This window comes from Acomys russatus, chromosome 7, assembly GCF_903995435.1.
Source record: "Acomys russatus chromosome 7, mAcoRus1.1, whole genome shotgun sequence".
Classification (NCBI taxonomy): Eukaryota; Metazoa; Chordata; class Mammalia; order Rodentia; family Muridae; genus Acomys; species Acomys russatus.
Genome location: NC_067143.1, coordinates 2487178 through 2631356, shown reverse-complemented (window position 1 = coordinate 2631356; position 144179 = coordinate 2487178). Strand labels below are relative to the sequence as shown.

At 39.1% G+C, this 144179-nt stretch overlaps 4 protein-coding genes across 7 annotated transcripts in view; 3 read left to right on the top strand and 1 right to left on the bottom strand.

Moving 5' to 3' along the window:
* LOC127191353 (vomeronasal type-1 receptor 4-like) overlaps nt 1-2240 on the top strand; it is a 3139-nt gene extending 899 nt beyond the window's left edge. The window contains exon 2 of one of the 2 annotated variants that reach the window (XM_051148420.1): nt 1324-2240. In XM_051148420.1, the coding sequence (XP_051004377.1) occupies nt 1324-2240 (917 nt within the window). Of the gene's footprint in view, nt 1-1245 lie in introns of those variants that run through there. The other variant, XM_051148422.1, reaches the window with a different exon arrangement.
* A 47379-nt stretch (nt 2241-49619) lies between these two features.
* Nucleotides 49620-50564, top strand: LOC127192369 (vomeronasal type-1 receptor 4-like). Its single transcript, XM_051149661.1, has one exon. The coding sequence runs from the start codon at nt 49650-49652 to the stop codon at nt 50562-50564; it is 915 nt and encodes a 304-aa protein (XP_051005618.1). The 5' UTR covers nt 49620-49649.
* A 26476-nt stretch (nt 50565-77040) lies between these two features.
* On the top strand, nt 77041-114076 carry Ppp2r1a (protein phosphatase 2 scaffold subunit Aalpha). 3 transcript variants are annotated; one of them, XM_051148418.1, is made up of 15 exons: nt 77041-77208; nt 82611-82701; nt 85715-85815; nt 86806-87038; nt 87774-87921; nt 88032-88187; nt 89747-89861; nt 89967-90037; nt 90426-90560; nt 91907-92080; nt 92378-92438; nt 92978-93132; nt 94068-94210; nt 96871-96962; nt 113682-114076. In XM_051148418.1, exons 1-15 carry the CDS (start codon nt 77131-77133, stop codon nt 113699-113701), a joined length of 1773 nt encoding a protein of 590 aa, XP_051004375.1. In that variant the 5' UTR covers nt 77041-77130; the 3' UTR covers nt 113702-114076. The 3 variants fall into 3 exon arrangements, with proteins under 3 accessions (XP_051004375.1, XP_051004374.1, XP_051004376.1); XM_051148417.1 differs by having other exon boundaries at nt 113679-114076; XM_051148419.1 differs by lacking the exon at nt 113682-114076 and adding an exon at nt 97101-97558.
* LOC127192328 (vomeronasal type-1 receptor 4-like) lies at nt 109832-110827 on the bottom strand. Its single transcript, XM_051149642.1, has one exon. The coding sequence runs from the start codon at nt 110825-110827 to the stop codon at nt 109832-109834; it is 996 nt and encodes a 331-aa protein (XP_051005599.1).
* Nucleotides 114077-144179: the final 30103 nt, after the last annotated feature.

Here is a 144179-nt window from a genome sequence, read left to right as displayed (position 1 = left end):
ATTGAGATGTAACAAGAATAAATTAATAAAAAAAAAAAAAAAAAGATAGGACTTTACACCTAAAATAGAAGTGATTTTTCAACTGAGCTCTGCACACTCCACTAACAACTTAATTTCTATTCCATTGTATTATTTCAAATGCTAGATTTCATGTGTCATAGCTTATTATGAGCCTTCTACAAGGCATATGAAAGTAATACTGTTTAATTTTCTTTAGAGAGATACTGTACTTTCTTGCCAGAGACATAAAAATATGTGTGATACAAAATAAATCTTGTGTCTATGTTACACTTATCAAATACAACTCAGACAATGTTTGCTTTGGTTTATTTAGATTGTATAAAGAACACTATCTTACACGATGCCAGGATGTGTCTTTTTCTTAGTAAACGCAAACATCTATTCGAATTAAAAAAGGAGTCACATGGACAAGACAATATAGTTATTATTTTCATTTATGTTTGCAAGTTTCGATTAAACATTAGGAATCCTCTTAATAAAACCTTTAAAAGATACATTGAACATACTTGATTTAAATTGACGCAATATACGTGATCCCACTTTGTGATGTAGTTATTAGGACAAATAGTCATTAGAAACTGTAACAATTACCTACAAATCCAGAAAACTAGTTAGGAAATACTGATTGTATGTGCATTTTGAACTTTATCTTTGAAGATTTCATGACAAGAGTGAGATTTTTGACAGATATGTTTATACCTATCATTATTAAATATTTATTCACTTGTTTCCCTGAGACTTTCCCAGGCCAGGAGATCTGATGTTCCACCACTGCACACACTGCGCCTGGGCTATAGAAGCCGGCTACAGTCCACAGGTGGGTTCCGTTCCAAAGTCTGGAAAGTTGGTTCAGGTCCTCTGTGGGCTGTTGTTTGGCACAGGGCACTGTTTGGGACCCCACTCACCTAGTGTTCTCCAGTTCTTGCAGTCTGTGGCTCCCAATCTGGTCCCTTGTCTCTGTGCAGTAGATAAGATGAAGTGCATGATAGGCACCGCCATCTTGTAACTCCTCCTGAGCACCCTTATTCTTGATACTTATCTACAAAATGTACTGGAAGCTATGTCCATGTATATGTGCATTTACAACTTCAATCATTTAGGTGAAAGTTATTAATGATGATGAAATATTTGTTTTGAAACAGATTCTGGCTATGTTGTACACAATGAACTGGAAAATTAGCACTGCAGTGATTCTTTCACACATATATCTCATCTTATAAACTTCAATACATGTTTTGTCTCAGAGACATGATTGCTAATATAACTTAAAGGAGAAATTGATGAACGACAGAATGGCCTTAGGGAACACAGCAATAGGTATATTGCTCTCACTTCAGAGTGCATTAGGAATTCTGGGAAACTTCTCTCTTATTTTCTACTATCTTTTACTTTACTGCACTGAGCATACAATGAAGATAGTAGATGTTATTCTTATGCATGTCTTCACAACCAATTCCTTGATCATTCTCTCTAAAGGGCTCCCCGAGATAATGGAGTCTTTTGGATTGATTCCATTCTTCAGTGATGTTGCGTGCAAATTTTTCTTATATTTTTACAGACTTGGAAAGAGTATGTCCATCAGCCTCACTGCTCTCTTGAGTGTCTTTCAGGCAATCACCATCAGCCCCAGGAACTTGTGCTGTATGGAATTTAAAGTCAAAACTACTGCAAAGTTCATGAGCCTCCTCATTTGTCTCTGCTGGATCCTGCATGTGGTAGTAAATATGATTTTCCCTGTGTATACTTCTACTAAGAGAAATAGACACACAAATAAGACACAAATGAGAGATTTTGAATTCTGCCACTCTCAAGGCCGTGATAAAATAGTAGATTCATTGTATACAGCATTTTGTGTGTTTCCTGAAGTCCTATTTTCTCTGCTCATTGTATGTTCCAGCACCTTCATGATTGTCACACTTTATGGACACAAAAAGAGAGTTCACCAAATCCTCAGCACTTGTGCTTCCCAGAGAATTTCCCCAGAAAACAGAGCCACACAGACCATCCTCATTCTGGTTTGCACCTTTGTAGCTTTTCATACCATCTCTTCTATCTTAAACGGTTATACTGCTCTATACCATGATTCCAGTGGGTGGGTGATGAATATCTCATCCATCATTTATATGTGTTTTCCTACTTTAAGCCCATTTGTGATGAGTCACGATTTCACTGTTTCCAGATTCTGCTTTACAAGGATAAGAAATAGAAAAATCACATAATCTTGTACTAAGCCTGTAAATTGTGTTTTTTATTGATGAAGATCTAAGATTTGGAAAATTTGTTTTATTCAAAATATTAGTGTAATAGTGAGATAATATATGAGGATATTATATCAAATTAATTATCATTTTACAGCAAAATAGTACTGTATGTTCTCTTTTAGCTTAAAGCCGGGATAGTTCCATGTTCTCAGTTAAATTAACTGTGCTAAATATAGTCTACATTTCATTAAGTGAATCTATAATTTATGATTTATTTTCCTACTATTTTGTAAATGGGATCATTTGTCAGGCCAGTGTATTTTGTTGTTCACAGTGTTTGTGGTTGTGTTATTTTCTCCTACAGTAGAGGACATAGAAACTTCCAGCACTATGAAAGCAAACAAATACAGATAAAGTTAACTGCTTGACTTTTCAAGCATTATGAATCAATTACTTTGCAGTTAAATTCATGTCAGGACAACTACTGTGTGACAGCATACATGAGACTTGTGCAGGTTGAAATCATACAACATCCCAATAGTGAGTGGAAAAGGAAGATAGAGATGAATTCCAAACACTCACTACCTTTAATTCTAGCAACATTTGATAGTTACTTGTAAAAGGAGCAATAGGCTCACCTGTTAGGTGAGCACATCCAGTGGCAATCAGTACACCCAGAATAGTTGGGCAGAACAAAGTAAACTTTATGGGATTTAAAATAACAACTCTTGAAGGACAGGACATATCTGAGAGAATTTAGGAAAGGCTGCCTATGATCAAAGTAAGTATATGAAATGTTTAAAGAATTGAAAAAAATTAAAAGTTAGTGGAAATCACTTGTCTTAAAAATAAACTCTAATAGGTGTTAAGTTTTGGTACCCACAAGAGCAAGACAGTTGTAAAATAAATGGGAGGCTATACTCTGTATATTCAAGCAATAAACAATAACTCATTGTCAGAAATCTTAAATAGTGTTCCTTGAGGCTATAAACAGTTTAGGTCACAGATACTTAAATTGACAAATAGGTAATATGTCCAAGAAAGTATGAGAGAATATTGAAGTCTGTAAATATAGAACATGAGGAAAGCATAGTCAAAAAGAATATAATATCCCCAAACATGCCACATACAAAATAAATTCACAGACGAAGATTCCACAGATAAACTTGTCTCAAGAAATTTTGATAAGCGTATGAGCACTGTCCAATATTGTTTGAGTTATTGCGATCTTGAAGGAAAATGGCCTTAATTTATAGATTTACTTTAAGGTAACTTACTTTCAATCTTTGATTGTGATCTGTCACAGCACTGACTTGGACCCCATGGCCTGATGACTTGTAGACACAATATTCTGCTAGTATGCATAACAGACTGCCATCGGGGAGTTTTACAGGCAATTCAAGAATCTTAACTTTCAACTTAAAAGAACTCAACAATCATATCTTCTGCTAATGCCATATTATGCCACTTCAGTGATTCTTGCTCTAATATACAGCCAAAGGTCTCAGATATCTGGTGCAAATTCACAGTTCACTATTTAATGGTTACTTGACATCATCAAAGCTCTTTTTATGTGTTGTGAGACATGGGGTAGCCCATCCCCTTGTCACCTCTACCATAAATTTTTATGGAAAGGGAGCATATATCCATTGAAAGCATTGGTCTTTTTTTGTGGGGGTGGGAGATTTTTTTATGACTGCTTAGTTTTATTTCCTTAGGTGATATAGGATTATTTAATTTGCTTACCTGATCTTGATTCAGCTTTGGGAAGTGACAGCCAACAGGAAAAAAAATGTTCATTTCATTTAGATTTTCAAATTTTGTGGTATATAGAATTTTGAAGTATGACCTAATGATTCTTTGGAGTTCCTTAATGTCTGTTGTTATGTCTCCTTTTTTTATTTCTTATTTCTTTTATTTAGATAATATCTCTTTGCCTTTTGGTTAGTATGGCTAAAGGTTTGTCTATCTTATTAATTTTCTCAAAGAATGAGCTCCTGGTTTCATTGATTCTTTGAGTCATTCTTTTTTGTTTCTAATTTCTTTATTTCAAACCTGAGTTTGATTATGTCCAGCTTTCTACTCCTCTTAGGTGTGTCTGATTATTTTTTATCTAGGGCCTGTATGTATGCATTTATGTTGCTTCTATAAGATGCCTTAGATTTCTTTATGAAAGCACTTAGTGCTATGAGCTTTCTTCTTAGGGTTACTTCCATTGTTTTCCATAATTTTGGGTATTTTGTGCCTTCATTTTCATTGAATTTTAGGAACTGTTTAATTTCCCTCTTTACTTATTTCCTAACCCAGTTGTGGTTGAGTAGGAAGCTGTTCAGTTTTCAAGTATTTATATTTCTGTTGTTGTTATGTCCAGCTTTAGTACACAGTGGTCTGATAAGATACAAGGGATTATTTCAATCTTCTTGTATCTCTTGAGGATTTATTTGTGACCAACAATATGGTCAGTTTTGAAGAAGGTTCCATTAGGTTTTGTGAAGAAGGTATAAATATAAGCTGTATCAACCTTTCTTTAACAAATGTAGGTATCCTTGTTTTTGTGACACCATTGTTGAGAACTGATATGTCATGGTGGACTTTCCCTTTTATGAGTATAAAATGTCCTTCCTCAACTCTTTCAATTAAGTTTGGTTGAAAGTCTATTATATTAGATATTAGGATGGCTACTCCAGCTTGTTTATTGAGTCCATTTGCTTGGAAAACCTTTTGCCAGCCTTTTTCTTTAAAATAATGTCTATCTTCATGGCTTTGGTGTGTTTCTTGTATACAGCAGAATGATGTGTCCTGTTTATGCACCCATTCTGTTAGTCAGTGTCTTTTTATTGTAGATTTGAGTGCATTGATGTTGACAGATATTAATAGCCAGTGACTGTTAGTTCTTTTTATTTTGCTGTTGGTTGTAGTGGTCTCTTTGTCTTTTCATCTTCTTTTGGTTTTGATGAAATGGATTTATATCCTGTGGGGGCATTGGAGGGGTATCAGGTGGGTGTTTTCCTTCTAGTATCTTCTGTATATCTGGGTTTGTGCATAGATATTGTTTAAATTTGGTTTTGTGCTGTACGATCTTGTTTTCTCCATCTGCTTAGATTATTCTAGCTTTTATGGTCTTTGATGAGAAATCACATCTAATTCTGGTATTATTTTATTGTCCTATACATTTAGTGTTTTGACTATTATGTGGAGGGAGAATTTTCTTTTCGTGTCCAATTGATTTGTGGTTTTGTAGGCCTCTTCTATGTGTATAGGCATTTATATCTTTATATTGGGGAAATTTTCATCTATGATTTTGTTGAAAATAATTTCTGGGCCTTGGATTCAGGAATCTTCTCTTTCAATGCAATATCCTTAGGTTTCATCATTTCATTATGTACTTGATTTCTTGGATGCTTTGTATCAGGTATTTCTTTTTATTTAAAATTTTCTTTAATGGATTCATCAATGTCTTTAATTGTATCTTCTATGTCTGAGGTGTTTTTCTTCATTTCGTGTATTATATTGGTGATAGTTATCTCTGTAGTCTCTAGTTTGCTTCCCTAAATTCTCTCTCTCCAGAGTTTCCTCAGTTTGTGCTTTCTTCATTGTTTGCATTTCCATCTTCATATCTTGAACTGTTTTTCTGATTCCTTCATCTGTTTGTATTTTTCCTGTATTTCTTTGAGTGATTTAGTCAATCCTCTTTTAAAGCCTCAATCTGTTTGGCTATGTCTTCCTGTATTTCTTTAAGGGCTTCATTTTTAAAGCCCATCAGTATCTTCATTAGCATGGCTTTAATGTCATTTTCCTGTGTTTCAGTTGTGTTACGGTATGCAGGGCTGCTTGCTGGTGGATAACTGGGTTTAAAGATCCCATGTTGCCCTTGCTTTTGTTGATTGTGTTTTTATGCTGACCTTTAGCCATCTGGTTATCTCTGGCACTAGTTGGTAGTTCCTGTTGTGTGCTGGCATACTAGAGGCATATGGGAAGAATACTTGGCAGGGAGCTGGAGGTTTCTACATGTCTCCTCCTTAGATTGGTGTAGTCTCCGATTGGTGAGTGGTTATCTAGGAACTGTCTGTGACTTTCAAGTGATGTATAATCCTCAGGATTTACTGGACCCTGGGGGTCCTCCTCCTGCCAGAGGGAGTCCAAGGGTCAGCTGTCCTTGCATTGGCTCTTGTCATGGGATTAATGAGCTCCCACTGCCCAGAAACTGTGCTCAGACACTGTACTTTCTGGGAACTGCTTTTTGAGAACTTGTGAGCTCAGAGGTCTGATTGTTCTCCTTTGTGGGGCTTTCTCTGTGGATCCCTGGTGTCAGAAGGTTCAAGGTTGTCACGACCTATTCACCTTGGTATCCACAAGGGATCCACAAAAAGATGAAGGTATGTGGGTGGTCAGATACTGAGACTGCATGATTGCAGAACCAAGGAACTTTTGCCCTGATTAGCTGTGTGGCCCATGGTTGGACCCACTGTTTCCCTCACTATAGGATTTTCTCTCAACATGAAACCACAGACACTGGAATTTAGGGGTCCACAGTCATGGCCTGTTGGCCATTCTGGATGCACTGCTGTTCCATTGGTCTGATACATTGCCACCATCCTTGGTATTTTTGTTTTTAACAACTGAGTAGAATTCTATTGTGTAGTGACCATATTTTCTTTATCCATTCTTTTGTAAAGGGGCATATAGGTTTTTTCTACTCTCTGATCATTACAAAGAAAGCTGCTATGAACAAAGCTGTGCAAATGTATTTGTTGTATGGTCAAGCATCTTTTGGATATATACCCAGTAGTGGTATAGCTGAGTCTTGAGGTAGAACTATCCCCGATATTTTGAGAAACCTGCATATTGATTTCCAGAGTGGTTGTACAAATGTACCCCCACCAGCAATGGAGGAGTGTTCCCCTTTCTCCACACCCTCAAAAAATATGCTGTCACTTGAGTTTTTGTCTTTAACAATTTTGTAAGGTGGAAACTCAGAGTCAAGCAGGAGTGGGGCATCAGGTGTTGGTGGATAACTTGGGGAGAGAATGGAAATCAGTAGGCAACATTTCTGGGAAAGGAGAAGCTTATGTGAATTCTGGGGTGACTCTAGATGAGACTCCTACCAATGGGGATTAAGGAGCCTGAAGTCACCACCTCCTTTAGCTGGGTGGGACTTCGAGTGAAGGGAGGGCGCAGCAACTCACCCATATAACCTTCTTTGCAAAACGTGTCTTGCCTATAAGAAGTGTAGGAATAAATGTGGAGCAGAGATTGTGGGAATGGTAAAACCAATGGCTAGCCAACCTTGGAACCCACACCATATGAGAGAGCCAACCCTTCTCACTAATAATAATGCTTTGCTATGCTTTCAGGGTAACTATTTTTGGAGAGACCTTATCCAGCTGCTGATGGAAACAGATGCAGAGACCCACAGCCAAACACAGAACAAGTTTGAGGAATCTTGTCAAATAATGGGAGGAAGGATAGAGAGCTAGAGGGGTCCAGGACACTACAAGAAGACCTACAGAGTCAACAAATCTGGGCCCATGGTGGACTACAAAGAGAATGCAAGGGTTGACCTAGACCTCCTATGTATATGTAGCAAATGTGGAGACTGGTCAACATTTATGTCCACTAACAATAGGAATAGGGGCTATCTCTAACTCTGTTGCCTACCTTTGGGTCCCTTTTTCCTAGCTTGGTTGCATTTTAAGGCCTCAGTGGGAAAGAATATACTTAGTATTTCTATTATTTGAGATGGCAAAGTGGGTTGGTACTCCTTGTGGGCCATAGCTTCTATTAGAAGATGTAGAGGGTAAAAAGATGGACAGGACATGAGGTGGTACTGAGAAGAGAGGAAGGAGGTAGCTTAGATAAGGCTGTAAAGTGATTAAATAAATCAATTAATTTTTATTTATTTATTTATTTATTTTTTTTTTTATTTTTATTTTTTTATTTTTTTTTTATATATTTTTTTTTATTAATTTATTCTTGTTACATCTCAATGTTTATCCCATCCCTTGTATCCTCCCATTCCTCCCCCCCCCATTTTCCCATTATTCCCCTCCCCTATGACTGTTCCTGAGGGGGATTACGTCCCCCTATATATTCTCATAGGGTATCAAGTCTCTTCTTGGCTACTTGCTGTCCTTCCTCTGAGTGCCACCAGGTCTCCCCCTCCAGGGGACATGGTCAAATGTGAGGCACCAGAGTATGTGAGAAAGTCGTATCACACTCTCCACTCAACTGTGGAGAATATTCTGACCATTGGCTAGATCTGGGAAGGGGTTTAGAGTTTACCTCCTGTATTGTCCTTGGCTGGTGCCTTAGTTTGAGCGGGACCCCTGGGCCCAAATCTGCCTATCATATTGTTCTACTTGTAGATTTCTAGGACCCTCTGGATCCTTTTATTTTGCTGTTCTCCCATGCGTCTCTCATTTAGAGTCCCAATAGGATGCCTTCCCCTCTGTCCCAGTTTCCTGGTAATTCAAAGAATCATAAGATCCTACTTTGAAGGCATATACGCCACAAAATTTGAAAATCTAAGGGAAATGGACGATTTTCTTGATCAAGTTCACTTGCCAAAGTTGAGTGAAGAACAGATAAACAAGTTAAATAGTCCCATTTCCCCGACAGAAATAGAAGCAATCATCGATGGTCTCCCAACCAAAAAAAGCCCAGGGCCAGATGGTTTCAGTGCAGAATTCTACCAGACCTTTAAGGGCGAGCTAATACCGATACTCTTCAAGCTACTCCAAAAGATAGAAATGGATGGAAAATTACCAAATTCATTCTATGAGGCCATAGTCTCATTGATATCAATTAATTTTTAAAAGAAAGAATATACACTAAGTCTGATAGAAGAGAAAGTGGGGAATAACATTGAAGGCATTGGCACAGGAGACAACTTCCTGAACAGAACGTCAACATCTAAGGCACTATTATCAACAATTAATGAATGGGACCTCAAACCATAAAAAGGACAAAATAAAAGATGGCAGAATGGGAAAATAATTCAAGCAACCTCACATTTGACTGAGGGTTTATATCTAAAATATATAATAACTTAAGACCTAGACCTCAATAATCAAAAGAAAAAAAAAACAATTAAAATACAGTACAGATCTAAATGGAAAAATCTCAACAGAGGAATCTCTAATGGCTAACATGTATTTAAAGACAAGTGCAACATCCTTAAGCATCTTTAAAAGGCAGAGCAAAATCAAAACACCTCTGAGATTTCAACTTAACACGTGCTAGATGGCTAAGAAAAAGTCAAGTGACAGCTAATGCTGGTGAGGATGTGAGCAAGAGGAACATTTCTTCATTGCTGTGGTTGGACACACACATTTGCAGTCACTTTAGAAATCAATTAGCAATTTCTAAGAAAATTGGAAATAGATCTACATTATGAATTTTTTATGGTATATGTCACTCCTGGATTGTTTCTTCAAAAATTAGGAATAGTTCTAACTCAAGACCCAGCTATCCTAATAATGGGCATATGTCCAAAAATGTCCCACAATTCCACAATTACACTTGTTAAACTATGTTTATAGCAGCTTTATCCAGAAACTGGAAACAACATAGATATTCCTCAACTAAAAAATAGATAAAGTATGATACATTTACAAAATGGAGCATTATTTGGCTATTAAAAGCAATGACACCATGGAATTTGGAGGTAAATGGGAGGAAATAGCAAAAAATCATCTTGAGTTAGGTGACGCTGACACAGAAACACACACGTAGTATATATTCATTTATTAATAGATATTAACTGTAAAGAATGCTACAATCCACACACACAACAGAGCTAAGTAACAAGGAAGGCTCAATGGGGAAATGTTTGAAGTTCATTGAGAAGGTGAAGTAGAATTGATATCATGGACATCTCACAGTCAGAACTTAATGGAGGTGGGGATATGGTGGGGTATAGGAATGATCAGGAGAGGAGACAAAGGAAGAGAGTACTAAGTTGGACTACTTTAATGAAGTTGAGGCATCTGTGTGCTGAGTCAGAAAGCCAGGGCAATGGAAACTCCCAGTAATCTGTGATGGTGACCCTAGATAAGACTCTTGGAAAGAGGAAATATGGAACCTGAACTGGCCAACTTCTTTAACTGGACAAGAATTCTGATGGAGCAGAAATTGCAATCATACTGCAGAGCAAATAACCTCTTTAATTAAGTTGGGAAAACTCTTGAACTCATTGGCACAGGAGACAACTTCCTGAACAGAATATAAGTAGCTCAGGCTCTAAGGTCAACAATTAATAAATGGAACCTCATGAAGTTTAAAAGCTTCTGTAAGGCAAAGGATCCTGTCAATAGAACAAAATAACAGCCTACATACTGGGAAAAGACCTTCACCAACTCAACATCTGACAAAGGACTAATATTCAAAATATATTTTAAAAACTCAAAAAATTAAACACCACCAAACCAAATAATCCAATTAAAAATGGGGCACAGAGCTAAAGAGAGATTTCCCAACAGAGGAATGTTGAATGGCTGAGAGACACTTACAGAAATGCTCAACAGCCCTAACCACCAGGAAATGCAAATCAAAACAACTCTGAGATTCCATCTTACACCTATCAGAATGGCTAAAATAAAAAACTCAAGGAATAATGCATTGTGGTCAGGATATGGAGAAAGGGGAACACTCTTGCACTGCTGGTGGGAGTGCCAATTTGTACAATCACTTTGGAAACCAATCTGGTTCTTTTTCAGAAAATTGGGAATATAGTGCTACCTAAAGACCCAGCTATATCACTCCTGGGCATATACCCAAATGATGCTCCACCACACAACATGTGCACTTTCTCAACTATGTTCATAGCAGCACTATTCATAATAGCCAGAATCTTGAAACATCCTAGATGTCCCTCCACTGAAGAATGAATAAAGAAACTTGTAAATTGGAGGCAAGTGGATGGAACTAGAAAAGATCATCCTGAGTGAGATAACCCAGACCCAGGAAGAAACCCATGGTATACAATCACTTATAAGTAGATATTAACCCAATATAGGTGTCTTCTGAGAGACTCAACCAAGTGGGAGATCAGTACAGATGCTGGGACTCGATGCTAGTCTCCAGGTGAAATGCTGAGAGTGGTATGTAAGAATGAGGGCATGGGAGGACTCAGAGGGTTCAGGAGCCCCACAAGAAGACCATCAAGGCCAGTGTATCTGGACCTGGGGTGCAGGAATCTGACAAACTGTTACACCAAACCAACCAAGGACAATGCAAGCAGTAAATGTAGGCCCCTATTCAGATATAGCCAATGGAGAGTGCACTCATCACAGTTGTGGGGAGAGAGGTGACTGCCTCTGACATGAAATCTGGTATCCCTAACTTAATTACTTCCCCTAGGTGGGGAGACCCTGTGGGCATAGAGAGAAAGGGGAAGTAGGCTATCTGGATGAAACCTGATAGGCTGTGGTCATATGGTGGGGGAGGTGGTTCCCTCCATCACAGGACTAGGGGAAGGGAATAAGGAGGAAGAAGTGGGGAGGGTGGGAAAAGGAAGGTACAAGTGAAGGGATATCTATCCAGAAGTAATCTGAACAAATTATAAAAATTAAAATTAAAAAAAGAATAAACAAATAAAAATTTCGTTAATTAATTTTTAAAATATTTAGCTGTATGTAAGTCTGTAGGCTATTTTCTTAATCAGTTTCTGTTAGGAGGGTTAATCTAGTATGTGTGGAACCATCCTTATGTTGGTGGTACTGGGTTCTGTAATAAAACAAGCTGAGCAAACAAGGACTCAGTGAATAATCAGCATTCCTTCTTGGCCTCTGCATCAGCATGCACCTCCAGGCTTCTGAGCTATTTGTGTTGTCCTGAATTCTAACAATAAATTGCAGTGATATGGAGTCATAAGATAAATAACTCCCTTCTTCCCCAAGTTTCTTTTGGTCATAGTGTTCCATAACAGCAACATTCACAGTACCTAAGAAAGACAGGAATAAAGTAAGGAAAGAACCTATGCAGAACATACGAGCTCTGGTTAGATTTTACTCAAGTTTAGTGGTGTGTTTTAATTTGTAACTCCACAAAGACCTGCTCACTGCATCCTATTGAACCCTTTGTACCCAGTGAGTCTTAGAGACCATGTAAGGGCAAAATCAGTGCCATATTCTATATGTAATGTGTATTCTGAAAGTTCTCTGAATAAGAACTTGTTTTCTAGGTGACCCTTTTCCCTGTGTTCTGGGAATGACACCTGCCAGCAGTCCTCAGAATCTCCACTGGAGCAATTACATACAATTAGCTCCCAATGTTCCTTTGAGATAAAAAGAATTCTCCTCCACACTCAGCCTCCACCCAACCTGCCTGAAGGTCTACATTCCTGTGACCTACAAATTCCCTGAAGATCCAGCCTCCACCCAACCTAAGGGTCAACATTCCTGTGACCCACAACCCTCACTTCCATTTATAAGCCCATTGCCCTTGAAGCTTGGGGTCACTCTATTGTCCTGCTCCTGCAGGAAGGATTGTGATCCAAAGCTCTGAGCCTGTAATACAGGACACTGTATATGTTGCATCAGTATCAAGTACTGGTGGTCTTTTAGGGGGTCTCATCATCTCGGTGATCTTGGTATTACACTGAGCGATCTCAGTATAACAACCAAACTAGGGCGCTTTAACCTTCTGTCCACTAACTGTAAGACTGAGACCTCTAGAGAGATCTCTAGTCTATTCCAGGAGTCCCCACTAAGAGAAGGAGTCCACTGTCAATGCAAATGCATAGGAATTTATTGAGCTGATGCAACAGGGTCTTTCAAACTGCAGACACCGAGAAGCAGAGAGGCATGGGCCTTTTATAGCTTTTAGACAAAGAAATGAGTTTTACAGTATGTGATTGGTAGGCATTTGGGAAGAAAAGCTGTAAGCAGGGAGTTATAAGCCTTGGCGTTTCGTGGTTGGATAATGGGTGGAGGGGCAAGTTGACCTATGGAAAAGATTGGTTGAATCAGTCACAGGGGGCGTTTAGTAACTTTTTTAGTTGGAAAGGGGTAGTGGAAAATTTTAAACACAGCTGGTTGTCTTTGAGTCCAGCTGGACCCTGAGCACAGTCTGAGACCTTGAGTCAAGTTGGACTCTTCAAGGTTTTTCCTGCCCATGCCACACACATCTGATATCTGTCTGTCCTTGGTTCAAGTTGGACCCTCTAGAAATTTACATGCTTGGGCCTTAATGGGAGTCCTTAAAGGAGGACTGTGTAGGCTGACTTTTACATTTTTCCAGACTTTGGCCTTAATGGGGGGTGGTCCTTAATGGGACTGGTTCCTTCATCACCAATCAACTCATCCACAATTCCTCAGATCCCTAGAGTCTGATTCGCAGCATTCTCCATTGGACCTGACTATAAAGAAAAAACCTTAACACCTTCTCCTTGCCAATATCCGTCACTTTAGAGCTGCCCAGAGTACCTGCTTCGGCTTATTAGAAACCATTCATCGTCTTGAAGGTGTATAGACCATCCAAGTCTGGAACTCATACCTTCCTTTCCAGAAACTCTCAGTGAATATTCTGGACTCTGCACAAATTTTCCCTCTTCCTTTCTCATGGGGACTCCCCCAAAATTCCAAATCCTTTATGACTAGTACCCTTTGCCTCTACCTCTCTATACATCTCTCAAAAGTATTTTCTCCATCTGTAATTCAGTATGTTTGCATATTTTCTCATTCCTGTATTTTAACCAATAACTACTTAATCCTTTGCCTGTCTAACTCCATGGCCTACCACCTGTAGCCTAATACTAAAAGTCTAGTTGAGTGCCTTGTTGCTCCTCCTTCTACTCCTCTATACTAAAACAGTCCACAATTCTCCTATACTGTCCTAGTTTTAAAATAATATCTTCTGGTCCTTTTCTATACGTGACCCCCACAAAGCAATGATAGCTGGCTGCCAAGGACTACTGAAGAAAATGTAACCTTGCCATAGGCTGGGTCCAAGGTCAAAGTCTTGGATAGCTTGACCTCAATGAAACTTTGTCTCTACAAACTGATAGATTGTAGATAGATTGAGAGAAAGAGGAAGCGTCAGCTGAAGACAAAAGACAGGCTTAGGTGACTCCACCCATGGTAGAGATAGTATTGCAAAATAGACAATCAATTAGGTGGAGGAAGCTGGGAGGAGGAGTGAGAGAGATCAGAGTTTCCTGCCCATGGTGCTTGGGTTGGAGGATTTGGCAACTGGCACTAAGCTTGGTGGATTCCTCCAGGTTTGGTCCGCCATGGACAGTGCAGCTTCTTCTGTCAGATAGAGGATCTTCTAGATTCCTGAGAATTATGCCAGGGCATTTGCCCCATAGAACTGATACCCAGAAGGTTTCATTGTTGTTTTCCTTAATTTCTTTTCCCTTTTATTTAGGGTGTTCATGTTGTAAGGAAGGTACATTCCTTTAATAAATTACTAATAATGTAGAATCATTAAGGAATTAGAGCCAACAGACTATTGTCTGCCCAAGCAGCCCAGAGAACCAGGGCCAGTCTAAGCTACCAAGAAAAATGTTTGAGGCACACGGCTCCAGTAGTTTCATGCACAAGACAGTAGTTGACATGAAGAAGAAGGATTAGGATAGAGCCTGAAGCCCTCACAGAAGAAGAAGAAGAAGAAGAAGAAGAAGAAGAAGAAGAAGAAGGAGGAGGAGGAGGAGGAGGAGGAGGAGGAGGAGGAGGAGGAGGAGGAGGAGAAGAAGAAGAAGAAGAAACCATCTAAACTCTAGTATATTAGTCCCCTACATAGCATAAAAATGCTTCCATCAAAAAAGGCACAAAGCTTTCAAACAAAAGAAAAAATTCAACACATCCAGATTTGGAATTGCTGGCATGGAAAAAAAAAAGAGCAACAAGAAAAACTCAAACAACACATCTCTTCAAAAAATGACTAAGCCTATGGTAATGACTTCTAATGAAAATGATCTGGGAGAACTTGTAATCAAGAAATAATAATGTTTCAAAGTAGGTTTGAACAATTCAAAGCAGGCATGAGTATAGTTGAAAAAAAAAAGATGGATGAAAAAGAACCCATTACAAGATGTGAAAATAAAATTCAAAAAGGAAATCACTGAAGAAAAATTAAAACTGACATGATACAAGAATTGAAAGCCTCGGTATCCAAATAAAGCCCTCATTGGAAAACTTCACTAATAGAATGGATGTGTGGAAACCAGATGATGAGAGAGGAAATGCATAGTAGAGGACACATACCACTCTTTAAAGGTCAACAATAAAGTTATAAAAATGCATAAATAAAACATGAGAAGACTTTAAGAAATGTTGAAAATAAAATCACTGAATGATGGATATAGACAGATATTATACCAAATACAAATTCTTCAACTATATGTATCGCCCTCTCTGTGCACAGATTTCACTCTCGAATCAATTGTGAAACATGAGTTTTTTCCAATAAATGGGTTGTTACTTTTCTTAATTTTGAGACTTAAAGATGCATTGAAGAAGATGAGACAAACCTTTCAACAGAGATACATTTTGTCAATTCCATCTAGTCTTCAACTGTTCTTTCAATATTTCTTAGATTTTTTTTTTCAGAAGCAACTTATTTCAATTGGAATTAAAGGCAACTAGTTTGTGGTCTTTCTCTGGTTGTGAAACAATGGTCCAATTGAAAATACTTCAGCTGAGCATTCAGAATTAACTGACTTTGCTTGCTGTGGATTTTAAAGTACTTACAGTATCTCTGTTTATAGTTCAAATCCTAGACAGAACAATAAGAAAGCTAAAAGAGATCAAGGGGATAAAAATTGGAAAGAAAAAGTCAAATTATCACTATATGTGGATGATATCATAGTATACATCAGTGACCAAAAAATTATACCCAAGGAATTCCTACAGCTGATAAACATCTTCAGCAAAGTGGCTGGATACAGAATCAACTCAAAATAATCAGTAGCCCTGCTATATACAAATGACAAACTGGATAAGAGAGAAATCAGGGAAACTACACCCTACACAATAGTCACAAATAATATTAATATATAGCATTTTGGTGTAACTCTATCCAAGCAAGTGAAACACTTGTATGAAAAAAACTTCAAGTCTCTGGAGAAAGAAATTGAAGAAGATATCAGAAAATAGAAAGATCTCCCATGGTCATGGTTCAAGAGGAACAGCAACAATAACAAAATGGCAATCTTATCAAAACCAATATAAAAATTCAACGCATTTCTGATTAAAATCCCTAAACAATTCTTTACAGACATAGGAAAATCCATCCTCCACTTCTTATGGAAAGGCCAAAAACCCAGAACTGCTATAACAATCCTGTACAATAAAAGTTCTTCCAGAGGAACCTCCATTATAGATCTCAAGCTGTACTATAGAGAACCAGCAATAAAAAAGCATGATACTGCCATAGAAATAGGCTGGTTGATTAGTGGAATTGAATAAAAAAAAACAAGATATAAGCAGTACATAGTGACAGACACTTGATTTTCAACAAAGAAGCCAAAACCATACCATGGGGGAAAATAGCATCTTCAACAAATGATGCTAGTCTAACTGGATAGCTACGTGTGGAAAAATGCAAACAGACCCATATTTACCACCCTGCACAAAAAAAAAAGATTAAATGGATTAAAGACCTCAACGTAAAACCAGACACACAAAATCTGTTAGAAGAAAAAGTGTGGAAGAGCCTTGAACTCATTGGCACATTCATCAACTTCCTGGACAGAACACAAGCAGGTCAGGCTCTAAGATTAATAATTAATAAATGGATCTCTTGAAACTGAAAAGCTCAACAAGGCTATGTCAGTCACAATTTTAAATATTCAACCTCCATAATTTTTTCTCATAATTGTATTATATCCTAAAGTAATGTCATAATGTAAAAATGCAGTGCACCAACTTTAATCTCATTCTACAGGCATGTTCAAACTCAAACAAATATATTCATTTGTAATCATTCCAGAAAAGAAAACATTTGTAATATCAGATAAAATATTGTCCTTTGACCTGCATATATAAAGCATGTAAACTAATTTGTAATGAGACAGTACAGAATAGAAATAAAGTCATGGATGGGCTGGAGAGAGGGCTCAGTGTACAAGAAAACTGTGAACTCATTATGAACTATGAGTAGGCAAAGAGCAGAAAGTCTTTCTCACAAGGTGTTCTAGAAATAATTACATGAGCTATGATACGTGCATGCACTTGAAAGCAAGGTCTTGAAAGAAATGCCCTGACATGTCCACATTATCTCTTTGGGAAATGTGGATATGTGAGAGGAATATTCTTGGCCCTTTCACATAACAAAATATAGTAAGACCCACTGTATTCCCTTGGCTTACTTGTTTTATTTAAGCTAAAGGTAAGTATCACTTTCTAGAATCAAAGACACTCATCTGACTCCTTACTCTTGGGGCTAGTAGGCTCGTGTATAGACTCTAATTTTACTATTGGCATCACTGGGGTAAAGGTCTGTTTCTGTGTGACTTCAGTTCCCTTCTGAACTGCAATTTTATTATTTTACTTGCAGTATTAATGACTGTGCTGCCATTAAAAGTCAAATTTTTTCTAAAACTTTTGATTCAATAATTAACAGAAACAATTATGAGTTTCTTATGAGGATCTCCTGAGTAAAAACATGGTTAGTAAGACTCTTACAGTTTTATTATCCCCAAAGACTGACAATATTTAATATGGAGTTTGTGGAAAATATAGAAGATTGTCATGTGAGAGAATTGCGTAGAGGTCTGGGTCTCTCACTAGGCTCCAGCTCTCAAAAAGTTATTCTATGCGATAATTAAGTAAACAACTTCCTCACATCTAAGTTATGGCACCTGAAGCACCCAGCAGCAGAGTAGAGTGATTTGGAGACTCTTGAACATCTAATGAAGTGTCAGTCAAAGAAGATGAACAATTTCATAATATACATTAGAAACCATTGCGCTATTATATAACCAAATACAAACTAATCGAATGTGCGGTATCAAAATATGGCAGAAGTTCAATTCACCATGCCAGCAATGATAGAAAGTCTTATCATAGTCCTATCCTAGAAAAAAATTATATATGTACCATTTGTAAGAGTTAAGCCAAAAGTAAGTGCCACATAACTTAATGTTAACTTCTCGATCTAAAATCCCAGAATGTATAAAAGAGAATTCTACAGTTAAATTTAATGATTAAAAATAAGAATTAGGGCTGGGCAACAGTGGCACATGCCTTTAATCCCAGCACTCAGGGGTAAGAGGCAGGTGGATTGCTGTAAGTTCGAGGACAGCCTAGTCTACAAAGTGAGTACAGGACAGCCAAGGCTAACATAGAGAGACTCTGTCTCAAAAGCAAACAAATAAACAAAAAACCCAAATAAACAAAAAAGAATTATTCATTGTTCAACAACTACTGAAGAAATATAAAGTTATATATTTAACCTTTGCCTTCTGTCTTCCTTAAGAAGTAGTAAGCCAACAGAGAAGTATTAACTACCATGACTTTTGACACATCCATAACTTATTGGTTCCAAAAGTTCCCTGGACATGAATAATTCATTACAATAATTTGGAAACAGATAGATATTGAGCTAAAGGAATTTTCTTATTTACATATTCCCAGGATAGTGTCCCACAATACCCAAGATGGGAAGAATGCGTGGAAACCTCAGATAAGGAAAGTCAATAAAGTGGAGATAGCTGTTAGAATTTCACTACTAATATACACACCCAGTTGAACACAAGATTCAAGAGATCTCTCAGATCTGTCAGTAGAAAGGAAAATATGGACAATTTAACATTTTCATAACTGAAGCTGATACCTAAAGTGGTTGTGTGTAGATGGTACCATAGACTCAGTGTTCAGCCTTGGAATCTACACATTCAGAATCCGGTGGAGTGCAGCAGCAGGTAGATATTTGTCTTGCTTGCAAGTCTCATCATCCACTCAAGTGTTCTCAACTGTACTATTCTGTCATTTAATTTTTCATTTTATATATTTGAGGGACCTCAGTTCTGACCCACTTTATCTTTAGCCATTCCAGAAAATTAAATTAATTACCATTCTTTCTGCATCCCCTTTGCCTATATCTGGTCAAAATTTAAATATTTCAGCCTATAAAAATCTCCTGTGTCCTCTGTGACTAACAACCATGAAATCCATGATTGGTTATAGGCATTTTAAACTTCTTTTAAACTTCTTGAAAAAAATAATAAACACACACCATTCATAGTCTGTATGAGTGAACATACCCCTAAACCTTAACTAAAGCTTCATGACTCTGTAGTAACTTGCTTCTACCTTGGTAATTTTAGCCAATTAAACCTCACCAGTCTAGCTGACTAGGACAGCCCCTGACAACTGAGAAAAAAATATCTCAAGAGCAATACAGTTAAAAATGTCTACAGAAGGCTACATCAAAGACCACCCTGCCAGGTAAGCATGTAGTCTTATTGAAGTTCTTCACCACAAATTATGATCCTTCAGATATAATGCTCTATTCTCATGCCCAGCTTTGTAGCAGAACACATACTGCTGTCTCCCTTTTCTCTCTGACATCATCATCAATAGATAGGATCCTGAAGATCCTTTCCTAAAATCTTCATTTTTCAAATTCATCCCATTATTCCAGCTGAGTAGAACAGCAGGGGTTCCCAGGGGACATGCAAGTTAGGCATCCCAGGAAAACTAGTAAGCTAAATGAAAACTATAACTACTGCCTCTTCTCCACCAAATAAGATTTCCAGTCTTATCCCTAGCTGGGCAAAAGAACATCTGCTACAGTCGTCCATTTCCATGCTCTCATCTCCTGAGAATCCCACAGGTATTTCCCTCTTTACCTCACTGTGAAGGCTTTATCCCAGACACCAAGATGAGCAGACACTCTCTGCTAAACTGCAGGCTATTATTGCTAGGGAACCACATAGAGTGAATGTAGATATTCACCTTTCCATTTGTTCCCGCACATCCAATCCCGCATAGTTTCATACCCAGCTTTGCAGCAAAAACCAAGTGGCAGCCTCCTCACTACCCCATCTTTAGTAGAGCCTATAGCTATTACCCTCCTAAGGTCTTGTCTCTGTGGTTCCTCTTTGAGTTCTTAAATTACCTCATTACCTCTTTCCCATGAACCTTATCCATTCCTGTTTAAGCTCCCAATAAGGAAAAGCATATTATATCCAGAACCTCCTGTTGGCCACACCTGGCAGGATTATAGAAGGAATTTATACCAGGCAAAACATAGCCATGACACACTGCTGAGAAAGTAAAAGGCAACAGAAAACATCCACCCAAGAAAGACAAGACTAGATATCAGCAAATAGAACTGGAATTTTTCCAAAGACAGATAAGTACAGATCAACCTATACAGTGTCTCTGATTGGTTCTTAAGTAAAATTCCTAGTAAGACTTCATAGTAATAGCAGAGAGTTGTGTATTTGCAAGTTTATAAACAGTTAAAATTAAAATCTCTGCATAGCAGATTATTGCCTTTCTAGCTGTATACTCATCCTGTTCATCTATTTGAGCACAATAATGTTTTCTCCAAATATTCCTTTTAATTATCCTGTATACCTTAGGTATACAGGCTGAGCAGTTCCTGAAGAGAGAGAAGAAGCTGGACCTTGCTGCCACCTGGGAAACAGCCACATCAAGGCATCAAGATTAAATATTTCCTGGTAAATAACATCATTAGTCATATTGTGGAAAAGGAGTCACAGTAAAAAGCCAGTAATTGTTGCATGGATTATTGTATAAGATAAAAATAACATGGTATTAAGGCTGAGATTCTGTATTATGAAATCTACTATTGCAAACTGTTTAGGATGATTGGAGATGCAAACTAGTAGTTAATCACCTATTAATAATCTTATTTTAATCTTCTTAGTCACTAGTTTATTTAATTACATGATAAGTTTTATTTAGTCTCTTGTATGTATTTTCAACATTACATAGCTAGAAAGAAGTATTGCTTATTTATGTCGGTATACTGAGTTATATAGGTTGTCTACAAACACTTCAGAGATCTATAGAATATGCTATTTAAAGATGTTTTAATAATAAACAGCTTTTTCAACATAGAGACACATCCGCTCCCAGCAGTACCTTTAGTTTAGTTTTAAAAATTATGTGCATCAAAGAAACAAAGCTGGCAAAAAATCTCCACTGGAGGGAAAAACTGTCCTTATTTCAACTTCTGACAGCAGGATATACAGAATGTTGATAAGAAAGACAGGAAAAGGCCAACTTTGGGGAGACTAGGTAGGCCAGTCCTTCAAAATCCCTGATTCACAGAAAATTCTGTCCGATGTTCTAGGACAGTAATCTGAGTACTAGATGCCCCAATAACAAAAAAAAACCCTCTGGTGACTGTCCATGCAATAAAATGTGTAGTGGATGTTAACATGTTTTGTTTTGATCCAAAGTTCAGGCTGTGAAACAGACTTGTGTGAGGGCATGGGGTCTTTCTCTACTGGAAACAGACTTGTTAGAGGGCATGTGATTTTTGTCCCTAGAAGAGGAACTGCTTCATGCAGGGGCATAGTCTTTGCCAGGTGATAAACAGCCTAGTACAGACCCTGAGAGGAGAGATATATGAGCCAAAGCCAAAGGCTTGTCTTTGGTTTTTACATTGCTTCTCATCATATGGCTGTTCATCACTCCAATTCCAGATGCTCCTAGAAAGAAGTGCTCCAGAGAACACTTTGAGGCTCCTAATTCCAGCTGCTGCTTCAGCTTCCAGCTGCTGAATTTGTGTCATTTTTCTTAATTTCTGGTTTGATGTTTAATAGGTATTCTGGAATCCTGACAATGAAGAGGGGATTTGCTCTGTGGAACTGAGTTGAAAAAAAATCCTGTTCCCATTAACCTCTTTTTTCTCCTATCCAGGATATGTATGTTGTAAGGGTGGTATGGGCATTACAGAACCCGAAATAAAGTTATGTTTGTAAAAGATTAAAACCTACACAGATGTCTCTGTCATGTCTATAGTTCTGGAAGCTGCTTGATCTACAGTTTCTACAAACTTAAGTACATTATTTCCTTCTCAAGTCTTTTATTGGGATGACAACTAGATAGTAATAGTCTTCCTACAATAAAGCTTAGTAGTTCAGGAACTAAGACAGTGTTTTCAGTCCAAAAATATGTTTTTAAGTTCATCATTGCAAATTACAAGAACAGGACTTAGGTACACAACTTCGAACTCAACAGGATAGAACAGAAAGAGGAATTTTTTTTTTCCAGTGGTGCCAAGTATAAATGGGCTGGACATTAAGAATATAATTCCTACCTGAGGGTTCTAATAATGGTTGTTATTGTTTATTGATGTTAGGGAAAAGGCCATTTTTTAGACTAAAAGTGAGACATGCAGTATAAGCTTTTGTTTCTCTAAAAACTCAGATATATTATGGAAATATGGTTTTATTTTAATCCCAAGTGTGGCATATGGAGCTGCTTTTATTTTGTCCACAGCTATTAATTATGATTGCCTTCTTGGGGTTCCAATAGGGATGTGATATTTATTACCTGCAAATAGTTTAATTCTGAACACACTGAGAGAGTATAAGTGCCAGAACACTGAGAGAAAAATGGGTCCTAAAAGCTAAACTAAGACTGCTACTGGTTCATCCTATTGCTGTGTTTTATGTTTGCTGTTTTGCTTGTTAGTTTGATTTCTGAAAATACTGACTATGAAGATTGGAATTACCCCCAAAGTAACTAAGTCTAAGTGGGTATACATCCCCTTTCTCTTATATCCTTCTTTCTCTCCTACCTAGTGTTTGGGTTTGAGTTGGAAAGGAGGTAGAGGCAAGTGAAACCAAGGGAAATAAGCAAAAGTATGCAAATAGGGATAAGACTATAAACTCTCAAAATGAATGACAACCTTTTTTTTTTTTTTTTTTTTTTTAGGAAGATTGCATTTTCTAAGAATCTCCAAAACACACTATCAAATGTTCCAATGGCCAAATTGCAAGTGATATTTCTTATTCAGACCAACACATATAGATTATTCTGATAAATTTTCAAACTTGAACATAAAGAAGGACCCCTAGTGTATGTGGAAATTAAACAAAAAGGTCTAGAGTGATGGAATAGTAGTTTAAAATGCCTGATGCTCCTCCACAAGACCAGTGACTTCTCAACACGTACATAAGACATTGAACTGCCTTTAAATATCATTCCAGGGGACCAAATTCCATTTTCAGGTCTACTAAGTATCAGCACATATGTAGTATACATATGCACTTAAATTTAAATAAAAACTAAATAAAAAGACAAGTGCTTTAGATAATAATGATTGTTGTAAACCTTTGTCTTCTATTTTAAAAAGGCTTTATTTTGATTTCTTTAATGTGACTGAGCTAATACTTGTACCTTTTCCTATCATATTTGCATGTAACTTTTTCTCATTTTGTTTTTATTTTATTGTACAAACAAGCTTAATAACTTCTAGTGTAGTTATGAAATCATGTTTTTTTTTTCTGTTACCCATACTTAAGTAGATATTCCTGAATTCCTAACCATCTCTCTTGTACTGTGAGCTTTATAGTTGGGCAGCGATGAGATCTGGAAATTAATAACAACATTGATTTTAGTTAGATTGATAGAGCTTATCCTGGAGTCCAGTGAGACACACAGACTACTCTGCAAAACATTCAGAAATAAGACTTTGATACTCTAAATGCCTTCCACATAAGGTACATAAGGTTGACTCACTTTGAATAAACTCATAATTAGTTCTGGTAATTAGGAAATAAAAACATTTCAGAAAAGTTTTAGCTGCAAAAGCAAAAGCTGACTCTGCTATTACAAATGAAATAAAAATTAAAAAATAGTTGATCTGGATGGACAAGAGGTCACGGGCACAGGAGGAATATATCTGAACCTTTGCTGCCTCCTTTTCCTATAGTCTAGTGGGAATTATATCTCCCCTACACCCTAACCTCGTGGCTGTTCACAGAGGATGAGTTAGGTGATCTCCATGTATGTCCACATGTAGGCAAAGCAAGCCAAGTAGAAGATTCTGGCAAATGTTTATGCCTAGAAAGTGGAATCAAGGGTGCAAATGGATGCAGTGAAAATTAACTGAAAAGAAAGTCTTTCTAGACTATGAGATGAAATATTGAAGAGAAATGTATTGTGAACATACATTATACCCTGATGTGGATTATAAAATGTGATAGAATTTTCTCTGATCTTGTATATGGTAGTTGGTAAATCACAATGAAATCTGACATTGGAGGTATTTAAAGATTGTGATAATTAGGTCACTCAATTTTCCATTTTCACATTATTTTCATGAATTATTGTCTAATTTTCTGCATAATACACATATATGATGGTATAATCTTCAAATATAGTAACGAATATTATGTAAAATATGTATTATCTGTCCTGGGAAAGAAACTAAGATCTGAATCTGCATCTGAAATTAAAAAACAAAAACATTTTAAGCATGAGTAAAGCACTCATGGGTTGAGGACTAAATGTATGTATCTCTAAAATCAGTAATGTGGTAAGTGCTGACATTTTGAGCTTTGGAGCAAGGTCATGAAAGGAAGATGACCCATTATGTCTTTCAAGACTAGACTGAATTGGTCATCTGTTATTTTCTTTGGTTTACTGATTTTTCTATTTAACACTCTTCATATTAAATACTAATTTTGCCATTTTAAATTTGAGTGTCTAAGTAATATTGTTTAATTATTCATTTGATACATATTGATATTCAAGAGTGAATTTGATGCACACCACTAAGGTTTTTGCAGAAAGAGTAAATTAGTCTTGTATTGGCAAAAAAAATGGCACGTTAATAAATGTAAGTGAACTGAAAACCACCCTGTACAAATCTCAAGTACAAGACCTAAAACTCAAAGACCTAAAAATAAAATCAGACACAACAAACCTGATAGAATAGAAAGTAAGACATATCTTTAAATGCATGGGCACAGAAGACAATTTCCTAAATAGAACACACATAATGCAAGTGCTAAGATCAACAATTAATAAATGGGGCCTCATGTAACTGAAAAGCTTTTGTAAGGCAAAGGATAAAAATAATATGAAAAAACAGCAGCCTACAGAATGGGAAAAGATTTTCACCAAATCTACAATCAACAGATGGCTAATATCTAGACTAAATAAATAACTAAAGAACCAAGAAACATATACAAAAAAAAAAAAAAAACCCAAGTAATCCAACTAAAAATGGGGTATAAAGAAAGACCCAGGGTGGACTGTTTGACCCTCACTAGAGGGAGAAATAAAATAGATATCAGAGGTGGATGGAGTGACAGAGAACTGGGTGGAGAAGGATGTGGGAGCAGGAAGGATCAATGTGGGGGAGAATGGATGGAAAGAGTACTGGGAGAGTGAACTACAGGCATTTCAGAGACAAGCTAGAGACCAAGGGCAATGGAAACTCTCAGCAATTTATGAGGGTGACCCTAGCTAAGACTCATAGCAATGTAGAATATGGAACCTGAAATGTCAATCTCTTGTAACCAGAAAAGACATCCAAAAATGTGTTGTTTCACCAAACCAGTCACAAAACTTTCAACCCACAATTTATTTTTTCTAAAAGGGATGCAAGTGTAGAGATTGAGCAGCAATTGAGAGAATGACCAACTAATGACTGGACCAGCTTGAGACCCACGAAATGAAAGAGCCTGACACTATTAACATTATTAACAACATTATGCTTTACATGTAGATAGGTGTCTAGAATAACAGTCTTTTGAGAAGTATTACCCAGACACTGACTGAAACACGTGCAGAGACCCACAGCCAAACATTAGGCAGATATTGGAGTATCCTGTGGAGGAGTTGGGGAGGGCTTGGAGGATACAGCGAAGTCAAGGACACCACAGAAAATCCTACAAAATCAACTAAAGGAGAACCATGTTGGGCCACTGAGACCAAAAAAACAAATAAAGCACAGGCATGGGAGGGAACTAGTACCTCTACACATATGTAAGAGTTGTGCAGCCTGTCTTCTTGTGTGAGTCCTAAGAGTAGGGTCAGGGTCTGCCTCTGACTCTGTCGGATACTTTGGATCCCTTTCCCCTAACTGGGATGCCTTGTCTAGCCACAGTAGGATAAAATGTGCCTACTCTTACTGCAACTTGAAATGCTAAAGCAGGTTGATATTCATGGAAGGCTTCCTTTTTTTTTTTTAATCAAAAAACAGGAAAGGAGGATGGGAGAGAGAGGAGGTGTGATACAGGAACTGGGAAGGGAAAGAGGGGTATAGATCTAAACAGATTTCTGAACAGACAAACCATAAACGGCTGAGAAATACATATCAAAGCCCAGCTTTGACATCAACTAGGGAAAACTGAGGCAGAGTGTAGATGCAGTGTCTTGCTGGTGACCATTCATACTTTCTCTGAGGGCAACCTTCTAGGCCAGAACTGACTGTTACCAATAATGGCTTCCACTGATGGTAGCAAGCAGGATCTAGGGCTGATGGTTCCTAGTGCAAGCTTCTACTGACGGAAGCAAGTGGAGGCTAGAGCTGATGGCTTCTAGTGGGGCCTCCTACTGATGGTGGCAAGAATCTATAGAGGAAAAATAAAGGAGAGAAAAGAAACACACACACACAAACACAAATACATAAACATTTACATTTGATGATGAAGCAAGACAGATCCCAGAAGGTAAGTTGCAACAAGCTTCTTCTTCTTTCAAGATTTTCTTACTTTATACATACATATACATACATATACATGCATACATACATACATACATACATACATACATACACACACACACACACTTCTTGGTAGATAGAACAAATTTGGAAGAGCGAGTTTGAACTCAACTATCTATTGAACAGATGCATATATACTTTGATGGATGGAACAAGGATTGACCCAACACTCTTATTTCTCCCACAGTGTATATATACCAACAAGATCTTTCAAGCACTACAAAAGTCACAATGTGGTTAAATTCTACTTTACTATAAATAAATGATTACCAGAGATATACATAAGAAAATCATGTTCCCCAATACTTTCACATGATCAAATGCTTTACACATTATAGGTGAGAAAAAAACATGAAAAACAAGTTATTTCCAAAAAACCCATATACATTTGCAGCTAAGCAACTTGTTCTCCATTAACAGAGTAGAAACAAGCAAGGTAAATTCTTAGCCTGCTTTTCTTTACTGGCAGGCTGCAATTTGAAGTTACAAAGAAACAATCAATTATCTTAAAAAGTACTCTTATAAAGATCGTAAAAGAATCACAAATCTAAACTTCTATATGAAAATAATCAGCTATCTCTACTTTAAATTCTCAAGGTACTCATCTCCTTACTAATGTGTTTTATTAAAAATATCAGGAAGCTGAGGGCAGAAAAATAGAATAAAGAAATTAATCATCATCTTAGTCATCAGCCCAGCTTGAAAGAGTCATGTCAGCCAGTACAGCTACGGTCCATTGTTCTTGCTTTGCCAACCTCAAAACATCCCTAGCTTTACTAATAAGTGTGTAATTTTTCTTAAATTCAATTGTTTCCTAAGATTTCCTATATCAGGGCCAATAGCACAATCATTTTTATCTAATATACTAAACATCTATTTTTCCATAAGCCTTTCTATGTTAGAGCCATTAGCAAAAACACCTTTATTTAACCTTGCTGAACAATCTATATTTTCAAATCTTCTGAAGGTTAATGACCATTGTTGGCAACCTATATCTGCAAGTTGTTTTCAAAGGTGGTGGTTGAATCATTAGTCTGCTCTAGCAGCAATACCTGAACGAGATCAAGCATTGTTATTGAGTATCACAATGATATTACCCACTGTGGGGCTGGAAGCTCCCTTCATAGCACTCACATGGTTCATATATTAAGAAGTTTGTGAAAACTGTAAGGGTAACAAGCAGAGCTATATTCCATAACAACATGGAGTCCTCAGGACATGTAGTACTTGGGGTTATGCCTTGCTGAGACACACCCTTCATGTGTACACTACCCAGTGGGCTGTATTCCATGGGTTCTAGAGCTGTTTTGCTGTTCCTCCCTCACAGGCCCTCCAAAATATTTAAATGTTCAATATCCTTCATCATCAAAAAAATGCAAATCAAAAGTACTTTGAGATTACATCTTACACCTGTCAAATGGTTAAGGTCAATAACACAAGTGACAGCTCATGCTGATAAAAATGTAAAGAAAGGCGAACACTCCTCCATTCGTGTTGAGAATGAAGTCTTATACAGCCACGATGGAAATCAATATACTGGTACCTCAGAAAATTAAGAATTGATCTACCCCATGATCCAGCTATACTACTCTTTGTCATATAACTAAAAGGCACTTCATAATGATCCCATGGTCACTTTGTCAATACAATTATATTAGTTTTATTCATAATAGCCAGAAATTGAAAACAACCTAGATATCCCTCCACTGAAGAATGAGTAAAGACAATTTATGTAAATGTACATTTACACAACAGAGTACACTGGGAGATTGGTAACTCAAACCATGTAGGAGTTTACTAATAACCAACAGAGTACACTGGGAGATTGGTAACTCAAACCATATAGGAGCTACTAATAAATGGCTGGCATAATTTGATGCCCAAGCCATGGGAATGAGCCATTTCATCTCCCATTATAATGACTGAGAGTTGAGGTCCTTATATTGTTTTCCTAAATAACAGATTCAATCCACATTCTAATCATATTTCAAAGTGTCTTAAGTTCTTAATTTGAATCATGTTAATGGTTTTAAGCATCTTTTTCTGTCACCAAAGGTATGGCTTGATAATTTCACTAACAAAATATTGGTTTGGTTATGGTTACATATCTCTGAAAGCTCAGAATATGGATAGGTGAGGCTTACAATGACTCTTAGTATATGTATTTCAAATATCTTCTCTTGTGCCATGTCATTTCCTTTGTCTGTTCATAACCATTTTCTCATGATAAAATTGTAGAACCAAATCTTGATTTTGATTTTCATCTCCTGACCCAGAATCTCCATGACTGTCATTCTATACCACAACAGGAAGAAGGTACAAAACATCCACGGCATTCATACTTTTACCAGTACTTCCACTGAGTCCAGAGGTGCCATGAGTACCCTGGGTCCTGTGTCCATTTTTTATGATTATTTAAAACCTCTCTGCCATCTTAAATTGTTACGTTGCTCTTTTATATAATTTCCATTGAGAGTTTGTGAACACAACTGTTTTTATATCTGCGCTTTCCACATTGGGTCACTTTTTCATGAGTTGTGACATGACTGTACTCAAAGATTATCTTTCTTTGTTTTAATTGTTAACGTTATTTTTTTACAAAATGTGTTTGTTTCTTGACCTGGCTAACACACAAATAATTGAGACTCTTTTATATTCTTTAATAATAAGCTTCACAATACAATAAATAGGCAATTATTACTCTATTCTTGAACTTCTCCGCTAACCCTGTTTCCTCCCAGCATATATCTCCGAGACACTTGTACTTCGTAACTTTTCTTGCTCTAGCTCCTTTTCTAATGTTTCTTGGGCCTCTCTGTTGTCTGAATCCCCTAGCTGAATTCCCTACATCCTCCTCTAATGCCTCCTATGCTGGCTGGCAGAATATTCATCCCTATTTCCTCCCCTGCTCAGCAATAGGCTGGAAGCTGCTTTATTGGCCTATCAGGGGACAACTGGGGGGCAGTGTTTACACCTCATTGATTCAGGGGATTTGAAGAACAGGATTTCAACCAGATAGGGGAGTATAGAAATCAGCATTTGAATCTTATAACAACCTTATGCCTACAATTACTTTTTAATTTATGGATGTTATGTGTCTGTGTAAATGTGTGCCACTTATGTCTAGGTGCCTGTGGAGACCAGAAATTACATCAGGGCCCTTGAGCTAAGCTGAAGCTAGCCTGGACTATGTAACAAGACACTGTCTCAAAAAAAAAAAAAAAAAAAAAAAAAAAAGGAAGGAAGGAAGAATGGGGTGGAAATGGAGGGATGTGGATGGAGGGAGAGCTAGAAACAGGGGAAGAAAAGAAAAACACAAAAAATAAAAGAAGCTTACAGAGTACTAAATGTGGACATCCTGGGTCCTGGAATCCAGGACATTTCACATTTTTAAAAAGGAAATCCAGTTCCACGGTTGGAAAGATGGCTCAGAGGTTAAGAGTGCTTGATGCTCTTGCAGAGGACCTGCGTTCAGTTCCCAGCACCTACATTGGGAGGCTTACAACCACCTGTCTTTCTTATTTAAACAATGAAAAACTTTGTAATAATTTTGTAATTATGTAAATTGTGTACAATTTGCACAGTTTCTAAGTATCTCCTCACAGGTACTTACATGCAAATCCAGTGTTCTGTATTTTTAAAAAATCTCTAATGGTATTTTTATCTTTTAAATCTCTTCCCTAAGTGAACAAATCAAAGATCAATAAAGCAGGTTGTTCTGTCCTAGACATGCAAAATGCTGTGTACAGGAGTTTTAGTACTTTTTCCCTTGGGTCCATTTGAAAGAACTAGTTCTCAACTGTGAAATGTCAGTTTTTTGTATGGTAAAAATATCATGTATTGGTAACATTCACCAGAATAAAATACAATAAATAAAGAATGTGGGTATTATTTTCACATAGTTCTCATGCATGTCTTTGTATAAAACAGAGATTTTCTGCTGTACTGCTTGTTTGTTTTTTTGTCTGTCATTTTATTTTTTAATAATTCTCTGAAGATGATCTTTAGATTTCAGGAGTGGTAATAACCTCTGGTGTGTAGAACAGAAAGATTTAAATAAAAAAAAGGAATTACATTAATGTTTTTATAACCCAATTTTATGTGTGCACCTGTGCCACTCCACACAATGACACTAGGAAAATGAGAGGAGAAAATCCAATCAAGTTTTATGTGTCCTTGTTTGCCTTGTAGTGGGCTTGGATTAAGTTCACAGCACACACATTCTGGTTCATAACTCTCTGTAAGTTCTGTTTTAGAGACTGTCCACTCTTCTGACTTCTGTGGATATGACACATGAATGTAGTACACATACATACATTCATACATACATACATATATGCCTGTATGCATACATACATACAGGCAAAATATATCTATAAAATAAATGTGAAAATATGATGACAAAGAAATGGTGGTGGAAATTTAACAGTCAACAACAGAATATTCATAGTCTCTGCTGTTCCCTGAGTACTAACCAATTTTTCTTTTATCCTAGAAATCTTTGAATAATAAACAAACTCAATTGGAGTGCTGCAGAATAATCTCAAACTTTCTAAATCCCTGAAAACCATTATACCTGCAATATCAAATAAAATAGGACAGAAAATGCTCAGTGATGCCCAGACCCCAGAGTTTACCACCCTCTAAAACACAACTTTAGTCTTCATGGCAGGATTTATTGTTGAAAGAACCAGGTATTGTATTCCAGAGTCCATGCTTCAGTTATCCTGACATTTTGTTACAGGTCATGTAATTGTCTTGGTTATTTGGAAAGCATCCTATAAGAACCTTATTACATCAAGGATGTGAAATTGGTATGGTTAAGGTAAGATCCATAAGAACTTCTCTTAAACAAGACAAAAAGTATTGTGTATAATATCAGATTTTACAAGAAATCCATGTTAATATCTAGAATTGAGGACAAAATAGGTTTAACACCAAAGAAGTGAAGGTCACAGCTCTCTTTAAGACAAGTTAGACACCCCCTTTTCTACCTGTTACCTTCATAAGATTGCTTCTTTTCAGAGACACCAGTGGAAGGTATGCTGAACTGTCTGTATTTACTTGGCCACTTACCACCTCTAGGATGGGAAATCATGGTGAAAACAATAGTCCTCATCAGAGTGTTGGTGCTGTTAGTTCTTCACCAAATAGTCAACACCTCTGACTCTCTTCTAATCTTATTATTCTAGTCAATATGTGACAAAGGGCTGCAGAGTAATATCAAGTTTTCAAGGATTATTAATATAATTATATCTGTGATTCCAAATAACATGGATCAATAGATCCTTAGACTTCCAGTTATTGAGATTTAATTCTCTCTAAGTTATATTAATGTAAGCATTTAGAATGAGTGTATCCTTGAGATAATAAGTTAACTCATATCAGTACAGAATGATTTCAGTAATTATTGGTATTATATATTATTCAAATACTATGGGTAACTGTATGTAGTTATGACAGTATAGGAGAAATATTTTGTACTGAAAATAAAATTCTGTAAAATTCTAGCATCTCAAGAATATGAAATTAATACATGAAAAGAAAGATACACAGTGTTGCATCTTGACCATGTCTACAGCTGTTTCATATGTAGAAAAAAAATTAAAGAACACCATTCTTCTAAGTGATAAAATATTTAAAAAAGAAGTCAAAGATAAGAGGCAAGTGATTTATCTAATCAAACATGGATGAAATATTTTATTGTTTTATATTGGAGATATATTCTTTATACAGTCTTAATCCAAGAACATATCAGAAATTTGTAAGAGATCAGTGAATCCAATGATACCGTGGCACTCTGTATACACTATGACCTTTACAATTCACACATAGTACCTATGAGACAGTGTGTAAATTAGACATATGGAATATTAGTTAACACAAGCAATTGATAACAAAATAAAATGATAATCAAATATCAAAATAAATTATCTGTAACTATCAACTATGTCTAGAATGTTCTATTCAGAGTAGATGCCACAAGGACTTCAGAGCTCTTATGTGACTGTGATAAAGGCTCAGTGATTTGCACTGGCTTATGCTACCTGGACCCAGGTTGGGTTCTGGATAAACAGCCAATGAAATGCATAGCCAATATTGATCTTTGTTGCTTACCTCATCCAGATTCCCCCAATTTATCTGATCTTAGTGTCATTGAAAGGAACCTCTTTATACCTAGTGCAGTTGTGTAAAATCAACACCATAGTAGTCATTAGGAAACTGGTAATTCCCTTAGAGGCATTCAAAGTGCATCATCATAAAATTTTTTCTAACTTCACTGATAACATGGGGAAAACAACAATTCTTCATTACTTTCTTTGCCTTCACCAGAATTTGGATTGTTCTGTTTTTTGCATAAAATGGAATATTTATAGTCTTATTGTACAGTGCTTTGAATAAAAGTAGCTCTCATAGGCTCCTATGTTTGAATGCTTAGTCACCAATGAATGGCACTTTTTGAAAGAATTAGAAGGTTCAGGAGGCATAATATGCTGAAGAAAATGCATCACTGGAGTAGGCTTTTTCAGATGCCCATATCTAGCCCAAGCTCTGTCTTTCTGCTTTAGGGTCAGGATCTAGTTATTACCTATATCTCCAGCACTGTGCCTGCCTTTTCTCGTGTTCTATGTCATGATGACAATGGACTAAGCTTCTGAGAATATAAGTAGGCCTCAAAGTAAATGCTTTCTTTCATAAGAATTACATTTATTATTGTGTCCCTTAACAGAAATAGTATAGTGACTAAGACATAGTATCTCAAGGAAAAACATTAATAATTGTACAGTATGGTGCTTATGGCAGTGACACAGGTATATATGAGAAATCAGAAGAAAAAAGCAATTTAGTTTATGCATAGGGTCTGAAATATTAGATAGAAAATTGCATAACAAGAATAGATGAAATAAAGGGAAGGACCTTATTGCCCATGCCTACTCTTAGAATCCTATATAAGGAAAAGAAATAAGGAGGCTTTTGCTCATTGCTTGTTTGATCTTGCCTTGCTAAAAATGTATTCCTTCACTGTCAGTAAAGCCAACCTCTTTGGGACTTCAGAATATACTGAAGAAGAGATAAGACATCCAGCCATGTGCACTGAGCAATAATTGAATTCCTGGAAATTCTATTCATAGCCACCCATTGTCAGCATAGCTGTATCACAGCCTGTAAGTCCGTCACTCCAATAATTCACATACATACATACATACATACATACATACATACATACATACATATACACATATTTGTTCTGTAAGTTCTGTGATTCTAGAGAACCTTTTCTAGTACAAGAGTCTTATAAGTGGATCTTATATAAGCTTATTACTGATCCATTCATAATACTGTTGGATGGATTTGAAATAAATGCACATGCAAAGTTCTGAGTAGTGGAATTACAATCTGTGACAAGCAGAATACCAACGCTTATAGCCCCATGTGCAGTCTCTTCACCTACCTGGTACCAATAAATATTTTTCCTGAATATCCTCCATTTTAACTTGTTGTTCGCCCTTAGTGAGCAGGCTTAGCATGTTTACTGAAGAACTCACAGTGACCTAGAGCTTTCAGCAAGAGCTGAACCAATTGTAGTAGCATCAACAATGGCTGAAGAATTTCTAGTGAGTGGACATGTAGCTAAAAATGTGAAAGACAAGTGACAACAAAGTCCAATCCACCAGTTCCAGTTTACTGGAATAGCTTGGTATTAGAGAACATGGCTTAACTGGAATGATCTCAGCTCTTCACTTCTCCCTTTTCCTAGTTAGGTCATGACTCTGAAAGACCTATGGCTCATATTCCCAAACACAAGTCCATAGGAAGGTATTCAGTTTTCAAATTGTTTTAGTGAAAAACAAATGCTAATTATTGTATCTAAATAGAAATTGGAGTGAAGAATACAGAGATGTAAAACAGAATGAATATGAAGACTGTAGGGAGCATCAAGGTATTTAAGGAACCCAGAAGAAACTGGGGGAGGGCAGATTATGGAGTCATATGTTATGCAAAGGATAAAAAAAGAGCATACATTATACTCAAAGGAATTTGAAAATGCCTAAAATTTAAGCAGCATTAAATTCTAGTGTTTTAAGCCAAGTGAACATAGGAAATGAGCTGATATATTTCAAGCCGGGAGAATACAACTCAAGGAGAAGGGACAGAGATGCTAATTGATGGAGTTTTCTAGAGTGACTAAAGATGAAGAGGGTTGGGACTGAGGCTTTTTGATTAGAGAAAAAAGGAATTTCAAAAACATGACAGAAAAGGAAGGAACAACATTGACTGCAAGGTCTTGTAGGAAGTCAGGAACAATGTTTGCATTTGCAACTATTATTTACTTATTTAGAATTTAATCATATTACCTCCCAAATGTTGCCCCCTTGCTCATATCCTCCTGTACCCAATGTCCCTCCCTCTTTCACCACATTTTCCTCCCCTAGTACTCTGACAGGGGTTCCTCCTCCACTACTGTCTGACCAAAGCCTATCAGGTCTAATCAGGATAGCCTGCTTCCCCTTCCTCTGTGGGCCCACAATTCATGTCAGAGGCAGTCCCCACTCGCCCTCCTCTCCACATGGAGAATGAGCAGTTCATGAGCTACATTTCAACAGCGAGTCTAGGTCATCTGCATACATTGTCCTTAGTTGGTACATCTTTTTTTTTTCAGGCCCCTTTTGGTCCAGATCCCCCAGGCTTTATGGTCACTTTTTGGAGCTTCTGAAACTTTCAGATCCGTCCATCCATACCCCGCATTTTTCCATACAACTCTCAGAAGGATGCCCCAAGTCCTGGTGCAAGTCCCAGCATATGTCCCAATCCCAAACTGGGTGGAGTTTCCACTCATAAGAGAGCATGGGAGAACAGCAAAATAAAAGGATCCAGAGGGTCCTAGAAATCTACAAGTAGAACAATATGATAGGCAGATTTGGGCCCAGGGGTCCCGCTCAAACTAAGGCACCAGCCAAGGACAATACAGGAGGTAAACTTTAAACCCCTTCCCAGATCTAGCCAATGGTCAGAATATTCTCCACAGTTGAGTGGAGAGTGTGATACGACTTTCTCACGTACTCTGGTGCCTCACATTTGACCATGTCCCCTGGAGGGGGAGACCTGGTGGCACTCAGAGGAAGGACAGCAAGTAGCCAAGAAGAGACTTGATACCCTATGAGAATATATAGGGGGACGTAATCCCCCTCAGGAACAGTCATAGGGGAGGGGAATAATGGGAAAATGGGGGGGGGAGGAATGGGAGGATACAAGGGATGGGATAAACATTGAGATGTAACAATAAAATTATAAAAAAAAAAGAGAGCATATATTATATGTGTCTTTCTGAGTCTGGGTAACTTCAATAAAGACGATGTTTTCTAGTTCCATCAATTTGCCCCCACATTTCATAATTTCCTTGGTTTTAATAGCTAAATAGTATTCCATTGGGTAAATGTGCCACAATTTCTGTATCCATTCTTTGGTTGAAGAACATCTAGGCTGTTTCCTTATTCTGGCTATTACAAATAAAGTTACTATGAACATAGTTGAACAAATGTCCTTGTAGTATTGTGAAGCATCTTTCCAGTATATGACAAGAAATGGTATAGTAGGATTTTGAGGTAGAGCTACTCCCAGTTCTCTGAGAAAGTGCCATATTGATTTCCAATGTGGTTGCACAAGTTTGCACTCCCACCAGCAGTGGAAGAGTGTTCTTTCTCCACATCCTCACCAGCATGTGCTGTCACTTGAGTTTATGATCTTAGCTATTGTGACAGGTGTAAGATAGAATTTCAGAGTCCTTTTGATTTGCATTTTTCTGATTACTAAGGGCACTGAACATTTTTAAAGTGCTCTTCAGTCATTCAGTATTCCGCTGTTGAAAATTCTGTTTAGCACTGTACCCCATTCTTAAGTTGGATTATTTGGTTTGCTGATTTTAGTTTCTGTAGTTTTTTTATATATTTTGGATATAAGTACCCTGTCAGCTATAGGGTTGGTGAAGAACTTTTCCCACTCTAGAGGCTGTGATTTTGTTCTGTTAACAGTGTGCTTTGTTTTACAGAAGCTCTTCAGTTGCATGAGGTCTCGGTTATTAATTGTTGATCTTAGACTCTGAGCTGGGGTTGTTCTGTTCAGAAAATTGTCTCTGATGCCAATGAGTTCAAGATTCTTCCCCGCATTTGCTTTAACAGATTTAGTGTGTGTTACAGACCATCTCAGTCAGGTATAGACCCTTGGGACCGGGAGTTCTTGAAGTGTTGGTGGACAAAGATAGGTGAGCGACAAACAGAGACAAACCCAGAGGTAGTATTTGAATCTGAGTGTATTTTGCAGGTAAGCAAGATAGATTTTTATACACATTTTTGAAACAGGGAGTATTTTTGTGGTTACATTTTTTTCATTCATGGAAATCAGTCAAGCAATCAGGCATACACAGTACAAAGTACAGGATGTAAAGTAATAATGTTGTCATCATTCTTTAGTCATCAATCCTAAGTCATTTGCATAGTATCAGTACACATGTGTCCTCTTTATTCAAGGTCAATGTTCTCTCATTATGCCAAACATCCGTGTGCCAAGATAGTTTTTTCTTAGTTCTTCTTTTTACCTCAGCATCCACTATCTGGGGCTTTCTTAAACACTTTATTTGTAAGTCATAATATAAATTATTAACTGATGATTAATTCTTAGCCATTTTCTCTCTCTTTTTAAATTAATTTTATTAATTTATTCATATTACATCTCGATTGTTAGCCCTTCTCCTGTTTCCTCCCATTCTTCCCTCCCTCCCACATCTCCCCTTCTCCCCTCCCCTATGTCTGTGATTGAGGGAGACCTCCTCCCCCTATATATGCTCTTAGAATATCAAGTCGCCATTTTCTCTTAACAAGTGGAGCAGAAGTTGGTGGTGAACTCTGAGCCTGAATGGTCCTTGGCTGCATCCCACATTAGAGAGTTTCACAGAAATGGTCATCATGTTTGAAAAGTTCTGATATGAGAGTATGTTAGGAAAAAAATAAAGACAGAATATGCCAACACAATTAATAAAAGGAAGGATGCAATCAGTTACTCCTGGCAGAAACATTAGACACATTCCAGGAGGCTCTCCCTGGGCAAGGGTTGTTACCTCAGGTTGTGCAGTAACATTTGTCACAGGGACTCCACTGGAGGGGTTGTGACAAGTGTGTCTGGTTTTATATTGAGGTCTTTAATCCATGTGGACTTCACTTTTGTGTAGGATGATAAATATGGATCTATATGCATTTTTCTACATGTAGACATCAAGTTAGACCAGTACCTTTTGTTGAAGATGCTATCTTTTTTCCATTGCACAGTTTTGGATTCTTCATCAAAAATTAAGTTTTTGTTGGTATGTGGATTTATTTCTGGGTCTTAAATTCAGTTCCATTGGTCAACCAGTCTATTTCTATGCCATTTTTATTACTGTTGCTTGAAATACAGCTTGAGATCAGGGATTGGTATTCCTCTGGAAGATCTTTTATTGTACAGAGTGGTTTTAGCTATTCTGTTTTTTGTTTGTTTGTTTGTTTTTGCATATGAAGTTGAGAATTGACCTTTTAAGGTCTGTAAAAAGTTGTGTAGATATTTTGATAAAGATGGCTTTGAATCTGTAGATTGTTTTTAGTAATGTGGCCATTTTTATAGTGCTGATCCTTCCAATCCATGAGCACGTGAGATACTTCCATCTTCCGATGCCTTCTTCACTTTTTTTCCTCAGAGACATGAACATTTTTTGGTCAAGTTTTTCACCTGATGGTTAGAGTTGCACCAAGATACTTTATATAATTTCTGGCTTTTGTGAAGGGGGTGGTTTCCCATATTACTTTCCCATTCCATTTGTCTTTTGTATACAGGAGTGCTACTGATTTTTAAAATTAACCTGTTGGGGGATGGTCTGATGTATTTTGATGCTAATTACTGCATGCTGTCAGACCCACCTTTTGCTTAATAAAAAGCCTTCCTACCTGGGCAGGGAAAAGGAGATAGGTGGGGGGCTAGGAGAGAGAGGAATTATAGGAAGAAGAGAGACTGCCACCAGGAGAAAGGAGAGAGACCTGAAGAGAAGAGAGGAAGGCTGACATGGGTTAGATGGAGAAGCACATGGCTGGCATGGATGGAGAATTGAGCCCATATGAAGAACATGAACAAGTATTTTGGATCATGCATGGGAGGGAGCTTGATAGAAATTATTAAAAGCAGATGGCATAGGATTGAAGCAGGGATCCCATGCCTGAGGCTCGACTATGGAAGGTAGTTTAGAAGACTGATATCTGCCCCGCTCCAGGTTAACTGAGGCTATTTTCAAACATAACAGTGTCTGTGTCTTGATTGATTGGTAGCCAGGCCTACAGATAATAATACATGTAATTTGAAAACAATATTAACCTTGTATCTAGACACATTGTTGAATGTCTTTGTCAGCTGTAGGAGGTCTCAAGTGAAATTTTGGGGGTTACTTATGTATACTATCTTAATACCAGCAAATAGTGAGACTTTGCCCCCTTCCTTTCTGATTTACAACTCCTTCATCTCCTTTTGTTGTCTTCTTGCTCTAGTTAGCACTTCAAGTACTAAAGAGATATGTGAACAGCCTGGTCAAGTCTCTGATTTTCATGAAATTTCCTTGAGATTCTCGCCATTTAATTTTATGTTAGCTATAATATTGCTATATATGGCCTTGATTATGTTTATGTATGTACCTTATATCCCTGATCTCTCCAAGACTTTTAACATGAATGGGTGTTGGATTTTGTCAAATGCTTTTTTGACGTCTAATATGGTGATCATGTTTTTTTCCTTTCTTTTTTTTTATATGGTGATTTACTGTGATGGATTTCCATATATTAAACCACCCCTGCATCCCTGGAATGAAGTTTACTTGTTCATGGTGAATGATATTTTTGATGTGTTGTTGGATTAGGTTTGCAAATATTTCATTGAATTTTGTTTTTCATCATTCTTCTGAAATTTTCTTTGCTGGGTGTTTGTGTGACTTAAGTATCAAGGTGACTGTGACCTCATAGAATGAGTTTGATAATGTTCCTCTCATTTCTATTTTGTGGAATAATTTGGATATTACTGGCTTTAGCTCTTCTTTGAATGTCTGGCGGAATTCTGGGCTGAAACCATCTTGCCTTGGGCTTTTTTGGTTGAGAGACTTTTGATGAGTGCTTCTATTTCTATACGGTCTATAGGACTATTTAATTTGTTTAGCTGATCTTGATTCAACTTTTGTAAGTGGCATATTTCAAGATAATTGTCCATTTATTTAGATTTTTAAATATTGTGGTATACAGGTTTTATAAGCAAGATTTAATGATTCTTTGGGTTTCCTCGGTGTCTGTGGTTATCTCTCCCTTTGCATTTCTGATTTCGTTTATTTGGTTAGCATCTCTCTGCCTTCCAGCTAGTTTGGCTAAGGAACAGCCAGACCTAAATGGGATTCCTCCATCAAATGCTTGCCTCAGGACTCATGGAATCCTACATTAGTGGAAGGACAAGGAGTCTAAGAAGCATAAAGAATAGAGAACACCAAGAAAACAAACCTCTAAATCAGTATAACTGACAAATATATAAATTCATAATGAATAAAACTAGAATTCACGGAGCATACAATTGTTTACTACATGTGTGGTCCTAGGAATGAGTTGAGCAGTAGAAACAAGAAACCATCCCTAAAATAAAAGTAAGCTCCAATTGATTAACCACTTGCAAATGAAAGTTTAGTTCACTCTAAGGACTCTGAATTGGGGGTAAATTACTATTAAGGGTGGGCCTAATATAGAAGATGCTCAACTGAAAATAAACTCCATGGAAACTAGGGAGGTAATTTGTCTGTTGGTGACATATTAGCATTCCTTCTTTTTTTCAAAATTGCTTTATTATTTTATTAATTTTAATTTCATTCCATTTTATATAGGTTCTTCTTTCCTATGTGTCCTCTAAATATATATTTTGGCTTCCAGTTTAGTGTTTTTATGAGATTCTTGAATGTATAAATGAATTGGTCTCTATCTTTATAACATCTCCTGAGCTCATTTTACCATTTTCCTTTGTATGATGCTGCCGCATCAGATTTTCTTTTCTTTTATTATTTTTTATCTATGATATAATTCATAAGAGAGAACCTAGTGTTACCATTCTGGTAAGTTGAAATATTACAATGACTTCTATTGATAAAACAGTAATAGTTTACATAATCTCTTAATTCTTGTTAGATGAGTTATTTAAAATAGATAGCAATTAGCATAGGGTTGCTTTCTAATGAATTATTGTGCAGAGAATAAAAGACTGCTTAGGTCACAGTTGTAAACAGGTGGGACACATGTATCATACCACTCTCATAGAAACTTTTCAATCTTCTCTGAAGAGTGAGTGTTAAGATTATATAAGGCAGATGAAGTTGGTAATATCAAGGAAACAAAATTTTCTGGACATAACTAGGGATCTGCACATGTAAAAGTTCAGTTGTGACATCTTAAACAAGAAATATGCAAGCCCAAGCTTAACACCAGTTTAGAATAGACTGGAGAAAGCGGGCCAAATCACATAACCTTTTGTTATCACCTCATACCATAGATTTGAAATCCCAGATGTGTAATTGGTTCCCTTTACACAGATATATCTGTGTAAGACCATACATGCTTTGTCTGGTTGGCTTCGCGTTATCTTATTGATCTTCTCTAACTTCTTTAGTCTTGATTGGATCAGTGAACTGCTCCACCAATAATTCCCAATAAGACTTCACATCTCAGCGTCTCTGCGTGTAAATCAGAGAATATATTACACTATTATACATGATTCGATGTGTTTTATATGGGAAATAGCATTTTAAATGAATAAATACTTGTGTCCAGAGTTATGTTTATATGTATGAGAAATGCTTTCTTACATCTCAGCTTCTCAGACTCCCTAGGCTCACTTACCCATCATTCTTCCATAGACCTCTTCAGACCACATGGGCCTTTTCTCCTTTTTGTGGCCAGGATTTCCACTTGGTTTCTTTCTTCAACCTAGAATTTTGCCCTCAACTGCTGGTAGTAGGCTTCTTTCTTCCTCTCAGTTTTCCGTGTTTCATATTATTCTTGAAGCTACTGCGATTGCCCCAATAGAATTAGGGCTAGTAGTGCAAGATATGAGATATACCTCAAAAGTGTCTGACTACATCAAATCACTTAATTTCTACAATTTGAAGATCCTGGAACACCTCAGATGCCTCTATGTAATCATTTACCTCTATGTAACTATACCAAATAAAATATGTCACCATTATTAATTAAATATTACATAACCCACTTTCTTTCTTAACCTAAAGCCATCTAATTTTGCCTCCTCTATCACTCTGTCTGGGCCTGACTCTCATGTCATTGTTATTGGAACTATAACTACTGAAGGTTTATTCATTTATTTCCCCAGCTATTGCTGTGCTGTGTATTTGTATCAAAGTATTTTCTAAGGAGTATCTCACTGATAGATCACATGTCTATATGGACAAGAAACTTTAACTCACAAAAAATAAATACTTACCAGAATCTTGATGCATCTGATTTTTAAATTTGGCTTATTTTAATAAAGATATGTTTCCTGTGATAAGCTGCAAGCATAAGTACAATTTTCTATGTTTCTGACTTATTCTATTGAATTACTGAAACTCAGTAGAGATCTGGGAGCTGTGAGATGCAACTGGGAAAAAATGGTATCTTTCTTCAGACTCTAGCTCACTAATTCTCTGTTACCATCAAAATTTCAACTTGGAGTTGTTTATTAGGCACATGGTGCATCATAAAATGTTAGAATTTAATTTTATTAATTTCTAAGCAGTGTTCATTATTTTCCTCATGAAAAACAGCTATAGTTTTCTTGTGCTTCTATTACATAGCTTTAGGTTAAGAAAGAAGAGGTGGGCTATGTGATATTTAATGAATACTGGTGACATATTTTATGTGGAATAGTTACATATGCACATTTTTATAATAGGACTGTGTTCAAACTTCTTGGCATTGCTGAGTTGATATTTGCCCTAAGTCCTAGCATGGTAAATACCACCCTTTCTAGCTCATTTTCATCTACTTATACAAAGAAGTGAAGAGTTTCCAGTACAAAATTATGGTGTCATGTTTTTCTTTTACTGATACTTCATTAAACATCCATGAGTTCCAGACTGACTTTGCTTTGGTAAGTGCTCTAAAATGGGACAGCTGTGGAATCTAAAAACGGATGGTTTACTTTGTGTAGAAGAATTCAAAGAAGGCTGGAGTCCAATGAGACACTGAGATTTCTTTGTAACACTCTCAGAAATCAAATTCTGATCTTCCCAGTACCTTTCCTCCCAGTTGGCCTTCAGGGATAATGAAATCCTAGCAGGCTCGCCAGACATGTTTTGTTTTGAGACACTCACAAGAAACAAGAAGTGAGCTTTGGTGATTATCAATAGAAAAAATTCTCACAAAAGTACTTTGATCCCAAAGCAAGAGCTGTCATTGTCATCGTAAGTGAGATGAAAATTACAGTTCTGATGGTGAAGTCACATAGCCATGAAGCTTTATTTTTGGAATAATCTCCCTCACTCTCCCACAGTGCTGTTTGTCATGACAAGATCTGCATACTGAGCTGAAGGTTCTTCTGAAGAAAGAGGTGAGGTATGCAGTTTTACTGAGTCTGTGAAGGAGAGCAAAGAAGGTAAGCCTGGCAAGTGATCAAGCTTGGAGAAAATTCTTGGGTATAAACACACACACACACACACACAAAATTTCATTTAAGGTAATAGAAAATTTTCTGGGCTGTAAGCAAGTTTGCTAAAGAGAACAGTATTTCTAACATGGTGCTGATGCATGATATTCAAAGCAATGTGTAATAAAACCTTGTCTGATACAAGCTATCGGTGAACCACCCAAGTGATATATTGAATCTGACTAAAGATGTGATCACTGAACTATGTTCACAGCACATATTTAATTTTTTGATTAACTTTATACAATGCTTAAGGTACATGCATCAGTACAAGCCTTTAATTCCAAATTGCTCATAATCTAACTGCTTTTGTTTGTATATGTGTGTTTGTGTGCAATTGCGGTGTGATTTCAGTTGTCGTTGTATTTGATTGTTGTGCTTGTAGATTCAGCCAACAGCCTCAGCTGGTTTTCTTTTTTTTTTTTTTTTTAAATTTTTTATTAATTTATTCTTGTTACATCTCAATGTTTATCCCATCCCTTGTATCCTCCCATTCCTCACCACCCCCCATTTTCCCATTATTCCCCTCCCCTATGACTGTTCCTGAGGGGGATTACGTCCCCCTATATATTCTCATAGGGTATCAAGTCTCTTCTTGGCTACTTGCTGTGTGCATTTTGGGCCCAAAATCCCTAGCTGAGCTTGGCAGACGGTTCAGGCCCTGAGAATCTAGCTGAGTTCTGCCCGTGGTTCGGTCCCAGTGCTCCTGGCTGGACTTGGCAGGGAACACAGAAGGCTGTGGATACCTTGGCCTGACCCAACGCTCATTCAGAGACCCAGAACAATTGCAGGATCCACAGCAGAGGGGGGCTGAGGATCACTGGTGGTGAGAGACCAGAACAACAGGGCTAACCTCCCAACATCCACACCAGTGAAGCTTTGAGCTCGCAGCCTAGGGAAATCGTGAGAAAACAAGTGAATCTATCGTCAGACACCCTCCATTCAACTCTGGTTTTCTATAGATAAGTTTGGTCTTGTTTCTTTTGAAGACAGGGTCCTCCACTGGCCTAGAATTTTAAACTACACTAGTGGATCGCAAAATAACATTTTATGTCTGTCTCTCTTGTGCTTAAATAAAAAGCAGATGACTTTAGCATGTCTATTATCTACTATTCTTATTTAACTCATGTTTAGGTAGTTGGAGAGGCTTTAGGAATATACCTTTGAATGTTTCTAGGAGAGACAGTGTCACAGTAAATTCCCCTTTTCTCTAGCTCTTACAATCTTCCACAAATTCAGAAAGCTCTGTGAACCTTATGTGAAAGCAGTGAATTGGAGATGAGCCAATTAGAACAGCACTACAACTTTACATTTCAATTTGCTGTGGTTTTATATAACATACATACATACATACATACATACATACATACATACATGTAGCATTCTACTGGCTGTGCATGATGTACTTATGTATTGAGGAATAGAAACACACACATATACATATATACATATTGCTACACATCTATATACACAAATACATATATACATATATGTGTGTACATACATATTGTGGGATGTGTATGTGTGTGTGTGTGTGAGTGTGTGTGTGTGTGTGTGTGTGTGTAGTAATAAGTTGTGAAAGTAGACCATGGATTTTAAAGTGAGCAATGCAGGGCATATGACAGGCTTTGGAGGGAGTAATAGCAAGAGAAAAAGATGTAATTATGTTATCATTACAAAAAGTAAAATAATCCTTTTTAATTTATTCAAATTTATATTCTGATTATAGCCCCCACCCTTCTCTCCCAGAATCCCTCTTTCCCTATCCCCCCTCTTCTATTCCTCAGCAAAAGACACCCCTCCCACCAACCCATCCCAGCACATGAAGTTGCATCAGGACTGTGTGCAACCTTTTCCCCCATGATGTGGCTAGGCAGCCCTGCCAAGGGGAAGTGATTGAAAAGCAGGCAACAGAGTCCATCTCAGAGACAACTGCTGCTCCCCTTACGAGGGGACCCACATGAAAACTGAGGTTCCCATGGGCTACATCTCTGTAGGGGGCTTAAGTCCAGTCCATGCATGATTCTTGATTGGTACACCAGTCTCTGCAAGCCCCTGGGCCCTGGTTCATTGGCTTTGCTGGTCTTCTGGATCTCCCACCCATTCTGAGTTCTATCCTTCCTCTGTCTCTTCCACACAACTCCCTTTGCTCCACCCAATATTTGGCTATGAGTCTCAGCATGTCTTTCTATCTGTTTTTTTTTTTTAAGAGTATATAAAAACCCATTATTCTAAAGTTATTTGACATGTTAGTTTGTGTTAGAGATGATCATGGATTTTGAACAAGACTCATAAAAATATTAAGTATTCATTTGAGACATGCTCACCATGTTGTCTACCATGAAATCATATAAGTATTTTGATGCAAAAATAAAAATTGGGATTTTGTTGCCTTAAAAAATTCAACTTAGAGAAGAATGGACTAAGAAACTGTGGTACATTTACATGATGGAATACTACTCAGCTATTAAAAACAAGGAATTTCTGAAATTTGTGGACAAATGGATTGATCTAGATATTATCATAATGAGTGAGTTCACCCAGAAGCAAAAAGAGACAAACTGTATATACTGACTTATATCAAAACACTAGTCCAAGGGATAGGTACCATGAAAAACTTTACTTACCAAGAAAGTGGGTCAGAGGAGAGGACATCCTATTGAGACTTTAGGTGAGAGTAGCATGGAAGAATGGGGAAATAGTAGGATCCACAGGGTCCTGGAAACCTACAAGAAGAACTTAATGACAGGCAGATCTGGGTCCTGGGGTCCTCCTCAAACTAAGGCACCAGCCAAGGAGAATATAGGCAGTAAGCTTCGAACCCCTACCAAGACCTAGCCGATGAACAGGATACTCTCCACCGTTGAGTGGAGAGTGAGATCTGACTCTCACATGAACTCTGGTGCCCCTTTTCTGACCATGTCCCCTGGATGGGGAGACCTGGTGGCACTTAGAGGAAGGATAGCAAGTTACCAAGAAGAGACCCGATATTCTAAGAGCATATATGGGGGAGGAGGTTTCCCTCAATCACAGACATAGGGGAGGGGAGAAGGGGGGACGTGGGAGGGAGGGAAGAATGGGAAGAAACAGGGGAAGGGCTAACAATCGAGATGTATTATGAATAAATTAATAAAAAATTCAACTTAGACATTGGCAATTTCTGTTAACTTAGACTGTATAATGAACACTATAGTTTATATGAGGCTTGTGGTTTATGAAGCAGTGGAAATCAATTACATATTAGTTGAGTATTTCAAAATGTGGCTGGCATAGTATTATTAAACACAAAATTATGTGACTGTGAAGAAGCCAGGACATGTTCCCATTTCTCAAGCCACCAAATTGTCCCAAGCTACCTTTTAAATTAAGGCAATCATCTAGAAAATCTTCTCTTAGTCTTTTTCTTGGTCATGAAAAGACCATCATTGTCCATATCAAACATTTACAGAAATTATAGAAGATGTCAAATGAAATAGGTTATGCAGGGATTATGGTCACTTATCTTAATTCTTCCATTAAATTGTAGGAAGGCTTTTAACACAGTGAATCCTTAAGCAAGTACTAATTACTGAGAATATTTGATTGTTTTAATGAATATGGCCACATTATGTGATCCTATAAAAATTCCTATGGCTCTGAAAACAAATGGCAGTCATTGTAGATTGGCAGAGTAACTGAGATATTGGGAAGTATGAGAAGTCCAAGTTGTTCAGCGTAAAGAAGAAATCAAATGTATTCTCTATTCCCATCACTTTGTCTTTCTCTTCACTGAATAAGATTTAAGGGCCTTGTGCTCAATTCTTAAGCATTGGTTGCATTCTACTTCCTAATTCCCGATTTCATGGGATCGCCAATATTGTGGAAGTTCTTGGGTTTCAGAGTTTTTCAGTGACTATAACTGATATTTCTATTCTAACAGAGCTTCCACGGTAGAATTTTCTGCAACATGCTCTGGATCACATGTCCAACCATATCAGCCAGCCAAGTGCGTGGACTTTAAGAAGTTCCTATGCATACTTTATTTTGAATACCCTTCTGCAACATGCTGAGTATTCTAAAAAATATCCTTCCTGCACGACTTAATTATCTGAAGTACCACCCAAACATTGTAAAGTGTAACAAAGGTTCAGGACTCTGTTCAAATGAGCATCAATAATGAGCTCACCGTATGCATGACATGTATCCATGAGTCTAATCCTTGGATAATGATCTGGTTCTGTGGTTCTTTTTGTTCATCCTATAGAGAACCTCTACATATTATCCATCATTTCTAAGCAATACATCCAACAACTCAGGTTCTGGCTGTTGGATTTGTTTAATATGTTGTACAAAAGCTCACTAGAAATCACAAGTGAAACTCACCTTTTTGTATAGCCCACCCATTATAAAAGTAAAGGCTGCCTGGATGTGGCAATTCCATTGGCTGAGGTAGTAGGATTGTAGAATATTCTAGGTCAGCTCCTGCTTATATTTAGAGTGAGATCCCCTCTACACTCCTCCACCTCACAAAACAAAAATAGGATATTTACAACTGCATTTGTCATCAGTCTATGGTATTAAGTCAATGATTTATATTGTGGTCTTATAGTTGGAATATTAATATGGAGGTATAGATTCATATCTGTCAACATTTAAGAAACTTTATCAACATCATCCTGTGTTATTCATTACATCAATGCAAACATTATGTAAGAACTCAAGTTTTTCTGGGTGTTTTTGGATGAATTCTATTTTTGTGAATATGTTAATCTTTCATTTACATTGTGGTAAAGGCCATAATTCCGTTTTACCTGTAGCACTATATTTCTAACACACATGTATGGAGAAGATACAATTTGTAGAAAATACTACCTTTATATACATGTGAACTCTGGCTTTGAAGACATCAGCACAAGAGTGAGATTTTGACAGATAAATTTATATCAATTTTTGTTAAATGCTTTCAGTGACGAAATCTTATCAGTTCATAAGATGCCTATCTTTTCATTATACTGAAAGAACCGATGTGCCTTATGATCTTGCCTTTATATTTATACTACTTTATGATAATTACAAAATATTGACTCTAATAATAAGATTACTAATACTTTACTGTTTACACATTGAAGGTTTGTTTTCTTGAACACAACCTTTTATTGGTTTAATTCACTATTTTCATTCTATCATAACTAAGTAAGTTTTCAAAAAATAGAATATATTCTCTGTGGCTCCTTCCCACACTATGACTACAGCTAAGCAAACTTGAATAAGTTAATATTGTGAGATATTTGTGGAAATTGATGTGAAAAGCTAGCACTTAGTGCAACATTTTCAAATTTTTCACTTAAATCTTATGGTTAGTTTCTTTTGCCATCTTTAGTGAACATTTCCAGGAAGAATACATATTCACATTGTTGTATAATATGTATATTTTTAAAAATAACTTAAGGACTGCATGAATATTTTTCATGCTGAAGTTGGTAATTTAAATTTTCCTGTCTCCCTACAAAAATCTGGTGATTTTGGACTGTAACAATGAACATATTTCCATTTGAACTCACAAGCTATTGCTTCTCGGAAGGTAGACTATGCTTAGTCTTAAAGGTAATATTTCTACATAGTAGAAGCAGGAATTTTTTTCCATAAATATAAGCACTTATTGGCTTCTATAGTTTCACTAAAAGTTTTGTTTGTTTGTTTCATTTGTGTTTTTTGTTTTGTTTTGAGATAGACTTTCTCTGTGTAAAACCACTGGCTGACATGGAAGTTGCTTTGTAGACCAGAATGGGCTCAAACTCACAGAAATCTGCCTGTCTTTGCCTCTGGAATGCTTGGATTAAAGGCATGAGCAACATGCTTAGCTCACTGAAAGTTATTAATGATGACAGACTCATTCTTTTAAAACCCAATCTTGCTATGCTGCAGACTTTATCTTTGCAATCCTGAGATCAACTGATTCCCTCTCTCTAGAAATGTTCAGTGAAAGATTTGACTCTGAGATGTATTTGTTTTAATAATTTAAAAGAAAAATTGCTGAATGACAAAATGGAATCCAGGAACTTGGCAATAGGGATAGTCCTTTCACTTCAGAGTGCACTAGGAATTCTGGGAAACTTATCTCTTCTTTTCCATTATCTACGTCTTTACTACAATGAAGGCACGTTAAAGACCATAGACTTCATCCTTATGCACGTGTTCAAAGCCAACTCTTTGATCATCTTCTCCAAAGGAATGCTACATATAATGGGAGCTTTTGAGTGGAGTCAGTTCTTTAATGATATTGCGTGCAAACTTATTTTATATATTCTCAGACTTGGCAGGAGTATGTCTATCAATACCACCTGTGTCTTGAGTGTTTTCCAGGCTATCGCCATCAGCCCCAGGAACTCCTATTGGAAAAATATCATAGTCAGAACTCCAAGTTTTATGGGTTATTTAATCTCCTTCTGCTGGATTCTACACATTATGATGAATATAATTTTCCCAGTATATCCCTACACCACGAGGCATAACCAAACCTTTACACAAACAAGAAATTCTGATTTTTGTTCCTCCTTTCTAGGTCGTGATAATATAGCAGAATTACTGTATATGGCATTTTGGGTCTTACCTGAAGTCTTACTTTCTGTGCTTCTGGTCATCTCCAGCAGCTTCATGATTGTCATGCTGTATAGACACAAGAAGCGTGTTCAACACATTCATAGCTCTCATTCCCTCCCTAGAACCTCCCCTGAGTCTAGAGCCACCCAGAATATTCTAGTTCTTGTGTGCTTATTTCTGTCTTTTTATACCCTCTCTTCTGTCTTACAAGGCTGCATTGCTCTTTCACATAATCCTAGTTGGTGGCTAGTGAATGCCACAGCTATCATTTCTATGTGTTTTCCTACTTTGGGCCCCTTTCTCATGATCCATAATATCACTGTTTTCAGATTCTGTTTAAGGAATATAAAAGTACTATAATCTTGTAATAATTATGTAAAGTGTATTTGTTTAATAAATTAGCTTCTAAGAATTTAGTCACTAGTTTCCTTCAAAATATCAGAGAAATAATTTCTTTTTAAATTTTTAATTTTATTAATTTATTTAGATTACAACTCAGTTGTTATCCCATCACTTGTATCCTCCCGTTCCTCCCTTCCTCCCGCTTTCACCCTGCTCCCCTCGGACCTTCTCTCCCACTATATGGTCATAGGCTATCAAGTCTCATGTAATATTTTCAGGGGAGATGATTTTAATAGTTTGATAATTTCACTGATTAATAGTAGTATATTCTCCTTTATAGAGTATTGTCTAGCTACCCACAGGTTCTCAACTACACTCACTGTCCTTGTTATAGACTCCTATTCATTGAGTGTTCCTTTAGGCATATCACAATAAGGTTGGTTATTTCTGACATATTTGAGGCACAGCTGCTTAAGTGGGCCTATCTTGTCAGCCAATTACTTTGCAGTTTTCAGGGTTCATGGCTGGGTGATCTGTATTAAATTTTTATTCCTGTTGAGAGCTTAGCACCTTCTAACACTATGAAAGCTAACCAGAACATGTAAATCTTACAAATCAGTATGGGTTTGATTTCTTCATGTTTTGTGACTCAAGGAGTCTGCGGTTACACATATGTTCTCACGGTTATTTGTGACAGCATGCATAAAAGCTGTTCAAGCTGAAATCAAATAACATCTTTGCGCTGGGTATGGGGAGGAGATAGGCATGAAGTTGCAGCCCTACATGATGTACTGTTGGCATTTTATAGCATCTGGGAAAAGGAGAGGGTTAATCTGCTTTAACAGTGTGACTTCAGATAGGCTGAGCATATTCAGTGGCCACAACACAACCAAGAGAATTTGGGAAATTCAAATTGAACTTTGTAAGGCTAAAAATAAAATAACTTGAAGTTTTGAAGTAGAGAGTGGAGGTAGTTTTGAGATAATATGGGAGAGAAAAGTTAAATATGATGAAGACACATTGTATAAAATGCTCCATAAGTTGATTAAAAATGCAAAAATAATGTGTGAGGCCACTTTTATTTCTAATGTAAACTTTTATGTGTGTTTGGGTTTTTACTTGGTACCTACAGAAGCTAAAAAGAGGTAAAAGTATCATGTGGTTGTACTCTGAATAAACAAGCAATAACTTGTTAACAGAAATTTAAAGTAGCATTCCCTGAGGTTGGGCCTCAGTTCCTTAAAGGGACAAACAGACAAGATGGCCAAGAAGATAAGAGTGAGGGTACTGATGTCCGTGAAGATAATAAATGCAGGTAATACATCCAAATGAAGAGATATGTCCCCATACATACTGTGTGTAGAAATTGTATACAGAAACAGAAACAAATTCCAGGGAAACAGCTCTCTCTAGAAGTATTGATGGAGAAAAAAAGCATTATTAAATATTGTTACAAAACTTTATATTGAAAGATTTTTCAAGTTAAGCAGCCTTAGTTTTTAATTTTTTTAAAGGCAATTTACTGATTAATATGAGCTTTTCTCAGAGATTGCTTTGAATCATGGTGGTCTGAGGAACTGGAGATCAAAAAGTCCTGTGGGATATAGACGGGACAATCATCAAGCCATTCTGGATGCTCTGAGCACTTCACAAGGACTTAATGAATCTTAACATCAAATTAAAAGGATAGTGCTATCATGTCTGATGGTGAAGTCACAACTCATGGAACCTTCTTCTTCAAATCTTCAGCCAAAGACCCCAATGAGCCTCGTGTGCATCCCCTGATATGCTATCTTTTTTGCTGCTTTGGCCTCATCATGTCTGTCCTCTACATGCTGTGAGACAAAGAGTAGCATCTCAACTTGTCTTTTCAATCAGCACTCTTGATGACAAATAGGAAATTGTACCCATTGAAAGTTTGCAATCAGTTTCTATATGAAATTTATGACTGAGCTACCAAAAAAAAAAAAAAAAAAAAAAAAAAGATTGGGAGCCATGAACATGCCTGTCTGTAGGTGCTGGAATTACAAGAAGTATATTGCAGTTAATATTTTTATGCTAATGTAAGATGAGACTTCATTATTTCTTTTATTAATTTAAAAATATACCCTTCAATGTTTATGGTTCTCACTATGTTGTGTAGAATTAGTCTCAATAAAGGTTCAGCACTAATAATGTATTCCTACTTGTGCTGTTCTTTATGAATTTGACAGACTGAGTACACTGCCTGTATATAACACAATTAAGTGGATATTCCAAATACACTGCTAGCCACAGCTGACACTGAAAAAGACAACAAAAATCTAAGTCGTGATCCCAGAACACTGGAAGATCTCAATATAGCTGACAAGAGTTAAGAGTCAAATTCTCACAGTCCTGCCGAGGGATAATCTGTATCTCCCAGGCAGATCGTAGCTACAAATGCTTCAAGAACTTCTATAAACGGTGGCATCAGTTTTGAACCATGGATTGAAACAATGGTTGCATGGGGAGACTTTTATTCAAGCCACAGTAGTAAAAGCAAGTGGGATAAGATGAGTTAACAGGGAGTGAAGACAATGAGGTGAGAAAAATAAAGAAATTTGAGGAAAAGCAAAGCCTGAGTATGAGTGAGTTACTTTTCCTTGCTATGCTCATATATGCTGATGAAGCCAACTTATGAAAGGTATTACTTACCTACGATAGTAGTTTCTGAAGGAACATACATAAAGGAAGGAGTGGATAATGGAGGGGAATCCTGAGAACAGATGACCAGAGCAAGAGGTCAAGAAAACTCACACATTCTACATTGCACTCATACCTCCATCTTCACAACTTTGCCCAATGGCTTCTCGTAGCCTCCTTATCCTAATTGTCTTTAAAAAAAAAAATGTAAGAAGGCTCAATGAACCACTTGCTCTTGCATTTGTCATGCCCTCAAAGATAGTACAGTATGAAAGACAAAGCCAAGTCAGACTCCCAGCTTGGGATGGACTCTTGCTATCTTAAAGTTTGATACTCACTTGTTTGATACACATTTGAAGCATACTTGGAATTTTGAAGAAATTGCTTCCCAGATCCAATCAACTCCTCAATTTTTCTCCTTTTGCACTTTGAATCTAAGCTGGGTAGCCTTGATCTAACTGCAAACTTTTCATAATAGCAGTAAGAATGCCACTGGTATTAGTGCCACTAATCCTATCAATTACAGCTTCTCTTTTAGCCTCTCCTGTGTTCTTTTTCTCTCCAAACCATATATTTTGTATTTCTTTCTGCCCTACCTGCTGTTTTTCACTGTAGACCTGCATAAAGATTATCTGTAATTATGATTCAATTGCCTCAGTGTTGTCCTGTCTTTAAATTTCATGGGCCTAACAAATCAACCCATCACTCAAGTTCTGTTTCCTGTCAATTCTCAGGATGTAGAACTAATAAACCATATTGTTTTTCAAATATCACCAAAAAAGCCTTTTAATGCAGTTTCTGTTAAAGTCTCTGAGTCCTACTGAAACCACTTGAGCTGTTGTTTAAAGTCCACTTTTTTTTTCATCTCTACAGCTTTTAAGGTTGCAAGTAGAGTACCACATTGTGTTTTACTTATGACACTCAAATGCTCTTCAAATCCAAAGTTGTTCTACATTTCTACAAAAAAACCAACATGGCAAGAGGCTTCACAGCAACATCCCACTATCTGGTACTGGTTTACATATCAGTCACTTTTCTAGGGTTATGGTAAGACATCCTGGTGGGGGGAGAGAGTAGCAAGTGGCAGACATGGCACAGGGAGCAAGAACAGAGTAATCACACTTTCAAAAGCAACAGGAAGCAGAACTGAAAGTTTGCAAAGCTTTTAATATCAAGGCTCATTTAAGTGAAAAGTGTTTTCTGCCTAAAGGCTACCCCATCCAATCCTGCTAAAAGAGCATAAACTACAAGACCTAGTGTTGAAATTCCTGAGGCGATGGGGGCCATTCCTTACCCAAAACAACAAACATATTTCCTATCTAATAAACCTTGGCCATAAGCATAATAGTTTTATAGGTTTATATTGTATTATTATTATTATTATTATTATTATTATTACTATATTATTGTTTTGGTTTTTGGACAGGATTTCTATGTGTAGCCACGGCTGTCTTGGACTCACTTTGTAGACCAGGCTGGCCTAGAACTCACAGACATCAACTTTCATCTGTCTCCCTGAGTGCTGGGATTACAGGTATGTGCCACTGCTCTTGGCAGTTTGTACATCTTTATTGAAGTGAATTACTGAAATTCAGAGAGTTCTACAACTGAAGGCTTACAGGTTGGTCAGAAATAATGATATCTGCTGCACACCATATAGCTCCTACAGTCCTCAATGACAGATGCTTCCTTGGAAGACAGCAAATAGCAAGCTTCTACGTTTTCTGTAGCTTCCTAATGCAAAAGAGTAATCTTTCGCCTTTTCATCAGCAAAAATAATTGTAGACTATTAATGTTATTTTTATATAACTGTGTTAGTTTCTCTTACTTTCTTTACCCGACTAACACAAAAACAATTGAGACTCTTTTCTATTTGTTTATAAGGCTGTACAACACAATCTTGAACAGTTTAAGTCTGTTATTAACCCTCTATTTTATCCTGACTCCATCTTTGCCCAAATACTCAAGTTATTTGCTTTTTAGTTTTTTCTTTGCTCCAGCTGAATCTTCTTCATCCCTTCTGCTCCTCTGCTTGTAGCTGAATCCACTACTCTTCTTCTAACTCTTCTTCCCTTCTCTGGTAGGAAGTCCAGGCCTATTCTCTCCCCTGCTCAGCAATTGTCTATAAGCTGCGTTATTGGCATATTAGGGGACAATCAGGGATCAGGATTTGTACAACATTGAGACAGGAGATTCCCAGAACAAGGTATGCAACAATATATGGGGATACAGAAATTAGCATTGGAATTACCCAAAAACGTTACTCCTTCTTTTAGTCTAAAAGCTCTATCTCTTACAATAACAAACTATAAGCAATAGAAGAATTATGAAAATTATAGGTAAGACATTCGTGTGTTTTGGCATCCTTGGATAAAGTAATTTACTATCTATGAATTTATCATTCTAAACAAGTTGAGTTTAACTGTGAGACTATAACTATCTAGTCTTCAACTGCATCAGAGACTTGAGAAGGAATAAATCTTATGTAAATATGTAGAAAGTACAAGCAAGCAGCTTCCAATTGTATAGAAACGAAATAGCAGAGATATTTGGCTACATGGACAGTCCCGAAAAATTTCTCCATAACATTGAAACATCCTTTTCAGCCTTGTGGCTCCGAATATTTGACAGACTTTTTTGAGAAACAGGAATTAAAAGGAACTTGCATACCTTGTCCTTAAAATGTTTGGCAGTCAACTCTTCCACATCCGTTTTGTCCAGTTTTGGGCATTATTCTGTCTATAATTGACATAAGGACATTTTCTCACCTAGTGGATTAGCTTGGTATATATGAAGCCTTTGGTGCTTTTTGAAGAACTAGGGATGCTGCCAGGAGCATAACTGCCTCATTGTCAAAAGGGCTTAAGTTAATAAATCTTTAAATGCCATATTATGTGGGTCTCTGAGGTTTTTGAAGACATCTACTTTATCTGAATTGATTCTTTCTAGCTATTTTTTCCTGTAAATCTAGGAAACATATTTCTGTAATTAACTAAACTAGTATCTAACATGACCATAAGTTTGATTTTCTGACTAATATGTTGTAGGCTGAATTTTCTTATCAATTATATTTTATTATGAACTTATTAAACTTATTAACTTATTAACCTCCCTAACAATCCGACTAACCCAAACAATCAGAAAAGGCCATTAAAGAACACTATAATGAAACCTTAAGGATGTCAGTTCTTAGGAATGATTCTCCTGGTGTAGTCAGCAGGATTTCAGCAGAGCAGCAATTCAACCAAAGTTGCTGCTGGAACCTAGGTCAGCAGCTGGAACCTCAAGCCTCATCTGGAGTCCAAAGTCTTGAAGCTTTCCCTAGAGCAGTTCTTTTTAGGAGTCTCTTGAAGTGGAGGAATGAACAGCCTAAAACCAAGTACCAAGATCCCAATGATGTAGTTCGACTTCTAAGTGGAAAAACTTCCTGCTTTCTCACATCTAAGTGCCCTCTTCTCCATCCCACACTTGGGATCAAAACAGAAACAGGTTTATCTCCCCTTCAATATGAACATCTTAATATCTGAAACAGTTGGTAATAACAACTTTCATTAGGACTAAAATTTAACATTTTTTAAAATACATATTTACAATACCTTAGCATGTTGTAGCAAAATGAAATCTTAAATCTTTAATAATATATAAAGATTGATGCCAGTGTAATACTTTTGGCTTATAAATGTTCTCCAGTCCAAAAGTAGATTCAATAATCTACCCTTTTACTTATTGTTCCTATAACAAACACCCTTAAAACAATAACATACATCTACCACCTATAGAATTACCAAAAACCATCCACTCTTCTTGGGAATGGGGTGCAGTTTTTTGTTAATTGGTTCCTGCTGGTTTGACATGTAGTTTTTCCTTCGGGAGTCCTAGAATGTTGGGATATTGTCTGGTCTCAATAAAGTTAACTGTGACTTTTTCTGTTCAGACTGTACATGCTGTTAAAGTTAAGGGCTTAACTAAACTCCTTACTGGAACAATCTGTGATACTAAAGGATCTAAATAGCTGTTTTTAAATCATCCCAGGTGAAGTTTTTGAGGAAACAGTAATTGAGGTAGGATCACCAGTTTCACTTGTCTGTTTTTTTTTTGTTTTTTGTTTTTTTTTTTTTTTAATGTTTGGTCTTCTTGCTCTGCAAAATATTAAAATTTCAAGGATATTATACATTTTGTATTAAAATATGTATGAGCACAATTTAGTTAAAGGTGACTTTCTGTAAAACAATTTTTATTGATGTCTAGTTTCCACTCAATGCAAAGAAGATAGCTTTGGCTTGTAGAATATTTAATGAATACATTGATTTAGTTTGTTAAGGATAGTTGTATGTACATTTTTTAAATGAATAGGACTGTGCTCAGTTTTCTGAAATGGCCAGGTGATATTTGTAAATTTTCCTAGCATAGTTCCATATCATCATTCTGGTAAATAGTGTTACAAAGGTTTCAAGGCAGATTATGACATTGTGTTTTTCCTGCTACTGGCAATTTGGTAGACATTCCTAAGCTCCTGATTGACACTGTTTGGCTTAGTGTGTTAAAAATGAGTGGCATTGGGTTCTGATAATTTATAATCAACTTTGTAGAAAAATTAAGATTTGCTTGAGTCCAGTGGGACACACAAACTTCTCTGCAAGACTCTCACACATGAGACCTTGATATTATCTTGATCTTCTGTAACTATTGTCCTCAGAGCTCATGACAATTAATGAATAATTTTAATAATACTTTAATAGCTCCTCTGTGTATGAGTGCATGTGTATGTGTAGATAAATAGGTACATATTTATTCAGGAGCATATTTTGTGTGGATGTGCTTAGAGGTCATAGTCTTTTTTCAGACAGTTTTTACATTAAAAATTTTTTATTATGTTCAGTTTTTAGTCAAAGTCTCTGGCTGTAATCTCTGAATATTCTAGGCTGGTTAGTCAGTGTAGCCTGTGAATCTTCCTGAGAATTTCACTCCAGTGTTTGGGTGACATATGTGTGCTACTACATAGAGTTTTGTTGTTGTTGTTTTTTAAAATAAATTACCTGTGGAGACTCAGCTCAGTTCCTCATATAGTCAAGACAAGGACTTTACCAACTGAACCATCTTCCTAACCTAGTAATACTCTAACTTTTAGGCTACTCTATAGTATCAAATAATTGGGTTTTGTTTAATAATATTTAACAATCAATGTAATATCTAAGTTTCAATCCCAGGAATCCAGAGGCTAATCAGGTGAAACACAGAAATTTATAGTCCAGCAGATATTACAGAGTGAAACCCTTTGTGAAGTCCTTCAGCAAATGAATAAAAATATGAAATTGGTAACTTGCTTTAAACAATCCATGTCAATGACAATAATGTCCTGCTAGTGTTTAGCTGGGAGTGGGATTATGGGGACATGTGTATAGCTCTATGTTAACTTACATGAGACTGGACAACTTTTGAACTTTGTTATTCTTTGCATAAGTGAAAGCATGTGTGAAAGATTACTTTTTAGTTGCATTTGGTTTTTTGTGAATACTTTGGTCATTCATTTATGCTGCTATAGATTACAGCACCGTGCGAGAATTGGCTGTGGGCAGGTGGGAAGTTAGAAGCTATAGCTTACATTTGAATTGTGAACTTTGGAAGAAAAGTGGCAAATGGGATGATTGACATCTGGTTTGTTCATCTTTTGTTAAAAACAGCGTCATAGAGACTGAAATGCTTGTTCCAGAATGTTCACAATTTCTGTGTATGAGATGCTTGCTCTGTGTCTATGCAGAGTTGGTATTTTCTATTTCTATGGGTTTAGCTTTATGTATCTGCTAATGCACTATGACACCAGTTGGTTTCATAAGAACATTTCATAAGATATTTTCATTTATTTTATTAAAAGTACTTATTTTTAACAGATTTCTATTTATGTGATTCATATACTTTCTTCTTTTCTCTTTGTAGCAAGAATTCTCCACACAGAATACTTCTATTTTCTTCCCAGTGCTTTCTCCTTGTGAACAAGCGTTCATGCCTGTGCCTGTGTCTTTAAATTTTTATGAGATCAGTTCACTGGGTAACGTCTAATGCATCAGGTAAATCGCATGATAAATGTTTTCACTGCATCATAAACAATACATTATGCATGAACAGAAAACTATTTGCATTGTTCAGGAAAATATTATCATTTGTTAAATTTAAATTTCAGATGATATATGAATGGGTTTCTTTCAAGCTTGAGAGTATGACTAAAGTCTCTTTATCCCACATTCTGACTTTTAAATAGCTGAATCATGAAGGAATTTGGAAAGTGAGCCTCCGTTCCATTTCTATTCCCTGCTCATTACTTCTCCCAGGACAAATTAGCTTTACTTTTAATGTTGACTTTTTTTAAGTAATGGAAGTATTTTCTATATATTAAGAGTTCAGTAGTAACACTGACAAATATTTTTGTCAAATACGTATGACAAAAGTTTTGAGGCAGAGTCTTGCTCTGTTGCCTACAATAGATTTCAGTCTTGAAAACATGATTCTTACACACACACACACACACACACACACACAACCCTACAAAAGTTGAAGTCACCATTTTGATCAGATAAACTATTTTTTGCCATACCTTACCTGGAAAAGTGAGAAATGACATAGTGGATCTCAAGGACATGGCAACAGGAGTGATGCTCTTACTTGGGAGCACCGCTGGGGAGCACCGCTGGAGTTCTTGCAAATTTTACTCTGTTCCAGCTACATCGTTGCCAAAGCTCCCATTGTTTCTAGTGTCCTTTGCATTTGGCTGTGAACAGGTTTGTGAGAATCAAATTCATGGTCTTTAATGTCAGTTCAATGTTGTAAGGGATGAGATAGCTGGAAACAGACTTGTGAGAGAACGTGTGGTGTTTGTCCACTAGAAGAGGAATTTCCTCTTGCTGCGGAATGGTCCTTGCCAAGTGATAAACATCCTGGTAGTAACTCATGCTTCACAGAAAAGTCTTTCACATATTCTGGCAAGCTGCAGGTTAAGTACCAGCATATGAGAAGGTCCTCAACATTGGCACGGATTTGTTTTGCGGGGGGGTTGGAGGGTTAAAAAGTCCTCTTATACACCAGAAAATGCGGTAATGCCATAGTAACTTGTCTTCACGAGGGAATTTGTACTATGTATTTGGGTGTCCATCTTGTTGAAACTAGCAGCTGAAGTCGCATATCAGAGGTGAATGTGGCAGGTCATTCTATGTCTGTAAACGGTGCCCTATTGGTAGAAATGTCAAGTATTGTTGCTTAAAGCAAGTTAAACCAAATGTGCTTCAATGTTTTAAAGAGTGTCTGACCAAGAAATAGACACTTTGGAGAACTATTCCAGAAAGAAGTGCAATGGTGAATAATGGTGAATGTTTGTGTTGTTGCTCTTGATGGAGCAGGTGGTGGTGGTGGTCATGGTGGTGGTGGTGGTGGTGGTGGTGGTGGTGGTGATAGTGGTGGTGGTGGTGGTGGTGGTGGTGGTGATAGTGGTGGTGGTGGTGGTGGTGGTGGTGGTGATAGTGGTGGTGGTGGTGGTGGTGGTGATAGTGGTGGTGGTGGTGGTGATGGTGGTGGTGATAGTGATGATGATGATGATGAAGAAGATGATTGTGGTGGTGGTGGTGATAGTGGTGGTAGTGATAGTGATGATGATGATGATGATGATTGTGGTGGCGGTTGTGGGTCATTGCTGGGTGGGGTTGAAATCCATCCTCTCTGGGTAGCCCATCTAATGGGCTCAGAAAAGAGGGGGACTTCCTTTTGATCATAGCAGGCCCCTAAATCCCATCTGGTGAGAGGTATCACAGACCTGGTCCTGCTTTGATTTAAAAAAAAACAAAAAAACTTCAAAGCTACCTCTGGTTACCAAGGGGCTGTTCCCCTTTCCAAGTTAAGACTCTTGGGATAGTTACTATAAACAGAAGGCGTATCTTGGGACTCATCTTTTGCAACCCCCAGTGCTTAAAAAAAAACCCTGATTCCCAAGTGGGGGCATCACCTTTTGGGCCTATCTAGTCACCTTTTCTGACCCTTCCCTTTTGAGCCTTCTGCCCCATTGTCCATCCTTCTTGCCCTGCTTTTTGTTCCCTTTTAAATTTTTGGCTTTTGTCTCGGCTTTGACTCCCCTTCTTGATTAAATGCACAGGGATTGGAATGCACAAGAAAGTTTTATGTTTTTATATTTTTTTGGCTCTTTTCAGCTTGTGGTTTCAGCTGCTGCTTTCTGCACCCCCAAAGCCCTGGTTTCCCTCCCTACTTGCTAGATGTGGGGTGGGGAGGCTCTTGCCACAAAGAGGTTGAGAACCTGGATTCTCTCTGACCTAGAGTGCATACATTTAGGAAAAGGCCTACACTCCTTCCAGGAAAGCCTCCACAGCACTCCATTTATTTCCAAGGCCTAGGACATGCTGACCCACACCCATGTTCGATAGGTCCAGATGGTCCTCCATCGCTGCAGAGCTATCCATCTGCACAAGCTCCATAGCAGCCCTTTGTGAGCAACATTCCCAGAGCAACTTTCCCAGAGCCTGGAGGAGGAGGAGCGAAGGATGACAGATGATGTTTTGTCCAGACAAAGTTTCTCTGTGTAGCCCTGGTTGTCTGTGAACTCAAAAAAGTCCATCTGGTTGTGCCTTCTGAGTGCTAGGATTAAATGTTCACTCTATCACAACCTGTCTGTGGTGGTTCTTGTTAAAAGATAAATTTTTAAATGAATACATCATATATATTAATTTAGATGATTCTCTTTCCTACTGTCTTTATCATAGTTAGAAAAACAAGTTTGTTAGAGTACTAGTTAAATGTCAGTTTCTGGAGTGTGTAACAAATTTCTTCTGCTATTTATAAAGGCCTCACATTTTGCTTTAAGGAAATGGTTGTGATAATTTTGATAACAGTTACCTTTATAATATTGGTTTTTATTGGTGATCCTCAAATGGTTACACTAAATTGCATGTGTTGGCCACCAACTTTGGACATAGTAAGGAAAGGAGTCATCATTAGAGTGTTTGGGTTGCCTGATATTTCCTGAGTAGCAAACATCTTTGTTCCTCTTGCAAACATTTTATACTTCCAGCCAATAAAGGATGATGATTTACAGAATAACCTAAAGGTTTCATAGAACTAGAAAATAACTACAGCTGTTATTCTGTGGGCCACAGTCAGTGTAGGTCTTTAGACTAGGCTGTCTTCTTTAGAGAATTAGTTAATCTGTATCACAATGGAGAATTTTCCTTTTTAGAGAATTGAGACAAAGACAGGTTAAATGACTTGGTTATTAACATTAAATTCTGTGAAACTTAGCATGTAAAAGATGTGATTTGGCATGGTAAAAGAGATATCTTAAGTTGTTAAACTTTGGCAGGCATATGATGTTTTCCATTCATTATAGAATTTTTAAATAATGTTTTGTAATGATAAAATAAACATGAAAAACAGAAGCCCACAGATGAATAAACTAAACAAGTTGGACCCAAAGGGATATAATCTTTGATATTAGACAGTGGGAAGTCATTCGGCAGATCTTCTTCATGCAGAAAAAATATTACTAGAGTGGATGGATGAACTCAATGATGGAGAGAGACCATGTATATAATGTTTTTCCCTATGCACACATAAGTACCTATGGCATATGCTATAAGCCAGGCATGTAAAAGATTAATACAATCAACTGGTGACATAACAGAAGGTTGATAATAATACACCAAGACATAAGTTATGTAAGTATAAACTATGTCAGGAAGGTTTTATTCATCAGAAGACAGTCATGGGCAACTGATATCATTTGCTTTATGACTGTGATGTTGTCTGACAACTGTGCATCGGCTTATAACTTGACTCAGGCCAGGGAAATGGCTAGAGAGCAATAAATTTGTCTAACTAAGAAGCCAACAGAAGCCATAGTCACGAGCAGCCTATGCCATTTTACCTTACCTCAATCCTACCCCAATTAACCTGATCTGAGGTGTCTTTAAAAGCAAACACTTGCAAAGTAAAGAAACTGCAGAAAAGCAACGTCTACAGGCATAAGGGGATGCAGAATGACCTAGAAGAAGCCCAAAGCCATCCCCTGATAATTTTCTCTTCTCTGTATAGTAACCAGCGGAAAACACCTGTCAGTCTCTCTGTTTATTCTGGTTAGAACTTGCTTTGTATCAACATTCTTGTTCATAAAGTCTCCAAATACATTAATGAAAATTGCTGTACCGTTGGGTAATCAGAGCACTGTTGTAGGGTAGCTGTAAGACGTCAGAGTGGGAAGGTGATTCAGGGAACCGGGTAAGAGGAATCTTATGATTGTGTGCAGGTTGAAGTGGTGAAGCAGAAAGAGAAAATTACATAAATGGAGGAAGTGTATCACATGTGTTTATGAAGTCCAACATAACATGTTTAAATGGGGAAAATAGTGAGGAACTGCAAAGAGGGTAAATGCAGGGAGTCACAGCCAAATGGGGGATAATACATTGGCATATAGTTAAGTTGGCTAATTATGTAAATTATTAAAACCTGGGATAAAGTTTGCCATGTAGAGAAAAATAATTCAGAAGTAGAGAATCATATCAAATGGGTCATTTCTTTTGGGTTTTGATGAAAATTTTAACATTGGTAAGCAAATGACAGTGTATAGATTTCCTTCTACTAAAATAAGCCACTGGAGAACTTGACTTTGTTCTACACAGTCCTGAGAAGGAGCTGCCATCCAATGGTGTCATTTTCTATATGAATGACTACCATTTTAGTGTCCTGGATGTTTGAATCATTTCACAGACACAATGAGAAAGTTCCCATCACTTTCCAATGGCAGATGATATGGCCACTGATCAAGCCAAAATTCCCCTTCAGGAAGTCTCTGTCCATCTCAATCCCCTTGTACATCAGCTTCTTTAAGCCTTGTCATAGTTGCCTCTTACATGGTCCAGGAAGGAGGAAAAATTAGCCAAGTAATTCACTAAAATGTTTCTGATCCAGGTAGAGGTTGATCATTCTTTGCACAGCTTGTAATTGGTTCTTATGTAAAAGTTGTGATAAGATTTGTTGGTATAACTGGGGCCATGCATATGTAAGGCTTTGATAATTGGTGGAATTAGAATCACTGTAGCAGGTTGTCACCTTTCTAGCTCTATAATCATGCTATTCATATTTCTTGGCCTAATAAAGTTTTAGTTTTTTTAAATATTTTCTTATACTGTTTACTTTGAGTATATATACTGAGAGTTTTGTGAAAATTAGATAAACTCGGAGCTTCTGGCTACAGTGACAGCAGGAATGATAGTGACAGCAAGGATAGAAGAGTTTCGCTTGAATATTCATATAACTGAGGCTGTTGATGAGGGGAGATAGAAAGAGCTAATACTTTGAACCCACATTATTAAGGATGATTAAAAGAGCTAGTAGGGATTAGTATTAACATTTAGTCAGCTAGGACCTATGTTTCATCACCTACTCCTGCCATCAGGTCTCACCTAAAAGTTCTACAACCTTGTTATAAGTGCTATCAACAGGAAAACAATCATTGAAAATTCAAGTCTCTTTGGTGAATTTTCCTCTATAAATATTATCAGTAAACAAAGGGAACTTGTCAAAAATTGGGTATCATGGTAGGTAGTTGAAACAAGCAATGGAAAGTGACATGAACTGGGGAGGACACTGAATCAGGATCAGATAGTTTTGGAGATTAGTACAAAGGGCTAGAGATTATAGAGTAGTGGGACAGGGTTCAGGTATCTGGCTTTAAGGGATTGAGACACTCATTATTTTGACAAGTTCATGAAAGTTGACAATGCTTTCAAGGTTCCTTGTCATACAGGACTCATTTCCATGTACTACTATGAATTGAGATATTTGAATGGGAGGCAGATACAGATACAGAACAATTATAAGACGACAAACAATGCTTTTTCTGTACATTGTAAGAGTTAATAATAAAAGAGTCAAGACTGAAAACTTTGGAATAATGATAAAATAATTCCAGATAAAATAAAGAAGTACCTCAGAGAGATGACAGGAGCAGCGTGCAGCACAGATGTGAAGGGTCAAGTAGAAGGCAGAATTTGTGAAAGTATTTGGATTTTTAAAAATTTATTTATTCACTTTATTTCTTTAATGCAGCCCCCCTTTTCACCTCTCAGTCTTACCCTCCCACTCTTCCCCCCTTTCCTCTCCTCTTCTCCTCAGAAAAGGGGAGTACCCTCCAACCAAACTGCCCAGCACATAAAGTTGCTTCAGAAATAAGCACTTTTACCCTGAGGCCTGACAACGGAGCCCAGCTGGGGGAATGTGATCCAACAGCAGGCAACAGAATTCATGTCAGAGACAACCCTTGCTCTAATTACTAGGGGTCCCTCATAAAGACTCAGCTGCCCATTAGGTGTATGTGTGTAGGGAACATACTTCCAGTCCATGCTTGCCCTTTCACTGGTGATTCAGTTTCTGTCAGGCCCCAGGGTCCTCAGTTTACTAATTTGGTCCTTTTGTGGAGTTATTGTCCTCTCTGGTCTTTCTGTCCTTCCCCCAACTCTTCCACAAGATTCCTTGAGCTCCACCTAATGTTTGGCTGTGGGTCCCTGATTCTGTTTTGATTTGCTGCTGGGTGGAGCCTCTCTGAGGATAGTTATGCTAGGCTCCTGTTTGCAAGCATAGGAGAGTATCATTAATAGTGTCAGGGGCTGGATCTCTCACATGGGGTGGGTCTCAAGTTGGTCCAGTCATTGTTTGGCTCTTTTACCAAGCTCTGTTCCATCTTTGTCCCTGCACACATTGTAGGCAGGATAAATTTTTAGTCAAAGGTTTCATGGGTGGGTTGGTGTCCTCCTCCCACCCTTCCTACCTGGTTATAGGAGGTGGACACTTCAGTCTGCATATCCCCCACTGCTAGAAGTATCAATGAGAGTTGCCCTGAGATCCTCCCAGGAACCCACCCAGTCATGGGTCTCCAACTTGCCCCAGAGACACCCCCCCATTGTTTTCCCTTCTCTCTCTGAGACCTATCACCTCCCAATCCCACTCTCACCACTCCTGATTCCCACCCTTCCCTCCCCCTCTTCCACCCAGTTCTTTCTTCATCCAATTACAATGCCTATTTTGTTTCTGAGGAAGATTCAAGCATCCTCCCTTGGGCCCTCTCTGTTACTTAGCTTCTTCGGGTATATGAATTATAGTATGGTTATCCTGTACTATATGACTAATATGTACTTGTAAGTGAGTACCCACCACAAGTGGGTCTGGGTTACCTCACTGGGGGTAATACTCTCTAGTTCCATCCATTTGGCTCCAAATTGCATGATTTCCTTGTTTTTAATAGCTGGGCAGTATTCCATTGTGTAAATGTTTAATTAGCCATTCTTTGGTTGAAGGATGTCTAGGTTATTTCCAGTTTCTGGCTATATTGAATAAAGCTGCTATAAACATAGTTAAGCAAGTATCCCTGTGGTATGGTGGAACATCTTTCGACTACATACTCCATATTATTTGGGTTTCTAAATGTCACATGGGTAATGAAATGGTGGATGATGTGGGTTGCACCATTTATTCAACAGGAGGCTGATTCCATTGTAGAGTATGTGGTAATGTGCCTCCTGAGACTCCAGCTTGATCCCTGCTCCGGTACGGAGGCACGCGGGCCTGGTAATACCTATACTGGTTGTTATCACTTAATGGGTTCTTAGGGGTACTGACAGAAAATCTTATTCTTTTTGCTAGAAAACATCAGTTAAAATCAGTTTTCCACAATGACATATTTTAATTAATAGACTTACAACACTGAATCCACAAACACATCAAAGTTATCATGTCATGGTCAACAAGGCTTCATCCAATCAATGTAATCCACCGTATAAACAAACTGAAAGGAAAAAATCATGCATGATCATCTAGGTAGCTGCTGGAAAAGCCTTTGACCCTCATGCTAAACATATTGGAGAGATCTGGCATACAAGGCACACACCGAGTTGCAATAAAGAAAATATACAGCAAGCCAACAGGCAACATCAAATTAAATGGAGAGAAAACTGAAGCAATTCCACGTTTAGGGAAAACACGGAGATTCCCACAATCTCAGTATCTATTCAACACAGTACTTGACTTTCTAGCTAGTTCAATAAGACAACTAAAGGCATCAAGGGAATACAAATTGGAAAGAAATAAGTCAAAGCATCATTATTCACATATGATATACTAGTACACATAAATGACCCCCAAAATGCTACTTGGGAACTACTACAAAGTGGTACCAGCAAAGTGGCTGGACACGAAATTAACTAAAAAAAAAAAAAAAAAAAAAAAATCATCAGTGCTCCTTTATACAAATGAGAAATGGGCTGGGAAAAAATAAAAACATCCTTCACATAGCTACAAATCATATAAACAATCTTGGTGTAACTCTAACCAAGCAGGTGAAAGACCAGGAGTGTTCTTCGGTGTTCTGCAGATGGGTGGCCTGTGTCTCAAGTCCTGCAGGCTAATCTAGGTAGGATCTTGGGATCAAAGGTCTCAAGGACCTGTTTCTCTCTCTGGGGTTGCTAAGGTGCTTTAGGGTAAGAACTGAGGCCTGGTGTGCTAGGCCAGGTCCTGGGTCTCACCAGACAGGGATGAGCTTGGTCTCACCACCAAGCTCACACTGGTGGAGTGACTGTCAAGGCTTATTAGTCAAACCTCTGGTGTCCAGCAGTGACTCCCACGGAATAAATGGAGTTTCAGATGGTCATGGTGAGGAATGGAGAGCAAGAAGAAGTACAGCCACCCTTTATAAACCTTGGGCAGTGCAGAGGGGTTTTGTGGGTGAATGTGTCTGATTCCCTAGGGCTAAGGGAGCCAAGTTATTTAATCTACATATAGAGGTATGTACAGTACCTCTTTTACAGTCAGTAACATGGGATTCTATCATAAGAAGGAGAAAACAGTGCTTAATTATCCTACCTGTGAGGAGGATGGCCATTAAAAGTTATTTGCTGGAGGCTAGGATCTGCTCAGCATAGGGTGGGGTACTTTCAGGAATTCCCTGTGCTTGCTGATCAAGTTCCTATCAGGAAAGGGTTGTGGTTGTAATCTTCTCTGAGGGCTATGTGATGTTCCTTACAAAATCTGGAGTTATGAGACCAGGTGGAGTGAGAACCCCTCTAAGAACAGGGAGTCCGCCTTCATAGTCAGAGAGTCTATCGGGAGCTATCTGGAGAAGTCAGACTTCAACCTTATCCTGTAGAGTCCCACACTGCTTAAAGTCAAAAGACAAAACTTAAAGTCTCTAAAGAAAGACACTGAAGAATATATCAGAAGATGGACATATATTTCATGCTCATGGATCTGTAGGATTATCATAGTAGAAATTGTCACCTTACCAAAAGAAAGCTACAGATTCAATGCAGTTCCCATCAAAATGCCAAGATAATTCACTACACCCTAGAAAGAGCAATTCTCAACTTCATGTGGAAAAATAAAAAAGAAACCTGGCATAGCTAAAACAATCCTGGTCAATAAAAGAACTTCTGGAAGTACCACCATCCTAGATTTAAAATGGTGCTACAACACAATAGATTACTATGTGTAATAGTAATAATAACATGGAATTGGCATAAAAACAGTCAACTAAATTACTGAAATTAAATAGAAGTCCCAGAAATAAACCCACACACCTATTAATACTTGATTTTTGACAAAGGAACTAAGACCACACAGTAGAAAAATGAAAGCATCTTCAACAAATTGTGTTGGTCTAACTGGATGTCTACATGTAAAAGAAGGCAAGTTGATCCATATTTATCATCTTGTACAAAATGCAAGTCCAAGTAAATCAAAGACCTCAACATAAAACTGGATACACTTATAAATCTATTAGAAGTAAAAATAGGAAACAGCCTTTAACTCATTGGTACAGGAGACAACATTCTGGACAGAAATGCCAACAGCTCACGTGCTAAGACCAACAATTAACAAATGAGACCTCATGAACCAAACAGCTTCTACAAGGCAAAGGACACTGTGAATAGAACAAAATAACAATGAGCGGAATGGGAAAAGATCTTCACCAAGCATATTCTGAGAGACGGCTAGTATCTAAACTATATAAAGAACTCAAGAAATTAGACATCAACAAACCAGATAAACCAAGTTAAATGTGGGGAGTGGGTCAGAGCTGAACACAGAATTCTCAACAACATAAGAATATTTAATGGTCAATAAACACTTAATGTTCAACGTACTTAGTCATCAGGGAAATGCACATCAAAATGACTGAGATTGCATCTTACAAGCTTCAGAATGGCTAAGATGAAAAACTCAAGTGATAGCACACGCTTTCAAGTATATGAAGCAAAGGGAACGCTTCTCCAATGCTGACCGCAGTGCAAACTTGTACAACCACTGTGGAAATTAATCTGGAGGTTTCTCAGAAAATTGGGAATAGATACATCTCAAGACCTTGCTATAGCATTCCTGGGCATATAACCGGAAGATGTTCCACAATAGCAGAAGGACACTTGCTCAACTATGTTCATAACAGCTTTATTTGTAATAGGCAGGAACTGGAAACATCCTAGATGTCCCTCAGGCAAAGGATGGATAAAGAAAATGTGGTACATTTACACAATGGAATATGACTCAGCTATTATAAACAAAGATGTCATGCAATTTGCATACAAATGGATGGAACTAGAAAATATCATCCTAGGTGAGGTAACAGAGACCCAGAAAGATACCCATGGTATGTACTCACTTACAAATGAATATTAACTATAAAGTACAGGATTACTATACTATAATCCACAGACCCAACAGGCCAATCAGGGCCCAAGGGCATAAAATAGAGAACTGAAGTAAAGGAAGAAAGGGAAATGGGTGGGAGAGGGCATGGGAAGGGTAAAGTGGATTAGCTGTGTGGAGAGCAAAGAGGAGAAGAGGGGGAGGCCTGTGAGAGAAAATGGACATTTGTGGCAGGGAGGGGGGCATCGCTTGGACAGGGAAGATGCCAGGGAATATGTGGGGGTGACTCTAGCTGAGACCTCTGTAGAGGAATGTTAGTTCAGAACGTGGCTGTTCTGTCAAGAGATCACATCCAAAGACATTCTAGGTTTATGTGATCCAGTGCTGGAGTCTGTATCTGGTAAGTTCACTAACCTGGATGGTGGTGTACAACTGGCAGAAAGGAAGACTCTGACCACTTGATGAAGTTCAAGCAAGTGGCCCCAAATAGCTCCAGTCATCTTTATTTTTACAGACTTTTGAAGCATTCAAACATATGCATTATCAGACTTACCTTTAATCATTATCCAAAAATCCCAATAAATATATTTAAGTTTCCCTTGTTCCTTTGTGGTCAGTGATTAATCTTTACCCATATCTAGGTAGTATAGCATTAAAATCCAAATGATTATGGCACAGTTAAGCATACCTGAAAATATCAAGCCAAATAATTATATTTCACCAGGCACAACCAATTTGATTTGTGTGCAGGCCAGCAGCAGACATGCAGTTTCAAAGTAAAAACAATTTAAATCCAAGCAAAGACTTCAACAGCAATATAACCTTTGTATCCTATCACAGTCTGATTTAGTATGGTCACAGTATCTTGTAAGTTGTCTTACACTCCATTTTTATGTCTAATTTTACAGCATGGTACAACCCTATAAAGCTTTTTCATAGAACAGAAATTAACAGTTAACATTTTTTAATCAACCCATACTATTTTTACCTTTTATAGATTAGCCCTTGTCTAAAGCGAGCATGAATCTATCCAACTTATATTTCTTTTAAAAAGAATAGCAAATTTTACTTACTAGTTTGTTCTAAAAACTCTTTATGGTTGGCATATAGGCCCTATCCCTTTAGGCCCTGTCTTCTCCTAGCTGGTTTTAAACTTTCCCTTACTCCAATGTATTAGCATACTTAGGTTCTCAGAAGTAGTTGATATTCTTAAGTCCTTTCTTTCTTCCTCATAAACACCTATCAATTTGTAAGACCATCTACTAAGGAATCTTTTTCAAAGGCCTTAATCAATCATGTCTTTACTTAACCTTTAAGTAAGCAGGAATCATATTGCCATCTCAAAAGGACTGAAGCAGCTGTTCTGGATACATTCTCACTGGTCCTTGACAGGTGGGAGAGAAGCTCCAACAGCCTTGCCTTGAGGAAGTTACTCAAAGAACACTCCTGTACTTTTCCTAAGAGATGCAACATGGCACCCATCCATCTGGCTGGCAAGAGATCTCACTTAAAGATCTTCTAGGTTTAGGTTTGTGTGATTCAGCTGAAATACAAACACGCCTTTAATCTAGGAGACAGAGGCAAACAGATTTGAGTTCAAGGCCAGCCTGGTATAGAACAAGTATCAGGTAAAGAAATTCTTAGGGCCAGATGTACATGCCTTTAATGCCAAAGGAAGGTAAAGTTAGTTTGTAGAAGGAAGCACTCACATTTGAAAGTGATGTCTAATTGAGTGGCAGAAAATCAGAGAATATTTGACAGGACAGGACACACCCAACTTTCATGAGAAGAGAAAGGGAAGCTACTTAAGAGGCAGTTTTACATAGAGGGGAGACAGTTTTTACCAGAACAGTAATAAAGAGATGGTTTGCAGAGACAGAATACAGGTGAAGACAGAATGAGCCAGAATATGAGAAGAAGCCAGATTAGAGCAGCTTGCTGAGTTATTTTGAGGCCAAACAGAGCAATTCCAGTCCAACACAGAAGACAGATTAAAGAAATCAGCTGGGAGAAGAGTTTGAGCCAGAACAGCTGACTTGAACCAGTCAGCCCAGAGCTCAGAAATAACAAGTAAGAGTGAGCTTATTAATCAGTAAGTCTCAGAGGCTGAAAACATTCTAGGCCTAAGTTAGATTGTACAGAGGCTAGAAACTTCCAGGAGTAGGCCTAGGTTAGCAAAAGGAATCAGTAAGCCTCCTAGAAGGAATTGATCCAGGAAAATAAAAGTTGCTTTTATAGACTCCTAGAAATTGGGGTGAAGGAGCCTGAAGTTGCCACTTAATTTAGCCAAGTGGGACTCCCAGTAGAGGGAGTGGTACACTAAAACCTTTGACTCAAAATTTGTCTGGACTATAAGAAGTCCAGGGGTAAGGATGGAGTAGAGATTGAGTGGTAAGCCAATGACTGGCCCAATTTGAGACCCACCCCATGGGAGAGAGCCACTCCCTGTCACTGTTAATGATACTCTGCTATGCTTGCAGATAGGAGTCTACTATTGTTGTCTTCTGAGAGGCTTCATCCAGCAGATGATAGAAAAGATTCCGAAACCCACAATGAAAAAATAGCCTGAGATTGAGGAGTTTTGTGGAAGAGTGGGAGTAAGGATAGAGGGATCTAGAGCAGTCAAGGATACCACAAGATCTACAGAGTCAATGAATCAGGGCCCATGGTGGCCCACAGAGACTGAACCACCAACTAGAAAGTATGCGTGGATTGGGGCCTAGACCACCTACACATATGCAGCAGACGTACAGTGTTGTCATCATGTGGGTCTCCTAATAATGGGAGTCAGGGTTGTCTCTGTTGCCTGCCACTGGATCCCTTTCCCCTAGCTGTGATGCCTTGTCAGGCCACAGTGGGAGAGGATGCCCTTTGCCCTGCTGCACCTTGAGATACCACAGTAGGCTGATATACCTTGGGAGGCTCCTCTTCTCTGAGAAGGAGTGGAAGGAATGGGAAGAGGGAGGTATAGTGGATGTAAACATTTTTTTGTTTAATTCCAAATTGGGATGTGAAACAGACTTGTGTGAGGGTTTTCAGTGTTTTTCCACTGGAAACAGACTTCTGAGAGAATAGATGATGTTTGCCCACTAGAAGAGGAACCACTTCTTGCAGGGGCATGGTCTTGCCAACTGATAAACATCCTAGTGTGGACTCTGCAAGGAGATAGATAGATAGATAGATAGATAGATAGATAGATAGATAGATCGATAGGCAGGCAGGCAGGCAGGAAGGAAGGATACATACATAGGCACTTATTGCATGGCAACTTGTCTTCAAGGATTTTGCCTGAAGATACTCTTTATATTATCACAAGAGAGGGAGGATCTGTCCATCAGCATCACCTGTCTCTTGAGTATCTTCCAGCCCATCATGATCAACCCCAGGAATTCCAGGTGAGCACAGAACAAAGCAAACACTCACACATACGTAGACATCTTACTTTCTGTGCTGGATTCTGCAAATGCTAGTGTCATTCCCTCTATTTATACATCAGGGAAACTGCATATGAAAACATCACAAATATCAAAGATTTTGGATAACACTCTGGTGTTCCTCATGACCTAAACATGGATTGCTTCCTTCAAGTTATCCACAATCTGTTGCTCATACAATCTTTCTGCTTTTTCTGTTTCCTTTTCTACAGAGATCCCTGAGCTCTGAGGTGAGGATTCTTATAAAGACATCTCATGTACAACTTTTCTGATGAAGGTTGAGTAATGTACTATCTGAATCCCAGCCAGGGACTAACAGAGACATTTCAGAGCAGCTGTAAAAAAACTGACTTCCTCAGACACTGAGTATGTGGAGTAACATAGAAGAAAACAAACAAACAAAAAAACCAAGATAGTTACTCACGAAGAGCTCAAGCTGAACAGGCAGGATGTTCTCTTCCTGCCTCTTCCAACTTAAAGGGTCTCATGTAGACCAGGCTGTGTTTGGAATCAAGGACAACCTTAAACTTCTGATCCTATGTCTGTCTCTCCAGTTTTGGGATTACCAGGGTATAACACTACTTTTTATGTGATGTTAATGTGCCAGAATTACTTTTTATGAATTTGAATACACACACACACACACACACACACACACACACACACACACACACACACACACAATCAATCCCTTTCTTCTTTATGCTTTCGATTTCCCACCTCCATCCTCTCATCACATCAAATACCCATATTTGAAACTACATCATATGGAACTACTCTGGAGAATGATCTATGATAGCTGTACTTTTTTCTTTTCAAATGTATGAGTTTAGTGTGCACATAGAAAGGGGAGTAAAAGAATCAATAGTAGGGGCTAGAGAGATGGCTCAGAGGTTAAGAGCATGTACTGTTCTTACCTAGGACCAGAGTTTAGTTTCCAGCAACACATCAAAGAACCCACAACTACCTGTAACTACAACTCCAGAGGATGTGACACCCTCTTATGGTCTCTGTGGGCACCTGCACACATATAACATACACATAACACATATACAGAGACATCGACACATACATATGATTAAAGATAAAAATACACACATACCAAGTAAAACATTCTTTTTTTGCCTCTCTTCCCTACTCTTTTCTTTATAGCACTGAGGGTTGAAGCTAGGCAAGCACTCTACCCCTAAGCTACAGCTACAGCTCACAAATTGTACCTTTCTTAAAGAAGGAGGGAGGAAGCATAAACACATAGCTGGGTGTGGTAGCAGATGCACTTTGGAGGCAGATCTCTAAAAGTTCAAGTCCAACCTGATCTATGTAGAGGGTTCCAGGCCAAATAGAGCTACACAGTAAAACCTCATCTCAAAAAAAAATACACATTAAGCTAGACCGGGCAGGATGACTAATAATTCTATTGGCCAGTTGAAACTACTAATCAAATGTTTTTTACCTAGTTTCCTGATATACAGAACCTATAATAATATAATATAATATACATTTCTATTATATATTGTTTATAATTATTAGTGCTGGGTCTAGATGGTCTGTAGTTCCTTCCTCAAGAACAAAAGCACATGTGGTCTCCTGACAGAAAAATTGTAGGCAGAAGATAAAACCTAGAAGGAATGTCCTCTGGGTGGGAAAAAGAAAAACTACAATGGCAGGGAAATACAAAAGAAAGAATTCAGATAATGGGGTCACAGGGAGTGTTTCCCCAACTCTGCTTGCAATCTCCTGATACTAGCTAAACAACATATGAACAGCAATAGGAATGATATGGACTGTTCATTTTTGAAGTGAACTCACAGTCGTGTGTCCCCCATTTCCCTCCTTTCAAGTCCCTGTGATGCTCAGCAGTGTTTGCCATAGCATAACTGCTTAACATTTAATGTTACTAAACATAATAAGATCTTAAAATATAATCATTAGTTACATATAATTATATATGTATAACATATGTCCTCAAATTCATATATGATTGTGTCAATATAACTAAAAACTTTAGTGTTTTTCAGCATAAAAGATAAGGAGTAGAAATGTAAAATCAAGAACACTAAATGCAAACCTTAATTTTTATTTGAAGTCCCATACTTCACATAAATCGATTAGAAATGCCAGTTAGAACTCATGAATTCTGAAACGCATATTCACACTAGCCCCTGAAAATCCCTGTAACAATTACATCTTTGTAGTAATAAACACATCTTACCCTCACCTTGTGCTTGTTAAGGACTTCAGTGCTTCATAAAATATCTAACCCAGGGCAGTTTAAAATGAGACTGGAAAACTTACTGTGTCTGAAAGAAGAGGAGAAAGGCAAAGGGAATTTTTCTTTAAAAATCTTGTCAAATAGAAAGGAACTGTACTCCAGGAAGGGGATGTTTGGAGCACCTCTCCATAGCCTCCTCTGGCTTTCCAGTTCATTCCTTTTCGGTTGACTGATTTCACATGAGACACAAAATGCAGTGTAGAAGACTGACTTCACACAGAATAAGGGAAGGAAGTGAACAATGACCAGAGATCATAAAGAAAGAAAATATGCTCACAGAGAGTGGACAACTGTAACATTAACATTCTGACAACCTTCAAACGTTTCAGGAATAGAAAGCTCTACAGAGGTAGTTTCTTGTGGGTTATAAATCCATTTGGATTAACTCTTATGGGAGGGTCTCACCATATACCTTTAGCTGCCTGGACTTCACTATGTAGATGAGGATGGCATCGAACTGGAGGTTCAAAATGTGTCCCATATCACCTGGCTGTGCCTTTGTTTTTTATCAGAACACCAAGTGTCTCCATTCAAGGCCAGAGATAGAGCTTAGACCCAAATACATATCATCATTGATTAGAAATGCCAATTCTCTGTGAGGGTGTTTTCTTCTTTGTCTCTCTGGCCTAAGAGAGACAGAGGGGTAGGGGATAGAAGGGAGGGGTTCTAAAGTGGAGGAAAACAATATAAATATAGCCACGCGTTGCCTTTCCTTAATAGGCTTCAACAAACCCTGCTGCCTCTACCTTCCCTTTCATACGTTCACGTTCATTTTCAATCTTAGGGATTGTGTTATTATTATATTAGTCTTGTAAGAGGGTCACAGGTTGGACGTCCAAGCTTATTACGAGGCAGGGGTCCATCCTCAAATACTTTGCGCCTCACTTATTTCTAACTATCTACCCAGAAGATCCCCGGCTGGTAAAGTAAGAAGCCTCTAGCTGCTCTGTTTCTCCAGGGCTAATCCAGAGTGACAGGTCAAGTTGCCTAACAAAGCCTTCAACGCCAACAACTCCAGGTTCGCGCGGTTGGAAGCTAGCAAGGCAATCCTCCCTTCTTCACACAGGCCGGTGTAAGACCACAGAGGAACAACCAGACAAGCCTGTTCTTCATTAACTCTGCGTGGCTGCTACGACTCCGGGTTAAGTCTTCTCCGCGCCTCCCCCTAGGAACCACCTAGGTCCCCTCCCACTCTCGACTCTCATTGGCTCGCAGTTCTGCTTATTTCCCTGGTTGCTAGTAGCGATGGAGGCGGGCACAACATTGGTCGCTAAGATACTCCACTTCCCCTTCCGCCCCTCGAGCGGAAGACGTATCAAGTTCGTCCGGCCAATGATGAATGAGAAGTAGGCGGGACTTGGCTGGTTCGGACCAAACAAACGCGACCTTGCTCTGCCAATGGCGGTGGGGCAGCCCCTGTAGCGCGGCTCAGGCGCCCCCACGCCCGCTTTGCGTCCTTTCCCCGGCGCCGCCCAGCTCGAGCCCGGATTACGCCTTGAGCTGGCTGTATCCTGACAAACGCCTGGGAGCCAAGATGGCAGCTGCCGACGGCGACGATTCGCTCTACCCCATTGCGGTGCTAATAGATGAACTCCGCAATGAGGACGTTCAGGTGCGGGAATCCTTCCGTTAGAGTGTGTGTGGGAGATCGGGGACTGGGGTTCTTCACGGAATGTGGAAGAGAGAGCTCTGGGTTCTTCGGGAGGGGCGGAAGGCAGCGGCGGCCAATCAGAATTCAGTTCTCATCTTTCTAGGTGGCAAGATTCGATAAGATGGCGCCCGTGATTGGTTGAGGAGGCCAGCGGAGGGCAAAACCTCTGGGGTCCGACCTGAGTGCGCGCGGTCGCCCGGGATCTGGGCCTGGGCACCCGGAGATGGGGTGGGATGGTTTGCGGTCGCCTGCCAGTCGGGTGATTGGCGGCCAACTCAGAATGGTTCCGTGTATGGGATAGACGGGGGCGCGTGACGAGCAGAGTAGGGGAAGCCATCATGGGTGCTGGGGACTGGGGTCCATTTCCCATTGTTTTTAGTGTTTTATGTAACTAGGACGAGTGGGAACTGAGACCGGAATGTCTTTCCAGTCTTCCTGGGCCCGCCTCGTATTTTGGGGTAGCTCTTCCTGAAGGGGGAGGGAGCAGAACCTGAAGTATGTTCTCCTGAGGATTAACCAAATCTGGGATGGGTCACGTGTACAGACCCACCTTTCCGCCAACCTCGCCCCAGCCGGCACTGCCAAGCGTCTAGATAGTTTTGGTTCATGGGAGAAAAGTCACCCAGGGCCTCCGAGTCGGACTGCTGTGGGCTTGAGAAAGAGGTCCGACCTCAAGACCGCATCCTCTTACCTAAGGATGACCTTGTGTGCACATTATTTCATCGCCCCTGGCTTCCGTTTTCTACAAAATACCGACTAATAATAGTCCTGCCTTCCCTCGGTGGCTTGGGAAATGTAGTAAAATAGAACTGGCTGCTGGTAAAAAGCCCCATAAATGTAAGCTGTTATTTGAGGGAGTGGCTATTGTACTATGCTCTACAGGCCTCTTTTTCCCTTTTTATATAAAATTGTTCCTGCTGCAGTGGGTAACCTGAGTCTGATGTCAGACAGGTTGGAGTTGTAATCGTGGGTCTTGTATTTCTTGCTAGTTTACTCGGGCTTTCTGTGTTTCTCTTCTGTTACATGGAAATAATGATTTGGTTTTAGGGAGGCCAGAGCCAGGTATAATGTTGCATGCCTGTAATACTAGCACTCTGGAGCCAAAGGCAGGTTCAAGGCTAGCTTGTTCTACATAGTGACATTCTGTGTCAACAATGAAAAAGTATGGTTGCTGTACAAGAGCTAGGTGTGAAACAGAACAACAGAACTAAATATGCATATTACCACCTGTAAGAAGTGATGAGACCAGTCAGTGTTGAGATAGTGAGTCAGCAAATGTTTGTTGGGCCTGTCTTCTGATCATTGCTCCAGATGCTTTTGTACATTTGGGAGCAAAAGGACAAAACTGCCCTTAGAGGAGTTTATTTTACAGTGAGGGATGAAAGCCAAGTATGTATTGTGTTGACTATGGAAAATATTAAGGAGAAAAATAAGGAATGTAGGGTAAAATATTAAGAGTGAGCATGGGGAAATCTTTTGAAAAGTTGATGTTTGAGACAGCACCTGCTTGTGGAAGCAGGTATGAGATTCTGTGCAGAGTGCGTGACAACTAGACAGCTGAATAAAGATTTGGGCCAGTTGACAGGGGCTCCTTCCAGATGCAAAGTTTGAAAAGTTGGAGAAGATACTTCCAGAAAGAGGGTGTATGTGTGTGTGTATCAGCTTTCTGCCCCCAAGGATATTTAGTAATGTCTAGGGATGCTTTGGTTGTCACAACTGGGAGATTGTTGCTGCTTTTAGTAGGTAGATGTCAGGAATGGCGCTAAACATGTTTGCAGTGACTATGACATCCCTCACAGATAGAAAAAAAAAAAAAAAAACCAGTCCCACTTAAAAACTTTAGTGCTAAGGTTGAGGAACACTGTAGGATGAAATGCTTATCCAGAGACGGGTACTTAGTTAGCTTAGGTCAGTGTGCCAGTCTTATAAGGATTCTGTATAAAATTAACAATGTAAAACAATGTATTTTTATTATATGGTTCTGAAAATCAGAAATTGTCACAAGTCTGGCTGGGTAAAGATGACCTCATAACATCATAGCCTTGAATTCAGGCAACATAGCTACCCAGCTGTCTGCCATTTTTCTCCAGTATTCACAGTGCCATCTTTTTGAAGAAAACAATGCACATTGTTAACAAAATCAAAACTAAAGTGAAAAAACTGCTGGCCACAACTGGAGAGGAAGCTGGATGTTCAGGACCCTGACTCCTAAGCATATTTCCACAGTGATCGTGTGGATGGACTGTCAACCGCGGAGGTTCTGCCTGCTTCCTTGCATTAGTACCCTTGTCTGTTAAAGTAGTCATTTTAGAAGACCTCAGAGCTGAGTGTGCATAAACTACCTGAGTAAACGGGCAATCTGTAGATGTCATGTGCTCTCAATATTATGTGCTATATTAAGATTATGAATGGGATGGGGGTTGCTCCCTGATACCACCCGTTGTCCTTAGGGATGTTGCTCACTGCTCAGCAGCTGTGGCTCTGGCCCATGCATTTCCCATAGTCCAGCTGGGACAGGAGCACAAACTACAAAATTGAGGCAAGGACATTGAAAAACTAGTACACAGGTCACCAAAATACAGTCTTTGTACCCTATCCAGCATGCCAGCTTGTTTACATAATGTCCCCTTCCCATGTCTGCCGCTGTGCTGTGAGCACAAGTTGAGTGGTTCAGAGACTGTCCTGTGTGGCTAGGTACATTTACTAGCAATTTAAAGAACAAGTTTTGCTGGATACTCAGCTATACACTGAGCACCTGCAGACTTACTGCCAGCATCTAGGGATTGTTAGTGTTTGCCTTATTTGATATTTTTAACCTTTCTATAGATCTCTACACATTTCATAGTTTGAAAATACGTTGTTTTGGATTTATAGTGCTTGATCTTTTTACAACCAAAATGAGATTTGGGGCCTCGTTTGTCCTTCCACTGCTCCAAAAGGCATGTGGATAGTAATTGAAAAGTGGCACACACATGATCCTCCTGCCATAGCCTCCCAAATGCTGGGGATACAGGCTTGTGCTGCCATGCTCAGGTACAGTTTTCATCTTAGCATCTTACCAGATTCTCAGGATTGTATGTGAGCCCAGGTACCTGTAAATCCTTTGATGTGAGAGCTGTACATTACCAGGATCAAGGTCACTTGTTCACATATTTCCAGTTGTAAGGGTCCTGAAAAGGGAACTGATAGAGAGAGCCCACTTCTTCCTACCTCTCTCTCAGTCTTCCGTGTTCTCCTTTTCTTTCCAGGGTTAGGGTTGCCCCGTGTGAAAGTTCAGTTTGTAATCCCTAAGGCATTGTCTTCTTCACAAAATGATCTTATTCCATTCTTGGGACAACTCTGGAGTGAAGTTGAAAAAAATAGCCTGTGGAGAGTAAGAAACAGACAAGGAGGTGTCAAAGTCCACTCTTAGTGCTGGTTTAGGCATGTGTCTATTTTCTGAGCCTCAGTTTCTCTGCAATGGAAAGGCATGGTCACACATGCCTACGGTGGAGACAATCAAGTGAGAACCTAGAGTGTAAATACTTAAAGACAGACCAGTTGTGTGTGTTAGCCAGACAGTTGTTTGCTAAGGTGGCTATAGTAAATTACCACAGAGTGAATTAAAACAACAAATGTATCCAGAACACCTAAAATCTGAAACCAAGGTATCAGTGGGATTGGCTCCTTTGATGTTCCAGGGGAGGTCTGCCCCATATAACTCTCCTAGCTTCAGAAAACTGTTGGAAATTTTTGGTGTTCTTTGCCTTGTATATATGCCATCCCACCTTCTTCCTCCATTTTTACATGACTGTGCCTTCTGCAAATATGTCTTCTCCATTTGTGTTGCTTATAAGGATGCTCATAGGACCAATTCTGAATTTGATATTTTTTTCACGTTCACAAAAAGCAAGGTATTAGGGCTGGTGTGTGTCTCCCACGTGCAATGTATTGGAAGAACAGTACTGCTTGTATTTTTCTCTGCTCTCACACCACAATCAAGAGCGGTCCCTGATCCTAAACAGTGCATGATTTCCCTACTAACAAACAAGCATTCTGCTCTGCAGCAGTCCCCACCAGTGTTCTGTAACCTGGTTCTGTTGTCACTCTGTCTACTTGGAGGGTGTCAAGATCTTACAGGTGAATGTTCCCCAACCTACAGATGCCAGTTGCAAGGCCCAGGTGTTTTCACATGTTCTGCTTTATCCACTGGCTGTAAATCAAGGTTTGCACATATCTTATTTGGCAGTAGACTGCGTGAGGGAAACTAGAAAGGTTTCAGCATTCTTCTCGACCTCTGCAGCATTACTTATTCTAGGGTATGGGACAGAATCCATTCTAAAATGGTATGTATAGCTGATGATTGGGATAAATCCTTCATGGCTGCTCCAGCACAGGAAGGCGGGGAAGGATGAGGCTGTCTATGATTGACTGGCTTTGGACAGAGACATTCTGCCTGTTCCGGCCTATCTGAGGGAAAAGCTGCAAGCCAGGAACAGTAAGCCAAAGCACATGCTTACATGGAAACTGCATGCATACCTTTATATTGAGGGTTAGCCCCTCTGAATTAGAGGATTAGACCTGCTAATGCTATCTTCTTTCTGTTTTTATTAGCATGTATTACTTGTGTATAATAGTGGTTTCATTATGACATTCTTCCGCATCTACATGATGCATTTTGGTCATAAACCTCTCTGTCCTTTGCCATTCCTTCTGATCCCCTTTTCCCCATAGTCTTCCTTCTACTTGAAATCACGTTAGTTAGGGTTGCTTATAGGAGCATCAGTAAAGTGTTGTGTTTCTATGTAGTCTTGCTATGTAGTTTAAGCTGGTTTCAAACCAAGCTGTTTGTATCCCAGCCTTGGGTCACAGTGGTGCACCACTGGTCCCAGCTGCTTTGTTCTTAGGGTAATATTAGATTGTTAGTTCTTGTTGCCACTGTTAGCCACCAGTCCTGGGTTGTTTGTTTGTTTGTTGAGATGAGTTCTCCTGTAGCAGAGGCTGGCCTGGATCTCTGTATGTAGTCAAGGAGACCTTGAACTTCTGATCCCTTGCTCTCTTGCTACCATGTCCCAAGTGTTCTCCGCAGTAGTAGGACTGTGGAACAAACAGAATGGGTTAAGGAAGTAGAGTTCAGTTTTTGTCTAAATTTGGAAAGACCCAGTGGAGGTGCTGGATTCCATTGTCACTGTTGGCATTGTTAAATACTTCCTTTAGGAACACTGAATTGCTTGGTTGGGTTTTACTTGATCTACTTTTGAACACTGAGCACCTTCATTCATAGCAGTGGGTCTTTCAGGGATTGACCTAATGGTTTCAAAGCTATAGAACTCCTGTGGGTCGAGATTTCCTAAATTTTTTTCCTTCTTTTGCTTTTTCATTAGCTTCGCCTCAATAGTATCAAGAAGCTCTCCACCATTGCCTTGGCCCTCGGGGTTGAACGGACCAGAAGCGAGCTCCTGCCCTTCCTTACAGGTAAGGGATTCCTGGGGCCCAGATGCAGTGAGGATACTTCGGTGGTTCTTACTAGTGAGCAAGAAGCCTCTCTGTAGACTAATAAATTATAAATCTTCCCTATGCCACTGTGGCATGGTGCAGTATTCCAGAAGAGCCTAAGTGCAGTCCTCTAAGAGAATGATCTGGAAAGATGAAGCAATAGAACCTAGCTTGAGTCACAGCTTCAATTGTTAGCATTGACCTTAGACAAGCTTCTGAGATTTTTTTTCCATCCCTAAAATGAAGATAATCTGCACACTGTGTTGTTGATGTGGACCATAAAAAGCAATAATTATTAGCACTTACTGGACCCCTGTTTTGTGATACTGAGTTAGTTTACACAGTCTTTATAATGGTGCCTGTGCTCTTAAATGTCCATGTCCATTGCTGCTCATCTAAGTCTCACAGCACCACCTTAAAGCAAGAATGCTACTGTTGTACACTTGTGTGTGAGGAAACTAAGGCTTAAGAAAATGAAGTGACTGGTTTCCCTGGCATTTTTTTCTGTTGGGGGGTGACTAAGGGGATTTTATGTTTAGGCTCCATAGTCAGCAGCATTAGTTAATTGTGCAGAGTTGGGGTCAGATTTCATATCTTTGCTTTCCTGCCTTCCTGTAGTGTGATATCAGGCAAGACATTTTGTTTCTACCTGCTTTAGAGTGCTCATGGGTAAGACAGGCATGATTGTTTAATCTAAATGAAGCCTAAGGCTCCTGTGAAGAGCCAGTGACAGGGCCAGGCATGTGGTAAGTGGGGCTCTCTTAGCTCGTACCGCCTTCACTGTCGGAAGGTCCGCGTTGTGTATCTAGTGCAGTGGCTGGCACAGTGTTGTCCACCTTACTTACTTTTTGCTGTCATGATTTTTATTTCACCCCTACTATACTCATCTCTAGTCAGAATTAAAACTAAAGGTTCTGAGTGCTCTGTTACTGACAGATGTGATTTGTATTGGGTCATCTGCTCTAGATGACCTAGGAAGAAGTGAGAGGTTAAGACCCTCACATATTTGACACATGTGTAGCTGAGGTCTATTGAGATTCAGTGCTTTGACCTCATGGCATAGCTCATGACTAAGTGTGCAGGTCTGACAAGCACACAGCCTGAGTAGGTATCTGCATCCGACATGATCATATGGTCCCAAAACAAGTGTGTTCCTTTGATGAACTACTAGAGATACCCAGAGGCTTTAGGGTGCTGAGACAGAGACAGCTCTTGGAGTACCAGGTTGGCATGAAGAACAGTTACATGAATAAATGGTACAGGGAGAAAGCCCAAGAGTTCTGCATTTAAAACAAGCTGCTGTGCCTTGCCCCGCTGAGAACCTGGGAATTCTCTCTGCTGCTTGGGCTTACCTCCTCAGTTGAAAGGCTGTTCTCTAGCGTGTTCACTAGGTGCTGCGGGTGACTCTGAAAGGACTGTGCTATGCAGCTAATGAGAATAACCGTTGTGAGTGACTAGTGCATGTATGTGAGTTGACAAGGCCATCTGGATCACAGTCACCAGAAAAGCCACCTTGGTGATAATGGGTTGCATTTTGCTGGCTTTCTGTACCATATGGAGCCTCTGAAGTTTAATCCTGTAATGGATGCAGTGCCATTATGCCTAACTCCTAGCATACAGAGGAAGTGAGGTTTAGAAACATAATGCGGATAGAAAGTCTATGACAGGAGGTTTAGAGATAGTGAAGCCTGGTGGTAAGGTAATATCTGAGAGCACATTCCCTGCAGGGTTCAGGCCTGCCTTGCGGTTTTCTTCTGCAGTGTCAGAAATCACATAATGAATGTGAGTTACTGTCACAACTAAAGCTTAGTAGCAGCATAGTACCCAGATGTATTATTTGAGACTTGAATATGGTATTTTAAAAATCCAAGTGGGAAGGAAGAACCATGGGAGCCTAGAAGTGCTGGCACCCAAAGATTGAAGTGGAACTGTGATTCAGACAGATTTATTTTTGAGCTGTTGGAATTCAAAGTTATGTCAGATTTCTCCTGCTCTGAGGTCAGTGTTTAGAATACCAAGTGGCAGACACATGTCCAGGACAGTGAGAGTGTCTCAGGTAGTACAAGCTAAAGGCCTCTAAGCCTATATCTGTAGAACATTCAGCTGGCTTTTTGCGGGGAAATCCCTAAGCTATAGTTTGCTGGGGACAAAGGCCTCAGACTGGGCATCTGTAACAGCTGTGTTTTTGCAATTCTAGAATCTGGAAGTGCTAGGTCGAGTTATCAATAGCCTTGGTCTAGGTTTCCCCTGAGGCTGTTCCACCTGGCTGACTTCCTCATGGCGAGTCCATGGTGAAGAATGTTAAAATGCTGAGGAGAAGCCAATGCCTTCACATTCTGCCATAGGTCAGTGTTCCCCTCAGGAGAGGTGGATCTTGAGAGAGGCCTTTGAATCTGGGCAGCACAAGTAGTTTCCCTGTCACTTGGTCATTAGTTCTTTTAACAAACTGACATAAGCACAGCTCTAGCAGGAGCTGGGGCACACCGAATCTCGCCTTGGCCACAGGTGATCAACACTCCTAATATGGACACTTCTTAAAGGTGTGGTAGGGGGGAGAGTGTGGGTTCGGGAAAAGAATTTGACTTAGTTTAGGGGCTTCTTGGAAATTCACCAGTAGTTGAACCAAGCCCAAAAAGGTAGAAAGGAGTTTCTTGGCTGAAGACAGGAATCCCTGAAAGTGAGTTCCTGCATGTTTAAGCTGGACCGCTCCAGAAGCTCCACTGAACATCTTGTTCTGCATACCCATGGCTATGTTTGTGAGCATTGAGAGGAAGCCAAAATTGGGGTTAGAGCAGTGGTGCCACTCAGCTACCTTCACCTAGCACAGGACAAAAAAGGCAGATGTGGAACTTAGGCTTACTCTGTGGTCACCAGATAGATGAGGAGGAAGAATGGTTGGGAGGTAGGTCTGCTGACAGTGAGAAAGCAGGGTGGTGTTTTCTTGTTCAAAGTTTGGCTTGATTCTTTGATGGATTTGGTCTTTGTCCCCCAGACACCATCTATGATGAAGACGAGGTCCTCTTGGCTTTGGCTGAACAGCTGGGAACTTTTACCACTTTGGTGGGAGGACCCGAGTATGTACACTGTCTGTTGGTGAGTGAGAGCTGGGAAGTTCTTTACTCCTCTTTGGGACCAAGAAGGAGAAGATTTAGGAAGTCTGGAGATCACCTCAGAGTGGGTGTGCTTTGGATGTCACTTTACCTCAAGTCAGTAATGGCATTCAGTCTGTAGTTGTCATCATTCTGCGTACTTAACCAACTAGGGCCACGTGGCACTCTATTTGTAGGACCATGGGTTTGGGTCAGGTAAGGTTCCACTACTCACTGGTATGACTTTTAGGAGTGCTAACCTTTCTTTCTGCCTGTGTGAATTGGAGACCACTGAAGCCCACCCTGATCACTGACTTAGATGGCTACACATAGCACTTTGCATGTAGTAAGTACTCACAGTTAGGTGCTTGGTTGTCATGGATAGGTAAGATGTGTCATCTACCATTTTGGGTAGGAAGGATCATTTGATAGTTGAACTACCTAGAGTGCCAGGAAGTTGAGCCATCCCATCAGACCACTAGAATTAGTGGCAGAGCTGGGTTTTCAAGATTGTCTGTTGAATTGCACCAGCACCTAACATACCCTGCCGCATTATCTCTGTGTATCTCTCTGTTGAATGACACATGGCCGCACAGAGAAAAACCTGATATGGACAGAACTTACTGTGTACAGTAAAAGACCCAAGTGGTCTTTTAGATCTTGACTGTTTGCAGCTGAGGCAAATTACTTCAGATTCCTGCTGTTTGATTAATGAAGGCAGTTTTGCAAGACTGAAGGGGAGACAAAAATGTGAACAGTACGGTGGCCTTCCCTAAAACCTTATACATAGGTGTTGGAACCAACATCAGCAATGATGATTGTACATTGACAACTACACACAACATGAGCCCCCTGAGTATTGGTTCCTCGTGGGAAGCTCGTGACAAAGCATATGGGGGAAGTCAGGAGTCTCCCAGACCAGGCCATGGAGTAGGATTCCGTAGCTGAGACAGTAGGGACAACACTGGTCTCTAACTTTGTGTTCTCTTCACAGCCACCCCTCGAGTCACTAGCCACGGTGGAAGAGACAGTAGTGCGAGATAAGGCAGTAGAGTCCTTGCGAGCCATCTCACATGAGCACTCCCCTTCCGACCTAGAGGCTCATTTTGTGCCTCTGGTGAAGCGGCTGGCTGGTGGAGACTGGTTCACCTCCCGTACCTCAGCCTGTGGCCTCTTCTCAGTTTGCTACCCCCGAGTTTCCAGTGCTGTGAAGGCAGAACTTCGACAGTGAGTCCTCACTTGTCCCTTGGTAGCCTCTGTCCCCATCACCTTACTTAACTCTCCTCGGAGCCTCAGCCCCTCTAGGCCTTCCCAGGGTCTAGTGTCCTTGAGCTCTCCCTCCCTAGTCCTTCCTCAGCCCTCCTGAAGGAGACTTATGACAATGATCTCTGGACACCACACCTCAGGGGTGAATTTGCTTGGTCTGACTTCATGGAAATTTATTCGTACCATTGGTTGCACATGATGTACTTTGAACAGAATCCCACACAGCAAATGTCTAGTGTTATGTGCAGCCTGCACAAGATCTAGAACCGTCAGGCACTGACTACCTTGCTGCACAAACCTGTGAAGCCCAAGTCCTGAGGCATCCCTCCATAATACTGGGTTATATGTAACCTTCTGTACATATTGCATGTCTCCATTAGTCCCATGTGTCTGACTGAGGCAATTGCAGCTGAAAGGAAGACCTGGCAATGGCATTTTGAACAGTGCTATGGATGTGGTCAGTCATTAGTACTGTACAGTACTCTTTGACTGAGACCTCAAGTCAGCTGTGTGGGGATATGCTATTGCCTTTGGTCCTGTTTGTAGTACTGAGAAGACAAAGAAGTCATGAGTTGTAAAAAGTCACCACTGTCAGTACCAGAGTGTACTGCAGAGCCAGAAGTGCTCTGTGCTATGCTGTGTTGCCACCTATTAGGGCTTCCCAGGATTCTAAGCCTGGCCCTCCATCCATCCCAGGTACTTCCGGAACCTGTGCTCAGATGACACCCCCATGGTGCGGCGGGCCGCAGCCTCCAAACTGGGGGAGTTTGCCAAGGTACTGGAGCTGGACAATGTCAAGAGTGAGATCATTCCCATGTTCTCTAACCTGGCCTCCGACGAGCAGGTATGTTAGGCACCAGGTTACCCTATGCCCTTATTAGCCTTGGGGTGAGGAGGGGCACCCTTAGAACTCAGTGGGCCTCTGCTTCCTATCTCACCCCATGCTCTTACCAGGACTCGGTGCGACTGCTGGCAGTGGAGGCATGTGTGAACATTGCCCAGCTTCTGCCCCAGGAAGACCTGGAGGCCTTAGTGATGCCCACCCTGCGCCAGGCTGCTGAGGACAAGTCTTGGCGTGTCCGCTACATGGTAGCTGACAAGTTCACAGAAGTAAGTTAGCATATTTCCACAAGTTTGAACACTTGAGGGTGTCTGAGGGGAGGAGTGAGCCACATAGAGTAGCTGCCATGCTCTTTTAAGGCACAGTCCTGAGTGTTAATGAGCAACCTGTTGATGTTACAGAGGCAGCCCTGGGTGCATGATTGGCATCTGAGAGTGCTGTGATGAGAATTTTTCTGAAGCCAAGATCCAATTCCATGAAAATGTGTTCCCTGACCTCACAGCATCCTTAAGAAAGACATAGCCCAAGAGTTAGCTGTCAGAGCAGTGCCCACACACTAGTCAGAACTGGGGACAAGTTCTTTTTATGCTAAGATCTCAATTTCCTTAGCCAACAGCTTGTCTTTTTCTCTCCTTCCTACTACTTAGTGTTGAACCCAGGGCTTTACCCCTGCTAGGCAAGTGTACTACTTTTGTGCTATATTCCCAGGTCTGTAGTTCTTAGCAGTGCCTTTGGTTGAGGTACTAGAGTCAGTGAATTCCACACATTCCTGGCCTTCAAGGAGCAGGCTAAAAGTCAGCCTCAATAGAAACTGCCAATGGAGTGTGTTACTCTCTGTGTTTGATGGCATTGAGAGGAGGAGGTGGTGCTCCAGCTGGTTGAGAGGATGAGGAAGTGGCAGCTAAATAGGACAACGTCCCAGCAAGAAGACAGCCTGTGCATAGGATGTAGGATGTGAGAGACAGAATGCGCAGAACTCATGGCTGGATCCTGGGAGTCAGTGAGAGAAACGATAGAATTGGTGGACAAGAGCTCCTCTTTGTGATGATGATTAGTTTCCTGGTGTCTTCTGGAAGGCTTAGCCCTAAGTGTCATTTTTCTGGACCCATTGAGACCTAGCCATATAGAAGTCTATGTGCCTGGGAGCTTAGTAACACAGTAAAGACAAGATGGTCAAGCGTCTGATCCTTCTCTCTGAGAGGGAAGCAGGGTTACACTGTGTCTTGGACAACAGGGCCATTGGAATATGATAATGATCTCCCCAAAGCAGACAGCAAACCTGTTCATAAATACAAGGTAGTGTGTGTGCCCAGTATCTAAGAGGTTTTGCAAGGTTATTACTTCATTAGTCTCTTAGTGAATCATCCTGTTTCCAACTGCTCTTCCAATAACTAGGTTAAAGCAGACTCATGTACATCCTTTTCCTGGATCTTTGAAGACTGACATAGGTCTTCCTCTTTAATCTTACTTCATCTTCATTTTAATTACAAAACTGATGCCAACTTCTTATAGCTCGTCTAATAAAATATAGATATTTTCACTTTCAATGTAAGTAGGAACCACTTACTGTGTTTAGGTAATAGAAAATTCAGCCCCAAATAACCTGAACAATCAATGGAAAACATACTGTGGTTGCTGTGCTATAGCCCTCATGCTGTTTCTGAGGAAGCCAGAGTTCAGAGAGGTGACAACAGAGAGATGATCATGTCATGGGATTATGTCCCTTGTGCTGTGCCCTAACCATTCTAGGCCTTTCATCTCAAATTTTGCCTTATTAGCAGAGTGGCTGCCACAGTCTCAGTGCTGTCCCTCTTCTCTTTGTGTGCAGCTCCAGAAAGCAGTGGGGCCTGAGATCACCAAGACAGACCTAGTGCCTGCCTTCCAGAACCTGATGAAGGACTGTGAGGCCGAGGTGAGGGCCGCAGCCTCCCACAAGGTCAAAGGTTGGTGCTGGCAACCAAAACACAGCTAGGTGGGTGGATACCTAAGAGGCAGAAATGGGAGCAGAGCATTAAGTCTCACCAGCACCTCCCTGTTTCTGCCCACAGAGTTCTGTGAAAATCTCTCAGCTGACTGCCGGGAAAATGTGATCATGACCCAGATCCTGCCCTGCATCAAGGTAATGGAACTTGGTTATAGAGTTTGATACTACTACAGAAGGTTGAAGGTTTAGTTTTGGGGACAGTCAGATCCAAGCTAGGTTCACATCTCTTGGGACACACAGTAACTGTGTTTTAACAGTCATCAGATTGGCTGGAGGCAAAGTCTGAGGGTTGCAGCGACCACTGAGTCCCCATATCCACAGAGGTTGAGGAACGGGGTAATAAATATGGTAGCAGGGCTTACATAAGAAGGCAAGGCTTGTGAATAAGTGCAGTACATTCCTGATATGCCCTGCCTGTGTGAAAAACAGGAATGTATGATTCTCTCAGGGCATCAGGGCTGATGTCTATGTGGCCACTTGCTACTAAAATGCTTTTCTGGCCTTGCCTACTTTTCTTCCCCAGGAGCTTGTGTCCGATGCCAACCAACACGTCAAGTCAGCACTGGCTTCAGTAATCATGGGACTCTCTCCTATTCTGGGCAAAGACAACACCATTGAACACCTATTGCCCCTTTTCTTAGCGCAATTGAAGGATGAGGTAAGAGTGCTGGACGGTTTTCAGCTCTGTTCCAGAGATAATGGGCTATTGCTCATCAGATTGTCCAAGAGCATCTTCACAGTCCATGCTTTGTTGAATTGATGATAGGCATAAATGCCTGCTTGTTCTCTCAGTCTTGTCAGACATTGCTTCATGTGCCCTTAATTTTACACTCATCCTTTCCCTGAATATTGAGGATTTGAACAAAGACCAAGACAGTAGTTATCTTAGGAACCTACAGAATGTACCAGTGTAGAGGAGCAGGTGGGTTATTTCTCCTGTAGTTCCCATTCAGATGCTGTGGTTACTGGAAGAGGTGGCTTAAGTTCAGGTTCCATAGAGACCAAAATACAGTGACATAAATAAGTAATAATTCTTCCTCTCACATCATTCCAGCTGGTCCTGGGGTGAGAGGTTAGCATTGCTGACTTGGCCACAGCTGTATTTTGTCTCCTGACCCATTGAAGGGTGTGGCTCTAGTTTGTTTCTCATACTGTCCCATCGGTCATAGCCGGTCAGCTTACTATACCTGGCTGTGTAAGTGTCCTAGACAAAGAGAACAAAAGACGTCATTGTGGTAACAGTTGAAGGGATTAGATTTGAAGTTATAGGCACTGCTTTCCTTTTAGGAAAGTATAGCCTGTTAAGGAGAATGGCTAAAGGTTCTGGGCAGCCAGCCCAGAGTGACGCCCTATGTCGGCGTTCTTTAATGAAGCATTTTCATGGAGTACACAGTGGCTGATTCTATAACGAATGAAGATTTGGCCCATTTCCCAGGCTGGGACAAAATTTCCTCATAGGCCATTCCTACTCAGTCTTTCTTCTGAGAAGGTATGTGAAATCAGTTGAAAGGTCTTAACATTCACAGCTCTGGGTTCAGTTTCTAGCAAAACACGCACGCACGCTTGCACGTCTCTTCCTGGGTCTGTGTTTTGGGTTTTCCAAAGCAGTTGCTTTTCATGGCTGTGGTGTGGCCAGTGCGTGTGTGTTGCTGTAGAGGTCCCTGTTCTCTGGGATGAGTGTGAATGGATACATACAGACTGTAAATTAGAGTTTACAGTACTTGGAGTCAGGCAGATCAGAGACTTGTCAGAAGTGTTTCTTCAGGCCTGAGGTTAGGTATCAGCAGAAGTGAGGAGAATGATGGAGAGTAATCCCTGCATCTTCACTCTTTGGTGTTCCAAACAATAGATACTTTCAGCCTGTCAAGCTCATCCCATACCACTTTACAGAGCCTCGGCTACTCGAAACTAGCTGCCTTTGGTCTATTTTATGATACAGTACAATCATCCATCAGGGTTGCTGTATGTAGTATGTTCTCTCACCCCTCCTGTGCTCTTTCCAAGTGTCCTGAGGTGCGGCTGAACATCATCTCTAACCTGGACTGTGTGAACGAGGTGATTGGCATCCGGCAGCTCTCTCAGTCCCTGCTTCCTGCCATCGTGGAACTGGCTGAGGATGCCAAATGGCGAGTGCGGCTGGCCATCATTGAGTACATGCCTCTGCTGGCTGGACAGCTCGTGAGTGGGGCCAGGTTTTGTTTTGTTGGCTCTGAGGTGATAGACTGTAGGGTCTGGCATATCCCCGGTGCCAGGGTTATGATGCTGTAACAAGGGGCCTCTATGTGATAGTTGGGATAGCTGTCCATGTAGAGAGAACTAGGCTCAGGAACTGGGTTCTTAGCAGATGAGTGGAGTAGTTCAGTCAGAGGAAAAAGACTACCAGCTGTGGTGGGATTGAGATTTTCATGATTCTCTGGGACTGCTTCCTTCCTCATTCTCCCCCTCAAGCCTTTATCAATCATTTTTTTTCTGCAGGGTGTGGAATTTTTTGATGAAAAACTGAACTCTTTGTGTATGGCCTGGCTAGTGGATCATGGTAAGTAGCTGTAAGGACAGACAGATAAGTTGCCACAGTATCCTACTGTTAGTGCTTACCTGGGATCTACTTACCTTTTGCTGTTAAAAACCTTAGAAAAGTGTAGATTGGGTGTCAGTGGTGGGAATTTGTGCAAAAATACTTGGGTTTGAACCCTTGACTTTGTCTTAATGAAACATAAGCAAGTCTCTTCCCATACTTCACCCTTACACTCATCCTGAAACAGGAAGACTTCTCATCAGGGTTTTTCATCCCTGAGAAATTTGTCCCTTTTTTTTTATCTCTGCCAGGGAATTTTAATTATATGTGTAAATAAAACTTGAGGTTGACTTTGCACGTGCAGAGGCAAGTGGTGTCTGCCCCTTTGTGTGGTGTCTGCCCCTTTGTGTGGTGTCTGCCCCTTTGCGTGGTGTCTGCCCCTTTGCGTGGCCAGACGATGCTGTAGGAGGAGGAGAAACAGCAAATGCTGTTTTGGCTGAGTTTGTTGAAACAGACGTCCTTCACCCTGAGTCACCTCCTTTACCCTTTCCCTACTGCAGTCTATGCTATCCGTGAAGCTGCCACCAGCAATCTCAAGAAGCTGGTGGAAAAGTTCGGGAAGGAGTGGGCTCATGCCACGATCATCCCCAAGGTCTTAGCCATGTCAGGAGACCCTAACTACCTACACCGCATGACTACACTCTTCTGCATTAATGTGAGCATCCTACCTCCCTGTCAGCCCCGGGAATGGGAACACCCCTGAGATGAAGGTGGAAAAGGGCCCTTACCTACCCACATGTTTGCCTGGATATAGAAACAGGACTTGGTGCCAATGATGAGTCTTTGAGAAATGCAGAATAGAGCATGGGTCTGCAGTGTTAAATCAGGCCTCTAAGGGCTGAGGATTTCATGATGAGCGACCCAAGATTGGGAAGCTTCTATGTAAGAGCGGCAGCCTCAAATTTGGAGCTCCCTCTGCTTGCTGGACAGTAAAGCCATGTGTTCATGATGTAGCACGCTCTGCCTTTTGAGCAGAAGAGCGAGTGTGCCTCTGGAGATAATTTAGTTCAGTTTCAGCTGTGTCACCCATCAAAGGACCTAAATCAGTGCTTGGGTTTTCTCACCTTTGGGGTTCATGTTGGCACTCAACAGGTTGTGAAGAGTAATACAAGAACAGAGGGCGTAGAACAGTTCTGTGTCTGTATTGGAGTATGCTTACGACTCGTTGTCAGTGGCATACTACTGATTTCTATACTGTTCTACTGACCTGTAAGTCTTACCCAAGCTAGAAGCTAAAGGATAGATTAGAAAAACTTTAAGTAAACATTCTGCTCCTTTTCTTCTATACTATAATTTGGAGATGGCTGTGTTAAGGAAGCCTTTCAGGTATTAGGACTCAGAATCCCTCAAACTCTTGTGGATGATGAAGTCTACACATAGACCCTGAAACATCACCAAATGAAGATTGTGTTAGGGAGTTGTAATTTCAAGGGGGTAAACTCCCCTAGATGATGCCTCTGGACCCAGATTTTTCCCTTGCTTCTCTGGGGTCTTGTGGCCTCTGGGGTCCAGATGGCACAGTCAGAAGATACATGGGGATTTAGCACTGGATCTTGCATAATTGTGCTTCTGCCATTCACTGGTCTTCAGGTGCTGTCCGAGGTCTGTGGCCAGGATATCACCACCAAGCACATGCTGCCCACAGTTCTTCGTATGGCTGGGGACCCAGTCGCCAATGTCCGCTTCAATGTAGCCAAGTCTCTACAGAAGATAGGACCCATTCTTGACAACAGGTGAGGTTTGGGACTTGTCCTAAACATCTTACATATTTAAACATGGACCCCAGAGTTTATAACCTTCATACTTTGTGACTCTTACTTATTCTTTCCTCTCCACAATGTCTGTTTTCTCAAGAATGAGAATTCATCCCCACAAAATAGAATGAAAAAAAGAACAAGAAATTATTAGAAAATGAAATTAGCCAATATTTATGTACTGTGGTTAACTTTGTAGAGAAAGCTGTGCATGTATTTGAAATTTATACTTTAGATAACAACAACAACAACAACAACAAAAATACATGTAATGAGATACATTTATCATGTTTAGTGAAACTATAAAACACTGCCCCAGGAAGCTTTGGGAAACATGTACAGTCTTCATGTCCTAGTTTAGATTTAATGTGAGACCATTCTATGTCACCAAATTCCTAGTGGGAACTAGCCTGGGAATGCAGAGGCCTAGATTAGCCCACACATCTGAAAGAACAAAGCTAGGCAGCTCAATCCTGCCTGACACATAAGTAGGAAACAGCAAGGTGCAGGGAAAGGATGGTCATGTCTCACTGGAACATTTATTTAACAGAGAACACAAAACACTCGAGTGGGTGGATAGTAGGTACCATTGTAGTTTGATGGAGAAACGTTCATTTTCTAAAAATCATGGAATCATTTTGATGCTCATGTAAACCCAAATGGAATTTCTGTCTCTGCATAAGCAAATTAATTTGAAGTTAGCTTGAAAATCAGAAACAAGATGATATGTATTTAAAAATATGTAGAATGTATTAATGAATTGGACTGGACAGATTTGCTAAGATTTGAAAGGAAGAGATTGATAAGCTGGCTTTCATGCAAATGAAAAGCTATATATCAGAAGGCTAACCCCTGGCAGGGTACAGTTTCTATATGTATCCTCTGGTATCCTATTAATAGGTAGACAAAGAAATCCTGTGATACAGCTGGGAAGAACATAAAGAGGAAAGTAGGGCATGTAATATTCAAGTGAGAATATGAGAAGCTGGAAGATGCAAGTAAGGTGGAGAGAGAGCTGACAGGGAGTTAGTCAAAACCGTTTCTGTGAAAGTATCATGAGGAAACCTATGCTTTTGTGTTAATTTAAAAGTACTATCTGTACATGCTCAGTGAGCGTGTGACTAGGTGCTCAGAATCATAGGCTGTTGGGTCAGCACAAGTTAAAGCTGAAATACTCTGCTAAATACTTTGTTTGTGGGAGCTGTGGCAAAACTGGGATGCCTACAACTGCAAATGTCATAAAAGACTGAGCATTTTAACTGGAGGGATGCAGTTACCTAATGTGGAGCCCTGAGCCAGTTCTTGCTTTTAGAGAGATTAGCACTGCTCCTCCCTGCACTTGCACCCCTTGAAAATGTGGTCTTGTATATAGTAGCCATAAAACAGAATCACCCAAATGCCAGTACATAGAATATGTTGTAACCTATTTACAGAACAGAACACTCAGTAATAAGAAAAGAGATGCCTGTTTTAAGCAGCAACATAGTGGATGATTGTGGATGATGTATTGGTACCATATTGAAGGAGAGGCTAGACAGGAAAATAAGCCACTTATATTCATTTTAAAATAGATATGGGCATGGAGAGATGGCTCAATGGTCAGTAGCACTAGCTCACTTCCCAGCACCTATAAGAAAGCTCAAACGTGATTTCAATTGTAGTTCTAGAGTATCCATATTATCCTCCTCTTGTCTTCTGAAGACTGCTACATACATATTGTGCCCATGAATTCACATGTGTATGTGCATGCAGACAGACAGACAGACAGAGATTATTTAAGGGCATGGTAGTACGACTGTAATCGGCGACACTGATGATTGAGGCAAGAGGGTCAAGAGTTATAGACCGAGGCAGAGGCAGGTGTGAGTTCAGAGCCAGCCTGGTCTGCAAAAGCTAGTCCAAAACAGAGAAACCTTGTCTGGAAAAAACCTTAAAAAACAAAAAAAGTTGTAGACCAGCTTGGGGTCACATGGAATTATATAGTAAGACCTGTTTGCTTCAAGCAAGCCAAGCCAAGCAAACAACAACAAAGGCAAAAAAAACTCTAGGTGTTAGAAATGAGGGCACTAGTTATATGGAGAGAAAGACACTCTCTGCCAACTAAAAGGGGACATTTGATGCCTGTATGTCTCATCTTTGTTCCACAGCCTTTCTTTCTGAGATCTGCCTTCACATCTTACAACTTAGGACAGACATGTGATGCCCTATCTCTTATATAAAAGTAGATTCCACTTCTAGGCCCCTTGAAATCAAGTCTTTTGACCTTCTTGTTAAATCCATTTATTAATCTGTCTTCTGGTCTGGGCTCATCTGCAAAAGGATCTAGAATGATGTACCTTTGCATTCATACCAAACACACAGTGCTTCAGTGAACATTGAGTCAGTAAAGGAATGCGTTTGCTGTGCTACAAGACACATGGGCTCTGTTTTTTCAGACCTTGCTCACCTCCTAGCCTGTGCTAGCCTAAGAGCTTTAATGTGTTTGCTTCCAAGTCTAGGGATCAGGGAATTTTCACGTGTATTTTTGTGTGTGTCTCTGTTCTCTGTCTTGAGGACAGAGCCCTTTTCCTATCTGTGACCACCCCGATCCTGCCCAAGCCTAGTCTAGCTCACTACCTTCTTTCCCCCTCACTTTCCAGTACCCTGCAGAGTGAAGTCAAGCCTATTTTGGAGAAGCTGACCCAGGACCAGGATGTGGATGTCAAGTACTTTGCCCAGGAGGCTCTGACTGGTAAGGGCCTGACAGTGTAGAGCCCGTGGTCAAAGGGTGGATTGCAGTATGAGGGCTCCTGGGAAGGGGGCAGTACTCAGCAGTACGGGTAGAGAATGTGGTTCAGTTCTGAGGTCTGATTGTCCCTTGTTTCTCCAGTTCTGTCTCTTGCCTGATGCTGGAAGAAGAAGCATTGCCGGCCTCTGGTGTCCACCCTCCAACCCCCACAAAGTACCTCCCTTAGGGAGGTGATGGGGGACCAATGACTGTCACTCCCTGTGCATGGTCTTGACCCCAGGCCCCTCCTCCAGCACGGTTTCTCCTCTCTGTCGCCTGGGAAAACTGTCCACCTCCCAAGGGATTAGGGCAGTACAAGTTGGGGCAGGACAGCAGCCTGAAAAGAAAGGCTGGCTGTTCCTGTTCATATTGGGAGAGATGGGAGCAACCTAGTCACTGGCTCCTGCTGCTTTAATGGGGACCCCTCCCCCATATACTTACCACCCCTCTTTCTTACCCTCAACCATGTTTTGTGTGTGTGTGCGTGTCAACTGTGCCATTTTTATTTTATTCCTTTCCCTACTCTTTACACGGAGAAATAAAGGTATAGAAATAGTTTGGTCCTCTAGTCTTAGTCATCAGAATGGGGGAAGACCATTGCCATGGGGCTTGTTCTCTGCTTTCTCTCTGAGGAGACCATCCTACAGCTGTCAGTCCTGTCCCACGAATGAGGACTTGGGTCCAGCAAGAGTACAACAAGAAACAGCAGAAGCTCCAGAGGCTGTTCAAGGCAGAGGCCTGGGATGCAATTCAGGTTTTCAGGCACTGGCGAAGTTAGCAGATTTGTGCGGTATTAACTATGTTAGTGCCTGTGAGTGTGGAGCTCTCTGGGCCACTTGCTGTGCGCTCAGTTTGGCTGATGAATCCATGTGTACCTTTGCTGGCCAAACCTGCTTGCCAGATTTGGTTAGGGTCCTGTGAGGAGTCTCAGGACATGGCTGTATCAGTGCTTTATAGGAAATCTATATGAAGACAGAACCATTTATCCTCAGTATCTGCTTTGCCTTTATTTTTTTTAAGATTGATTTTTACAGTTCTTTTTATCAGTTATATTTCTGTGTGTAGCCATGCATGTGCAGGTACCCCCAAAGGCCAGAAGAGGGCATCAGCTACCCCGGAACTAGAATACAGGCACTTGTGAGCCTTCTAACGGGGATTTTGGAAACCAAATTCTAGTCCTCTGAAAGAGCAACAACTACTCGTAACCACTGAGTCATTTCTCCAGCTCCTGCTCTCCATTTAATAGGGAAGTACTAGTTTTTAGCTGGCTATATAACTTGGTTCAAGGCATTTTCTGCTGGAGCATAAATGTTGGGCAGATTGACATGGGGAGAAATAGTATGCACAAGCTACAACACGGAGTGCATTATCCTCCTTTCTGTGCTTCAGAATGTAGATCCGGTTGCTGGAGGAGGGGCAGCTATCTCAAGCCAGGGAGGCTCTAGTGTAGGCTAGGAAGGCCAGACAAGTAAGACAGCCTTAGACCCGGACACCATGGAGCTGTTCAGTACTGGATCCTCTTGAAGATTACCACATTTCTGAACAGAACAGAAGGATAGGAGACCAAAAGCCTCCTAAAGAGGAAGAAGGCACTTAGAGATACAGGGTCTACCAAGAAGGGTCTCACAGGAATTAACATGACACGTTACTCAGCTGGATGGTAGCATTATGTGACTAATTTTTAATCAGTTCTGTGCTCATGTTCCTGTGCCCCTGTTTATTAGCCCTTGTTGGGTTGGAGATTGAGTCTAGGGTAAGGGATACCAGTGAAATCCTCAGACTGCTGCATGCCCCAGAATGGAGGCTTTCCTAGGTGAGAACTGGGCACATGGTCTGCTATTACTCCAGTCCTTACCCCTGCTACAGACTGAACTATGCACAGAACTTGGAATCTTGATAGTTAGTACTGTCTGCAGGCTTGGTAGAAATGCAGGAGTGATGGCCATAGCACACACGTTAATACCTTGTCCTAACAATGGCTCCAGGGAACCTCTTCAGTAACATTTATGAAACTGCCTTATGTCATCCAGTTTTCCTTTCTGGATAGTGACTTTAAAGGCAAGGGACCATGATGCTCAGAGACAAAGGATCCACTTGGGTGATGGACATGGAGACAGGGCTACAGGATTGGGTGGGGATATGATTGAGATAAGAACAAAAGATAGGTGTCACTGACCCCAGGATGGGCTTGGGGAGGAGATGGTCACCCTTGCCATGAGATGGAAATGTTGGAATGCGTAGCCGGGTCTTACAAATTAGGCCCAGAACTTACGAATACAGTCAGAAGGGACAGGAGCCTCCATGTCCTTCAGAGAAATCAAGGTAGTATTAGGTGTGGGTAACGCTTTGTTCAGTAAGCCAGGCCGTCTGTGGAAGTTGAGGTTTGTTCCTTGGAACCTTGACCTGGTTCAGGGTACAGATACCATGTGGAGCTAAGGTGAGCTCATCCACCCCACCTTCTCCTGTGGGCCGGAGTCTCCACATCTGCACAGGTGTTTTTTTGGTTCTTTTCATCACACCGATCATGGGGCACACACACTGAATTTATCTTCTTTCTGGTTATGTAGCTCTAGGGAGGGTTACAGTATTTTCCAACTCTTAGACAAGATCTGCCTGGGGTATATGAGCTACAAGCAGCACTGGGAAGGAATTACCATGGGTCTCCTATTGGATGAAGATTACAAGGTTGCACATGTTCTTACACAAGGAGAATATTCTGTCTCGCCTTACCAAGATGGAAACAAGACATCGTTTCCCCGTGTTTAAAATAGAAAGAGGTCAGAACACAGCCTCCGTCAGGCCTGTAGTCTCTGCAGTAGAGTAGGGTGTACCAGTGTGGTCTAGATCCTCACCAGGTAAGGTCTAACTCAGTTACATCTGGGAATTTGGCTGAGGATGAAGGGCTTTTTCATCCTGCTGACAGATTTCTCCCCTTTGTTTACTTCTGCTCACTCTACTCCAGCCTCGCTCTCTCTCACTTTCCTGAGGCACCCAGTCTTTGTGCCACAGACTTACACACATTAATTTGGGATCCTTTTGCTTTATGTTGAAGCAGTCAAGCAGGTATTATCTAGTCTTAGCCTGCAGGGTGTGCCTAGGCATGTGGATCTAAATTGTTTGATCATGGCTACATAGTGGGAACCTGTCTCACAAGATTTGTCATCCTCTCTGTTCTGAGTGGATCTCTTTAAGAAGTGTAATGCATCTCACTTGCTGCAACAAGACACTGTGCCAGACCAAATCACGCTTCCTTAGACAGTGTTTCCCCTCTCTGACATGGAGATGTTTTTATGGCTTCCATAAATTCCATATCCTGAAGGAAATATGCCTTCTTAAGTCATCTCTGTAGCTAACAAATCACTCTTTAGGAATTTCCATGAGGCTCTACCACATACAGATTGAGAGCTTTTGAAAAAAGATACATCTGTCCCTCTGATTTCTGCCTTCAGGCATGATGTTTTAGTATTTCCTGAGATTCACCATCTATCCCTTGTCAACATACTAGGTCTAGTGTAATGGGAAGCGCAACAGCCACACTTCCCTGATTTATTATATATCTGAATGTTTCAATATTGATGAAAATAAATATATCTCTAGGTGGTAGAGAAACAAAAATCCATACCATGTCATCACAGAACAGTGGACTATCCCTACAACCCCAGAATATTATTAACAGTAAAGAAAAACAAGAATCAAAGTGAACCAACAGACCTACCATTTCATTTGATTGGGGAACCTCATCGAATCTATCTCTGGCTCTCCTTGTTTTCTAACCTAACCCTTTCATCATATTTTATGAACATTTGAAAACAACTCTCTTGATACTCCACATAAATCAAATGTCTTTATTAGAAAGTATGACTTACCCCACTAAAAGTCATAGGCTTAACAGTCTAATATCTTCCCTGAAATCCTCGAGTACTGTCACGTCATTTTATTATTAACACTATAAACTGCATTTGCTATAGGCAAAATTTATCTTTGTTCATGTCAACTCCTACACCTGAGACTCAGAGATTATTGCAAAAGAAGGGTGTAAAGTTTGTAAGCATTAATGCAGTGGTGAGTTTGCTATGAGATTGTGTCTCCTAGAAATGTCAGAGAGGATGCACCCATGAAGTTTTACCACCATGGCTGGCCAATAAAACCTAAAACAACAGCATCAACGATGATAACTTGTAAAGGGGAAAGCTTGCCCTAGACAAAGTACTATGAACTGGGGAATGCTGACAGCAGAAATGCTCTTCCCCAGTGACAGATCCACCAATTGTTTATTCAATAGAAGCTCGTCAATGCTGAGATCATGTTGTATTTATGTATTTAGAAGAATAAATCAATGAAAGGAAAAGGCCATAAATTTGAGAGAGAGCAAATGGATGCATAAAGGTGGTTGTAGGGAGAAAAGGAAATGGGAAAATCATGTAATGATGTAATTTACAAAATCAACAATAACTTGAGTCTAAGTATGTTATGTCTAGAGGTGTCTCCTGCAATTTCATTGCACCTTATTTTAAAAGTTCTATTTTACATGTATGTATGTATGCCACTTTATGCCTGACACCTGCAGAAGCCAAAGTAGAGTTACAGGAAGTTGGAAATTGCCATGTGTGTGTGTGATGGGAAATTTGCAAGAGTAGCCAGTGATCCATCTTAACATCCCCACACTTTGCATTTTCGCCTTTGGCTATTTATATTATGTGCAGTTTTTTGACACATTGCAAGATGGATAGTACATACAGTCTGCACTCTCATTCTTGTGTATCCACATACATTTGTATCATTTATCATCTATATGTGTCTATATAGAGAGAGATAAATATATCACAGATGTACATTTTTGTAAACAGTCATCCATATGTGAATTAAGTATTTCCTGTTCTGAGAATGTGACTTAGAGAAATGAGTAATTATCTAAAAGGTTAGAATTAACATGTTGGTGATAATGTTAGGAAGCGGTTCTGTTCTTAAGGGAGCTACAGCAGCTCATTAACAGAAAGTGGCTGACAGTTTGGAAACACATGGAGACTATTGTGCTTACGTTCACCAGACACCAGCTGGAAAGATACATAAGACCCCAAAATGTGTGAAAGACACTGGAGGGCATGTCATAGCAGACAGATAGATACTCATGAGGAGAAGGATAGTTTTGGTAGTTCTGAATGTGGGGAAGGATCTGGATGTCCTACACATAAATGCATTATCTACTTGTATCTGTACAGAAAGGGAAACATGGCGGTACTGGCCCAAAGCATGAACCCATGCACAGGAAAGCAGGGAGTGACAGTTACACTACATGCAGCAGTGTACCAGTTTTGTCAAAATGAACAGCAAAGCAAGTATCCAGAATCCTTCAGGCTTGTCATATTTCTATTGCCCTGTTTTCTGTTTCTCAATTGCATTTATAACACAGAAAATATAAAGAAACAGAGGATCCAGATCAGGTATAGATGAGCAAATGTACCTGTGATAGATATCTTTAAGTTGTGTCCATCGGGTAGTGCTGGGTTGATGTTGATGCTTTGGAAGACAGTCAGAAAGCAGGTACTTCCAAAAGAGACACCCCTGCCCTGTCTGGGGAGATAGAAAGGCAGTTTGCAAATAAAGTCACTGAAATAAATCTTCAATCTACAGTTGCCATTGTCTGGGGTACTCCTGGTTTGAAGAAGTTAGCTGTAATTGAGTATCAGAATCAGGTCTGTCGGCTTCACTGTGCATGCCATACAGTAAAGAGATAGGAGAAAGGAATTTTTAAGAACTCTGACCACAGTCTGTAAAACGAAAATCATTTTAACAGTCACCTCATTGCTTACCATTATGCCATTTTTCTACATTCAGGACCCAAGTAAATTGAAAGGGAAGGATAAAGCATACATAGACTGCAAGCCTCAATCAGCTGAAGCCTGGCATTTCCTGGCTACAAGTATTCTTAGTTGGGATATTTATGTTAACTTTCTTTTACTAAAAAGCTCCTGACAGTTGCATTCTGAGTTTAGGCATCACTTCTGATGATGCTGACATCTTTTGTAGATGGATCATACTTATTCACTCTTCAGAATCCATGACGCAGGCATACTTATAACTTAATTACAAAGATGAGAAAAACTATAGTGAGAGGCTATAAGTTTCACATTGTGTAAGGATCAACCAGCATGTGAAACTGGCTGAGATTTGAGAACAGGCCACCCTGACAGCTAATTAGTGGGTTCTTCAAATGACATGACTACTCTATAGTATTTTAGAAAGGAAGGTTTCATAGTAGAAAGAACAGTAAGAGGCATGTGGCAGAATCCTGAGCAAAAAGAGAAAGGAGTATACACCTAACAGCCAAAATTCTGGACCTGGCCATTAGAGAAGCCGTGAGGGAGGGTTAGGGACAGCAGAGAAAGGGGAAGACCACATAGCTGAGGTGGTAGGGATACAAGGAGAATTAGCTGCAGAGAGAGAAGTATGTGATCTCAGGAAGTGGAGGTGAAAAGAGCTAGGATCCTCATGGACTTTGAATTGTATAGCAGGTACTTGTGGTACTGAAGAATCCTGGAGGCTAGCATGTACTTTGGTATTCTAATAGGCCCCACAGATATCCATTTGTCACTTGTCTTTTGGCATTTACGGAAATTGAGTTTTCTTTAGACCTGGCATGATATGTAACATTACATGAACAGCAGACATGTTCTCTCATGTCATGTAAAGCCTTCCTTGCTTATGACTGGCATGATTCAACTGTGCCTATCCTCTAGAGAGGAGATGGGGCGGGGAAGAGGGGCCCAGAACTTATTTAGAGAGAGGGGGCAGGGCCCAGAATCCATAGTCAAACATTAGCACTTACTCAAACTATTTAATCCCTTCCTTTGTTCTGAAGTAAGTGCATTCCCATGACTGCTTCCCTCTGCAGAACTGTAGGATAGGTTCTAAAGTCCCAACAGCCAGTGTGTGTGTAAGGAAGGCAGCCTAATCCTGAAACACAGGTTTGTCATTCTGTGACCTCTCCCCAAGAGCCAAAATTAGCTTTTCATCTGTCAGTGGCAATGGCATCAAGCTTGGAACCCAAAATTGTTTCTGACAAAGTTTTTATCTCAGTTGCTAACTACACTCACTTTTGTCTCTTTGAGAGACCTTTGGAGTGTTTTGGAAGTGGACTTTTTTATTATTGGTGAATGCTGGAAAAAAAGTAAACATGGAGTTCAGATTCTCAGGGAAATGAGGATGCACAAGTCTTTGTGTTTTCTCTGCTTCTCTGACATTTTACTAAAATTGAGAGTGGATATCATTTCAAATATGCCATTGAAACATTTCTAATAAAACATAAGTAAATTTTACTTAAGCCAGTCCTTTGATATACATGTAATCATTTTTATATTGTAATTGTATTTGGAACTTTGTTTTTATTTTAACGCATTTTAATTAAAATAGGATTATGTACCTTTCCCCCTTCCTCTTTCTCCAGCCTCTTCCCTCCAAACTATATCATCTTAAGATTAAAAATTAAGTTTGCACACCAAAGAGATTGATGTGATTATTTTTCATAAATAATTATATTGTGGCTAAATGTTGCAGTACTTTAGAACATGGGAAACCTCAGTTTATTTTGATACAAGTTCATATGTGAATACTGGGGGCTAGGATTCAGTATGTGCGTTATGCAGTTCTGAGCTAAGAGAATGTTTTATGCTAGAATGTCAAGATGCATGTGTGAATTTTTCCATATAAAGAGAGAGACTTAGAAAAGACTGCTACTTTCGAAGCTAAATTCTCACACAAGGTCAGATGCTGGCTATTTTCGTCTTACTTTTTTTTCTTTTGCTAGAAAATGGCTCAGTGGTTAAGAAGAGCACTGTCTGCTCTTGCAGAGGGCACAGGTTTGTGTCTCCATACCCACAAAACTACTAACAACCATCTGTTGTTATTTTGAATAGTGTCTTCTCTCCTCCATGGGCCTTGTTTATGGCATGTACATGCATACATGCAGGCAAAACTTCCACACAAAAAATAAAGCAAATCCCCAAAATTCTTTTTTTTCCATGTTTCAGTTTCTATTGCATAGCTGTAGATTGTTGTACAGTTCAAACACAATGTCAAACCAGATAACATTTTAGTTTGAAGCTCCCCTTCCTAAGGGATTGATAATTGGTGGCTGTTGGGAATGGAGAATCATTTTTCTTTAAGATTGTGGTCACTGGCAGATTGGTTATGTTCCAGTGTATGACTCCACATCTATGGTATATGTCCAGCATAAAAGTTGAACTCAGTTATTAAAAATAAGGGGAGAGAGAAATGGGAAATGCATCTGTGGAGAGTTAGGGAGATTAAAATTAGGTTAATATGACCAAAATTCATTGTATGAAATTCTCAAACCAACAAAAATGTTATATTAAAGATTTCTTCCCTTGCCTTTTCTTGAGGTTTTGTTATTTTTGTTTTCTATCATTTCGTGTGTTCGTTCTACCCCATGGGGATCAGTTTGAGGAATAAACTTGAAAGTCTTCCTTATTTTTTCTGCATCTGTGCTTTTCCTGAGGCATGCATGGTAACATTCTTGTAGAAGCATTCTAGTCTAGCAATAAAGCTGCTCTGATCACATCTAAAGACCTTCTAGGTCTGTGCCATCTGCCTGGAATGCAAGCTCACCCTTAGTACACGTCTTTAATCCCAAACAGTGAAGATAAAATTAGTTTTTGGAAGGAAGAACTGATGTTTGAAAGTGATGTCTAATTGAGGAGCAGAAAAAGTGACGAGTAGGAGAGCCATTTATTAGCATAGAATATTCCCAACTCTCACCAGAACAGAGAAAGGAGAGGCAGTGCAAAGAGAAAGGGAGAGGGGACAGTTTTTCTTTACTGGGATAGTTTTACAGAGACAGGTTGTAGAGAGAACAAAATAGACACAAGTTAAGACAGAAGGGGCCAGAAGATTAGATCTCTAGAGTTAGTTTGACGTCAGAAACTTAGAGAAACCCAATTGACTCTGTCAATTTGCAGAGGAGTTTGAACCAGAACAGCTGAGTTGAACCAGGGAAGCAGAGTTCAGAAAGAGCTATAAAGGGTGAGCTCGTTCAGCTTTAAGTCTCAGAGGTTGAAAACATTTTAGGCCTAAACTGGCTTGTATGGAGGCTAGAAGATTCCAGGTAGGTCTAGATTAGAAGATGAAGGCAGTAAGCTTCCAGGATAACAATTACATCAAACAAATAAAAGTTATCACATATGGCACCTATGAAAGTTAGATTTACATCTGGAGCCCACAATTACATTAGGAAAATAAAAGTATTCTACACATTATAAATTCCAGTATATATGCTCACACTTCTAGACTTTAAATGACCATCTCCCAAAAAATGGGCATTAAAAAACAAGTGATACAAAAATAAGAAACATTGCCCATTAAAACCAAGGAGAGACTAGTGAGGAAGGATAGAAAGATGGGGACTGATGGTGATGGGGAAAAGAAATAGCATAGAGCAATGTGGAAGCTCTGCTCCAGAATCTGAACTGCTATTTTGTTGAGTGAGGCAGGAACTTGAGAGAACACTGATTAAGCAAACATTGCTCATGGGGATAATATGAATATCCATATGATATAACAAGGACAGTACATAAACCCTTCTTACTTAGAGCTAAAATATTTATGATTTTAGTACTCCCTTCTCATTCCTAAATCTACACTATATGCTCCCTGATACCTTATAACTTTGTTTGTAGAAGGAAATTATTAAAGTTGTTTTATGTAAGTATACTAATATTTTGCCTGCAAGTATGTAAATACACCATATGAATTCAGTACCTGAGGAGTCCAGAGAAGGGTGTCGGTTATGAAGGACTGAAGTTACAGGTGATTATGAGCTGCGATGTGACTGCTAGAAAACAAATTTGGATCATCTGAAACAGCAGCCACTGCTCTTCACTACTAATTCATTTCTCCAGCCCTGATATCCTTTAACTTTTAATTGTTATAAGTATCAGTCTTTATAGTCCTTGAGTAATGTTAAAGAATAGAGTTGGGAGTTCTTAGCAACCTTTCATGGTATAACCTGAAAGTCACAGACTATATGCACACACGTGTGAGCACAAACAGAACAGTAAAAACAACCAATTGCCCCCTTTCTCTTGTGAAGTACACACCCATACTATTTGGTATAAGTTTAACTCTTACAGCAAATTTGGTTCTGTCTGCTTTTCACAGATCAATTTTTATTTTATACTGGCTTACCCTGAAATTGACTTAACATCAAAGCCTAAAATCCCATTTCCATCTGTATGGAGATCTCTGAAAAGAGCTGCTCAGACATTTACCCATACTCAGAGCACCAAGAATTGGGCATGGCCTGTAACCATGTGTAAGAAGATAATAATAACCTCCTAAGTCTGTGTCAACACATATAAGAGAACATGAGACCATCAGAAATCAGAATAAATTATTATATCTGACATGCAGAGCTCTTATATCTTTATATATACCAGCCATGGATCTTCTTCTCAGGAAGACTTTCCATAACTACATGCTTTGCAGGATGAACTTGGAAATCAATAGATGCCACTGTTTTGCAAATAGTAACTTACGTTCTAAATTTTCCTAGATGTTGGAAGCTCTAAAAACATTTCAGGCATCTAGACACACTTCATCAGATATAATATAAAGCATGTTTATTGGCTATGGGGAGACAAACTGACATTTCCTATGCTCTACAATGATACCATGCCCCTCTCTTACTGATTTTTTTTTTAACCTCATGTGGACCCTCAATTATGAGGGGCTGTGACACTGATAACTTTTTGAGAGGTAAGAAGGGCTATCAGAAGTGGTGCACATAACATGAATTCCAGTGAAACAGACACGTGAAGTCAGCCAGAATGAAAAGGGAGAGAATTCAATACAACATGCTCAGCTCTAAATTAGAAACCTACATCACACACCTCCTCCAAAGGGTGAAGGATCATTGCAGAAGAGGGCAAAGAAAGAATAAAAGCCACAGATAATTGATTACTACAAGGAAACAGCAAGGCAGCTACATATATGAACTCACAAGAGTATGACACCATGCGCAAGACGTGTGCAACCTTAAACTAAACCAATTCCCAGCATAGAGATCAGATGTGGGCATGACACCTCATGCAGAGGAGGAGCTATTGGTAATTGAAAGCTGGTAATAAGGACAGAGTCACTTCTTTTTAAGAATGTGCCATAGAGTGAGTTAATCATGCACCAGTTGAAAGCCACACATCTAAGGTATATGGATAGCAAAAATTGGACTTGATGGGTTTAAGAAAAAAAGGAGGATAAAAAGTTGCCCAGGTAAGGAGGGCAGAAGTTGGAACTCATAAATATAATCAAAATAAACTAATAAAAAGAACTAATCAAAATGGGGAAAATGTCTTTAATTATAATGAATACATTGCTTAAAAGCAGAACTTAAGTAATTACTAACATATTACAAACCCATTCTGAGTGCTGCAGTAATATAAAAGGTATACATTGCTGTGTCATGAGGAGGTGAAGGGGAACATCTTACAACAGGAAAGTATCTTCAAGAAAGCAAAAGTTAACTAGGCCGAGTAACTTGTCCCATAATAGTTTGTTAAACCAAAAGCATTTCCAGGATGGAAATCTAGATGTTCTCTCTGAGGGCTGTTTGGCTCTACATTTGACATCCAAATGGGTATAAAATATCTTCAGGGTGTAAATCCATGACATTCTCTCTGTGGGCTATTTGGTTTTACATTTGAAATCCAAATGGGGGTGAATGTGTGGTTCTTTAAGTGCAGATACACTTTCATACCAAGGGTAAATTCATACACATAAGACACATAAGCCAGTTGAAACCAGTCGTATACTGTGTAAATCTGTTACTCTTGTCAAAATAAAATTCCTGATTTTGAACACTTTATGGGAAAATCTCGCATCTTCCAAAAGGGTATCTTCAAAACCATGTTGCATGACAAAAAAAAATCACAAGAGCTCATGTAGCACACAGGGATCAACAGGGAAGTGAAACACCTGTCTGGCAGCAAATTGTGAAAACTTATGCAAACCAGGGAGCCAACATTAATACAACTCAAAGGATATTATCCTAGGACATAATCACCTCCCCCTACTCTTCACCTCATAAAAGCTGCCCCAAGCCAATATCTTTATTCTGCTGAATGGAGAAACTCAAATCATGTCTCTCTCAGCCACTGCACATGAGCCTCAACAGAGAAGCATTAGAACACTTTTATGTAGTTGAATTCTGTAACCAATATGGAAAAGTATAGAAAAATTTAATGCACATGGAATTCTAATACAAGTGTAAAAGTCTTCACACTTAATGAAATGCTACATAAAGTAAAATGCGAGAAGCCAATCTGCTGTGAGATGTCACAGTAGTTAATGTCCTAGTATCCTTATGGAATCCAGGGCCCCGCTCTTCTGGACTCCTTAGACACCAGGCAAAAAATGTGGTATGCAGATACACATACAGACAAAACATCCATCCACATAAAGTGAAAAATATGTTAATGTACTTTGTCATGGTTATAAATAGCATTCTTTTGAAGTCTAAAATTTACATGCTTTTTCCTTTGAAATTAGAATATTTTCCTCCCAATTTTCACAAGATAGTTCTATGTGGAAAATAAACATGATCTGAGTGAATACATGCTCATGTGTTTGTACATAGAAGTACACACCTATATATTTATATACATGTGCATTTATCATAAGAGTTTCTTTATAAAAATCACTTCTCACAAGTGTTAAACTTCCTTATAGTGGGCTTAAACTTCTTTAGGACTACAAGAAAATGAGAATTCTTTCAACTTTATTTCCATGTTTATTATGAAAGGGGATGGTTATATATTCTGTATTTAGGTACAACAAAGCCTGGAAGAACTGGAACCATGTCTCAACAGCAGAAAAGGGCTGATGCAGGAAAAACACATGGAGACTACTCCAGTGGCATTCACTATCAACTGACCAGGATTGAGTAAAAAAGTTAAATAGATGCTAAAGAGGGAGGAGAGTGTGTAAAAGCATACAAAGGTGCTCACCAGGAGAAGGATAGTGTGGGTAGCTCTGGTCTCGGGGCAGCATCTCAAGGAGACCTTGGTCCTGACCATGTGCTGCATCCTCTGCTTGTGCCTATGCAGAATGAGAACCATGGAGCTGCTGGCCCATAGCATGAGCACCATACACACAGCATCAGGAAGGGTCATGTAGATAACATGAAATATTTCACCAGTTTCCTCCCAAGGAAAAGAAGAACAGCATTCCAAATCCATTGGATGAGTTGTGTTTGGATTGCACAAACTACCAGTTATGTGTGCAAGTATATCAGCGTTTACCAGGAAAGACAGGATCCAGGTCAGGCATATGAAGGGGATAATAAACTGAGGGGCTTTAATTTTAATTCTTGCCCAGCTGAAATGCCTTGGTCTGATGGTGATGGCCTGGAACACACTGGATAAGCAGGTACTGCCAAATGATACACCTCTGCCCACTCTATGTAGGTAGAAAAGCAGCATGTACCCAGAATCACTGGGGAAACATTTGACACCAAAAGCTTCCATCGTCTGGGGCACTCCTTTACAGAAGAGAGTTAAGAAGTTGGCCAAGGTTAAATGCATCAGAATCAAGTTCATGGCCTTTATTTGATTCTCCTTGAAGTAAAGCAAGAGATAATTGTACGCCAGATAGGAATTGCCTGAAACTCCAGCCAAAGTTTGTATTAAGAAGATGATTCCTACAGCCGTGTGTCTGTCCCTCATCTTGTAAGTTACTGATTCCTGAGCCTGGGAATCCTGCATGGGAAGATGAGGCATGGGCTTCAGGTAGTACATCACTTGTATCCCATCATTCTCCATCTACATTAGCCCCTCAGGATTTATTGTTAACTGATACACTGTAGCTTATTACACCGTTTCTTATCTTAAACCATTTAGAATTAGAATTATATCACTTTTCCCTTTACTCCTTTCAGTCCTTCCTATGTTCCGGCCCTCCAACACCTGGCATGCCTCCCCACTCTTGAGTTAATAGCTTCTTTCTCTTTGTATTAGTGTTACATAATCTAACACTAATATAAATGCATATTATAAGTAACTACATAAAATGCCTCTGAGTCAAGTTTTACTATTTGTGTGTATACGGTTTTAGAGTTGACCACTTTGTATTGGGTAATCAGTAAGGGTATTATTCCTGGGAGGTATCTGTGGCTTAAGGAAGATCATAGAAGAGGGAGTGAAAAGATTGTAAGATCCAGAATACCAGGAAGAAATATTCTGTTCTCAAATTAGCTGCATAAACAAGCTTGTAATAGTGGCAATGCAATATATGTGACAATGGGGAAAGTGAATTTCTTCATTGTTTGCCACTCATAGACAAAAATTACAAATGGCTAATAACTTATAAGCTATAACTACATAAATTATTTGCAGTGAACAAATTCTAGCTATATGCTAACCTACTAAGATGTCATGTATGAATATTTGAAAAAGAGCTGAACGTGGAGTGGTTAAGTATTTCTGAATTCAAGCTTGGTAAAGGAGAAATTAGTAACAAGGAAGTAGCTGTGCATTATCAGAGAGAGTACATCTATTCAACAGGCCTTCACTAGACTAGTCTCCTGGATTCTTTATTATGTTATATGTTTAAAAGCAAGGTGTAGGGTAGACATCATTAACCTCAAGCCCAAGAAGGTACAGGCAGATGGAAATCTGTGAGCTTCAGGCTATCATGAACTACATAATGAGTTCCAAGCCAGCCAGAACTATGAGCTACATACACACTGACACCCTTTTTAAAAATAAGGTATCTGATTTGCTTTTTGTAACTTTTAATTGTTCTTTCAACAGAATTTTCTGTAAAAGGCATCCATTTGCCGGTGTATATTAATTGTGTAAGCCAATGTCAATTAAGATTGATTATTAAGTATTTGAACATATTCATGAACCATGGGAAACACAGTATCTCAGGAGCCTGCCTCATGATGAGTCCATACAGTGAGCCATGTAGAGCATGACTTCCAATTATTCACACAGAATTCACATGTTCCCTATTTAGGACCAGTACAAAAAGTGAGTGTAAAAGATTCAAAATTTACAGAAAATGGCATGGAAAGATCATAAGTGCCACAGACAGTGAGTGGATGACTAAAAGAAAATGGTATTTCCTGCGAAAGGAGATGCTGCACATGTGAATTCACTGCAGTTGTAATAACATGTAGAAATCCCGTATAAGCTCACCTCAGGCAAAATCTTAGCGTAGAGGGGTTTGCCATGAAGTCCTGCCTCCCCCAACCAACCAACCCCCAACAAAACAATCAAACAAACAAAAGTCCACAGATAAAAAGGAGGCCTAAACTCCACACAAAGAACTGCAGGTAACTGAATAAAGCTGGAAGCAGGTGAGCTGACTCTTCCATTGTAAAATCACACCACTCTATTATCCAGTGCTGAACAGACAGCCTTGAGAATACACACTATTCACGTTACTCAATTGGATATGTATATATATGTATATATATGTGTGTGTGTGTTCATTTATGCATCCAATAATAACTGATTAGAAAGAGGCCATGAATTTGAAAACAAATGGGTAGGCATATTTTGCAGAGTTTGGGGAAAGAAAAGGAACAGAAAAACTTAAGTAAAATGCAAACTCAAAAATATTAAATAATAATTGAGATCAATTTGAGTGTATCATCGTATTTTTAATGTTGGGATTTCTTTTTATTTTTAAGACAGGGTTTGTTTATGTAGTTCTGTCTATTCTGGAATTTACTATATAGATTATGCTAGCATAAAAAACGCATAGTGATCTATCAACCTCTACCACTGTAGTTCTGGGATTAAAGCATTCACCATAGCAGCAAGAAAAAGTATATTCTTTATGCATCTCTGCACTTTCATATCCACTTCCTTATGAACTTCCTAAACCTGAGTCATTTTTAAATGATGAAAGTATTTCCAAAGTAATGCAACAAATAAGTTTCCATACGAATACTACAAACTCACAGTATCTCAAATATATTCACCAGGTTTTAAGAAGAAGTTTATCATAATCTAAGATGCTAATAATTTAGAAAGATGTGCTTACTATCCCAGTATTGCTGCATATTCCAAGTTAGAGAGTAAGATCTAATCTGATTCCCATACAAACTCTCTTCTATGTAGAACTAGATAGTTATGAAAAATCTTCCCACACTTAAAAACATGTATTGGAAGAATACATGGTCGTAGAAACTTGAAAATCCAGTCTAGATACCAGAGGTGGGAATTGAGCAACTGACTAACTCACAACACAGCTCTAACTAATTAAAAATCAGCGTCATTGTCTCATTTTAAGTACTAACAATAACTTCTAACTTGGATCCCTTTAATAAGAAGCAGGATTATCTGTGTGATCAGGACCCCATGCTTCTTCGCTACATGAACTTTTCCTCAGCATTCCTCATTTCATGTCTGTCACCCACCTAGTCCAATCTCAAGTTCCATTTGCTGGTGTCATTACTTACCAAGACTCTTGACACAAATTTTCCTTTGTAGACTCCCCTTTTCAAAAAGCAGTTCTTGTCTGGGATAGTGTTGCCAGTTCCATGGTCCCTATAAACAGTATGTGAGCTGGAGTGAGGCATTTGGTGCCTGTGGGATGGATGGATCTGTGATTCTGTGACCTCACCTCCCCTTAGACCTTCAATTATCTTTTCTTTTTCAGTAGCAGTGGACATGCAGGTGTGAGCAGCCAAACAACTCTTCTGAGAACAATTCACCACAAGTGATAATGGAAAATTCTATTTTCTTTCTTTCATCTCTGAAGAGAATATTGAAGGTGCAAGTGATGGTCTGATAGTTCTTGATCCCAAGTGGAAGACAAATCTCATATGTAGGAAACAAGAAATTTTGGGGACTGGCACATGAAAGATTGGCAGTAAGCTATGGATGCCCCATTGCATTCTTTCCTTCCCTAAGGTAGCTAACTTAGTTATTTCCTATTTGTTAGTCTATGGCAGTGGTTCTCAGTCTGTGTGGATTGAGGGACCCTTTCACAGGGTTTCACCTAAGACCATTGAAAACACACACACACACACACACACACACACACACACACACACATGTTTAACTTCATAATAGTAGCAAGATTATAGTTATTAAGTAATCACAAAATATCTTTATGGTTAGGAGCCTCCACAACATGAGGAACTGTATTAACAGTGGCAGTATTAGGAAGGTTGAGAACCACTGGTCTAGAGTGACATCGTCATTTAAAATGTTGAAAAATAACTAAAATGAGACAAAAGGATGATGAGGATTCAAATGGATTTGTATAAAATATGCTGATAATCCATATAACAAATCATTGGATTCTTTTGCTCAGTCAATAACTCTGAATTTACATCACATTGTGTTACCAACTGTTACTTAGCTTTTATTGAAAAATGCACTTTATCATTTGTACTGCCATTAGCAATAAGAAGGGAACCTAAATTACATTTAAAAACAAAAACTGAGGGTCCTGAAAATGTGAGTAGTGACAGCAGCAGGAATATACACTGTAACAAATTATGAACATCTCAAGAGCAACTAAATCTCTGATATTAGTTAATCCTACCCTTTACATCATCTTCTCCCAATCTGATCCCATCCCTATTTAAACACTACCACCTTCACTTTTCCACTGCTTTGTTTTCCTACCATATAAGTCTCACTATGTCCATTTTCATTAAGGATTTCCCATCCACCATGGCCCCATAATCACTTCCAAGTTTCCACAGACATTCCAAATTACATAAACAAATCTCAAAATTCTTAGCTATGACCTTCATACAGGAAAGAACATGCAACATTAGTCTATTTGAGCCTGAGTCACCTCATTTGGTGCAAGACTTTTCAGTTTCATGGTACAGATTCATGAACACTTCTGCTACCTCTTCTTTAATTGTATGGAATAATTTATAGTTACACCTTCTGTGGCTTTGTGCAGAGCAAACATTTTATAATCACTTCAGTGTCATTCAGTGTTTTGGATCTGTTCAAGTTGTTCATATTTTCTATCTTATGATTAAAAAATTAAATACATACATATATTTTTTTATCGTCTACCTCTCTTCAACTTCAATTCCTCTCGTACTTTCCATAAAATGTTTGTGTGCTGTCTTCATGTGCCCTTTTTTTTTTTTTAGCTCACTGAATCCATTTAGTGCAGCCTGTAAGGGCACAGGGCCATCTGCTGAAGCATGGGTAGCCTCTCAGGAACAACCCACTAGAAGAAAACTGTTTCACACTATCCCAGCCACTATCATTTGGTAATACCTCCTTTGTTAGGTGTGAAACGTCATGAGCTCCTTCCCCATCTATATTGGTATTTTGACAGATTTGGTCTTATAATGTCTTGTGTAAACAGTACCAATCATTGTGAGTGAATGTGTGCATACAATAAATTGTCACAGACAATAATAGTGTTTTGGTACAGACATCTACTTCCTCTGGATCTTAGCTCTCTGCAATCCCTCTTCATTGGCAAGGGGACATACTAAAATTGTCTCTCTAACATACAAACTGAGGCAGAAACAAGGGAAATAATACCACTCACCATGATCTCAAAAAACTAAAAGTATGCTGGGATAAATCTAACCAAATAAGTGAAAAACTTGCACAATGAAAACTTTAATAAACTAAAGGGGAAAAAAACTGAAGACGTTACTAAAAGACGGGAAAACCTTCTATGTTCATGGATTGGTAGGATTAATTTTGTGTAATTAGGCATCTTGTCCCAAGCAATCTACAGACTCAGTACAATCCCATCAAAATTCTGTGAAGCAATTCTTTACAGAAATAGGAAAAAAAATTAATTTTACATGGAAAAACAAAAGACTCAGTGTTGTTAAAGCAATCAAAAACAGCACAAAAACTGCTTGAGGCATCACCATCCCAGATTTTAAGTTACATTACACATCCATAGTAATAAAATCGTCATAGTACCACAGGAAAACAGACACACTGACTAATACAATAAAAATCAGGATCCACATGAAGTGCACTCTCCCGCAGCCACCTGATTTGTGGGTATAGATATTATGCTTATATGGATGTCTATGCACCACTTTCACTTCTGGTTCCCTTGGAGACCTTAAATTTCTAGAGTTATAAACAGTTATGAGTTACAATGTGATAAACAGAACTTGAAACTGAGGCCCTCTGAAATAGAAGCAAATGTTCTTAACCACTGATCCATCTCTCCATCCCAAGCTGCCTGATTTTTTGACAAAGAAGCAAGTAACATACCCTTGAGGAAAGAGATCATCTCCATCAAATGGTGATTGTTGAATTAGAAATCTATGTGTAAAAGAATGAAAGTAGATCCTTATTTCTCACACTACAAAGCTAAAACCTCCAAATGGATCAAGAACTGCACCATAGGACATAATATCATGAACAATAAAAAGGAGAAAATAGCTAATATGGTAGGCTTGATTAAACTGTCACCATAGCGTAGGGGTTAAGATTAACAATTGATAGTTAAAAACTAAATGAAGCATCATTGGTCAAGAGGAGAGGTAGCCTACAGGTCTGAAAAAAGTCTTTACCAGGTACTTATCTGACAGAGGATTAGTATCAAGAATAGGCAAAGAAAACAAATGGCAGAAATAAACACCCCCCCAACCCAAATAATTTCAGGAAGATAATTCAATTTATAATAGTGATGTTTGAATTTACTGAAAGGTGCATTTTCAACATATTCTTTAATTCCTTGTTATCTATTTTCAGACAAATTACAATTTTTAATTTTAGTGATTTGTGTCTGCTTCTTATTATTTAGTTTTCATTAGGATTTGCTAATCTTACCTATTATCTCATGGAACCAATTCTGTTTTTATCAATTATTTCTATTATTGTTTGTCTTAGATTCATGAAATTCTTTTATTTATATCATTTTCCAGAAGGAAGAGTGTGTGGATAGAGAACTGCTTTTGATTTTTTAATTCATCAGTAGTAACATTAAGCTATTTAATTGAAATCTCTATAATTTTTTGCAAAAATAAAACAAACATGGGAAAGAGAGAATATACAGAGGACCATGGACATAAAAGTCAACCTTTGTCCTAGGACATGTTGTAGGATGGACACATTTTGGGTCAAAAGTCTTGTGGATGGGTTGGTGTCCTTATCCCTCCATTGAGAGCCCTGCCTGACTACAGGAGGTAGCCACTACAGATTCCATATGCCCTGCTGCTAGAAGTCTCAGCTGGGATGACCCACATAGACTTCCTAGGGCCTCCCCTATTCCATGTCTCTGGCAAATCCCAAAGATGCCCCCCACCTTGACTTCCACTCTCTCACCTAACCCTCTCCCCTCATGCCTTTCCCGCGCTACATACCACCTGCTCCTAATATCCATCCCTGATTCCCTACCCATCCCCTCTTCTACCCAAGAAGACCTGGAGAATCAATTTATTTGTGCCTATGGGGGAATCACAAAGACTGAACCTCCAACAAGGGAACATATGTGGACTGGTCCTCGGCCCTTAGCATATATGTAGCAGATGTGCAGCTTGTTCATGTGGATCCTCCAAATGGAACAGGGTCCTCTCTGACTCTGATGCTTCCTTTGGATCCCTTTACCCTAACTGGGATGTCTTATATAACCTCAGTGGGAGAGGATGCACCTAGTTACTCACCAACTTAGTGTGCCAAGGCTGGTTCATAACAATGAGGGCCCTCCCCTTTCTCTGAGAAAGAGAGCGAACATGGGAGAGGGGTGTGCAAGGATGAGATTGAGAAGAAAGGAGCAGGACTTCAATCAGGATGTAAAGTGAATATATTTTCTGTGGATTTTTATCTGTGTTTTGTTTGTTTGCATGCTTGCTTAGTTGTCCTGGAATGTGGTTGGTTGGCAAGCATTTCTATTTAAATTATTTCCCAGTCTCCATCCTTCTCTCCTCCCAGTCCCATCCTCATTCACCCTCCCTGACTCCCCACTTCGCAGAGATAGGGAGGCCCCAAGTGGTACCTACCCACTGTGGAATCTCAATTCACAGCAGAACTAAACTTACCATCTCCCACTAAGGCCTAACAAGGCAGCCTAGATAGGGGAAATGGATACAAAGGCAGACAACAGAGTCAGTGGCAGCCCCTACTCCCATTGTTAGGAGACTCACATGTTGACTAGGATTAGCACTTGCTACATATGTGTAGGGGACCTAGGTCCAGCCCGTGCATGCTCTTTGGTTGTTGTTTCAGTATCTCTGAGCTCCCATTGGCCAACGTTAATTTCCTTTGTAGGTCTTCTTGTGGTTTCCTTGACCCCTTCAGCTCCTACTATCCTACCTCCCACTCTTCCACAAGACTCCCCAAGCTTGGCCTATTGTTTGGCCGTGGGTCTCTGCTGCTGTATCCATTACCTGCTGGATAAAGCCGCTCAGAAGAGCGTTATGCTAGTGTTCTGTCTGCAAGAATAGTAGAGTATCCTTAATAGGGGCAGGGCTTGGCTCTCTCCTGTGATGGGCATCCAAATTTGGGCTAGTCATTAGTTTACCATTCCTTCAATCTCTGCTCAATATTTATCCCCACACTTCTTGTAGGCAAGACAAATTGTGGGTAAAAGGATAGGGCTAGAGAGGTGTCTCAATCCTTAAGAGTGCTCTTCCAAAGGAGTTGGATTCACTTACTATCACACACATGGCAACTCACAACTGTCCATAACTTCAGTTCCAGGAAAGCTGACATCCTCACACAGACATACATGCAGGCAAAACATTAGAACTTAGAGTAAATCAATAAATCATTTAAAAATATGTTTTGAAAAATGAAAAATAAAAGGAGAAAAAAAGAGAAGGAGCAAAAAACATCAATTGGAATTCCAAAGGAGGTTAGAAGGTGTCACATCCCCTGGAGAAGATATGGCAACCAGGATTTGAGGTCAGAAGAAGCCACTCTGAGGATAAGAATATTCTCTCTTTCATCAGAATTTGACACAAAAGTGGGCACAGTTAATGAAATTTTACTCCCCACCCTTCTTTTTTTTTTTTTTTTTTTTTTTTGAGACAGATGTTCTCTGTGTAGTCTTGACTGTCCTTAACTAGCTTTGTAGACCAGGCTGGTCTTGAACTCACAGAAATCAACTTGCCTCTCCCTCCATGAGTGCTGATATTACAGGCATGTGCCATCATGCCTGTCTAGTTAGTGAAATCTAAATGTATTAAATGTACTAAATGTACATAAACATGGGAAAAGGTGGTTTTACAAAAATAAGTTTCATACAAGTAATCAACAAAGAAAGATAGGATAATACCAGAAGTTCCAAAAACCCAATTATTTCTTGTAAAATTCTATGAAACTTTTATCTGTTGTTATATTAGCATGAATGATTAGTCTTTGGCAAAATCTCTCAAATATGCCCATTATTGCAATAACAAGTATTTGTTATTTACTTGTCAAAGACTCTTAGATTGCTGAACATTGTCTGTTCATGAAGACAAAAGTAATCAAATATATTTCACCACATTAATTTTTTAGCAAGTAGTTAAGAAAAAGTAAACTTACATATATTCAATAAATTTTAACCAGTTTAATCAAATAAAAATTTAAAAAGATAAAGATTTTAAAAATTAAAAATAAATAAATAAATAAAATGAAAAAAAAGATTAATACATTATATATGCAATCAGATTATTACTTTAGTAAGCATGATAAGTAATTTAAGTCACATTTCTTTATTTACAAAAAAATTTGTGTGTATGGGTTTGCACATTTGTCATACTCTGTTTATGATTTGATAGTTGCAACAATGTGCTGAGTATGTATGAGTGACAGAATAACAATTAAACATAGATCAGAAAGAAGTAATTTGCATGTTGGCCTATTATTGGTGCTTTTAAATTCTTATACACAAAAAAATGGAGTGGAGATTCACAGGAGTCATGGGTCATTAGAAGAAAGAGACTTGCATTTGGGAAGCACTTAGAGACTACTACAGAAGCATTTTCTATGAATTATATGGGATGATAAGCAAGAGCTAAATAAATAAGAGGAAGGAAACTGTGAAAACAAATAAAATGCTCTCCAAAAGCAGAATGTTCTTTGTGGCTCTGGACTTAGGGTAGGACTTGAGATAGAAGTTGATCCTGTGAATGTGCTTCATTACCTGCTTGTGTCTGTAGAGGATGCAAACTATGGAGCCACTGACCCACATCATCAGCCCCATAAAAAAAGGCCTCATGAGCTGAGTGGAATGCTTCAGAGAGGATGTCACTAGTTTTATCAATACATACAGCAGAGTAGTGTCCAGAATGTTTTAGGGCTGCAATGTTTATATTGTTCTATCTTCTAGCCATTTACAAAGGAAAACAATGTTTGAAAGAAGGGACAGTATCAAGGTCAGATATATGGAAGAAACTGGGTGATTTCAATTTACACTTTTTCCACATGTGGCCAATTGGACTAATGTCAATGGCTTGGAAAAGAATTAGTAAGAAGGTCCTGCTGATGGACATTGTCCTTTTCACCCTTTGGAAATAAATACGCAGTTTGTATCCAATATGCCTAAGGAAGTCTTTCAGGACAAAACCCATCATTGTCTGGGGCATACCTTTACACAGAAGAATTAAGAAATTTGCTGTAACTAACTGCTGGATGATACAGTATTTGTGCCTTAAATTACTTCTTCTTAATTAAAGCAACAGATAGTACCTAGTATCTATGCTAACTTTTTTCTTAAAGGTTTCTTTGCATGCTTTATATAAGGGAAACAACATAATCATAGTGAAATATAATAATATCAGTATGGACACAATTCATGGCTCTATTCCATTCATAATGTGTCAAGACTTAGGGAAACTATCTACGCAAGCAACTTTTCTGTGTGTTTCTGCTCAAAGCTGCAAGTTTCCACTATATTCTTTGCATCTTTTACATAATGTATGAGAAAACTATAGCCATATCCTAGGAAATCTGAGAATTCAGGATCATATTCCTATAGTGGAAACTGAGAAAGTGGAAAAACCATATACCTAGATATGTTAGAAATATAGTTTCATTGAAAGTTTGATTAAGTAACACCTATATTGTGACTGATGACTCCTTTGAGTCAAGAGAAGCAAGTATATGCATAAGTCTAAGACCACATAGTTTCTTGCTCCTTGAAATCAATTGCCATGACTTTCCATTTCCTATGTTGTTGTGCTGTAAAAACTGGCCCACTTTGAAGTCCTTTTTTAAAATTATTATCATAGAATCACTTACCAGGGTGCCTGACAGTTTTCACATTCACACTTTGCTCCTCATATGACAGTTAGGAATACTGCCCATGCTTTTTGAGTTGGCCACAGTTTCTATGACTAGGAGAAACCTGTAGAAAAGCAGAGAATGCCTGAGATATGGCTCTGTGGTTCTGTTACATCCTTCCCATCAGACTTGAAATGATCATTTCCTTTTTAGGGGAAATGAGTGCACAGGTCTAGAGAAAAATGTTTCTCAGAGTTAACATTACCCCCAAGTGATAGTTATGAGAAACAATTACAAGTTTCTTGCAAGTTTGTCTTAAGACACTTGGAGGCATTTGTGTCTTTCTCAATCTGGGTTACTTCACTCAGGATGACCTTTTCTTTTTTTTAAGTAATTTATTCTTGTTACATCTCAATGGTTATCCCATCCCTTGTATCCTCCCATTCTTCCCTCCCTCCCATTTTACCCTTATTCTCCTCCCCTATGACTGTTCCTGAGGGAGATTACCTCCCCCTGTATATGCTCATAGGGTATCAAGTCTCTTCTTGGTAACCTGCTGTCCTTCCTCTGAGTGCTACCAGGTCTCCCCCTCCAGGGGACATGGTCAAATGTGAGGCACCAGAGTATGTGAGAAAGTCATATCCCACTCTCCACTCAACTGTGGAGAATGTTCTGACCATTGGCTAGATCTGGGTAGGGGTTTAAAGTTTACCACCTGTACTGTCCTTGACTGGTGCCTTAGTTTCTTGTACAATAAAAGGTGCTCTGGAGGAATCTCCATACCTGATCTCAAACTGTACTATAAAGCAATAGTTATTAAAACAGCATGGTACTGGCACAGCAACAGGCTGGTTGATCAGAAGAATCGAATCGAAGACCCAGATATGAATCCACACACATAGGGTCACTTGATTTTTTACAAAGAAGCCAAATCCATTCAATGGATTTTGGATAGCATCTTCAACAAATGGTGCTGGTCTAACTGGAGGTCTATGTGTAAAAAAATGCAACTGGACCCATATTTGTCACCTTGCACAAAACTCAAATCCAAGTGGATTAAAGACCTCAACATAAAACCAGAGACACTAAGTCACTTAGAGCATTTCTTTAAGTGTTTTTTGGCCATTTGAGATTCCTCTGTAGAAAATTTTCAGTTAGTCTGTGCCCCATTTTTAAATTGGAGTATTTTGTTTGCTGGCATTTACTTTTTGAGTTCTTTATATATTGTGGGTCTTATTCCTTTGTCAGATGTAGGATTGGTGAAAATTTCTTCAATCTACATGCTGCCATTTCATTCTACTGAAAATGTCCTTTGCCTCACAGAAGCTTTTGAGTTTCAAGAGGTTCAAATTATTAATTTTTTATCTTAGAGCCTGAGCTGTGGTGTTTCGTTCAAAAAGTTGTTCCTGTGCCAATGAGTTTAAGCCTCTTCCCCACTTTCTCTTCTAATAGATTTAGTGTAAATGGTTTTATGTTGATGTCTTTGATCAACTTTGAATTGAGCTTTGTGCTGGGTGATAAATATGGATCTCTTTGCATTTTCTACCTGTAGACATCCAGTTATACAAACACAACTTATTGAAGGAGCTTTCTTTTTCCATTGTATAGTTTAGGCTTCTTTGTAAAAAATTGTGTCCATAGGTATGTGGGTTTATTTCTTGGTCTTCAAGAGAAATGAGTGTGGAGATCAGACCTGGGGAGAGTTGGGGTTAGGGGACAGAAGGCCTATAGAGTGAAGAGAAACCATGTGCAGAGGAATCTCTGTGACAAGATGGTGATGTAGGACAGGCTAGGCTTCTGGGAGGAATAGGTGGGTGACAATTTTTGAGATACCTAGTAGCAGGAGTCATGAAGATTTAAGAGGACACCATCTAACTAAGCATGACTCCTAGTGAAGAGAGGGGAACACCAACACACCAACAAAAACTTCAAGCGAAAATAAAACCTGCCTGTAAGATGTGCAGGGATAAAGAAAGAGCAGAGATTTAGGTAATGTCCAGCCTGGCTTAACTTGAGACCCATCCCATGTGAGAGAGCCAATCCCTGACACTATTAATGATATGCTGCTATGCTCACAGACAGGAACTTAGCATAGCTGTACTCTGAGAGGCCATACCCATGGGAAGATTGAAACAGATGCAGAAACTTACAGTGAAACATTGGGCGATGTGTATAGAGTCTTGTAGAAAACTGGGGGCATGGATAGAAGGACTTGGAGGTGACAGGACCTCCTCAAGAAGACCAACTAACCAAAGCCCAAAAGGGCTTGTGGAAACTGAAGTACCAATCAAGAACCATGAATAGACTGGATCTCCACTTCTTCACAGATGTAGCCAGTGGGCAACTCAGGTTTCATATGAATTTCAAAACAAGTGTAACAGAGGTTGTCTCTTACATGTTCTTGGTTGCCTGCATCTTGATCATTTCCCCCCTCATAGGTCTTCCTCACCAGGCCACAGAGGAAGAGGATGGGCTCAATCCTGATTTAACTTGCTGAGCTTAGGCGGGATAGTAAGTGGGGCTTCTCTTTTCTGAGGAATAGGGGATGGAGAAGAAAGGAAAGGAGAGATAGGATGGGTAAGAGAGAAGGGATGCAGCTATGATCATGAGGTAAAGATAATAAATTAATTAATAAAAAAATAATAGGCATGAGACGAAAAACAAGAGAGAAACAATGTGGATGTTTTGATCATAAAAATGGGCAAAATTCTGACTTATGTAAAAAGATGTCAGACCTGTTTTGTGATGGAAACACAAAAGCAAATTCTGTTGGGTACTCAATGGGATGAGTATTAAGTATTAAACTTGAAATTATCCACAAATCTCAGAGATCACTCAGTACTTGCATGATAGCATGCAGTTTTAGTCAAATAACAGTCAAGGATGAGAAACAATTGTGATTTACAAATCTCCTTGGGCTACCTATAAAAATAATTTGGATAAAACTCTCAGCTACATTGTTTAGTGATAGACAGCTTCATATAATTTAATTCTCTATAAGATTTTTAAAATAATCTGAAAACTTATTCAACTACCCAGAACTACTAAGTTCATGGATCTTAGAAGAGAATGTGCTACCACTAATTTAGTGTAGCAGCATAATTTCTAATGACATTCTACATACTTATTCTTTTAACCCCACGAATGTTATGCTCTCACTCATCCTCAAAAAAGTTTATTTGCCACAGATAAAGACCACTGATGAAACTAACAACCAATCAAGATGAAGGGAATAAGACTTGATTTGGTATCCACTCACAAATGACACATCTGGAATATAACTCCTGTACCTATGACTCAGGAAACATTTTAAAAGAGTGGGAAGAAAGACTTTAAGGGACAGAAGAACAAAAAAATCTGCTGTGACAGGCTACCAAGAAGAGACTTGATACCCTATGAGCATATACAGGGAGAGGAGATCCTCCTCAGTCACAGTCATAGGGGAGGGGAGTAGGGGGAAAGCTGGAGGGAGGGAGGAATGGGAGGATACAAGGGAAGGGATAAAAATTTAGATGTAATATGAATAAATTAATAAAATAAAAAATATGCTGTGAGATTGAATCTCCTAGAAACATCAAGGAATCTACACTCATGAAGTCCCACCAATATGGTTGCCATACCAAGACCTGAACAAAGACTACATCAATAGACATATCAAAACATAAAAGGGAAGTATCACAGGGACCAAGCCTAGACAAAAAATTACAAGCAATTAAGGAATGCTGAAATCAAGAGAAATGGTCTTTCCCAGGAAAGAACCCTCATTGGTTATACGGAAACCAAGTCACTAGCTTAGAAATAAAATACATACAATAATATTATGCAGATAGAGTAGATTCTGTATACATGTGTATATATGTATGTATGCATGTATGTATGTATATTTGTTTGTTTATGTGTAACAATAGAGTAGGTTGTGTGTACATGTGTGTGTAAGTATGTATGTATATATGTTTGTGTATGTATAACAATAACCAAAGGAAAACATGAATTTAAAATAGAGCAGTGTAAGTGTGATACATGGGAACAGCTTGAGGGAGGAAATTGTGTGGGAGGAATGATGTAATTATATCTTAATTTTAAAAAATGAATAACATATCTGTTAGGTAAAATTTACATATTTGAGGAATAGGATGATCTGATTCAGATACTTTTTCAAAATGATATAAATTGTGATTATAGGCAAAAAGTCTGTTGAGACATTATGTCCAGAGATAGAGACAAACTATTCACAGTACATGAAGCAGCTGCATAGTGTGATTCAATACACAATGGCAACCAAGCTGAACTATAGAAATGCCTATCATCACATTCCTGTGCAGATTAATTTTTTTGCAGTCAAACACTACTAGGATTGTAATACTCTCCTTTTAGGGCAAAAGAGTAATGAATTTCTGTTTGATTATCTTCATTTAGATTTATTTTTTCAGCAAGAAAAAGATCTAAGAAAAAAATATCCAATAAATTTTAACCAGTTTCTGCAGTAGAAAGTCAAGATAGATATCCAAAATAGATTCTAAATTAAACCATTAGTTTACAAACTATGGCAAATTCATAATTTCTGTACATAGATTAATATTACTTAAGTGCCAAAACAATATAGGATATGCAAATACATACTTCATGGAATGTTCACACTTTATGTATACATATTTGTTCACGAGTACACACCACCTGCTTTAATGACATGAGTACTCATAAATGATTTAATAAAATTTATACATCATTTAAAAACAGACAATTTAAATGTTACTGATGTGGACTTTTTTATTCCTTGCATCAACAAAGTGGAGTGAATATTCACAGAGTGATTGGCTTGTGAGCAGAAGGGGACTCACAGTTGGGGAACACATAGAAACTACTTCAGCTGTATTTACCTGGAACAAGCCTGGACTATATAAAAGAGCCCAACTAGTTTATGAGTAGCAAGAAAGATTTTTAAAGTAGACAAAGGTGCTAACAAAGAGATGTTAGTGAAGGATAAATTGCTCCTGAGATTGTGATTCTCTGCTTCTATCTACATGGCATGCAAACTGTGGAGCTACTGTACCATGGAAAATACATCAAACATTGATTTCACTGAAGAGAGAATGTCAATGGCTTGGTCATGTCAAATAGATGAAGAGTACCCAAACTCTTTTAGATCTGTAATTCTTCTAGGGCTCCATCTTGCATGTATATTCATAGGAAAAACATTATTTGCTATGAAGGACAAGATATAGCTCATAGCTCACTTGCATGCCAGAAGCAATGCAACTTGCAGACTTGACTTTAATCTGTGTTCTTCTGGAGTAATTTTGGCTGATAATGATGTCCTGGAAGACACTCAGGAAGCAGATGCTACTGATGGACATATCCATCCATACTCTGTGAAGATAGTACAGCAGATTGCACACAAAATATTAAGGGAGTATTGCAAAAGCTGCCACTGTGTAGGGGAACTCCTTTCAATATGAGCTGACTACAGGTATTACATAAGATAGCTTCCAGGAATCAGGATCATCCAGCCTCCAACTCACATCTCTACCCACCATCCAGGGGAGACCTGGTATCACCCAGGATCATCTAAGTTAGGCATACCACTCCAAACCCCTGACTTCATGTACAGCTAGGAGAAAACCAGCAGAGGGGTGCTTCAGAATATTTCCTGAGTTCTAGCCTCCAGCCCATGGCTCTATCCACCCACCTTCCCATAGAAGCCAGCCAGGGCCCCAACATCCAGCCCACAGCCATACACACATTCCTGAAGATGGTTCATGGGTCCCAGGAACATCCAGTCTCTAAGCCATGGCTTTTGTCACCTTCCCAAGTAGTCTCATGGGCAACAGAAACTCAACCAAAATTATGGACAAACAGGTGGCTAAAATATAGTATAAGAATTCAAATAAGAATCAGGGCATTAAAGCACCACCTGCAACCTGATGTCCTAGTACAAGCCTTGGATATCCTAACAGAGCAGGCACACAAGAAAATGGCCTTAAATTTAGTCATTTAAAGATGATAAGGGCCTTCAAAAAGAAAACAACTAAATCTCCTAAAGGAACATAAGAAAATACAATTAAACAGGTGAAAGGTTTGAATAAAATAGTCCAAGACCTGAAATGGAAATAAAATAATAAAGAATACACAATCTGAGGCAGTCCTGGAGATGGAAAATTAGGGAAAGAACAAGAACTACAGAGGTAAGCATCAGCAACAAACCACAAGAGATGAGAACAGAATCTCAGGAATAAAAGATACGGTAGAAGCAACCAATACATCATTCTAAAAATATTAAAGCTAAAAAGTTCCTAACAGAAAATATCCAAGAAACTGGGAACATTATGAAAAGACAAAACATAAGAATAATAGGAATAGGAAAAAGAGAAGATTCCCAGATCTATGGACCAGAAAATATTTTCAACCAAAATGTAGAAGAAGATTTTCTCAACATAAAGAAAGAGATGCATATAAACATACAAGAAGTTTACAGAACACCATGTAGATTGGGCTAGAAAAAGTCCTGCCTCCATATAATAATTAAAATGTTAAACTACAGAACAAAGAAAAATATTAAAAGCTCCAAGGGAAAAACTTCAAATGACTTATAATGGCAAACCTATCAGAATTACATCTGACTTCTCTACAAAGACAATAAAATCCAGAAAGGCTTGGGCATATGTATAACAAACTCTACGAGAGCAAAGACACAAATTGAGACTACTATACCCAGCAAACCTTTCAACCACTATTGATAGAGAAAGCAAGGTATTACAGGACAGAAACTAATTTAAATGATATCTATGGACAAATCCCAACCTACAGAAGATATTAGAAGAAAGACTCCTACTTGAAGTTTAACTACATAAAAAACTACTCAGGATAAAAATAACCGAAATACAGAAAAACCAAAAGAAGAGAAGCAAACAAACACATTATCACAATGAACAGAAAAAGGAAATAACAGTTACTGGTCATGAATATCTCTCAATATCAATGGCCTCAACACCACAATTAAGGGCAAAAGCTAACATATGCTGCATACCTCAGCAATAAAGATAGATATTACCTCATAGTAAAGGGCTTGAAAAAGGTATTCCAACCAAATTGACCCAAGAAGCAAGTTGGAGTAGCCATTCTGGCATCTAATAAAATAGACTATTAACCAAACTATTCAAAGGAGATGTGAAGAGACACTGCATACTCATCAAAGGAAAAATGCATCACCATGATGTCTCAATCCTGAACATCTATGCCTCAAATGCAGAAGCGCCCACATTCATTTTAAAAAATGCTAAAGTTTAAATCACACAATAAACCCCACTTTAGTGGTGGGTGACTTCAGCACCCCATTCTCCCCAATAGACAGATCATTGAGACAGAAACTAAATGGAGAAATAATGAAACTAGTAAAAAATCATGAATCAAGTTGACTTAACTGATATCTACAGAACACTTCACCCAAACACAAAAGAATACAACTTCTAAGCACTTCATGGAACCTTCACCAAAATTGACCATATATTTGGTCACAAAGCAAAGCTCAAGAGATACAGGAAGACAAAAATAATTGCTTGCATCTTATCAGACCACAGTGGATTAAAGATTGAAATAAAAAACAACAAAAACAAGAGAAAGCTTACAAACTCATAGAAACTAAACAACTTTCTACTCAATGACCTCTGAGTAAGGGATGAATTTTTTAAAAAGAAATTAAAAACTTCCTAGAAATCAGTGAAAATGAAGGTACAATATACCAAAACTCATAGGACACAATGAAACCATTACTAAGAGGAAAGTTCATAAAACTGAGTGCCTTCATAAATAAATTGGAGAGATCTCATACTAGGAACTTTAATGAAGCTCTAGAACAAAAAGAATCAGACACACCCAAGAGGAGTAGAGGTCTGAAATCAATAAATTAGAAACAAAAAGAATAATTCAAAGAATCAAGAAACCAGGAGCTGGTTATATGAAAAAAATTAACAAGATGCACAAACCCTCAGCCAAATTAACTAAAACACAGAGGGAGAGTATTCAAATCAGTAAAATCAAAAATGAAAAGGGAGATATAATGACAGACAATAAGAAAATCCACAGAATTTTTAAGTCTTACTTCAAAAGCCTATGTACCACAAAATTTGAAAATCTAAATGAAATGAACAATTTTTGATAGCTTCTAATTGCCACATTTAAATCAAGATCAGGTAAACAAATCAAATAGTTCCAGATCGCCTAAGGAAATATATGCAATCATCAAAAGTTTCCCAACAACAACAACAACAACAACAAAAAACCCTCCAGATCCAAGAACACATCAAAAATATCATTCAACATGACCAAGTAGGCTTCATCCCAGGCATGCAGAGGTGGTTCAATATGCATTAATCCATCAATGCAATCCACCATATACAAAATAAAAGAAAATAACCACATGATCATCTCCTTAGATGCCAAAAAAAAAAAGCATTTGACAAAGTCCAACACACATTCATTTTTTAAGTCTTGGAGAGAGTAGGGATACAAGTCACATACTTAAACATAATAAAGGCAATTTACAACAAGCCTATAGCCAACATCAAATTAAATGAAAAGAAAATTTAATCAATTCCACTGAAATAAAGGACAAGACAAGGCTTTCTACTCTCTCTACATCTCTTCCATACAGTACTTGAAGTCCTAGCCAGAGCAATTAAGATTACTAAAGGAGATAAAGGAATAGAAATGGGAAAGGAAAAAAATCAAACTATCACTTTTCACCTATCATAGGATAAAAAAGTGACCCTAAAAATTCTACCAAGAAACTCCTTCAACTGATAAATATCTTCAGCAAACTGGCTGGATACAAAATCAGCTCAAAAATATTGGTAGCCCTCCTGTATACTAATGACAAATGTGCTAAGAAAAAAATTAGGGAAACTTCAGCCTTTATAATATCCACAAATAATATAAAGTATCTTGCAGTAACTCTACCCAAGAAGATACCATAAGTTGGAAAGGTCTCCTATGCTTGTGGATCAGGAGAATCAACATAGAAAAAACTGGCTACCTTACACAAAGCAATCTACAGATTCAATGCAATCCCTATCAAAGTATCTACACAATTAATTATAGACCTTGAAAGATAAATTCTCAACATCATATGAAAAAAAAAAACCTGAATAGCTAAACAACCCTGTACAATAAAATATCTTCCAGAAGAATCTCTATCTCTGATCTCAAGCTGTACTACAGAGCAGCAGTATTAAAAAAAACATATAAATAGGCTGGTTGATCAATGGAATCAAATTGAATGCCCAGACATAAATCCACACACTATGGATACTTGAGTTTTGACAAAAAAGTCAAAACAATACAATGGGAAAAAAAGATAACATCTTCAACAAATGGTGCTGGTATAACACAAATAGATTGATATTTATCACCCTGCACAAACACAAGTCCAAGTAGATTAATGAGCTGAATATAAAACAAGGCACACTAAATGTGTTAGAAGAAAACTGGGGAAGAGCCTTGAGCTATTGACACAGGAGACATCTTCCTGGACAGAACACCAAAAGCTCAGGCTCTAAGGTCCACAATTAATAAATGGGACCTCATGAAACTGAAAAGTAAGGGAAGCTTTCAACAAAACAAAACAATAGCCTATATACTGGTAAAAGAACTTCACCAACCCTATATCTGGGAAATGGCTAATATCCAAAATATATGAAGAATTCAAGACATTAAACACCACCAAACCAAATAACATAATTAAAAATGGAGAAACAAAATAAACAGAGAATTCTCAAAAGAGAAATATCAAATAGCTGAGAAACATTTAAAGAAAAGCTCAATGTCCTTAGTCATCAGGGAAATAAAATCCAAAACAACTCTGAGATTCCATCTTTCACCTAATAGAATGACTTAGATAAAAAATTTAAGTGATAGCACATTCTGGTGAAGATGTAGAAAAAGAGGCACTCCATTGCTGTGGGGAGTTCAACAAATCAAAACAAAACAACAAAAACTATAAAAGATCCAGCAGAAATGACTGGAATTGTCCATCAAAGAGGAAAAAACAACAAAGGTAATGTAATCATACCAGGGTCATCCAGGAATCTAGCAGTATTCACCCAGAAAAGCCTCATGGAGGTGTGCATATGGACATCCTAATCAGAATTCTTGGTGAGAAGTGTCCTCTCAGGTGAGGATGCCAAGTAAAGAAAAACTTGTAGCAGATGGAGAGTATACCATTGATTCCTTAAAATCAGGCTGCAGAAAGGGACTCAAAAAGCTAAAATCATTTTCTTTAGTTCATATTTGACTGTACAGGGAGAAGGTCATCTCCATATTGTCCACAAGATAACATTCAGGTCACACTGTAGGCATGTTTATAACAGAATATATCTGTATATAACATCGTATATGTAGGAAGTACCTTAGAGCTGTTCTTAAAGGTATAAATACTTAAAACACCCTTAGCTGACTGGTGAATCTCCTTTTCATTCTAGAAGAGTTGTAGGGTCAGCATTCCTTAGAGTACAGAGTTTGGGGACCACAAAAAAGAACCTACTTGCTACCAGTGTCTACTTTCTCTAAACTGAAATAACACTTGTGAAATAAAAAATTATACCCTTAGTCAACATTATGCTGACTCAAACAACAATTATCTGCATACTGAGGCATTTTGAAACGATTCAATCAATCTATCAAAAAGTCAAAAAAGTAGCCAGGCCTGGTGGTACACACCTTTAATCCCAGCACTTGGGAAGCAGAGGCAGGGGTATCTCTGTCACTTGGAAGCCAACTTGGTGTACAAAGAGAGTCCAGGATAGCCAAGGTTACCCAGAAAAACCCTGTTTTGAAAAGAAAAAAAAGCAACAAAGTGAAAGCAACAAATGTGTGTATGGTTTTTTCATTTCCTTTTCTTCTTTAAAATGTATGTATGTATGTATGTATGTATGTATGTATGTATTATTTAATTTGCATCCCAAGTACAGTTTCCCCTCCTTTTCTTTCCAATCCTTGACCCACATCTTACCTCCCTTCTATCCACCACAACTGCTTTTCTCTTCAGAAAATGGGAGGCCTCCCATGGATATCAACCAGCCTTTGAATATCAAGCTGCAGTAAGACTAGATGTATAATATCCTATTGAGGATAAAAGAGGCATCCCAGTATGGGGAAATGTCCCAAAGGCAGGCAAAAGAGTAGTGGCAGCCCTTGCTCCTACTCTTAGGAGTCACATATGAAGAACAAGTTGAAAAATTGTTAAATATGTTCAAAGTGCCTAGGTCAGTCCACGGTCTGCCTATGTTTGGCTGTGGATCTCTACATCTGTTTCCAGTAATTACTGTGTGAAGTCTTTCTGATTACAGTTATGTCAAGTTTCTGTCTGCAAGTATAGAAGAATAACAACACTGTCAGGGTTGAGCGCCCTCTCATGATATTGGTCTCAAGGTAGACAAGCAATTGGCTCACTACTCTCTCAATTTCTGATCCATCTTTATCCCGACACATCTGTATGCAGGAAAACTTGTGAGTAAAGGGTTTTATGGCTGAATTGGTGTTCCTATGCCTCCAGTGGAAGTCATTTTTATGGGTTACAGGAGATGGCCCATTCAGGCTCCATATCCCCCATTGCTAGGGCTCTTAGCTTTGGTCAACCTCATAAATTCATAGGCATTTCCATTACCCTAGGTTTTTAATCTTATACCAGAAATGCTCTATCACAGATTCCAGTAGTCTCTCTCCTTCAGTCTTCTCCTATCTGAGTCTTTCTCTTTCCATACCCACCCCCAACTTTCACCCAGTCCTTCCATCCCTGTCCACTCATGATATCTATTCTATTTCCCGTTCTACACAATATTCATGCATTTCCCTTTGTCCCTCCTTGTTCCTTAAGGTCTTTAGCTTGGAAGATTGTAGCATTGTCATTCTTTACTTTACTGCAAATAGCCACTTATAAGTGAGTACATACATTGTTTGTCTTTCTGGCTCTGTGTTACCTCATTCAGGATAATCTTTTGTAGCTCCATCCAATTGGTGTTTTTAATAGCTGAGTCATACTTCCTTGTGAAAAGAAACCAAATTTTATTTATCCATTTTTCAGTTGAGAGATATCTAGTTTGTTTCCAATTTCTGGCTATTACAAACAAATCTGCTATGAACATATTTGAGCAAAATTCCTTGTGGTATGGTAGAGCATCCTTTACATATATGCCCAGGAATGGCATAGCTGGGTATTGCGGTATGTCTATTGCTAAATATCTGAGAAACCACCAAATTGCTTTCCAAACTGCATACTAGTTTGCATTCCCACTTCCAATAAAGAAGTGTTTGCCTTGCTCCAGATCCTCACCAGTATGAGCTATCACTTGAGTTTTTGGTCGTAGCCATTCTGACTATTGTAAAATGGAATTTCAGAGTAATTTTGATTTGCATATCCTTGAGGGCTATGTATTTTGAAGAGAACTTTAAAGTCTTCTCAGGCACTACATATTCTTCTGTCAAAATTTCTATCTAGATCTATACCCTATTTTTAATTGGTTTATTTGCTTTGGTGATATCTAAATTTTTAGTTTATGTATTGATCCATTTCTTTAATATATATTTATTCACTCTACATCTTAATTGTTGCCTCCCTACCTCCTCTTCTGCCAGTCCCATCGTTCCCTCCTCTTCCAATTACCCCACTCACCTATTCCTCAGATGAAGGGATCTCCACTACCAACCCAAAACATCACATCAAGTCATATCAGGATGGAGTATATATTCTTCCCTTGTGGTCAGAGGAGGCAGCGATGTCAAGTGGAATTGATTTTAAAAAGCAAGCAACAGTGTCCATATCATAGACAGGCCCCTTTCCCATTTCTAAGTAACCTACATGAAGACCAAGCTTGCCATTGCACATGCATATGTAGAGGGCTGATGTCAAGCCTATGCATCAGTCTCTGCAAGTGATCCATGGGCCCAGATTGGTTGGCATTGTTGGTCTTGCTTTGGGGCTTTTGTCCCTACCTGGTCCTTCTGTACTTTCCCCTACTCTTCCACAAAACTCTCTGTTCTTTATATTCTGGATGTTAGACCTCTGTCAGATTTGGAGTTGGTGAAAAGATTTTTCCATTCTGCAGCTTGTTGTTTTGTCCTTTTGACAGTGTCCTTTGTCTTACAGAAACCTTTTGTTTTCATGAGTTCTCAATCATTAATTGATGATTTTAGTGTCTGAGCTATTGGTGTTCTGTTCAGAAAGTTACCTCCTGGTCCAATGCTTTAAGGTTATTTCCCACTTTCTATTCTATCAAGTTCAATGTATCTGATTTTATGTTGGTGTTTTTAATTTGGTTGGACTTGAATTTTGTGAAGTGATAAATATGAAGCTTTTTGCATTTGTCAATATACAGACATTCAGTGAGATCATTAAAATTTGTTGAAGATGCCTTCTTTTTTTCTGTTGTATAATTTTGGCTTCTTTGTCAAAAATCAAGTGATCTTTGGTTTGTGGATTTTCTCTTGTATCTTCAATTTTGTTGCATTGATCAACTAGTCTATTTTTAAGCCAGTTCCATGCTAGTTTACCCAAATTTCTTTCTTATCTAGCTTGAAATCAGGGATGATGATACCTCCAGAAGGTTTTTTGTTTTTTTTGTTTTTTGTTTTTTGTTTTTTTTGTACAGAATTGTTTTAACTATTCTGGATTTTTTGTTTTTATATGTGAAGGAGAATATTGTCCCTTTAAACTCTGTATAAAATTGTGTTAGAATTTTGATTTGAATTATGATGAATCTGTAGATTGCTTTTGGTAAGATAGTCATTTTTACTATGTTTTTTTATTAATTTATTCATATTACATCTCGATTGTTAGCCCTTCCCCTGTTTGCTCCCATTCTTCCCTCCCTCCCACTTCCCGCCTTCTCCCCTCCCCTATGTCTGTGGTTGAGAGAGACCTCCTCCCCCTATATATGCTCTTAGAATATCAAGTCTCTTCTTGGTAACTTGCTATCCTTCCTCTGAGTGCCGCCAGGCCTCCCCATCCAGGGGATGTGGTCAGAAAAGGGGCACCAGAGTTCGTGTGAGAGTCAGATCTCACTCTCCACTCAACGGTGGAGAATAACATGATCGTCGGCTAGGTCTTGGTAGGGGTTCGAAGTTTAATGCCTATATTCTCCTTGGCTGGTGCCTTAGTTTGAAGAGGACCCCAGGATCCAGATCTGCCTGTCATAAAGTTCTTCTTGTAGGTTTCCAGGACCCTGTGGGTCCTACTATTTCCTCTTTCTTCCATGCTACTCTTGCCTAAATTCTCAATCGGATATCCTCTCCTCTGATCCACTTTCTTGGTAAGTAAAGATTTTCGTGGTACGTATCCCTTGGACTAGTGTTCTGATATAAGTGAATACATACCGTTTGTCTCTTTTTGCTTCTGGGTGAACTCACTCATTATGATAATTTCTAGATCAATCCATTTGTCCACAAATTTTGGGAATTCCTCGTTTTTAATAGCTGAGTAGTATTCCATCGTGTATATATACCACAGTTTCTTAGTCCATTCTTCTACTGAGGGACACTTAGGCTGTTTCCATGTTCTGGCTATTATGTATAGAGCAGCTATGAACATGGTTGAGCATATGTCCCTGTTATGTGGTAGGGCATTTTCTGGGTATATTCCAAGGAGTGGGATGGCTGGGTCTTGAGGAAGCCCTATTCCCATTTTTCTTGGAAAGCGCCAGATAGCTTTCCAAAGTGGTTGTACTAGTTTGCATTCCCACCAGCAATGAAGGAATGTTCCTCTCTCTCCACATCCTCGCCAACATGTGGTGTCATTTGAGTTTTTTATCTTAGCCATTCTGATGGGTGTAAGACGGAATCTCAGTGTCATTTTGATTTGCATTTCTCTGATGACTAATGAGGACAAGCATTTCTTTAAGTGTTTCTTGGCCATTTGATATTCCTCTGTTGAGAATTCTCTGTTAAGTTCCAAGCCCCATTTCGCAATTGGGTTGTTTGGTTTTGTGGTGTTTGATTTCTTGAGTTCTTTATATATTTTGGATATTAAACCTTTGTCAGATGAAGGGTTGGTGAAGATCTTTTCCCATTCTGTAGGCTGTCGCTTTGTTCTCTTGACAGTGTCTCCCGCCTTACAGAAGCTTCTCAGCCTCGTGAGGTTCCATTTCTTAATTGTCGACATTAAGGCCTGGGCTGTTGGTGTACTGTTTAGGAAGTTGTTTCCTGTGCCTATGTGTCCCAGGCTCTTCCCAACTTTTTCCTCTAACTGAATTAATGTCTCTGGTTTTAAGTTGAGGCCTTTAATCCACTTGGACTTGAGTTTTGTGCATGGTGACAAATAAGGATCTAATTGCATTTTTCTACATGTAGACATCCAGTTAGACCAGCACCATTTGTTGAAGATGCAATCCTTTTTTCATTGAATAGATTTGGCTTCTTTGTCAAAAATCAAGAGAGCAAATGTGTGTGGATTCATCTCTGGGTCTTCGATTCGATTCCATTGATCCACCAGTCTATTGCTTTGCCAGTACCATGCTGTTTTAATTACTGTTGCTCTGTAGTACAGCTTAAGATCAGGTATGGAGATTCCTCCACAGGATCTTTTGTTGTATAGGATTGTTTTTGCTATTCTGGGTTTTTTATTTCTCCATATGAATTTGAGAATTGATCTTTCAATATCTTCAAAGTATTTTGTAGGGGTTTTGATAGGAATTGCGTTGAATCTGTAAATTGCTTTTGGTAAGATGGCCATTTTTACTGTGTTGATTCTCCCGATCCATGAACAAGGTAAATCCCTCCATCTTCTCATGTCATCTTCAATCTCTTTTTTCAGAGGTTTGAAGTTTTTTTCGAATAAGTCCTTCACTTGCTTGGTTAGAGTTACTCTTAGATATTTTATATTGTTTGTGGCTATCGTGAAGGGAGTAGTTTTCCTAATTTCTTCCTCTGCCTGTTTGTCATTTGTATACAGGAAAGCTACTGACTTTTTTGAGTTTATTTTGTATCCTGCCAATTTACTGAAGGTGTTTATCAGCTATAGGAGTTCCTTGGTGGAATTTTTTGGGTCACTTATACACACTATCATATCATCTGCAAATAAGGATAATTTGACTTCTTCCTTTCCCATTTGGATCCCCTTGATCTCTTTTTGCTGTCTTATTGCTCTGGCTAGAACTTCAAGAACTATATTGAAGAGATAAGGGGACAGGGGGCAGCCTTGTCTGGTTCCCGATTTTAGAAGAATCCTTGAGTATCTCTCCATTTAATTTAATGTTGGCTGTTGGTTTACTGTATATGGCCTTTATTATGTTTAGATAAGTGCCTTGTATTCTCGATCTCTTCAGAACTTTGAACATAAATGGGTGTTGGATTTTGTCAAATGCTTTTTCTGCATCTAAAGAGATGATCATGTGGTTTTTCTCTTTCAGTTTGTTTATATGATGGATTACATTGATGGATTTCCATATGTTAAACCATCCCTGCATGCCTGGAATGAAGCCTACCTGGTCATGGTGAATAATGTCTTTGATATGCTGTTGTATTCGCTTTGCGAGAATTTTTTTGAGTATTTTTGCATCAATGTTCATAAGAGAAATTGGTCTGAAATTCTCTTTTTTTGTTGGGTCTTTGTGAGGTTTAGGTATCAATGTGACTGTGGCCTCATAGAAGGAACTTGATAATGTTCCATCCATTTCTATCTTTTGGAATAGCTTGAATAGTATCGGTATTAGCTCCTCTTTGAACGACTGGTAGAATTCTGCACTGAAACCATCTGGCCCTGGGCTTTTTTTGGTTGGGAGACTATCAATGGTTGTTTCTATTTCTGTAGGTGAAATAGGGCTATTTAATTTGTTTATCTGGACTTGGTTCAATTTCGGCAAATGGAATCGGTCGAGAAATTTGTCCATTTCTTTAAATTTTCGAATTTTGTGGCATAAATGCCTCTAAAGTAGGTTCTTACGATTCTTTATATTTCTTCGGTGTCTGTTGTTATGTCCTGCTTTTCATTTCTAATTTTGTTAATTTCGATATTGTTTCTCTGTCTTTTAGTTAGATTGGCCAACGGTTTGTCTATCTTGTTAATTTTCTCAAAGAACCAGCTCTTGGTTTTGTTGATTCTTTGGATTGTTCTCTTTGTTTCTAATATATTGAATACAGCCCTGAGTTTGATTATTTCTAGGTGTCTACTCCTCTTGGGTGTTTCTGCTTCTTTTTTTTTCTAGAGCTTCCAGATGTGTTGTTAGATTGTTCATGTGGGATGATTCCTTTTTCTTTTTGAAGGTGCTTAGTGCTATGAATTTTCCTCTTAGCCCTGCTTTCAATGTGTCCCACAAATTTGGGTATGTTGTTCCATCATTTTCATTGAATTTCAGGAAGTCTTTTATTTCTTCCCTTATTTCTTCCGTGACCCATGTGTCATTAAGTAGAAAGTTGTTTAGTTTCCACGTGTTAGTATGCTTTTTGTTTTTTCTGTTGTTGTTGAAGTCCAGCCTTAGACCATGGTGATCTGATAATATACAAGGTATTATTTCAATCTTCTTGTATCTATTGAGGTTTGCTTCATGACCAACTGTGTGATCAATTTTAGAGAACGTTCCATGGGGTGCTGAGAAAAAGGTATAATCCTTTGCATTTGGGTGGAAAGTTCTGTAGATATCTGTTAGATCCATTTGATTCATGACATTGGTTAATGAGGTTATTTCCCTGCTTATTTTTTAATTCAAAGACCTATCCTTGAGTGAAAGAGGGGTGTTGAAGTCTCCTACTATTAACGTGTGGGTATCAATGAGTGGGGCAAGCTTTGTTAATAACTCTTTTACAAATGTGGGAGCCCTTGTATTCGGAGCATAGATGTTCAAACTTGTGATGTCTTCTTGGTTGACTTTACCTTTGACGAGTACAAAGTGACCATCCTCATCTCGTTTGATTAATTTTGGTTGAAAGTCTATATTATTAGATATTAGAATGGCTACCCCAGTTTGCTTCTTGTGACCATTTGCTTGGAATATTTTTCCCCAACCTTTTACTCTGAGGCAATGTCTGTTCTTGTGGTTGAGGTGTGTTTCTTGAATGCAGAAGAATGTTGGGTCATGTTTATGCATCCACTCAGTTAGTCTGTGTCTCTTTATTTGAGAATTGAGATCACTGACGTTGAGAGACAATAATGAACAGTGATTGCTAAGTCCTTTCATTTTTGGTATTTGTAATAGTCGAGATTTTGTGAGGTTGTGATTTTGCGATGGTATATTTACCTATTTCCTATGTAGTTTTGGTTGTAGTATGACCCATTGGGGTGGAGTTTTCCTTCTAGTAACTTCTGTAAAGCCAGATTTGTGGCTAGATACTGTTTGAATTTGTTTTTGTCATGGAATATCTTGTTTTCTCTGTCAATGGTTATTGATAATTTCGCTGGGTATAGTAATATTCCATGATATCTGTGTTCTCTTAGGGTTTGCAGAACCTCTGTCCAGGCCCTTCTGGCTTTCATGGTCTCTGTTGAGAAGTCCAGAGTAATTCTGATAGGTTTGCCTTCATATGTTACTCGGCCTTTTTCTCTTGCTGCTTTTAATATTTTTTCTTTGTTCTGTATATTTTGTGTTGTTATTATTATGTGGTGGGAAGATTTTCTTTTCAGGTCTATTCTATTTGGTGTTCTGTAGGCCTCTTGTATGATCATATGCATCTCTTTCTTCAAATTGGGAAAATTCTCCTCCATTATTTTATTAAAGATGTGTTCTGGGCTGTGGGGTCGGCTGTCCAGTTTCTCCTGTATCCCTATTATTCGCAAGTTTCATCTTTTCATGTGGTCTTTCAGTTTTTGAATGGTCTGTGTTAGGAACTTTTCAGATTTAGCATTTCCCTGAATGGTTGTTTCCAGTTCTGCAATTGTATCTTCAAGTCCTGATATTCGTTCTTCCATTTCTTGCAATCTCTTAGATAAGGCCACCCCTGAGATGCTTGCTTTCCTCTTTGCAGACTCTTGATCACGTTTTTCTTTTGTGTGTTCCTGCATCATAGCTTCCATTTTTATCTTCATGTCTTGGACTGTTTTAATTATTTCCTTCATCTGGTTATTTATATTTTTCTGAAATTCTTCAAGTGCCTCTTTATATGACTCTTTTAACTCTTCAGCCCCCTTGTTTGCCTCCTCCTGCATTTGTTTACAGATTTTATTTGTTTCTTCCATTATCATCTTCTTTACTAAGGACTTGAGGTCATTTTCTTGCCTATCCATTGCTGTTAGGTTCTCTAGGTTGTTTTCATTGGGAATGTTGGGATCCGGAGATGCCAAACTGTTTTGGTTTTTGATAGGATTCTTATGCTGTCCTCTTGTCATCTTGATGGCTCTGGTGTTGGAAGGTATTTTGTAGTGACCTTCGCTGGTTGAGAGTGGTTAATTGATGACTGATTATAGGTCAGGTGCTCTTGCCTGTGGGGATCAGGGGGTATTTTTGTGGAACAGGTAGGTGATCCGGTTTCACTACTGGTGATTTTCCTCTGCCCCCTGGGCTCCAGGCTGAGCCAGCCAAAGTAGATATCTGTTTGGACTTTACTGCTGTAATTCAGATCAGCAGTCTTGGGACCTAGAATAAGGTCCACACACAAACGTTCTGGCTGAGTAGGTTGATCCCAGCTGCCTGTCCTTCTTGTGGATTTGTAGTCAAGACCCCAGGTAGATCAGATCTTCTGGGGGTGTAGCTGTCTTTTAGTTCTGCCTCTATACCCTGTAGCAGTGCCCAACCTCTCCCAGTACTATATGCCTAGAGTGAGCAAGGTCGCTCTTGGTCAGCAATTAGGCACTGCAAGCAAGACCCTCTTTTCATTTCCCAATAAAGTGAGAGTGCCTGCCTTGCTCGGGCCAGGATCTCCACTGGACACTCTCATTCAGGGAGCAGGGAGCACTGTGCCAGGGCCTTGCGGCTGGGCAGTTAGTAAGACTGGCTCTGCAGAGCTCTGGCGACCACTCGTGGACCCAAATCTTTCCACCGGGGTATGTGGGTCCCCTCCAACTCTGGGTCAGCAATTAGACACTGCAAACACGACCCATCCACATCTCGTCTCCCAATAATGTGAGAGTGCCTGCCTTGCTCAGGCCAGGATCTCCAGCTGGGTTCACTCTTTCGGGGAGTGGGGAGCGGGGAGCGGGGAGCGGGAAGCGGAGCACAGGACTAGTGCCTTGCGGCTGGGTAGGGACAAAGGGGTTGCAGAGCTCTGGTGGAAGCCCATGGACCCAGGTCTTCCCGCAGGGCTAATAAGTTCAGCTATAGCTCTAGGCAAGACCCACATCTCCCGATGGGTCTGTGGAAGCAGTTCAAGCTGATTTCTCACTGCCGCTGTTTGCAGGCTCAGTCCGCTGTGATTGGTGTTAAGTTTGGCCCTGGATGGCCAGCGAGCTGTAGTCCCACTATAACTGTCTCTGTTGGGTCCCGCCACCTGTGTTTTCAGTCGGCCTAGGCAGGTGACCTCTGCAGTTTGGGGTGGTGTGGAAGGAGGAATCCTAGGGCAGATTCACCCTCTTCGCTGAGATTCCTCTGGCTGGGGACTCTGGAAAAGCCCCTCCCCAAACAGCGAGTCTGTGCTTTATATACAGGCTGCAGTTTGCATGTGGATTTCATCTCAGAGTTTGGGGAGTGCATTTAGCACCTCTGGGATGTTGCTTGACCCAGGGGGATAGGCCCCCTGTTTGGTCTGCAGCCTTTGGGGCCCCACTCACCTACAGTGCTCAAAGTCCAGCAATCTGTTGCTCCTCTTATGTCTCTGGTCTCCACGGAGTAGATCAGATACGTGGCTTAATGGTCGGCGCCATCTTGGAATGTTCCCATTTTTACTATGTTAATACTACCAATCTATGAGTATGGGAGAACTATCTATCTTCTGATGTCTTCTTCAATTTCCATCTTTAGAGACTTGAAGTTCTTGTCAAACAGGTCTTTCAATTGCTTGGCTAGCATTACACCAAGATATTTGATATTATTTGTGGCTATTGTGAAGAGTGTTGTTTTCCTAATTTTTTCTCAGTCTGATATATATGCTTTTATATGCTTTGTTGTTGTTTATGTTATTTGGTATCCAGCAACTTCAGTGAAGGTTTTTAACCAGCTTCAGGAGTTTCCTGATAGAATTTATGTATACTATCATATTATCAGCAAGTAGTGATACATTTACTTTGTCTCTTCCAATTTGCTTCCCTTCTTTTTAGTTGTCTTATTGCTATAGTTAAAACTTCAATTATTATATTGAAGAGAGATGAAGAAAATGGGCAACCTTGTCTTGTCCCTGACTTTAAAAGATTGTTTTAAGTTTTTCTTCATTTAACTTGATGTTGGTATCAGTTTTTTGCTTTTATTGCATTTAAATATGTGCCTTGGATTACTGATCTCTTCAAGACTTTTATCAGGAAGGTTTGTTGGACTTTGTCAAAGGCTTTCTTCCGCATTTACTGAGATGACCATTTTTTTCTTTTAGTTTGTTTATATGGTGGATTACATAGACAGATCTTTGTATATTGAACAATCCCTGCATCTCTGGGATGCAGCTTACTTGATCATGGTGGATGATGTTCTTGATGTGCTCTTGGATTCAGTTTGTATTTTATTGACTATTTTTACACACATGTCCATAAGGAATATTGGTCTGAAATTATCATTCTTGGCTGAGTTTTTGTCTGGTTTATATATTAGGGTCACTATGGCCTAGGGGGAAACAGGCAAAATTGAGAGCACAGGAATGGGCATGGGGTATAGTTTAAGGCTGTTGAGTATGCTTTAAGGGTAGCTGGGTAGCAAAGATCATAGAGCATGTATTTGTTCATTATCTATTGAGGTTAGATGAGCATCAGTTCCTAATGGAAGAGATGTCAGAGGTCATTATACCCAGTGGTTGTGGCTCTAAAGCCAAAGCATCCATGATGTAGGGAAGCGTATGTTTATGAAGGTGGAAGTGGAAAGCAGATATGAACCTGGCATTTTGGAAAAAAAACCACATCTGTACAATGACTGAAAATGTACATATGGACATAGAGGTACTCTTGTGTATAAGGATACTGTTGGTAGTTCTAGTGTCTGGGAAGGTGAAAGTATTGCTGCTTGATATGTACTCAACCTTGTGCTTGTGATTGTGAAGGATGAAAATAATGGAGCCACTAGAATAGGTGATGTGTGTTTCACAAAACAACATTGTTGATAGAGATTGCCACTGTATAACTAAATATATAACTGTCATGTAACAAGGAACATTCAATATGCAAATTTGATTCCACTTGTAATATTTATATGACATTTCTCTCTCATCATCATGTGTAAACTGGCATCCACTAACCAATGTGGGGCCCACAAGAAACATGTGAAAGTGCCTAGGTAACTGTCAGCTTTTATTTGAAGTTTTTCACATCTGGAATTCCTGTAGCAGATACTAAAAGGCTGGAATACACTCAAGAGACAATTACTACAAGAGAACACCCCTCTGCCCGATCTGGATAACATGAACTAGCATTAAAGATCACTGAGGAGTTTTTCACCAAGATAGTGCTGAAAGCAATGAAGGAAGCTCCTGACACTCCCAAAGCCAAAGCCAAAGTGAAAGCCTTAAAAGCTAAAAAGACAGTGCTGAAAGATATCACAGACACAAAAAGAGAAATTTTCTGTAAGGCAAAGGACACTGTCAAGGGGTCAAAAGAACAGCCAACTTCTGGTGACCAGAACCCTGTAGTTTTGGAGGTATCCCAAACACCCTCAAAAGAGTCAAACCAGAAAAAACAAACTTGACCACTATGCCATCATAAAATTTCCTTTGATTACCTAATCAACCATGAAGAAAATAGAGGATAAAAACACATTTGTGTTCATTTTAGATGTCAAGGCTATCAAGTACCACATTAAAAAGGCCATGAAGACACTCTGAAATTGATGTGGCCAAAGTTAGCACCCTGGTAGGTCCTGAGGAAAGAAGAAGGTGTATATTCAGTAGGCTCCTCATTATGATTGAGATCTTATGATTCTGTTGTTATGTCTCCCTTTTCATTTCTGATTTTGTT

Excerpts from the sequence above, each read along its gene's own strand:
- LOC127192369 (XM_051149661.1), top strand. The coding sequence starts at position 49,650 with ATGGAATCCAGGAACTTGGCAATAGGGATAGTCCTTTCACTTCAGAGT.
- Ppp2r1a (XM_051148417.1), top strand. The coding sequence starts at position 77,131 with ATGGCAGCTGCCGACGGCGACGATTCGCTCTACCCCATTGCGGTGCTA. Across the intron at positions 77,209-82,610 it reads TCCGCAATGAGGACGTTCAG|CTTCGCCTCAATAGTATCAA; the intron begins GTGCGGGAATCC and ends CTTTTTCATTAG. Across the intron at positions 87,039-87,773 it reads GTGAAGGCAGAACTTCGACA|GTACTTCCGGAACCTGTGCT; the intron begins GTGAGTCCTCAC and ends CATCCATCCCAG.
- LOC127192328 (XM_051149642.1), bottom strand. The coding sequence starts at position 110,827 with ATGGAGAATGATGGGATACAAGTGATGTACTACCTGAAGCCCATGCCT.